This window comes from Amblyomma americanum, chromosome 9 (assembly GCF_052857255.1).
Source record: "Amblyomma americanum isolate KBUSLIRL-KWMA chromosome 9, ASM5285725v1, whole genome shotgun sequence".
In the NCBI taxonomy this organism is placed as follows: Eukaryota; Metazoa; Arthropoda; class Arachnida; order Ixodida; family Ixodidae; genus Amblyomma; species Amblyomma americanum.
Window position 1 is genome coordinate 141,922,004 of NC_135505.1, and position 144,179 is coordinate 142,066,182.

Below are 144,179 nucleotides of genomic sequence, written 5' to 3' on the forward strand. Positions count from 1 at the left end.
ATCGGGAGGCACCCACGGATACTTGTGGCCGTCGCTTCCGCAATACAGCGGTGTCCTCTGTTTACGTAGCGAATCTTTACACGTGTTGCACACCTTCTCATTGGTTGCGTCTATAGCGGGGAAAGTAAGCAGCAATGCCGGATGCATGGCTTCGCTTACCGTGCCCATATCTTTCAAAGATGCCACAATCGATCACACACGTGGCACGGATAGCCGAACAGATTTTGCGCAAACTCTCGCTGAAACTTGGCGGTAGCAGACGCGGCAATGGCCAAATACATTTCAGAGTTTACCTGGCGTTCGTTCGGTTCCACGGTGAGACGTTGGTGTATACTGTTCATGCAGTAACTCTTGTGTTGCCCGCTTTCGATTTCACTGCTCCTCAAGGTGAACAGCTCGCTGTTCCGGTGTTGCGACCTGACAATTCCGTCGCTTATTCGCAAGTTCTTCATTGCGTTTAGCCACGTCCTCGGGATCTGTAGACTGACGGTGACGCTGTCTTCCTTCGCACTATTCATCAATGCGACGTAGTCGGCGCAACATATCTCCCGATATGTTAGACGAACCGAGCTCGCATTCCATCATGGCGTGCTTTGCTATGCTTGAGCTTGTTTGTTCGCGCTGCAGATGAAAGATGATGAAGACGGCGTTGTGCAATGCGCAGAGCGAGAGAGGTCAAGATTCAGTAGCTTAGTACCCGCTTACCCTCTTCTCCAGGCCCTCCTCACTGAACCCTGGCCAAACTCCCGTCGTGGGTATGCGCCATGTCACTAAGACAACAGCAACAACAACGCAGACTAGACGAGGCGGTTGGACCTCGTGAAGCAGCGCTTTCGCGCCAAAAGGAACGGAAGGAGCCATAAGACAAACACGCAGGAAGGCGTTGACTTCTTAAAGCTAGTAATTGTTATGCTAGTGTCGGGTTCCTGCACTGGATGGGTCGGGTGGCCTCACGTGGTCTGCATAGTGACGACAGCGATGGGACTGCCGCTTAACCGTAGAGGTAGCCAGAACATGACAGTTGTCGCTTATTAATGGCTTCGCTTCAGTGTCCTTGCCTACGCTCTAAGCAGAAAGGAGTAGAAGTAGAAGGAGTAGGTTGTCCTCTACCTCACACCCTTTAATAAAAGGCCCTTTAATAAAAGGGTGTGCGCTAGAAGACAGCATACTCCCTTTTTACTACTTTCATATAGGCGTATTTGTGTTTAGAGTGTAAAGCGGAGGAGCCTACCTAACTAAGCAACTGCCTTAAGTGCGTGACGGCAGTTCACAAGGACAACGTACAGCATAGTTCATTCACAACTTTACAAATCGACAAAGGCAGTAGCTATCGTGCAAATCATTCAGGAACGATAGGCCACAGCTCGCTCCTTAAGAAGCCCTTTCAGTCTGATGCACTTAACCAGCGCGAAGCTTAACGGTTACTCGTTTTTAGAAACCGGCGCCAGCACCAGGCTTGGCCCTGAGTGCTCTCTCCGTCACTGCGTCGAAAGCAGAGTCGAGTCTCCTCTTTTTGGCACCAAAAAGCAACCTCACCAATAGCATACGAGTGCCAACGAGGTTGTTTGCTCGCGAGCACCGCATGCATTCCACGAGGGCCGTTAAAGCGCAGTTAGAGCAGAAAATACACACTCAAAAGAACAGTCACAACCGAACAGGAGCAAACATGCAGCTGGGTCTGAGACGTCTAGTCCTTGTAACGCGGCGTGCTGCTTAACTGTCACATTTCACACCCCTCTCCAAACCCGAGGAGTACATGTGTCGGCTGTGCCTTGCGGTAAGCAAACGACCTTCAAGGACCTTGATTTTTCGCAGTCGGCTAACCGCCGTTCCTACAGTTTACAACGTTTGTTTTCGAACAAAACCATTTGAGCAGTGCCGGATGAGAACTGGAGGGGGTGGAGAGTGGGGGTTGCACTACTAGCCCTAATAAAATAGTTAAAGATAGCACTGAGCTAGCGGCGTGTGGGTGTTGGCTGGTTTATGACCCTCTGTACAACGACCTGCAAGCCTGACTGCTGCAGCACCCCCCCCCCCCCCCCTCCATCGGTGTACCGAAGGGTACAACGAAGCGAATGCCTCATAACGCCCAACTGCGCTACTTAATCTTAAATTTCTCCCTTGTATTAGCTAAACTTCCGTCGATCAACATTTAGTTGTGGCGATTATTGAATTTTTTCGCTTAAAACCTAATTTCGAAAACGAAATTCGGAGTACGTTTATCAACCTCCTCCCCCCCTCTCTTTCGCTCCTCTCTTTCCGCCTTGCTGTCGTCTTTCTATCTCTTTTTATTTTCGCTAGTCGCTGCTCAGGCTCTTCAGGAATAGATTGCAGATGAATATCGTTTTACTTCCGTTTTTTTAGTTAATAAAACGACCACTTACTACTCCTACTATTACTACGCCTGTCTGTTCTTTTTTCCGATTTAAACGTGAAAGCCCAACCTCTTAACATAGAGGGAACCTTTCGCACGAATGCCAAAATAGACCTCTCCTCCGTTGGAGAACTTGGTGCCACGCAACCAGCCTTAGTGGTGCACTATACTGTGTCCAGCCCTTCGCATCGCATGCATGCCACCTGTATCCTGAATACCGCGAAAGCGTTCTCGCGTAACGGCTGATGCGAAGAGCCAGTCCAAGCTGGTAATCCTTTTCCTCCTGGATCTTCCTTCAGGACCACACACTCCACCCGTCTTCAGACGAGTGCAGCCTTGGACCTCGGGCAAGGGTAAGCAAGCCGACGACATGCGATCGAGTCAACAAAGTAACCGCTGTGGGGGCGATGCCAACTCGTCCGTCCAGCCGGACAACCGGGGAGCCATTTTCTAACCAGTTCTCCCATGGCCTCCACAGGAGACGGCTTCGCACCCAGCATACTAAGAGGAGTGTTTTTCTCGAGCACGAAACAATGGACCTGCCCGAAAACTTTCGGACGGAAAAAAAGCGTTCCTGGTTTGCAGCTCGAAAGAAGCAGGTGCCTTTTTCCGTGGCACGCCAACCGCGGAGAGGGAGGTCTTACGCATGTGCCAGGTCACCTCCTCGACGGTAGCTAGAAGCTTCTTCTCTCCTGGAAGAACGAGAGAGTGTGAGCTGTGTGCCTCTGGCAGGACTCGACGGGTCGCATCGTAATGTTCTTTTTAACTTGTCCGTTGTACAGTGGCGCCACCGCAGAGGAATATCTCTTCAGCTAATTCCCTAATGAAGCGAATTTACGTCCTCACGGTGGGATTCGAGGAGGCGACCGTTTAAAACGAGCTACAGAAGCAGACGATTCCTGCCGGTCGTCTGCTACGAAGCATGGGCGGCGCCATGATTGTGCGCGCTTGGCGCTTCCTCTATTGTGTTAGGCTTGCGTCGTCTGCTCCCCCGCTACACCCAACATCCCGCTGTTTCCTTACACGAACGCTTGAATGCACGTCAGTTTTTTTTTTTTTATATAGCCTGTCTCCAGATTCGGGGAGGCGTTTCGCGTGTAATGGGGCTTTCACTCTCTTACGTGTTCTTGTCTTTCATTCTTTTCAAATTGTAAGCGAGAGGCAGGTGCCGTCTGCGACAGCGATTAGGCCCCGTTTAGCACACAAAGCATTCGATGCGAGGCGAAGCATTCTTTAAACGAGAGACACCAGGTGACGTGGCGGTTGGACAAATGGACTTGGGCACCCCTGTCGCAAGCGCCGGTGGGGTGACATTCGAAGGCCCGTTTCACGTCTGGCGTGTTTAGAAGAGTAATGTGAGAGCAACGCAAAATGAGAAATGGCTTCTGGGACCTCCGGCGTGCGTAATGAGCGACGTGGTTCTCACTGCAACTCTGTGTCACGCTGACTGCTCGAAATGATGCAAGCGTAGACAGGGTCCTCCTTTATGCTAAATGAGATAGACACGGGTACCTTGACCATGGCAGTTCGATGGAAGACTCGTGTATTTTCTCACGACAAGATCCCTAAACTTCTTACACCACCCACGTGTCGCAAGTGTTGAAACCAGCTCAGGGCTTTAGCTTTACCCTAATGAAGAAAACTTCCGAGAATTGTTCTCGTTCTACTACTCGGTCTTCTTAATTTCGCTTAAACTACCAATTATTTTTTCTCTCATTTATTTACAGTTGCTGCAATCGTTTTTCCAAGGTATCAGCCGAGTGGATACATCTGATTGAAGTAAAACTTTTTGGTGGGCTAGTTGGTCCATTCTCAGTACATAAGTAAAGCAGCGCGAAAGAAGCAGCCCGAACGCGAAGCGAAGAATGGACAGGAAAGAGCTCTGAGCTGACAACTGAATTTTATCGAGCAAAACGCCCACAATATATAGGAAGGCAGTGGCAGCGGTAATCAGATGCTGTTAATATCACATGATGTAAAGGGCCATAAAAGCGATAAAGGACACAACAGGGTGATAAATCTAAAGGACGATGGAATCTCAAAAGAGATGGGAACAGAATGAAAATGTACACTGGATGTGTATATAACAGGTAACGCCACATGGTGTAAAGAGCCATAAAATCAATAAAAATTTTGTCAGGTGTCAATCAGTCGTGAGTTCAGCGCTCTTTCCTGTTCCTTCTCCGTTTCGCCTTCAGGCTTCTTCTTTCAAGCTGTTTCACTTGCATATGTTTGAAACTCAAGCGTAGTGCAGAGGCATGTGAACATTTATGAAGTCACTCGGTACAAGCAAAGTCAGGCAGGACTCCGGCAAAGACAAAAACAACCACAGCACCCCAAGTAAGATTACTGTATACTATTATACTGGTCAGAAAAAAACAGCAAAGGAACGGAAGTCTTATAGAAGATAGTTCTAAACACTCGAAGTGAGACAAATATGCGTGCTATTCCTCAAAGTTCACTTACCTAATTTACCGAAAATGTCATCAAGACGGTTATTCTCTTTTGAGAGGCGCTTTGTTGTCATATTCGACAGATGCAAATACCCCTCCGGTCACAGAGGTTGAAACTTGTAGTATTAGTTTTGCAGTGCTTTCTGTAAGTTTCTTAGGTCTACCATGCAAAGCTAGACAAGCTCATGTCGTCACCACACGTCATGTAACTGAGTTCGAAGGACGAGTAACTATTTATTGGACCGCCACGTATCGACTGGTTAATAATCGGGTTATTATTGACACGCACCATTTTCCAGACAATTTCAGATATCAATCCTTGGTCCCAACTCCCGAATAATGCCTCTGTTTGGGGAAAAGGAAATGTTTATGCTGGTAGAGCCATTGCCATTTCTTATACAGATTTACGACATGGGTCTTCTGTTTAGTGTTCTGTCTGAAGTATGTTTTAAATACCAGTGAATAAACATGTGTTTTCTATCTCCTGCAGTTGTGCACAGGACAGGCAATGTTAAGTACACAGTGACGTAACACATTACTTCACAACCACAAACGCAATAATGCACGCGTGACTGTGAACTGCATACTATTCCCGTCAATGAGTCGTGGTATACGAGAGAGATGTGACGAATTCAGACGCTTCGTAGGTACGCTTCAATGAGTACGAATGCAGGAGCCTAACGGAAGAACTTCCCAACAATAGCAACCCTTCCGACCGCCAAAGCGGTAGTATATACACAATGTGGCTACCGGTGTCGAAGGCCACTCCCACGCAACAACGGTCGCAGCGCAAACAGCAGTTCGCCACGGTTTATTGCGTTTGTTTTTATCGCTCACAGGAAACAAAAGGTACGCCCTGTGCAACACGCGACTAAGTCGAAAAAGAAAATAAAAAAAGACCTCGCACCGGAAACCCATTGAAAGCGAACTTCCACGAAAGGTCCTTCACTGGCTGGGCGCAGAGACACAAGGTATATTCGCAGTTCGCCGTATAACTCCTTCTCGGAGACACTGGACCAAACCTCCGTGTACACCTTTGCTTACCTGACGTTTCCTTCTCGATTTCGTCTTTGAAAGCAAGCTTGGTACAAAGAACAACAGCATGACAGTGCACGGAAATCAGCGAGCTTCTGAAAAGCCAAAAATACAAATCGAATTCATTCAAGGCATCGGCTGCTCGAAAAGACAAGAACACAAAGGGGGGACCGACGACAGACAAGCGAAATGTTAATGAGCCCGCAGGCCGCGAGGTGGCGTGGCGGCGGCCTTCTGTTCCTGTCTCTAACGAGCTGGGCCCGCGTGCCCCGTTATCTCCGTCGACTCCATTGTCATTGGTACCGAGTCAGTCCCGCAGAAAGCGCGTGCCAGTCCCGCACCTGCGTGGCGTCGTGATTTATGGATGGTCTGCGGCGCGCGCCTGTTCTCCCCAATGAAAAAAGCAAGGGAGAGATGATGAGGGGGCGGCCTTAGGCTAAACAACAGAACTGTGTGGCTGCCGAGCAGTTCCATTTTTCATTCTTAATATAACGGCAGCACCGGGCTGGTTCGGCTGCCAGGACGTGTACCACACGGTTGTGTTTCGTCTGCTGCATTGAAAAATATAGCCTGCGTTAAAGGCGTCCGCATGACAGATTTTGGATCGTCTGCTCGAGGAAAGCAGACGAAAACCGCATCTTTTGTCGTTTGGAAAGCTCTCGCCTGCCCGAAACAACCTGTAACATGCCGAACAGTGGGTGTTTTCTTTCTTTTTTCATGTGAGGGGAGATTATAGAGACAGCCTACTGGCCTTTGTAACGCCGACAAGGAAAAAGGCGACTTGATCTTGTTCCCAGATACATTTTGTGCGTTCCGAAGGTAGTAGTTTCGCTGCGCTGTGGTAAGAAGATGGGGATATTTTCGGTCCAGAAGAGCCGCCTTCTGTAACGGACAGGATGGTAATCTCACAAGCGTCAGCTCGTTAACGGCTCTCGCAAATTGTCGTCCGCGACGACTGCACGGCGAGATAAACGTCGCCTCGGAAAGGAACCTGGGGTTGTTTCGTTGTTGCGACGAGAAGATGGTTTTACGCCTCATCAACGTACTGAACAGCTTTGTAGGTTGGTTGAAAAAAAGGAAAAAAGAAAAATGCGGGTCGCCGGGTCAAAATGCCACGGGATGGGTAACGCATGTGGTTCGTTAAACCTAGGAAGTGTGACCTGACGCCGATAATAAAAAAAGATAAGTCGGGTGCCTCGAAAAGTGCCGCCTTGCGGCTGAGTGATGCCCATAGTGACGAACGATGCCAGGAAGAGTTTGCGTGGAGCTCTGAATTCCAGATGCCTCGGACGATTACTGAAACGCACTTAGGCTTAGGAACTAAATATGAACTTCGTACTTAACTTGCCTTCAGTTTCTTACAAATTAGCCTTACATTGAGCATGTGGGCATTTGCTCCGCCTTGCGACAGCAGCACGTGTTCTTATTGATACTTCTTCCAAGTGTAGGAATCGCTGTTCTTGCTAGCAAGCTTCATTAGTAGTAAGGGCGCCCCCCCCCCCCCCCCCCCCGTCCTGGTGCCCTTGGAAGTGCCACTGCCTTTGGCAGCAAGAGCTTTTGTTGGGACTCGTCCTGCACCACCTCACGCACCCCTCAATACAAGAAATTGATTTGCCCTCTTCCCCGAACAAAATTCGTGATTACGCTCCAGTTCGCAATTAACCCGGAGCCTTGCACTGATGTATGTCTCAGCCCACAGTGTGGTCTCAGAACTAAAAAAAATAAATAGTCTCTCCTCGATCATAAGGTTCTCCTGACTAAAAACTCGCTTTCGAGTACTCCTGCGTCCCGGTATGAATGACAGTTGCTACCACTTCGTGACAACACGCATCCTCGGAGCGACTCCGTTTTCCAACGGCACACACGGATACCTCTCGTGCTCTTACGCAATTTCACGCTTGGGCAAGAGAGCTCTTCGAAGCTCGGCTTCAGTCGCGTCAGCGGCAGCCAACGTTCCGACAAAACGCTGAACCAACATCACACCTCTTTGACGACCACGGCAGCGGAACTCGGGAGCGGAGGAATGCATGTTTGTCCGCGCACAACACATCCTGCTCAGTGCAAACACCAATTTCGATCGGTCAACAATTTTGCCGCCGGCGAGAGTTGTCCAAGCGGACGACACCAGTGCACGCGGACCTCCACGCCTGTTGCCTCTCTCGATCTACCGTCGCCCATGCGCAAAGTAAAAGCGTACAAACGCGACATAAGAAACAAATATAACCGCGAACTCGGTCACCGTGACGGCGAGTGTAGTATTCATAGTAGGAGTTGTAGTAGCATGTCACTTAATTTGTGGCTTCCGCTACACGCGGGCAAACAAAAAATATGGGACGAACTAAAAACAAAGATATGGCAAGGGCAGAGTCGCCATCGTCGACCAGGTGCAGCGAAACCGGAAGTTCGCGGCGCCACCTGTCGGTGGTCCGCCATGCGTAACTTTCCGGTTTTAGGAGAATTCTGTCGCGAAGTACGCAGAAACGTAGAGAACAACGGTCTGGTTTGTGACGGTCGTTTTGCTCTGCGCATGCGCGGCGCTGCGGTATACATGATTTAAGCATCGAGATCGCATTGCGAGACGAACGGACTTTGCCCAGCATGTTTTAGCGCGAAATGAGCATTTATATGGCTTATAGGAAAAGAAATCCGGTGTTGTTGATCGTAGAAACGGTCACGGAAAATCCCAGATGACGTCATCGTGGTGTCAAAATAAGAATAAATGAAAGACTCATTTTCGGGGCGAAAACGCAAGCAATACACCCAAAACTGAGTTGCTTAATTCTTGGTGAAGAGAGATGAACCTATAGTAGGAGAGGGGGGGGGGGATATATTGAAAGCTGCCTGAGCAATGCCTAGAGGCCGGCGGGGCGCCGACGGGTCTTTTTCAAGTGCCCTAGCCTTCTGTCTTCATAAAGTTAGCAAATTCTCTAGAAAACGGTACATTTATGAGGCCCATCAGTATTAGTATTTAAACGAATAAATGGCAGGAGTGATTAGCAGCTCTAAAGAAGAAAAAAGTAACTTGGCCGTTATAAGACACCATACTAGCCACCTAATCTGCAGTTTTATTTATTTTGATAAACTAGGTACTCAGATTTCGACAAATTCCATAAGAACGACACTTGTACTTTCAGTTCAAAATAAGACTATGTGGAGTTCGCATAGCTCTGAATCTGAAGCGTGCAGCTCCGGGCCCTCAAGCCTTTGTACGTTCTTCAAATGACCTGTTGAAACGCGCTGTTCAGTCACATGAGAACAAGCGGCCTTCCTCCAAGGCCTGCTTGCGCGAGCACAAACCAGAGCAGCACCGCACGATTTCCGAAAAGAAAACAATACTCCTGTTTCTCAGAACAGCCATGTGTTCGGCGACTATTTCAGGCACGCGAGCCGTCACACTTCATAACGCAGAGTAAATGCAAATGACTGAGCAGTGCTGGATTTACCACGCATGTGCGCGATCGTGTAGGCTGCGGGTGCATTACAGGCTGTATAAAAAAGAAAAAGAATCACAATACCACCGCTCTGCGTCACTGCGTTTCACTGATACATCTACGATACATCCTGTCGCAGACGATCCGCTTCTGCATAGCAGACGACGCGTTTCTGTGCAGGCAGACGATGAGCTTCCGTGCAGCAGACGATGCGCTTCGGTGTAGCAGCAGACGACGCCGTGGCAACGGTGTGACATTCCCGTAGAGCCAATGGGGACGATTTTGAAATGCGACGGTGGCGGTGCCTGGGAGTTGGCGGTAAAAACATAAATTGCTCAAAACTTTGCTCGCTATGCTTGCGCCGGTCGCTGTCGTCTGCTGCCACTGCGCTGCAGCGTTGCCCGCGGCGGCACTGGCGGCGCAGACGCGTTGTGTCATTGACTCCAGCCGCGTTTGCTGCCAGATACCAGGATCGCTGCAATCGTTCCGACCGTGGCGACACTTACGGCGCGGACGCGCAACTTGCAACATGCCACAGCACTGGCCGTGGCATGCGCGCCGACCATTGTTGTGTAGGGGGGCGCCCCCTGCCAGGCGAAGCGATCTCCATCTCCCCGCCCCCTTGCGTGACAGCAGAAGCTTAGCTGTCACTTTTGGGCTGCGCGATGAAGACGCATTGTGGGAAACCGTCTCCGCGGAGACCTGCATGACGTGAACTCAGTCACGAAAGAGAGCAGCTCAGACGAATCCATCGTTTTCGGACGCGACGTGGCGCAGACGGCGATAGCGCATCGCCTCTGCTGTGTGTACACGGCGATAGCGGCCATCTTGGATACGGGTTGACTGTGAAACGCTCCAGCCGGCTCAGTGGTTATGGCGCTCGGCTGCTGACCTGTGAGACGCGGGTTCAATCCAGGACGCAGTGGTTGCATTTCGATGGAGGCGAAATGCTAGAGGTCCGTATACTGTGCCGCGTCAGTGCTCGTTAGAGAACCCGAAGAAAATTGGTTTTTGGGCCAGAGGAAATGGCACAGTGTCTGTCTCGCATATCGGCGGACACCTGAACCGCGCCGTAAGAGAAGGGATAATGGAGGGAGTGAAAGAAGAAAGTAAGAGGTGCCTGTAGTGGAGGGCTCCGGAATAATTTCGACCACTTGGGGATCTTTAACGTTCACTGACATCGCACAGCACACGGGCGTTTCGCCTCCATCAAAACGCAGACGCCGCTGTCGTGTTCGAACCCAGGAACCCGGAAAGAACCCCAGGTGATCGAAATTTCCGAAGCCCTTCACTACGGCGTCCCTCATAGCGCGAGTCGCTTTGAGACGTTAATCATATCAAACCAAACCAATGAAACGCTCGCATGCTCTTGCGAACAACCACAAGCGGAGCGCCCTGTGATTTGATTGCTCCTAAGAATGCGGGAACACTGTCGCTACACAAGTGACTGACCTGTTGCAGTTCAAGGCGCAGGTATACACCCGTTGTTTCTTTTTTTTCTGAGGCTACCGCGTTCTAATGACAGCCATTAATCCCCAGAAAACGGAGCAAATTTTATACGTTATTAGTTATATAAGTTTTATTACAGCCTAGTCGACGAAATACCGGTATCGCCACCATTAGCGGATTTCGCAAGCAAGCTGCGATGACGTCAAGACAGTCTACTGGGCGCGGGTCTTTGAGGTTAGGCTACTCCGCCATTCACTTCCAAACAGTGATACCGGAGTCCCGCCGGTCTTCACGTCAAAAGTTTTAATAGGGTCTCGAGAAGAAACATTCAATTTTTAAATTCATTTTTTTTTCAGCAAGAAATGAGCGGTAGGTTACCGAACAAGCACCAGCGTAGCCAGAAAGAGGTGTACAAATCGACGTTTACCGTGAAAAATAAAATTAGACGAAGTTTCCCTCTGTGTTTCTCCAAGCACGGCGCACAGAACAAAGATGATGAAACAACAGTTTCAAACACCTCGTGTCCAATCTTCTCTTTCCTGTTTGCCATCCTTTAGCCCTTGAATCTTCACACAGCTCCAAGCTAGATGCTGTAAGATGTGACAAATTTTTATATACCAATCAAGCGCTGGACTCGTCAAATAGGAGCGAATGACATCCTTCATCTTTTTAAAGAAGCATTTAGATTTTGATCCAGGAAGCTGACGATTTATAGACGCCTGAAAATCACTGACGTTAGATAAAGGAGTACGAATGGCCCTTCTGCCTAAAGGAGCATCCTGAAATGTCTTGTGTCGACGTATTGCTGTGCGCGTTACAAAATGTCACCACTGACAAGTGAGTTCACGAACTCTTTGGTTTTGAGGAAACAGTGTACACATACAATGAGTGGCTATAAGACCTGCTTAGAATAACATGGGCGCTGTCTACCAGCTGTGGTAGTCAGTGTCGGTTGCTGTAGTTCGTAGCTGTTCACCCCTGACTTATGAAGAGATGGTAGTCAGCACCTTTTCCATTGTTTTTCTTTGCATTTTCATAGTTTCCTCGCAAACAAAGGACCAGGATTGCGATTGGGTGTTAGCAGCCTGTGCGAAATTTTCACCCACAGAGCTGGTCGAATGCACTCAGCTTGTTGATATGTCAAGCGTTTGGTGAGGTCCTATGGCACGCATAACATGATACGCGCTGACGCAAGCAAAAACACAGACAATCTTTGACTCGTGAAAGCGACTTTTATTAAATAATATAAATTGTTTGATTATCCCTTCATTACCATGGTTCTTGCACAACGGTGCCACACACAGTCACCAGTGAGAAGGAACAGAGATTATCACAGAAGACGATGCGACAGAGGGAATGCAGCTGTAACCTCAATCCCGACATGCGTCACTGATTTCTTGGCACGAAATAAAAAAAAATATTCAACCGACACACCGAGCAAGACAGTTGAACACCTCGCCCCTGCTTTACTGACACCCATTTATGTGCATGAGAAATAATCGTGCCGCTTAAAAGGATGTACCTCAACGACGACTTAACATCAACAGTGTTAGTTGTTTCCAGAGCCCAACTGAAAGTGTGGTGTGTAGTAAAATGTGACAACTAAAAAAACTGCAAGCAGCACGGCAAATGTGCAAGTTATACTGGTTTCATGTGCCACAAGGGTTTCACCATACTTGTGCAAAGTTATTTGAGGCAATCCGGAAGTCATAAAGAAGTATTGCCTGCAGGCGTCAGTATTATGTGGAAGAATCAAGTCACCACGTCCTGCGCACTGCACGGCAAACCGGCAGCCAAAGCCCTTATCCACACCGAAAGTCAAATAAATAATAAATAATCTCACTCAGTAAACAAACACACCACACAAAAATACGCAGCGTCTACAGTAACAGGAACTTACATTAAACAGGCTGTTCCCGACCCTTGCAAAAAAAAAAAGAGCTGAAGTTGTTGGGAAAAAAATACTGATAGCGATTCCGGCATAATAGGTGGTAAGGGCCGATCTGGCTTTCCCCACAGAACATTTCTCACATGGGGAGGAGAGTGAGACTATTACGGCCCACAGCAGCAGGTGTACGGATTTAAGGGGATGTTTTCAGCACCGGTCATTATACATGTGGCATGAGTTAGACAATCAAACAATAGGTGCCCGAAGATATTTCTGCTCAGGCCACTTGGTTAAGCTCTGTATACGAGTACTGTGCTACGCATAGCCTGTAATCTCTATCAGTGCGAGTGATTGCATTCGAAGGCGACGGACAATTAGCTTCTACGACAGCTATACACTGTCGCTGGTCGGATAAGTTGACCATGGCTACACTGCAACATCAATAAACCTGTCTCAAGTGGTAGCCAACACACAGGGCTTGAAAACTTCACCATTTCACCCCCGCAAGAATTGACAGGCTGCCTGCTTCAAAGGCCACATTACACCTAACTCGTTTACCTAGAAGGGCTGGGCTTGAGTCCTTCATTAAAGCACGTTTGGCGCAAGTAAATAGAAATTAGCCTTTCCAGCCGAAAGACTTGAGGAGACTGCGTTAGGAAAATGGGTCTAATCAGTCTTGTTGTTAAGCACAGTGCGATAACGAAAAATAAAGAGTCAATTGTTGTGTTTCACTTTATTCAGGTCGTGCGCTCTTTGGTCATTGACTGTCCTCGTGCAGAAAGAGGTCACGCATTTTGCAATTCAAAAAATAAAAAATCGCGCGAGAATGTGCGAGACAAATAAGAAAGAAATTGATTGTAAAAAAAAGAATGATCCCAAGGTGTGAGGCCTCAATAGCATCCACATTTGTTTTTGTTTTTTTCAAACGGGTGGCACACGTCACTGTAGTGTCATGTGAAAAGTTTCTGCGATGTGGCACGTTTCTTGCACAGCAAGTACCGATTTATTGGTTAATATTCAACACCAATAACGGAATTGCGGAATGTCAGCGTCCTGAAATGCTATAGGTTGCTGGGAGCGCAACAGTAAGTTAGTTGAGACGAAACCCCATTAAAGGGGTGACACAATTGCATAGAAAAAATCTTTAAAGCGGCTTCAGAAGTCATTCAGTTTTTGCCGATTTTTATTAGACAGGCAAGAGTGCTAAGCGATTGCCATATGCCACCCACAAAACACATGCACTATTGGTTAACCACCCAAGAAAAACAGAAAACAGCACGGACTTTACGGCAAGACTCGTCCAGAACCCGTCACTCAAGAGATCAGTGAAATGGTACAAGGTCAACCACCGCCCACATGAACATGGGCAGTCCCGTTGTGGACTCGGTGGACTGTCCTGGACAAACCGCACTGCCATTAGACGTACAGCACCGCGTGCCCAGACACGTTATCTCTTTCCGGTCGATATGCGAGAGATCAATAAGTGCAGTCACTGCTATCCGAAGCAGGCATATCGCCCGTCCAGTGCACCAATCCACCTCTGCACTTTGGCTGGATGTGAGAAGAAGCCACAAACGTGTTGTCCAGCTTATACGATTCCCTCTCTACGTTTTGAAGTGCTTCTTGGCCGTGAGGTGGCGACACTGAAGGGTGAGGACGGAAGAGGGACGAATCTCAAGAAGTGGAAGGTGGCACTGGATCATATGTTCAGGCACTTCAACTTCCTCGAAGGCACCTGGGAGGCGAAGTCACTGCTTGCGGCCACCGCCACTCCTCCGGCGACGTCACCGGCTTCTCCGCCTTCGTCATCCGAGGACGACAACCTCAACTGCTCCCTCGATGACACAGGGGCCTCGTAGGCGCTCATCTCTTGTAGAAGGTTCCAGGAGTCCTTGAGCCTGGTCTTCACCACGGACTCGAGCGTGAAGAGGTGCTCGTCCCAGGCGTCCGGCACCTCTTCCCTCATGAAGCGGGCCAGCTTGAGGACGTACTCGGCGTTGGCCCCGCAGAACCCTCGGGCGGCCAGCACTTCGTCGGCCAGCTGGACGTGGCCGGCGGGGCCCAGGTAGAGAGGGTTGCTCGGGGTGGCGATGTACACCAGTGCGGGAAAGGGATCCTCGCGTGGGTCCCTGGGCCGGAACTGGACGAAGCGGACCGAGTACCCGCCCAGCTGGGCCTCGCGCTCGTCCAGGTAGCTCAGCGAGGCTCGCGAGCTGGCGTCGTCGTCTCGAAGGAGGAAGGCTCGCCCCCACACCTGGCCCTAGGCGAGAGAACGAGACAAAGAAAGGTACAAAATGAGCATTTCGCTCGTGGGAGTGAAAGTTACGGGGCGTAAAAGAATACACTCACGCGACGCTCAGCGAATGGTGAGAACAGGATGTGTTTGAATATTACAGGGATCTATAAGGAAGTTCGGCTTCTGGCCGCCGCGGTGGCTTACTGGTTACGGCGCTGGGCTGCTGGCCCGAAAGACGCGGGTTCGATCCCGGCCGCGGCGCTCGAATTTCGATGGAGGCGAAATTCTAGAGTCCCGTGTACTGTGCGATGTCAGGGCACGTTAAGGAACCCCAGGTGGTCGAAATTTCCGGAGCCCTTCACTACGGCGTTTCTCATAGCCTGAGTCGCTTTGGGACGTTAAACCCCCATAGAACATAAACCAAACCAGTTCGGCTTCTTTAGGCCTACCTCGTCACTGTGACGGTAGAGCAAGATATACGCAGCCAAGATGAACAACCCTTATGCAAAGCAGGCCATTGACGTTGCCTTTAATATGATTGCCGTGTGCAGCTACTGTTCTGAGTAGGTGGAAAGGAGAGGAGGAAGATTAAAGGGAATAACGAAATTATACTCATAACTCCCGTCGTCAATAAAAGCTGTTCGTCTCATGGGGGCAGATAATGTCACAACAGCTTCCTGTTGCTGTCGTGACCCAGCAAATCACCCAAAATCGCGAGTTCGGACTAGTGCAGAAGCCAAAGAGTCTAGTGCGGCCAGCGCCAGATTCTTCAGCCCTGACATGCTGCAGCTCCAAGGGGCATGAAGAAAACTCATGCTTGTTTTTTTTTAGTTTGCGAATATATGGCTCTTAATTAACTCCCAGGGAACTTCGCAAACATCGCAAGCTCCCCTTTCCTTAACTATTTCTCTAGAAAACCGCTCAATAAGATATTCACGTGGGAGCAGTCGCCATTAGGTCACTTTCTACCTTTCCTCTTAAACTATAAAGCTATGCAGGCAGTGACTTAACAGCTCTAACAGGTGAGACAGAAGGGAGGAACACAGACACGTGCACGGCGCATGTGTTTTCGCACTCCTTTTCGGTCCCGTCTATTACCGCTGTTCGGTCGTTTCCATCAACATTTCAGTTTATTTTCTGAAAGCCCAATTAGAGGGGTATTACATAAGTGGTGGAAACTATTAAGGAAACCTTCTTACAATGGTACATATTTTAACATGCACCAACCAGCCCGACTAAGCCCTCTTCATGACGTCACTGTCGACGTTTAGCACAGTGAAGCCAAACCTCGTCCGGTTACATTTGAATAATCTATTGAAAAAGTTGCGTTATATGAGTAACTTGCCAAGCGCTAGAACGCCATTTGAAGGTGTTTTTAATAAAGCTAATCTTTCTTTTTTAATCAAAACAACAGGAACTCAAAACCTCGAAGACAAAATGTTCAAGCAGAAGTGAAAGCAGGCAAACTGCTACAGCCTAGCACGCCGCAGAGAAGTGATAAGGTATTACTGATGTTGCCAGCATATAGAACGGCAGTAAAAAAACGAATCAGTCAATAGATTCGCAGCCAGGCATTTCTGTAACAGTTTGACAACCGCTTCGCTAAAACAACCAAACACTCCTCAATAATTAAACGCTTTGAGGCCCTAGCGCGTAATTGGTAGCTCGAATATAGTGAATCTCGTCGCAACAATACTAACTTGGACCAACCCGGCAGAGTTGTTTCTGTCTGAATCTCCTCTTTTAATTGCTCGCCACAGAACCACGTGTCGCACCGAAAAAGCTTTGCAGCCCCGTGACACACAGGAGCAGAAAGCATTTACGCTGCTCGAATAAAACAAAGGAAAGACCTGCCAGAACAAAAACAAGAAAACGAATGGTCGCAACGACCGTGACCGCGGACGAAACAGCTGCGTTTTCAAAATGTATACAAAACGCGCAGTCACGCTCAAAAAGACCTCGCTCTCGAAACGGCGCACTCGTCAAGCCGTCTGCGCGAAACTGACAACGGGTTGTGTGACCGATCGCCGAACTAACAATGGCACGGAAGATCCGAATTTTGGGTTGTTTGTACGTCGGAAAATTTTAGTCGGTGCACAGGGCCCGCTTTCAAGTGTATACATCGGAAAGAATAGCGAGAAATGGATCGGTACATCCTGCGAGTGCAGATGTATACTCACGCCCACCTAGCGACTGGCGCAACCCACGGCTGTCAAGCTTAATACCAGGAAAACGACATAAACGCAGGTAGACGCACTCCCAGAACGATGTGCGTCGATGCACCTGCGAGTCGAGCGTTCTTCCCACGGGCATGCCTGTAGTCCCTCCTAATTTCTATTTGATTAAAACGCATGAACTGCTTGCAAACGCAGCACCAGCCGCTAGGCTCACGTAAATTGTGATGGTGATCTTCAGGAGCATCTCTCACTAAATATTGCGCATATAGCGTCCAGTCTCCCCAAAGCACTGTTCGTAACGTGCTTTCAAGTAATGTAGAAAATCAGAAAATAAAAATGTCTTTTCACTAAACAGTGTCTGGAAGTGAGAAAGGCAGTTATGTTACGCTTGCAAATCAAGGCCAGGTGGGATCAAGCTGGCGTGGCATGGTCACGTGAGGTTAAAACTTCCCACAGGAAAGGCTTATTGGTTAGAGATAAACGTGATACTACAACGGCCTAGGGTATTCTGCTGCTGAGAGCACTGTATGTAGCTACTGGAGGTCAACTATTTGCTAGGGGGAGCTCAAAAGGCTTTTTTTGTGGTTGCTGCTGCTGTTTCGTGTTTTTGCTGTAATTAACTATCGATTGAAACAGCACATAATTCTTTAAACCCCCAACGCCGAAGCAGAGCCGCCTCTGAGGCTTGGCACATGGCGGCAAACTTGTGTACAGTGTTCGACCACTGCGCAGCAATGACTGGAGAGCGATATTAGAAGTTGATGCTTTTGGTCACCTGATGTGCATCAGTGGTTCCAATGCAGTGTTTCGGTGCCCCGGCATGATAATATCTCACACACACTTTCAAATTTCTTTTCTGTGGGCCTCTTTTCTTGTAATTCATGCCGTGAGCTAAATTGCACAAATCTCCTTCGCTCGATTTAGGGAAAGCAAGCATTTTTGTAGTGAGAAAAAAAAAAGTTCTTGTGAGCCGAATTTGTTTTCCTTGTGAACTCACTGGCAGGCCGAGAGGAGCAAATACGATAACGATTAAAGGAGGCAAATTATAAATACCAAGAACGAAAGCGGAAAGGCAATCTCTACCACCGAGAAGGTAAATTCAAAGGCCGAAATAAAAGCGGTGAATATTGCGTGAATTCTTTCTACAAAATTATTTTAGGAATTTTTTACAAAGGCTGCAAGCAGACTTGAAAAAGAAATACGTCGTCACGGACGAAATACGCCAAACCGAGGAAGTAGCAAGCGAATGACTCAAAGACGCATAAAGCTGCCTCAACTCAAAAGCTACAGAGAGCGATGATTACGACAGAGGATTACTGTTAGAAACGTGTACAATAACGTAGATACTTGCTGCAAGCATACACACAGTGTTGCTTTCTGCTCAATAGAAGTCAGCAAACCTTTTCACAAAGTGACCTTGCTTCCTTGAAGCCGAAACCGTCAGCTGAGCCTTATCCAAAAAAGCTAAGACGCGTTGCACGTTCCTAGTTCTTCTCAAAGCGCCAACTTCTTTGACGCGTCACCTGAATCGGCTTAGAGTGTTCAAGAAAGTGAACGCGCGCAACGAAGCGCAGTATATAGGAGTGTAAGGTTAAGTGTGAAGAAATCCCGCATAAAGTGCCCGCGGTAGTTAAGACGTCACAAGCGGCGTCTTAGATTTACACCCCCCCCCCCCCTTTCCAGCTGCATGACGCACAAAAAGGGTACTGAAGTCGCAGCCTGGAAACGCGCCGGTTCACGGGGATGCGTGAGCCAGGCGCCTTCATAAATTCGGATTTCTATCCGAACCCCGCATCCTCGCTTATGTTCGCTCTTTCGTTTCTTACATTTTTTGAATTTATTTTTTGTTAAGACTTAGATGCGGCAGTGAAAAATCCGCTGCAGAAGGGTGATGCTAAAGAGCCCCACAAAAAGCTGTCACGGAGAATCATCGTATTAAATAAAAGTAACGGAGTCCGGCACGTTACCAAATAGGCCATAGCGCACACAGCTGTGCTCACGGGAAAAGAAAAGTAGTAAATATCGAAATGAAATTTATTCTGTTCCTTGTGGCCCCAAAGAAGAATGCATATTGTGTCTCGAATTTGCGGTCATCCCTACGTGACTAGTTTTTAAGGATGCACACTCAGTCACGTGGCTGGTTTGCGCTGTACGTTCACTTGAGCGCATCGTCTCAAAAAAGAATACATAAGTAAGGTGAATATTTATGCGAGCTGAAGGCATGCGTACTGGAAATAAACATATATGACGATGGGAAATGTGTAGAAAACGCTTTGCAAGTCAAGTCACGCATCGATTTCGTATGGACGATTGGATTGAAGCTCTATGTGGAAACAGTCAGGAGCATCGCGTGAGAACGCCACGTCTTAGCGTGACAAATTGAGATTCGGGAAGAGGTTTTCTTCGGTACGATTCTAATATACGTATTTATACAACAAAAAACTTTGGGCTGCCTCAACTATTCTTAAAGCAGAAAATGCAATGGCATTGGGAAGTTCGCCCACCCCCCAATATTCCAAAAGACTTCCCTAATTTGGAAGTAAGCTTACCCCCAAAATTGGGCTAAGGTGGATTAGTGGGTGGATCAGTGGGTGGATTAATGTGTATTCGTGGTGATTAGTGGTTGCATTAAAGTGGAATCGGGTTATGATAATGCAATAGAAGTCGCTCGAACATGCTAGTACTCAGATTTTCCAATTCCGAGGCGCTGATGACGTCATGACCGTATCGACCAATCAGGGAATTTCCTTACGGAGAAACCGGGTGTCTGCAAGACAACCTAACTGTTATCTAATTAAAACGATTTCAAAACTAGTTTTTCACGGGACAGTGCTTCACGCCTTAAAAGTCAAGCAAGCACCAACAGTTAAAACAGCAACGAATTGGGCCAGTTAACTTTTGGTCGTCTTTTCGCTAGGGTACAATGTTCGCACACCTAACACACAAAAAGAGGAACACCACTTCACGCAGCTCCTGTTTATTCCCCAGATGTTAGGAGACGACGGTTTGAAAACAAAAACTGAAACCGTACTGAACAAAACCAGGACTGGTACATCAGCATAGCGATGTGGTGAAATAATAGAGTGTTCAGAAAAACATGAAAGGCAGTTACAATTGTGTGCTGGGGATGAGTAGACAGTGATCAAAACGTATAGATAAGAAAAAATGCCTAGGAGGGCAAGGGACATGGCCTGAAGGAGAAGAGATCGCGAGTCAGCCATTATATATCCTGCCACCACAAATGCAGGTGTCGACACCAGATCAAAGCATCGCTAGCGACGAACATAGGGTGCGATCTCGCGGATTGTTTGCAGTGCACCTGACGACTGAATGAACAGTGACACGAGGACAAACAGGTCCACCTCTTAAAAGCTCAATATCTACCAGTGAGGCATCAGAGAGAATCTGTCATCACAACTTTTCAAGCAAAGACTTAGCACGTAATATTTGTCGAGAAGGGGCGTTGAGCCGGAAGATGTCGAAGTTGTAAGTTTTTAAGCTGGTCGATCATGTGACACAAGTAATTTTTTCTGAAAAAGATTGAAAAAAAAGTGTGTAAGATTGATTTAGGTCGCATAAAAGTGCAGCCCCTTTCCTGTGGTGGGCGGTACTTCGATCTAGAATTAATGGGCACACCTCGGAGACGATTGACGAGGGCGAGAGCAAACACAACAGGTGGCTTGGGTCGCCGGTCGGCGGGTCACGACCCCTCACCTCTGCACCCAATACAACGCCTTCAACTCATCCTCACCCACCCACCCTCGCTTCAAAAGAATGAGATCCCGAATCCCTCCGCTTTCGTGCCCCACGCGGGTAGTCGCAGGGGACGACCCGCTTTGGATGCTGTGTCACCCTTGGGCAAAACTCCCTCGCATGTACCGCATTAACACGCATACAAGCACTACTACTTCCGTCCATAAAGTTTTCATGAACTTTTCTGTATCCCAGCTCCAAATTTCTACTCTGCTTATAGCGGCGAGTCCTGAGGACTAACGATCAGCAGTTTTCCACCCGTATAAAAATGGTCTATAGACAGTCTATAGGCGTCTTATAGACTCTATTGCCTTCCTATAGATATTTCTTTGTTTATTCATAGTCTGCAGATTGTCTATAGACAAAAGTCTTCTAAATCTGTATGGCAATAAATTTGTAGACTTCTATAGACTTTCTATAGAATTTGTATTCGCTATAGACTGTTCTCTGGAGTTTGCCTGTAGAGAGTCTATAGACTTTATAGACAGAAATCAATCGACACTATATAGACTGTCTAAAAATTTTTGTAAGGGCAGGGTACCAAGATGCACAGTTAAAAAGCTATAAAAACGTTTTCCTTTCAATTAATGCTAATGACGTAATATGCGGCGCTGCTATGGTAGCTACAAACCTGGAAAAATTATTTACTTAGCTGAAGCTAGCATTCATAAAGCTCACATGAAATAAAATATTTAGGCCGTAAGTCGGCTCCTTACACATTCGAGTGTTAGACTTTTTCTCGCTGGCACGGTTAACGTGGGCCTTGCGAATTCCAGACGAGAGGAGGCACAAAGGGTTGCTACGATTCTATAGGTGCCTGATAAATGCGCGTCGATACGGTATCCCTTATAAGCAGGGGAGACCCGCTGTACAGCCCAGGTTTAAACGCCCGATCGCCGTTCCCTATACATAGTACGGGGGTAGCAGAAGCCTTCGAGAGCTTGGCACACAGGGTCGAAGGAGGAGCCGTGGGTGCGTCCCTTTTGTATTGTGGGGGCCATTCTCCTCCCAGACGATGGGGGGGGGGGGGGGGGGGTCCAGCGTAGAACAGCAATAAGAAAATGAGAAAGCAAAGGCGGTGCACTGCGTCTCGAAATCGGGACAAGGATAGAAAGGAGAGGCTGGGTTAAGAAAGAAGCACTGAAAAAGAAAAAAAATGAGCAGGGATATAACAAAAAGTGGAGATATAAAAGGAGGTATCTTGAGACACTGAGGGCTAAAGAAACAGCCGTGCAACCGCACCCCGGCTGATAGTTCCGAGGCGAGCCCCGGATCGTCTCGAATGTGTGCCCTTGCAAGGACAGCGCGGCCTCGTACTGGGTTTATACGCACGGCGTGCATCTCCCTGCTGTTCGTCAGCAACGAATTAAAAAAAAGAACACAATAAAGGCATTTATTCATTTTGAAATAACCACTAGCAAACCATACCAGAAAGAATAAGACACATGCGAACAAGCCAGGACCGAAGGACAACAATAGAGAACAATGCCCGTTGCCGAAAAACAGCAAAAATAAAATTCAGTTCATATTTGAAAGGAAAAACAAGCTAAGGATACCACTCGCCTGGAAGGACAGAACCAGCCGAGGAATGATATTGTCAGCCACGTAATCGTGCCTTGCAAGTCACTACCACTCACCAGGCATCTGGGTCATGCACCGAATGATGACTTCCAGTTCTCCTATATCTTGAAAGAACCTCAACGCAGTACGAAGTGAAATTTCCTTCATTAACGAGCAACCAAAGATGCAGCGCTCCTAGGATACGAAGGTATCGTGACCGACAGAGGCAAAAATGACGCTACTGATCGTGCAGACGCTCTGGGCCTTTCCCGTAACGAACCACGCGCAGGAGGCGTTCTAAGTGCCGGAATAAAGCAGCGTTCGCAGCATCCTCGGTGAAGAAGCCCGAAGCATCTTCCTCCCCTCTAAATGCACGCAAGTACTCTGCTCAGAACAGCAGAAGTTGCAGAAACAAGAAGGCCGGGATGAAGTAAGCAGCCCCAACAGCAAGCAGTAAACACTGCCCGCTGCCTCTCCCCCTCCGCCCTCCGCAGCAGCAGCCAGCACATCTGGTCCGCTCTTCGATTCCTTCTCCTCCTCCCCACTTCCTGAGGAGCGGCCTACAAACCTTTGGCCACCGCGGCTCCCAGCAACGCAGCTGATGCCAGGTTCCCCATAGGGTGCCAGACAACGAGGAGCCGGGGGAGACGGACCCACGAACAAGAAGAAAAGGGGGAGGGGCCTGGGGGAGGGAGGAAGAGGGGAACAGGAAGAGGGGGGGGGGGAAATGCGGGATTGCGGGTCAGGTAACTATGGCTAGGTGTGGCGGAATGAATGGACAAGCAAAAGAAAAGCAGGAAAGGACCGTACCCTCCGTGCCGCGCGGTGTAGTTTGGGGTCGCGGCGAGGTGCACTGCCGTGTTTTTGTGAAGTCGAGCGAGAGCAGGTGGCAGGTAGGCACTGGAGGAGGGAGAGGGGGAAGAGGCAAGAAGGAGGGGAAGAGAGCCTCTCAGGGAGGACCTTCCCCACGTGCGAACCAGGTTTCTCCTCTGCCGTGGCAACTAGGCACTAGCAGTGCTGCTGGAACATTGGGAACAAATTGCAAGCTGACTTTTGAGCCAGCAAAGAAACAAGGGACACGAGTTATATATATAATTGGTTTTTTGGCGAAAGGAAAATAGCGCAGTATCTGTCTCATATATCGTTGGACACCTGAACAGCGCCGTAAGGGAAGGGATAAAGGAGGGAGTGAAAGAAGAAAGGAAGAGAGAAGTGCCGTAGTGGAGGGCTCCGGAATAATCTCGACCACCTGGGGATCTGTAACGTGCACTGACATCGCACAGCACACGGGCGCCTTAGCGTTTTTCCTCCATAAAAACGCAGCCGCCGCGGTCGGGTTCGAACCCGGGAACTCCGGATCAGTAGCCGAGCGCCCTAACCACTGAGCCACCGCGGCGGGTCCGGACACGAGTTCTGGAGGACACCAAAATGTGCTGGTACACCGAGCGCAGGAGATGCCCGCCAGTGCTGAGGTTTTTGAATGAATCCTTTAATTCGCTTTTTGTAGTGTAGTGTACACTGCCAATTCGCCGTTTTTAATGCCATAGAACTGAGGTTGTCGTCTTGCAAAAACCACTGTGTCTCCCCGTAACGAAATTCCCTGCTTCGTACAGAAGATTGTGACGTCATCAGCAGCGTCAATGAAAATCTGAGGACTGCAGTGTTCGAGTACCTTCCATTGGATTATCGTAAGGGATTATACTAACCTTATCCATTCGTACACCTTAATCCGCATACTAATCGACCTCAATTCATCCACTAATCCCCATTAATGTACCTTAATCCATACACTAATCAGCATTTATTCATTTTTTAGGTGGGCTATGGTATACTACCAATATTTGGCAGTGGGCAAAAGTGTTATCGCTTGTCTTCTACATGAATTTACGTGGTTAAGAAAGCCGCAAAGTTTTATTTTTTTTATCGGTGTGCTCTAGCTAGCACTGATTTCGTTGATTAAGGCAAATTTAGCATCCCACACGTTGTAAATAGGCCCTCTTTTATGCTAACTACCAATCGCAGAAAGAACTAGTTTACGGAACAGTGAGCTCGGTAGCCCGTCCTGTGCCGTTCTCTTGCCGACATATTTTGCCACAAGCATTAATACCCTTTTTTTCTGGATTTCTTGCTTACGAGCAACTATGAAACACCTTATGATCCCAGTATTCCTATAGTGTTGTATACATAAAACAAGGTGCATTAATATTACAGTTACAGACTTCTGGCAGCTTCTAAGAAATTTCTTGTTTGTAAAAATTAATCATTAGTATTTTCCGTCCGAAAACAATCCAGTTGACTTTCTTGGGGCCTAGATATGCTTTTTAGGCAGCAAAATGTGTTTTCAATAAAAAAGATAAATGACGCCTGAAACGTTTAAGAGTCCCGTGCTCGAAAGCAAAAATATTTTGCAATAAAATTTTCTCTCGATCACACGGTCGCGAAAAGAATAAAACGGCATTCCGGATCAAAACAACTGACCGACCAATGTCACTGACCGCAGAATCAACTCTTTACCTCCGGCCTGTAGAAGCGACAGCGATAACTGTACTGCCCCTGACACCCTCCCCAACAATACCTTCCAAAGGACACAACCCGAAAAATTCCTTGTCTGCAATATAAGCAGAGCACGATGGTGCCCTTCCAGTTCTCCGGCATGGTCTAGTGGTTAGGATACCTGGCTCTCACCCAGGAGGCCCGGGTTCGATTCCCGGTGTCGGAACTATTTTTTTCGTAATTTTGAAGTTATAAAACTACTTTTAAAATTTTTATGACTTCTAATTTTTTTACGCTGCCGTAAACGCGAACTCAGGCCAGTCCCTCGACCCCGCCCGCCCGCCATCTTTGCATTTTTTTTATTTCACTCCGCTTCACACAACAGACGCCGTCTATGATATCCCCCATTCAAAGCCTGCCGCCCTGCCCTCTTCCCCAGTTGCGCATGGTCAGGTGAGCTTTAATAGTTAGAGCCCGTCTCCTCCTCTCCTGCCAGGGTGTACCGGCGGGTTTCAACGCGCCGACGACAGCCGGTGGCTCATTCGCCTCAGTTGGCACACCTCGGTGGATTTGGAGAGGGAAAGAGTGAGGACGAGGAGGAGGGTGCGCAGCGACGCTTGTGTGGATGGAGAGGGGGGGAAGCCCGGCAGGGGGAACAGCGATACCCATATATGCTCCCTGGTACACACGGAACACCCTCCGATGGGTGAGCGACGAAGCAGCGACTAAAAGAAGAACATCTGGACCTGGCGGTCGTGCAGCCGACTGACCCACACGTTACTCGCACGATGCCCCATCGACAGGCGTCAGCAGCTGCACAGAGCACTTGCAGGAGGTGACCTCTGCCCCCGCGACCTTATGCAACGACCTCCACAGAAGGCCGCCTGTATGTTGCTATTAGCCGAGAGTAACAAACCATTCCTACTGAAAACGAAAAAAAAAAAGAGCTGTGTACTGACATCCGTGAACGATGGTTTTTGTTCTCTCGGGTAATAGCTTCCGTCTATTGCGGAGCTAGATGTTGTAATTCTTGTTAGCTTTGTTCCCCGCTGCAGGGTGACTTGCTGTTTTTGATCTGTCCGCCGCTCGTTCTTACCGCATTTGTTGGGATTGTACGTTTAAATCTTGTATTTCCAATTCTGCAGTGGGTTTTCTGTGAGCTGACAGCCCTAGTCATTGGCGCACTAAGCGCATCCAACAATTCCGGACAAAATCATTTTTGACCGGGAAAGAGTTTATCAGCGCAAATTGTTCACATACTGTAAGATTTCACTGCAACAGTCAATATTACCACAGATCTTCTGTCGACAGGCTTGAATTTTTTTTGCTATTAGCGTTCTTGCAACCGACAAAAAACCTCCGCATTGGTTTTCTATATGGCAGTCTTATCCGTTCGATTCGAGCGATTGAAACACTTGAAAATAAAGATTCTGCTACATATCGGAAGAATGGACCATTACCGTCAATATTTCTATAACGGTACCGTACAGTTTTGCAATATTAATTTTTTTTTTGCCCAAGAATGTTGGACATTGTATAACACCAAGGAATAGGCAGCGCTAAGGTATAGGTGTATTCCTTCTTGAAAGTTGTTGTTAGCTATGTGAAGACAACGAGCTCGGGACGACGGCTTCACAAAGTGGGCTGTTCTCATACGAACGTTAGCCAATCACACACCACTGAAAGCTGTCACGTGACGATTGTGTAGCATTCACTTTACTGCCAATAAGTTATGGCATAGAGCACACAAGCAGCGCGTCATAACTACACATGCCCCATTGAACGACGCTGCCGATGCGATGCAACTGCATTGTCATTGTCGGTGCACTGTGAGTGCACTATAGGCCGAATGAAGTGTCATTATAGCACTCTCCTCAGTAATGACACGCGAGCAAATATTTAAGAGTGACGCCAAACACTGTCGTCGTCTAAGACAGCATTATGCATTGTCGGTAATTTCGTATTATTTATAGCGCACAGTGCACTGAAGTAGTGTAGGTAGTTTTCATGATGCGGGCGCTGCTATAGCAAAGCAACCCATAGGCAATCCATCATATTTCAGGGACAAAACCAAAACAAAACAGGGTAAATGAGTCTTTCTTGTCGTCTGGCACAAATGCATGCCCGCGGACAAATAGTAGGCGAAAATTCTGAGGGCTTTAAGTCTATTTACGTGGAGGAATGTGAAAGCATGTGTTTTCATGAAAGGAAACGTTTTTGACGAAAGGAATGGGCGCAGTAGCTCTTAGATCTAGATATATCGGTGGACACCCCAACCTCGCCTTTACATTTTGCTTCCACATTTTGCGGACACCTTTTCGCCGACTTAGCCTAGTGATGCTTTCATATTAATAAAACATAATTTCGTGGTTACATATTAAATTTGTGAACAAAAAAACAAAACATAGAATAGCTCACCTCTCCACGTTCGACGAGCGTTGCCACCCGGCCGATCTGAAATGCAATGAAGGGCGAGCGGTTATTTATAGAAACAAGGTGACATATTGTGTTCAATGCACTCAGCAAGGTAAAAACCTTCGGCAGCAAATTTGGATGTTGAAAAGACTTTACAAGGTCCACAGCATTTTGCAAGCGGCGAGAAACTACGTTTTTAACCGAAGTTTCCAAAGTGGCGAAGTGAAGAAGCTTTCTTTCCCCAAGTCCGAAGTGATTCACGACACGTAAGAGTGCCTAAATGGCCCGACTTTGGTGCCTGCCGACAGGGATATATATACCGGATCGACATAGTTTAGGTTCGAGTTGTGGTGCTCGGGGCATCACGCTGGCGCCTGTTATTCTATTTCATCACGTAACCACCTCGGTTACCATGGCAACCACTTGGAGGCCGCCACCTTGATTCTATCCGTCGAGTCAGCATAACTCGGAGGCTCGAAAGGCGACCAGTAGAACTAACGCTCCAAAAATGCGCTTGTCTAAAATTTCCGAGTACGATTCAATTGATATTCCTTCACCACAAACAAAACGAACGCTTTCGCCGCCGGTGCGTTCACCTCAGAGGTCGCTCAACCTTACTTGTTGACGACCACGAAACAACACCCGATTCTATCTCCCATTCTTTTCCCCGTTTTTTTTCCTGTCCCCCTCAGCGACAAATCACAGAAACGAAGGAAACAGCCTGAATGGCATCGAAGCGTGCATACGAGAAGATAGATGCCAACACGGCGCTTGATTCCACGGCTCAGCCTTAAGACAAACGACCACGCGACCCCTCGGCCAAAGACAGTGAACTTCGCTGTTTCCCGCCCCATAGCGTATGCCGCTTATGGTACAGTATACAGGGGGCAAAGAAGGCACAGAGGATGGGGGGGGGGGGGGCACGATTCGTGAGGCCGGAATGGTCGTAAACAAGGATTCCCGGCTGGCTACCCCGCGGCAAGCTATACACCCCCCTCCCCTCCTCTCACGGCATCGCAAGTGATTAGGTCAGGAAGCAGGCATCGCGCATTCGACATCATAATCATCACATTCTTCTCCTTCGGCTCTGGAGTCATTTGTCTTGAATCGCGGAGGAAGGTGCTTTACGAGAAATCCGCCACCATGTTTGCCCCCCATGGGATATGGCTCTATTGTCTTCCACGGAGGAAAAACTGGCGAATGCAAAAAGCAACAAAGCATCATACTGCAAAGGAGCTGCATTCCGGAACGGGTCACGACAAACTAGAGAAAAAGCAAATGCGTGCTCTATGGCTTTGCTTTGACTTAGGAGGGCCGGGTGCATAACTGCGTGCTCTATCCTGGGCAAAAGGATGTCACTTGGTCCTATATCACGGCATCTCTTCCTTAGTACACCAATGTGCGAGTGTTAAATAATAACAATACGAGCGCCTGGGAGAGATGGTTAAATTTAGTTAGAGGCTGCTTATTATAAGCTGTAAGAGATGACAATCTCCCTCCATTTCTTGTTTCTTCTTTAACCTATTAAAATTAGAGATATATTTCTCTCGCATTCGGGACGGAACTTCAAAATAATAAACGTGAAACGCTCGACCTAGTTTCAAAAACTATTGTTGGAACAACTGTCGCACCGTGGCTGGTCGCTAACAACACGACGTTATTAGTTAATTCAGGGAAGCGCACTATCTATTCTGGAGATAAGAGGTCCATTGTTGCTGTAACTAATTTGACACTGGTCGTGGAAACAGGGCCTGTAATGTTCACAACGCCCCCAAGGAAAGAAGAAAAGGAATTAACTTAAATGAGCGCCCTCAATCCAAACAGATGATCTGCTTGCGAGTGGCAAGCGAAAATAATTACCCCGAGGTACCGCGTGAAAAAAAAAGTTATTATAACATTAGCAATATTAAAACCGCAGGTTGAAAGCTCACGAAGACACAACCAAGTGCAAGCGCGTCTAACTTTGCATGTTGTCTGAGCGGAATATAATTGCTTCAAGAGTAGAAAAGAATTATTTACTGCATCACGCTTGAACTATGCAGGTGCAGGTGGTTTTTGACGATGCTTATCGAGCTGGGTGGTCCGTTTTCCAGATTTTACTGAACTCCCAAGTAAGTGTGAATTCAGAAGCTATTGTCCATTGAAAACACGTAAAAAATATTACAGAAAAAAAGTGCAATGTTTCAAAGAAACGCGCGGAGCTGCATTTGCCCCATATTCCTCGTCATCTTAAGGTACAATTACGTTGCAGGACATCTCGTTCGAGTCGCATTTTATTGGGAGCAAGAATGATCGCTATACCTGAACACGAGGCAAAATCAATTCATTCATTTCATGCCTGTATCGTCCTTCAAAAGGAGGTACGAGGTTAATAAATCAAAAGAAAATTAGGCACTTAAATCCCGGTAAAACATATGTGTAGAGGAGGCTTGAGCAATGTCAGAACTCAGAAGAAAGAAATTCCCAGCCACAGTCCCTCATTGGTAAATACCTGAGTGAACCAGACGCCAAATCACCGAACTAATAAAAACTTATCATCATCATCATCATCATCATCAGCCTGACCACAACCACTGCAGGGCAAAGGCCTCCCATATCTCTCAAATTAACCCGTCCTTTGCCAGCTGCGGCCACCATATCCCCGCAAACTCCCTAATATCATCCGCCCACCTAACCTTATGCCGCCCCCTGCTACACTTGCCTTCTCTTGGAATCCACTCCGTTACCCTTAAGAACCAGCGGTCATCTTGCCTTCGCAGTACATGCCCTGCCCAAGACCATTTCTTCCTCTTGATGTCGACTAGGATGTCATTAACTCGCGTTTGTTCCCTCACCCACTCTGCCCACTTCCGGTCTCTTAAAGTTACACCTATCATTTTTCTTCCCATGCCTCGCTGTGTGGTTTGACTGGTGGTTCGATAATTTTATACCGTAAATGTACAAACCGCCGTGTGAAATCACTACCATAGAAACGCGGAAAGGCGAGCAAGATGTGTGCAGCAGGCTGCCAGCAACTCCTACAAACGATTATAAGACACGAAGAATTTTGGAAATCATGCAAGTTTGTCGATACATTGCGTCCGTTTCATCTCGTACTTTTTTTGTTTCCTAGATACGCCACCAGGAGACGCCGTCAAAGACCTTTCTTTGCCATTCTTATTCCCAAGCGATCAATACGCCGGTATCCCTTTCGAGGATATGCCGCGTATCAATGGAAAAGCCGTCTCCGCAGTACGTCGATCTATAGCACAGGCCTGCATCATCGCGAAATCTAGCCTTTGTGCTATACGCCGAAGCTGGCATACCCTTATATTTGACGGTGCCTAGCAACGTAGTGGATTTTCGAAGAAACGTTGCAAGCGACTTAAAAGAGAAAACTTGGGGGGGGGGGGGGGGGGGGCGCAACAGAAGCAAATCTGCCCACAATTTGCTGCGGTGGCTCAATGGCTACGGCGCTGTCCATGCACAAGGGCCCAGAAGGATGTCCTCGTCTCCTGTCTTCACAGCCAGGGTTTGTGTCGTGCGATCAGAAGCTTTACTCATTCATATCGTATGTAGACAGAAATTCTTGAAGCGAGAGCACTTTCTTCTGTTGCTGAGCGGTCTTGTGTTGTCGCGAAAGAAGTGCCTATGTCGCGAGACCGGAGCTTTGGGACAATGCAAAGTCCCGTGCAAAAGAGCGCCAGTTACGAAGTTGGAGACAACTGATGTCTCTGAAGACGTATGATAAAGTCGAGATAGGAAGTGTGCTGAAATCGGGGTGTATAAGACCTGCTCTGAGAAGAGTTACACTGATTCCTACAATAATATGCATAGCCTTTGTCGTAGCAAGAGACTCAGTTATAAACTGACGTCGTGACAGAGATTGTTTTTTAGGACAGGAGACTAATGAAAATAATGCAAGAATTTTTGTGCTTACGAAAAAATTGAGTTCAAAACACCACCAAAATGTTTGTCTTAGGACAGAGGGAAAAAAAACTATAATCAGCCCGTCTTTGTTGGCCGGAGCTTCACGAAAAATTGTGAGTCTGCGAGATGGTGGGTGCTAGACTACGGTCATAGATTCTCATTGGACCAAAGCACCTCCTATACGAGAAGTTCTCGTTCAGTGCGTCAAAGGTGCCGCTATGGACACCGTTGGGCCAAGCATTGCGAAACTTCGGGAGCGCGATGAACTCTGTGAAAACAATAAATGGACGCTAACTCCTCTCTCTCTTCAAATACACAGTGAAAAATTTAAAGCCAAAATGAAGGAATCGAACACAAAGCACGTGACCTAAATTTTTAATCACATGGCTGTTCGCTGTTGCGTTTGAAAGCATGAACCGAGACATAATGGGAAAAGAATATAAGGTACATGGTGGTAACTGCCACCGAAAGGGGGCACAGTGTGCGTATGCACTCCAAAAGCGAATTAATCTATATGGAAGTACAAACGGAGTAACCTACCCTGTTGCGCCGTCCTTTTTAGGGGCAGGTTATGCTGCTCAAGTCCCGGGGTAAATTTGGATCACTAAATATGCGGAATGCTTACTGTTGGCAACGGGGGAATATTTCCACTGCAAAGCTTAGTAATGTCACGCAATTAGCAATGGGAGGGGGCTCTTAAACGCGGAACCGAAGGTCTTGATGTTAGCAAACAGAGAATATTGAAACTTTGCTTAAAATCTTCGTAACTGGTAGAACTTTGCATTTCTTTAAGAGGGAGTTTGTTTCCGCTGCCAACCATAAGTATTCCGCATTTTTAGTGACGGAAATCTACCCCATGCCTTGGGCAGCACGCTTTGCCACTAAAAAGGAGGGCACTGGAGGATAGCTTAGTCCCATTTTTACTCCTATATGAGTTAATTCTTGTTTAGAGTGTACCTTCCCTGAAAGTGAACGAAGAGAAAGGGCACGTATAGAAAGAGAAGGATCTTGCGCCCATCCGAACCCGACCGCGGCGGCTGCGTTTTTATGGAGGAAAAACGCTAAGGCGCCCGTGTGCTGTGCGATGTCAGTGCACGTTAAAGATCCCCAGGGGGTCGAAATTATTCCGGAGCCCTCCACTACGGCACCTCTCTCTTCCTTTCTTCTTTCACTGCCTCCCTTATCCCTTCCCTAACGGCGCGGTTCAGGTGTCCAACGATATATGAGACAGATAGTGCGCCATTTCCTTTCCCGCCCAAAAGCCAATTATATATATATATATATATATATATATATATATATATATATATATATATATATATATATATATATATATATATATATATATATATATATATATATATATATATATCCACGCCCCCCTCCCCTTTCTATGTGATATAACTTTTTTTCCCGCCTAAACAACCTGGCCTGGCACCTCCCACATGAATGCTAAAACCACTCTGCTGGTTTCAGTGAATAAACAGAACAGTAAGAAAAATTAACGAGACACTTGGGTGCCGAATGCGCGTCCAATGTAGGGAGAAAATAAATGCGCTTCGCGCCAAAGGGCTCACGTTGGTGCACGTCGTCTCCGACGCGCCTCGTCATCAATTACAGCGCGCTTACGCAACGATTTACGAATGCTAAGACACCCATCACTGAGCGAATAGCAGATCCCGCGCTCGAGTTGAGAAAAACGCTCGTACGCACCCCCCCCCCCCCCTTTCCCGTTCGAAAATAAAAATAAAAAGAAAGGCCATTCGTGGCCGTGGAGAGCGTCGTCCCAGGCAAAAGCATTCAATTAGGAGAGTCGGGGCGACTGCTCCCAGTTTTCATTGCTCTGTCAGCCTGTATTTGTGTGCAGCACTGTTCAAGGTAACCAAATGATGGTGCCCAAGTGAGTATGGAGACCCCGGTTGCATGTATTCCATCCTCAATGGGGACATTCAGCTTCACTATAAACAGAGTCCTAAGTGTCTACAATACCCACGGGAACACCGCAGCTGCTCCGGAAACAATTACCGCCCTATCACCGTGAACGCGATGTGGCAATGAGGCAGCTTCCTGTTGCATGCCGTTAATGTAAAGTCTGATATCCTGAGACCTTGGCCTCACATGTGGTTAAAGGCGAATTATTTCATAGCGCGACGCATGCGACAGCACGAACAGCTAGCTGGACGGAGAATAAGCACTTGTGAATTAGCGCAAGTCCCGGCTACCTTTTTGTGCTGCCTCATATGTTGCTCTGTGATGTGATCTATCTTTACCATAAGTCAACCAGCCCCAAAGAAGGCGCTGCGAGAATCATAGGCCACCTGTTGTGCAGAAATTGAAACTTGAAAGTCTAAGGTCCATATAATGGTCACTTTGCATGCATCTCTTTTGTGCGGAGGTCATGCTCATTCTGTGCTCTTTCTCCCAGTCTCCCTTTTATTTGCTTTTTTCTTTTTCTTTTTGAGAACATGAGGTGGCCCTGAGCACTTCTCAGCCATTATACCTAAACAGGTTAGGACAACAATTGTACATGCCACTGGGAAATAAGAAGTTACAACGCACGCAAGGCGGTAGTATATCAGGGAATCGGTACTGAATTTTATTTATTTATTTATTTATTTATTTATTTATACAAAATACCTCTAAAGGCCCTCAATTTGAGGGTATTACATGGGGGGGGGGGGGGGGGGAGGTACAGGCAAGATTCAAAAGTAAGAAATAAATAAGCAAAAAAATTCAAGAAACTACAAACAAAAAACAGATAAAAGCATATGGATCGTTGGAATAAAAATACAAAACCGACATAATTAAACATTGAAGCATAAATGGCAAGAAACAGAAACATTAACGGAGTAAAATTAATACAAGTTATACAATGTCTATCCACAACGGCGTGAAAAATAAAACAACGAGAATTATCAATAACAGAACTAAGAGACAAAAATCTAATGCACTGGTAAGTTCACAACCTACTAAATGATTTTACGCAGAAGTTACGCAGATGAGTTGGATTTGAAAGCCATTTAAAAATTAGTTGTCGCTTCGCTCCACTAGAGCTGACCCATTATTATGAAGCATTTCTGGAAAATAACTTTTACTGTATTGAAGCAGATGGTGTTTTTCACTAATTTCACTGTTTCGTAATTTCCGCAGCTCGCATACCGGTCTGAGAAGTGAAATTGGCTTGACATTTTGATACTTTTCTCAGTACCTCTAATCTGGACTGCTCCTATATACGATGAAAAAAAAAACACCTCGTGACCGCTTGGCGCTTCTATAAGGCAGTCCTGGTTTATGTCACTTCGTTGAGCACTATACCTCGTTCAGACCCTCCCCAACGCTTTTACCATCGCATTCCTTCTTTTCTAGACGTCATATCTCTCAAGTCACGCTAGTAAAGGGAGCAGAGAAAGTGAATGGCAGGAAATGCAATCTGGGAGTCCACAGTGGATATCGCAGTTTTCGGTGCATTCCGACCTTTTTTCATCTCTTCTCATTCAGGCCGACGCTTATCCCGGTAGCGTTAAACTGCCACGAACGAATGTCACTCAACATCATGCGCCGGAGAAATTCGGTGCAGTGACTTGAAAAGCCACTCAACCTCGCCAGAGCAGCTGTATCACTCGGGCAGTGAAAACTACCTACAGTGCTCACTAGTAATCATAATGCAGACAAGTTTCGCAGCAAGAATAAAACGCACACAGAAGACGAGGAACAAACAAGACACGACTCTGCTGCAACAGGCTGTGCTCTTGTTTGTTCCTTGTCTTCTGTGTGCGTTTTATTCATGCTGCGAAACTTGCCTGCATTATGAATAGCAACCAACTAGCCCAAACCACCGTGTTACTTCACAGTAATCACTAGTGTTCAGTAGGTCACTAGTCTTCACTAGTAATCACTAGTGTTCACTAGGTCACTAGTGTTCACTAGGTCACTAATGTTCACTAGTGGTCACTAGTAATCACTAGTGATCACTAGTGTTCATTACGTCACTAGTAATCACTAGCGTTCACTAGGTCCCTAGTGGTCGCTAGTGACACTAGTGTCCAATTGCACTAGTGTCCACTATCATTCCAACAGTGTCCTTTGGAGCTACGTTCGAAGTAGGTACTGTTTTTGCACAGCCAGCGAGCGCTTGCGTTCGGCTGGTCAATTCGGTGCAACGTAATGACGCTTCGTTCGTGGAATAGGAGCTTCTTGTTTCGAAACTGCCTGACGAATATTCGCCTTCGGTCAACCGCCAAGTAAAACACGCATTCTCCTGAATACTTCTCTATAGAGTTCGGATGGAAGCCTTCCAGTCCAGTCCAGTTATTGGCGCTCTATTTTGTTTTACTCTCTAGAATTTAAAATATTTGAACCCTGTGGCAGACCATGTTGAGGATCTTCATATCCGAAAATGCGCTAACTAACAACTAAGTCCCACTTGAAATTCACTTTATATTTTTAATCCAAACACCTTGTTTGTTTCGTGAAAGGGTAATCCTATGTGCGCCGATATTAGGTCATCATGCCTGACCGAAGACGTGCACAGTGATTTAATCCTCGGTCATTTTGAACGGGCCGCTGTAGAACTTTCTCACAGGCCTCGGCAAAGAAATCAGCAAAGAAAGCCAATCGTGGATTATTACGAATCTGATGCTTCGTGGGACCACGGCTTAATGCACGAGGGTTGCCTTGAGCGAGATATATTCCTTGAGTGATGTTTCTGCAAATATGGTTTATGGAGCTTTATTATCCCCAAGCGACTGAGGCTATGAGGGACGCCGTAGTGAAGGGCTCCGGTTAATTTCGCCCGCCTGGAGTTCTTTTAACGTGCACTGACATCGCACAGTGCACGGGCCTCTAGAATTTCGCCTCCATCGAAACTCGACCGCCGCGGCCGGGATCGAACCCGCGTCTTTCGGGCCGGCAGCCGAGCGCCATAACCACTGAGCCACCGCGGTGGCCGCCTTTATATGTAAATAAATAACAAATAAAAAATAATGATTGAGGGCCAAGGACATCACCGTTTCAATGTGGTTCCACTGTGCCATCGCTTTCTGGCAGGCAGTGTAGTTGTACCGCACCCACTCTCTATACGCATGTGCAGGGCTGCACATATCTGTGCAGGGACGGGAGCACGCACTAATCAGGCGGGAAGCAAAAAAAAAAGAAAGCAAGTGCCCACGGCGGGCCTGTTAATTAACATTCCTGGATGCTCCGGCCAAGACAGGACGGACGGCCTTTCCGAGCCGCCATCTTTCTTTCAAACAGCCTGGCCACGTGCGGCGAATTACTAGAGCGCCACCCACCTACTCTGCGTACTGCGGCTGACTACCAGAGCGAAGCTATAGGCGCAACGGGGGGATTTGTTGCGTTTTTTCTTAGCTCCCGAAGATGTCCGGGGAAGGGTGCAGGTGACAGATGGGGTGTATGGAGAGGGTGTATGATGGACGTACGAGAAAAGAGAAAACGGTGTCGTCCGAGACCTCAAGTAGTGCCGAAGTAAAAATCAGACAGGCGCTCTTCTTTTAATTGCGAGGCAGCGTTTGGCTTCGCGTGGCGTTGACATGGCGGCCGGCCCCCTCGGTGGGGCTACAGAGTTGGAAAGTGAGGTGCGGTCGAGTTAGAATGGCGTGGAAATGTGTTAGGAGTCCAGCTACGGATATCCACTGGTCAGTTCGTTTTGACGAAGAACGCTAGGGGACTCTGGCGTGGCGTTAAGTGAAGGTGAAAAGATATCAATCGAGCAGTGCCTTCGTTACTTGTGTTGTCCTTTTCTCTTGGATCCCGTGATTAAATGAAATAAACATGAATGGGTTTTCGCTTGAACGCGCACTTGAACGCTTACGTTAGCCAGGCCCACGGTGACCGTATAACCACGTAGAACCGGCTCGTGAAAGGCGCCTCTTCCTGAGTAACACTCCTTTTAACCAACACGTGAACATGAGAGTTCTCTGTCACGACGCATTACGCCGGGAACGTTTACTCCCATCAAAGTGCCCTGAACGCCGATCACCGTATACATGCCCAACATTCGTAGACAAGAATTTTGAAAATTAAACCGCAAGATACTGGTATAGACATATTGAACGTAACGGTCCATTCTTCCTGTATGAAGCAAAATCTTTTTTATGCAGTGTTTCCATCGCTCCCACCCAGCAGTTAAGACCGCCACAGGAAATCAATGGGGAATGCTTTTGACGGTAGCAAAAACGTTTATAGCAAAAACAAAAAATCCAAGCCTGCCGGCGGGCGACGTGCGGATATATTAACAGTTATAGTGAAAGCTTGCAATATATAAATAAATTACGCTAATAAGTTTAATGCTTCTGTGCAGAATTGTTGGGCATGAGAACGCGGCGAGCGATTAACGGGAGGCAACAATCCAACCGCGATTCCTATTCCACCCTCGTGGCGCCATCTCTCGCCTTTCTCACGCCTTTCATCCTCCCTTTCCAAGGTAACCCCGAAACCAGCCTCAAAGCTCGCCACCACCTTTCGAAATAAAGCCGACGACTCGCGCACACACGGACCACTGTATATAAACACGTGGGAAAAGCGCGCGAGCTCAGAAAGAGACCCGCTCCGACTCGCCCCGGGGCCGGGGATGCACGATGGCTAAATGACGGGTTGCATAGCACGCACACGGGGCGAGCGCAAAAAGGCAGCCCCTGAAACCGCTTCCCTGCGGCGCCAGTCCAGCCGCCGTCATCGTCTCTGGCGTATTAACGGCAACGCGGCACGCAAGCGTCTTCATCCGTACTCAGCTTCGCGCGAAGCTCTCTTTCGCACGGTCACTGGGCGAGCCAAGACCTGCAAAAACGTCCCGTGCACAGCGAATCGCCATGGGCGCCCCTGCCGGAGGTTTGACAAACAAATTTGGTCTTGAAGAGAGTATAGTGGAGTTTAAAGACGGGTAGGCCTAGCTCGTTTATAGATATGTAATTAGGCTGAAGCTGATGTGAAGATAGCGTAGCACCAATTACTCTCAAACGGTGATGTGAACTTTCCGGTTAGAATTAAGACGGCTCTTTACCAGAGACCGGATTGACTATTTGGGTCTTTCGAAATTCTAGCTGGAATGCAGCACATGCGTTGGGGTTGCTGCCTTTGTGAACGGTCTTGACAGCACTAGTGTTCTCCTTTATCAGTTGTGGTTTCTAATTTTCCCGACTGTAAACTTTGTTTTCCTCCGTGCTTGTCTTAAATGAATGTAGCCTTATACTGATAATGAGAGAGTAATTACTCATTGGCATCCACCCAGCAGCAGCCATATGGCCACAAAGGAAAGCCATACAGTTTCTCAGACACTTCGTAGTTAAAAGAACATTCGTCGTGGCCCGGGGTTCGAACCCGGGACCACCGCTTCACCGAATCAGCCGCTCTACGAGCTGAGCTAACCGGGACTGCAAGCTTATTGTTGGGCGAGAGCGAATTGATCAATAACTCGAAGTGGGAACTGTGTTGGTCGAATGTTTTAGGCGAAGCCCCAAGGTGGAGTAAATGAGTAATAAGGGAGTAATTACTCACTGGCATCCACCCAACCGCAGCCATGCGGCTACAAAGGATAGCTATACAGTTTTCACAGAAATTTCACAGTTCAGAAAAATGCGTCCTGGTGCGAGGTTCGAGCCCGGGAACACCACCTGTTCGCAGCAGTCGCTCTACCAATTGAGCCATCCCGGATCAATCAAATGGTGGAGCAGCTGCCCAGGAGAGGCGGTGGTCCCGGGTTCGAATCCCGTACCAGGACGCATTTCTCTTCAACTACGAAGTTTGTGTGAAAACTTTACAGCTTTCCTTTGTAGCCGCATGAATGCGCTTGGGTAGATGCCAATGAGTAAATACGCTCTTATTACAAGTCTTCTCCACATTGGGCGATTCCCGTAAACGTTGGACAAGCCTCGCAATAACTTTGTTCCCGAGACCGCGCTGTCATAACATCTGCGCTTTTCGTTAAATTTCAATCATTTTGAGCCGGCACCTCCTGGCTCGCTGCCCCTTCCTGCTTGGTGACCTCCAGACGAACCACTAGTTCTCATCAAATACAACCACTTGCCCAACCCTCTTCCTCCATCCTGGAACGCCTGGTTGGCGCCGCCCCAACCGGAAGACTAACTAGCTGTGGTGGGGCAAGCTTATGAGCGTCCCGGACGCTCAGTTTGCGACATTTTGTAATGTGGGTTTTTCTTCTCTCATTTCCACTGTCGTGAGTCCAAGTAGGTCCTCTGGAAGGCAAACTCAGTCATCACGAACCCCAATAACTTCCGCTTAGGCACGAAACGTATAGAGCACAATGCCACAGGTGGCACATCCTCAAGAGCACCCACTGCCCATTCTTGATCGTGCCAAAGCACAGAACGGAGCAAGGGACGTGGAAAAGGACATCCCATATTGCCACTTTTACGCTGTGTAAGGTGCGTGAATGGATAGCTGAAAGCTAGGCCAAACGACTACCGCAGCCCGCTTCATGGCCCGAATTGTCCTGGCTCGGGCCCACGGTGACAATCACGATAAGCTATGATGCCACTTCCATCGCAGTACATTCCAAAGAACGCCCGCAAAGGAACAGGTGCACATGCCAAAAGGGCGTATGCGATTCGGCACAACACAGCAACAGTAGAATATGTGCCCACACATACAACTCGTTCCTCTATAGTAACCCGCACGGCCAAGGTACTCAACTGTCGCATTAAGATGCTAATAAGTGAGCCGCTCTGTGGTCATACGTGGCCTATACGCTTCCTACTTTTTACCACACCCTTCCCCTGCCTCACACCTATCCGGGATCCTCATGGCAAGGGTAAGCGGCAATGTATTCCGTGCCAGTGATGACCGCATTTGCCCAGACGTAGACGAGTCTTCCTGTTCGAACGGTGGTCAGTGGGTGTGATCTGTCCTCCCGCCCGTTGTTCACTTTGCGCTGTCAAATGTGCTGCAAGTACCCCACTCGTTGGCTATGTGGGGCGGAGAACGGAGAGTTCAGATGGTCATGTGGTACAAATATGCCTCGAAGCGGGAATTGTTCAGAGGGAAGAAGGTGTCTTCCTTCGGGCCAAAGAAGGATGAAAGGCCTGGGAGCTTTCAATACGAAGATGGACACTTTTCGGACTTCCCGACTTAGTACTGAGGCGCCACAACACCAAGGTTCCTTTTTGTTTTCATATCTTGCCCGCCCTTTACAGTATGCACGTTATCGGAAGGCAGAGCTACCATGTGACCTCCAGGTGGTGACACCAGCGGTTCACGACTATTGTGGGTGATTGCATGCATGGCGACGTAGATCTGCCAAGTAGCCCATTTGTGCCTCATACTCCAGATCTTAATTAAGATCTACTTCTTGCTACGGTTGAGCAGCTACCGGCAGAGTAACTGTAAGTAACCTCAACTCAGTCAACTACCAATTACACTTCGTTCTAGAAGGCAGGGGAGATTTTTCACCTATCCGGACGCCCGGTAGACGACCAATACACGTTACAGAAGCTAAGCCGAGGTGCTCAACTGCCGTATTGCCATGTCTGTTCCTTCCCTCAGTGATACGAGCCACGGTGATCCCATTCGATGCAAACGAGGCAATGCGCATTCCATATGCACTGAGTGCGCTTCGTATGAGGCCACCTCGGCGACTCCGCCGCGCGAGCTAGTCCCACACCGCCTCTCCGTCAGTCTTCGTCGGCGTGGGACCAAAACCCCTTCCTGTTAGGCAGCACGCACTCGCAAGCAGCCGTTGATCAGGGCCGACTCATCGGGCCCCAAGGAGGCATCCTCCTGACCAGTCCTTCCGTATCGCACGCACACGCAGGCTATTCCGGTTAACCTCCCCGCTCTTTCTCTTAGGACACTAACAGACATATACCATGTGCATATAGTAGCGACAGACAACGGAGCTCACGACCCTGAGGAATATAAAGGTGGCAAGGAGGAGGCTGGGAAAGGGGGTCCGCTGTGCATGGCCGCGCTAATTGGTCCCGTCCCCCCCTGCGGGATCGACCCGCTTTGCATGCCCGGTGGCCATCACCAGGCCTAGCAGTGCAGCCGAGGCGGGAGGGAGCTTCGTTTCACCACCCGCTTATGGCTTCGCTGGCCGTAAGCGCTGGCCTGTGCTCGTTGGCAGCGCGTGTCTGCGAGTGCGTGCGTGTGTGTTTGAGTGCAGCAGTGTATATTATTCTGGAGTGCGTGTGTACGGGCCGTTGAAGGCCCCGAAGGTCGGCCGACCGTCGGGCCGTCCTGCTTAGACCTGGATGAATTGCGCGCAGTGCACTATAAAGTCACAGCTGCGACTGTTGCGCTTGTCCCATTAGGAGAGAAGTAGATGCAAAGCGCCACATTTACGAAGCCTTCTTTGGCGAAACGTCGTCACACTCAAGAATAAATGAACTCAAATGCAAATTAGAAATCTTTGAGCATCACCACAGAGAAAGATGACTCCAGACAACGGTATTCTACGAGTATGAAGCAGTTCTGTCAGCTGAAATACTCAAAACCAGTGCGCGTGTTAACACTCCAATAAGGACCGAAGAGAGATCGAATACTTCAACAAGAACATAATCCTTCCCGGCGTCTTAAATACAGGCAAAACACGTAATGAGGTAAAATAATAAACAATGTCGTTCTCAGTTGACCCTGACACACAGAGAAAATCTTCAAGGTGCAAGGTCACAGCGAGAGCTGTGCGCATCCGCACACGCCCTAGACTGTTCCTGGTATGCTTCTGCAATTCTTTTCTCAATGTTTTCTTTGCACCGCGTTCGTCCCCATCACACATGGCGCTGTCGAGGTGTCCACAAAGGATGAGACAGCTACAGCGCCTTTCCTTTCTACACGCCCTCGGCTAACCCCTCCTAATCTAACGTATAAGCGCAGGAGTTCTACCGCTCGCAGGGTTTCCCAGCCCTCGTGCGGCACTGCGCGCAATTAGCCTCCGGACCCGAGAAACACTGAACGCCTCATTGAGCGGCCATGGAGGCAATCGAATACTCGTTTTCATTCCTTTTGCTTTCCTTGCTTCTTCGCCAATGACGTCGACGCCCTTCTGTGGCGGTTCTTGGGTCATTTATGAGCGCCCGCATTGTTTCGGCTGTAACGGCGGCCTGGGTGACCTTGTCGCCTCCCAGCGGCAATCCTGATTCCGTTCACGAAAGAGTGCTCCTTCATTTGCTTTCTTTGTTTCCCTGCCCACACTTCACATCTTCCTTACTTTAGCCCTTAGCGCGCGTGAAGGTCTAGAATGAACAGTCCTTAGCCCTTTCTCAACCCATACCGTTTCGGGGCGTTAACAGGAATATATAACGATCACAGGGAACTTCGCTTTTGCTGCGTCCCAATGGTGGTAGGGTCTGGTGTGACCGGGAACGCGTTCAATGAAGTGTAAGCAACAATGCCACTCATGCTCATAGACTTTGCATGACTGCGCCTGTGTGGAAAACGCGGACATGATTCAAGCGAAAGAGACGAGACGGAAACTTATGGCTGAATTTTTCTTGCTACATTTTAGACACCCATTAAATTTAGGAAATAAAAAAAATTCAGAAAGAAAATGGATACCTCAAACATGTCACCGGATAAGGGCGTCGAATAGCCGTTCAAAGTAAGCAGTAAGTTTCCGCGCATGCGCATTTGCTCAAAACTCTTATGCTGTTTGTACTGGTTTCAAAAAACAGTGCTTTTTATTCCTTGTGTTCTGTACAATAGTGAAACCATGCAAGAATTTATGACAAACAAATATTGAAACGGTATTAGAGCTCCTGATACGCTGTAACAAATACGCCTATATGGGAGTACTAAAAATGGAGTCAGTTGTCCTCTAGCGCGCACACTTTTATGAAAGGAAGTCCGCTAGAGGGCAGCTTACTCCATTTCTATTCCTTCCTGTTTAGAGTGTAGTTACTAGAAGCAAACTCAGAACTGTTCAGGGAAGTGTGAAGATATCACAGGCGTCACGCATATGTGAGTAAACGTCAGCACATGTTATATGAGGAAGCGAAATGAGCAGTAACTGCCTCACTTCTCGGTGGGCACCTCAACCACGCCGTGAGGAAAGGGATGAAGCAGGGAGTGAGTAGGAAAGAGGCGCATTAGTGGAGGGCTCCGTATTATTTTCGATCGACTGTGCTCTTCGCTGACGTGCACTGACACTGCACAGAACACAAAGGAATTTTCACATTTCTCGTCCACCGAAATGACGCTGTCGTGACCGGGATTCGGTCCCATGTCCTTATGCTCGGTAAGCGAACGCCACGACCATTGGGTTACTACACTGTGAAGGACCTTCACAGCGCGACGGCGTAATAATAGCAATTCTAAAATCACTGTGAAGGGGATTTTCTGGCCTCAAAGGAAAATAAATTCCGGAAAAGTAAGTAGCAGAACGAATTGAGTAGCAATAGTCGAATAAAACAAGGTGTAGTTTAAAGCCCTCGATTTGTTCTAGAATTAAATAAAAGATGACATACATAACGCTCCGCGAGCAAAAGAGAAAGATGTCTCCTATGTGCTTTCATCGCATCGAACAGAATGCGCCTCCTATACACGTCTTGTTACATATGCTTTGCTTTTATATACTTGTTATATAAGCGTTCTATATAAGTGCTTGCCCTGCTGTTTTTGCAGCCCTCGTAAAGGTCAGGAGGTTGAATGGACATTAAATAAGCATGCAAGGACAGGACACTTTGAATTCCAGAACCTCGCGATGATGTTTAGCATCTAGAGGTGCCAAGTTATAAATTTAATTAGGTTGGCAGTTGTTAACCAGGAAATCCTTTCCACAAATCATTACACTACTTACAAACCTGTAAATCAACTTTAAATAGAATGTCGGAACGATGCAATTAGGGATACATCTCAATAAGAGTGTTGTACAACACAGATCACATCGAAAGAAAGATTCAGCAATGAGAAGGGGAAAGTAGCACAGGGTGCTTGTAGAAAGGGTTCGATTTCTTTCACCCATGGGGAGATTTATGCGTTTGCTGAGGTTTGCATTTGCTCAATGCATTTCTGTGACTCTCTTCACTCGTTAAAAATGGCTCTGCTCAAAAATAGAACATGTTCCTCCTCCGATATTCTTCCGTCCGTGTCGGGTTTCTCATCCGGCGTAACCTGAGCTGTTGCCTTCAGCTTAATGGTTCGGAACAGGCCCCGCGTACAAGCCTGATCGAAGTCTTGCATTCGAGACCTGCAGTCACCCGAACCGCCCTGGGATATCCCGCGGAAAATTCTGCTTACTCTCACGCTCGTTCCATGCAGATCAAGGAAATGCTTGCTGGCTCCACGCCCAGTGGAGTTTCCGTTAGCATGCAGAGGCGACTGCAAAATATCCGCTTCACGCTAGACCCGATGTTGCAAGACGAACGGCCATATCTCCTAAACTCTGAAGCCGTCCCGCGTCATTTGAATTTAGACTACAGGGGAAAATTCGCTCTTTCATCCAAGCCGCACAGTATGTCAGGCGAAAGGCGGCGATATTTAGTTCTCCTGGAATGACATTTGTATTTGCTAGCGCGGGGGCTAGCAATTGTAATGTGTAATTAAAAGCCAAGCCAGCTAGTACGCTTGCAGTAACCACGGACGTTCGGAACAGCCGTAAGCTTTCCTATGGAATACCGGCGCTCAACAGAAAACTGTTTTGCAGCAAAACAGTGGCAAAATGCACCGAGCAACTCCAACTTGGCCTTGGGGATAGACAATGCGCTTATTCAGTCTGTCAAACCGGCTGTGATCGGTGTGATAAGAACAATGCAAGAATAAATGGTGAGTCATGAGCACGTGCGAAAAGAAGCAGTTGGAAACCCCCACGTGAAGTCCTCGAAACAAGAGAACAGGGTTAAAAAAAATCGCTGTAGATAGCCCAACGTTTCCAAACATACATGTGTGTCGTAGCACACGCATATTCGTGTTGTACGGTGACAACACAGTCTTGCAGAAGTTCCGGGATGATGGAGAATCGTAAACAATTGCTGGAGCAGCTGAACTTGCTCGTGAAACGTATACCTGCTTTCATCACTGAAAGCTGTGGGCGCCTAGTCATGTACACACGAAACAAGCAAACAACGTAAGTGAAGTAACAATAGAGCAGAAGCAACAGCTGTACTGAACGAATCAACATCAATCTTGTTTCTACTTCCACAGTTAGCGATCTAATGGCGTGTTTATCGGGAACATAGTTAGCCTTTTGGAAAGGAATCATTCCAAGCCGAACTACAAAAACAAGCCACTCCGAAATCTGACAAGGCGAGGATTAACTATTCTGTTTCTTTGCTTTCTAGCAAGTAGGCAGTCTCATTTGCAGCTAAAAATAACCTGACGTGGAGGACACACCTGCCTTCGCTGCAAATCTCTCCTCTAATGCCACGCAAACCGTCTGCAACAGATGTTTCGCTGCAGTGACAGCCAGGGGCGCTCCCCGCGTACGCGCTATAACGGAGAGACAGGGAGAGAAAAAAAGAAGAATGATGTGTGCCACCAACCTTGTCCGGTGTTCCACGATGCTTGTCGTTGCCCTGCCAAAACCTCCGGTCGTAGCCACGGATGTAGCCTATCTGGCTTCGCACGAAGTCGAACCCAGGGTTCCACACCAGCGATCCGTAGCCGAACACCCAGATGCCAGACGACGAGCCCATCTCGAACTGACACGCGTACGGAAAAGCACGGCCTCTTCTTCTAACCTTCTGGAACGCCCGTCGCAGGCACCGCGGGAACTGGGAGCCGCTAATTTAGCCGAGGGCGTATGCTAATCGATTATCCTTCATCGATACGACGCAAAAACTGTCGATATGGCCAATCTGAAGGCGTCGTTGAACGTGGAAACCAGAGCAGACGCCGGGCGGCCAGCCATCGAGAGCAGACGACGCGCTGGCGAGGAGCGGACAAACCGGTGCGGGGGCGCTGCGGAGCAACGTCTAGAGCCAATGGAAGCGCGCGAAACGGGTCACGTGATTCTTTTTTTTTCGTTGGCTGACGCAAGGCGCTGGGCAAGTTGCACGCGAGCCCGCGCTGAGCTCGGCTTTCGGCTTCTGCTCGGTTTGAATGTCGCCGTGACTTCTTTTTCTTTTACTCGGAAACCGTCGCTCGCGGCGCTGCGCTGGGTCGTCGGCGCACTCCAGACATTACTACTACCCACACGAAAGAGCCGAGTCCAAACGCTTCCGCTTTCATTTTATCTGCTAGGCAAGGAGGCGGTTTCCGTTGTTTTTTTATGCTTTTTTTCTACCTTTAGTCTATCCTCGTGCTTCCTTTGTGCGCGTCTTCTGTGTCGGCTGAGGTTAAGGTCCGCGGCATCTCGTTGACGTCACCGCGGTTTCGTGACGTGGGGCGCGATTCTTTAAGGCAATCGAAGCCAAGTCTATGCAAATAAAGGGAAATGTTTTCCTTTGATGTTCTAGCTAAGAGGGTTAACGTTCTGAATCAAAACAAGTTGCTCTTAAAGACTTTCCGAACGTGTGACAAAAGCACGCTTGTGTGATGTGTGTTTCTCTTTGAGCGCATTTTTATGACTGCTTTGCCGTGTCGTTATCTCAAGAGGAGGAATCTAAGGTTGCTCGCACGCACGAGTTGTTGCCTCAAAGTTGCAACTTTGTTCCTTACGTTGTTCAATGTTGGCGAAAGTTACGAAACCTGGCGGCAGGGCAGTCGGATGTGAATTAAAAATTGCCAATAATCGGCAATCATGCCTCATGTTCGGAGGCAACAAGATGTCAGCCTTTAGCTCACTATTTTAATTTCTTTTTCCGCCCAGTTAGCAGTCGTCACCCATTGCCTTGAAACATATTTTATTTTCTCAAGTTCGCGCACTCAAATATTCACTGCAACTAGAAGCGGCCCTGAGTGCCATACGGACGACAATATTGATTTTTCCTTTTTGATTTACAACATGGTCGGAATGGGCAAGCTTATTCACTAAACAAAAGTGGGCTGGTGATAGCAGCACTCAATACAGGTGCAAAATACATTTATCATACAATGTATAACGAACATGAAAGTTACTCGAAATTCTAAAGCCCCATGTACTGTGCAATGCCAGTGCACGTTAAAGAACGGAGGTGGTCGAAATTTCCGGAGCCCTCCACTACAGCATCCCTCATAGCCTGAGTCGCTTTGGGACATGAAACTTACATAAATCTAAATCGAAAGTAGCTATAGGACAACCAGGAATGAACATATAAAGTATATATGCATAAAAATTACGTGCACGGCCATATTGAATCGTTTTCTTTTCCATCAAGCACATCATAATAGAACCTTTAAGGCTAGCTGTTTTCTGTTTCGTAGGTACATCGAGACACATGCCATGTTCGATATATGCTTTGGGTAGCTTAGTAAAAAGATATGGCACATGAATCGCCCGACAGAACTTCTGCCACCTGCGCGATCGGCGTGTAGGTTAGTTGCAATGCATTTCAACAGCCAGAGAAATCGGATTGGTTGCTATAAATTACACCGCATAACTACGTTTTCCTCTACTAGAACTCTCAAACCTACGCTTGAATCTGGAAGCAACAGCTTCTAGCTAAAGTGTAAAAATGAACGAGAGTTAAAATTGATAGGCAATAACTGTGCGTACTAAATTGCAGTTTTGGGGGAGTTGGCTCCAGTGCATCTACTTAGGCCAGTGGTGGTGCACTGACACATGTGGCTTACTTTATTATGGGTGACATGAGCGCGAAAAATTTCCCATGCGAGCAGGTCAAAGTATTCTCTTTAAAACTGCTAATAGGTCAAAGTGTGGAACACAACTACCCGTGCAGTAGTTGCAATGCATGTGATTGCGGCAATTATTTTCCTTGAAATCTTCACATAAAATGTTCCATTTCAGAGCATGTTTCTGAAGTCATTTACAGGCATTTAATGTCGCTAAAGTTTCAATTCCGAAGGAAAGGTTCTTCAAGTTGTATGATGGTTCTTGTTTTATGCAATTTTGAACGATTGTACACCGTACTAAAAAAATCGAACATGTCGCTGTTTTTACATCATCATCATCATCATCCATGCTCACTTACACTGCATAAAAAGCCCCCCTGATTAATAATTCCAATTGGAGATGGCTGCCAGGGTGGCCAACTGCTGTTCCCGTGAGCGTATCCATTTCTTTAATCGACCTTCAATGATGCTGCCTAGTGGGTTGTGCCTTGACTACAGCATAGGTTCACTGGTCCTCTGCACTGTTCACAGGTATCCAGCGACACCATGCCTGATCCTGGCCATGTCGTCCAGTATAGGTCTTTGTTGTTGCTTGTCAACCGGTGAAGAATTATGACAGGACGGAATTGCGACTGTGGCACTCGCCGTCCGCAAGACGTCAGAGCTACTCTTCCACTAAGAAAATAAAACCGATACATTGCGTGATGATGTGCCGTGACACCGACACGCCATCACGAAGTACGAAAAACAACAAGGTTCTAATCGACGCTGTGCAATAATAGCAGCCTTGAAAATCGAACTGATAGCACTGCTTAATGAAACGCATCAAAGCTAATATTGATTCGGGCACAATCTTGCCTTTCACGCCCATAGCAAATGTCAACAAGGCAAACTTTTTCCGGGGAAACAAATTCGCTTGGTATTTGTTCGTTTTTTTTTCCTCGTATTTGGGGGCCCGAAGTAGACGCATTACAAGGGTCCCTTATGGGCTCGTGTCCGCTAATTACCGAGTTTCTCTAAATAGTCCTTATACTTCGAAGTTCGAGGAACTAGCGTGCCGTTAATGAGGTTGTGAGAGGGATGTACTCGGCTTGAGGCCCGAATAAATAAATAATCAAGCAGCTGCCTAACTTTGCTCACTTATTGGACAACGAAATAACTGCTAACCTATCTAACCCACTAACGCAGTAAAGTACTGGTTAAATTATGCTACAAGTGTTTATTGTTACCCAAGTGAATGAAACAATGCCGATTACTGGCGTGAGGTGACCTTAAGCAACCCTACACGGGCCCCAGAAGATGACAAGCGTGATCACTTCCAGTACTATTCGTGTTATTCTCTATCCTCGTGACGGAACACATGTGCGGCAGCGAATAATGAACTGGCGCGGTCAGCGTAAAGGACGAAATACAAGTGTTTAATTGCACACACTTTATTGTTGCGGTGAAGGAAATGGTGTACCGGACCTAAAATGCTACTTTGCATCACACCAGCACGACTGTGTTTGGAATGGTAAAGCTCATTCTTTGGAGCTCCTATATACTTGGACGCGTGGGTTTGAAGGTACATCAAGCTTAATTCAAGGAATTTTCCACGAATACCTTTGAGTTCAAGAGCAGACAACTTCCTCATATGAGTTCACTAGCTTTGTCGCATACGTTTTTAAGAATTTGACTGAAATTCGAAAAGTGAGCTGCTGCTCCAAAACAATTGTAAGATTAGGTCTTTCTCCGCTACGAGTGCAGTTTCCGTCGATAAGCTTTCCCTAAAGCCATGTGTATTGGGCATCAGTATTTTACCTCGCTCACAAAGGCCCATGCAAGATTCGCTTGTATAAAACACATTCAGAAAGAAGCCAGCAGTCTTTGGGGCGGCGGAAGCAATAGAGGAATGCGACTTTTTATGCTGTTTTTATTAGGGCTTTTGTTGATAACAGGAAATTAAGGAATTCCTTTAGACACGTGATAGTTTGGAAGAACACAGAAGAAAACTCAAGCAAATGCCACCGGCGGCATATGGTTGTATTTCCTTATTATTTCTTCTAAATTATGTCGCATCTGAAAAAATTATCGTATTTAGTTTCTTTCCTGTAGAAAGACAGTAAAAATAGTATACAAAGTGTCATTCCCCCATGCCTACCATGGCCTCAAAAACAGCTCACCTCTTTCTAAATAAATTCTAAGCAGCCCATTTAAATACATTATTCCTGTCTGTTCTTTGCACGCAAAACGTCTTTCGTATTGTATTTTTAAATGTTTGTAATTTGCATGCAATCAATAAAAGCACGGTCCAATTTCATTAGAGCCTCGAAATATATGGAAATAAACTGACCCAAACATAGCCTGTATGAGAGGCATGCTGTTTTGCAATTCGTCTTTCCCTGTTCCTTTCTTTATCTCTCAAAGGTGTTACCCCCTACGGCGGCTCTGTGATTTAGTGTTATAGCCTGCGTGCGAATCGTCGAAGAAGAGAACAAACGGTGGGCCAGGGTCGGCGATATAAAGGGGTGGAGGAAAACCAAGGCATTCCGAGTGACCTGGAACGTTTTTCGAAGCCTTGGCCCAGTCGCCGTATGCAGCGCAAATCTGGGTCAACAAGAAAAAAGGTACTGCCTCCCCCCCCTCCCCCCCCCCCCCCACCCCCAGGGCGAGTTCAAAGCCCGTGTCACCAAACCCGCTTCTAGTTCTTTGGCAGCGAACCAATCGTCCAGCGTGAGCAACTCCTTCGGCGCGAAGGTTGGAGGTGAAATCGGGGTTGGCGGAAACGATCCCTTAGAAAAATGGTCTATAGACAGTCTGCAGACTTCTTATAGACTCTATTGCCTTCCTATAGATACTTATTTTTGTCTATTGGTGCGGGGTTCGATCCCCAGTGGCGCCGGGTAGCCACCGGTGATACGTTTTGTACAACCTTCCCCTGGCCTGGTGCTCGGCTTAATCAGGGTGAAATGCTTGAAAAATGGGTCTCTGACCCGACCTTGATCAAACGAAAAATACCTTGTGTCATCGCGCTCTTTGGCCGCCAGTGCCCTTGCGCCATAAAAATCCACTATCATCACCATCATCATTATTATAAATTTTGTCTATTCATAATCTATAGACTGTCTATAGACAAAAGTCTACTAAAATTGTATGGTCATAAATCTAGAGATTGTCTATAGACTGTGTACAGGATTTGTATTGCCTATAGACTTCTCTAGGGTTTGTCTATAGAGAGTCTTTAGGCTTTATAGACAGAAGTCTACGCCAGTCTATAGACTGTCTAAATAAACTTTTGTCAGGGAAAGGTTATAATTGTTTAATTCCCAACGAAAAAGCATCACAATGATGCACCGAACCAACCCTTTCCATTCAGAGGCGATGAAACCAAAGTTCACCTAGGCCGCTGGTAGAGCCAAACATCGACACGAATTCTAAAAGAAAGGTTCAGGTTTAAATATGAAATGAATTACAAATAACGCATTATTTGGTTCGACGAAGACAAGCACATAAATAATGATATAAATAAGAAGGCCCCAAAGTCGCATGATTTTAACGCGGTATTCAGCAGATAAATACTAATTTATTTTACAAAATACAAGGTGCAATAAAAAAAGGAATTAGGTGCAATATTTAGGAACAATAAAAACCAAGTAAAACTATAACACCTATAATAGAACATACCTGAAGAAGCCAGAAACATGAACAAAGATTAAATGTAACTATCACACTCTTCGCTACAGCCGCAATCAAAGACCTGTAAAAAAGCACCTCGTATGAGAATCAAAGTACAAAAGTCGATGTGCCAAAGTGAGTAATCAGCAAAAATCCCACATATTGGTATTTTGCGTGTCAAACAATAACGCCAGCAAAAAATAAAAAGTGTTCGTGATACCCAAACATAAAATTAAAAACAAAGAAAAGTAGTTAAATTAGATAGCGCTCAAGAATTAACTTATTGTTAGCAAAACAAGGACAAATGGAACGCTATTTCGTAGTGAAATGCACGCTAAAGAACACTTTTTCTCAGTTTACTGAAAGCGCATGAGAGCAAAACATTTGTAGGAGAAGGAAATCTAATAGGGTGAATATCCTGTCAGAGGCTTCTGTCAATTAGAATTTATAGCGAAGCTGTATTGAAATAAATTTTAATAGATAATATATCGAACATGCACTAACGAAGCAGTGGCACAGCTTTGTAAACGGAAAGACTATCACTAGTAATACGTACAGTTTTTTTCTGAATGGTTTGGAAGGCACAATATGACATATTTCGCCATAAGTAGCAATAAAGAACACGCTTCAAATTTTGTTCATATCCTGGAATGTCATTTTATTTTTATCGTCCGCAGTACGACCAGTAGAATCAGAGCGGTAGCGATGCCGAAAGGAGATTCAGAGGAACTTAAGAGCATCTTCAATGGACTCGCACTCTTTTATAAGTTTTGTAATGTAGACGGTTGGCCTCAATAACTCTGGTTGCCCTAGTCACTAGACTTAAAAATCTCGCTCTGATTACAATAACCCTTTTGCTAACTCCTGCGGCGATTTCCTACCGAAAGCATTCCAGCGCATATCTTCTGCTATTATATTAAAGCCCAAGTTGAGCTAGCCATAAACTTCCTTCTGAACAAGCTTCCGCTCTAGCATTCCCTTTGGCATAGCCCGAAAGCAATGGTACTGGGATGTATATCGCTTCAGAGAAAACACTTTTACCTCGTTTATAACACCTAAAATATTGCATAAGAAGGAAACAACGCTTTGCAGGACAATGGAAAAATAATGCTCCCAAAATTTTTGCCAGCCCCTCACAAAACCCTTAGTGCTGAAACCCTCAGTGCTGAAACCCTCAGTGCTGAAGCCCTCAGTGCTGAAACCCTCACGAGAGTGTTTACTTACAATGGCAGCTGGGTGACAGGTGGCTAATTTTCGAACACACATACCCCCCCTCCCAAACGCCTACAGCTTACATTCTTGGTTACAACATACTACAGCCACGCTTTTAACAAGAGATAAAGGCACTCACCGCTATCCATCTAAACTAATACCCCTGTCACACGGGCACTTGTAAGGCCTTAGAAATTAAGGTCCTTTGCCCCAAAGGCGCGTGACGCGCATCTACACGGCAAAGCGTCGAGACCTTTGAGATAAAGGTCCGTAGCAATAAAGGCGGCCGTCAGCGGCCTTAAAGTTGCTTAAAGCCTGGACTCCATGTACGCGAAAGCTCACGCGAACGCGAAGGCGACGGCGGCAAGCGACGCCGTCGCGCGAAGCAAAATGCATGTGTCGCTTGCCGTGTCGCTCGGATCTGCACCCACAGAAAATTTCGCTCGTCGCCCGGAAGTCCCCCACGCGACTGGCCAATCGGAGCCCCCCAAAGCCGTTTCCGGTTTGCCCACGGTTTCTCACGGGTACATCTCACGAAAGTCTTGGTCATCGCCACCGTCGAGAAAATATTTGGTTTTGTAGCTGAGAGGCAGACCCGCACGATTTAAATAATTAAAACAATCTACTTGTTGGGTGCGGAGGGCTAACAGCATTTGGAGCGGGCTACGCGAGCGGGCGTACTGCAGGGAGAGATGCGTGTCGAGCCGCGGGTACCGGCGCTCGATCCACCGTGCCGCTGCGCTCCAACTGTGCAGAAACACTCGCGGCGCGCATTCTCAGTGGTATATTATAGTTTGCTCACTTACAGTCAGGTTGCGGTAACAGTTTTTGGGAGTGTTTTTACTAAGCCGGAGTGCACAGGCACCGAACGAAAGCACACCTCCCCCGTGAACCCGTGATGTGACTTCGTCTCCGCAAGCACGCCTTTGGCTATCTCCACTGCCGCTACACCGCTGCCGTAGAGGAAATATTCCTTTGGCCCTGACTATGAGGCACACTCACAAAATTTTAAGACAGAGAACAGGTTACGGGCGTGTTTCTAAGCTTGAGTGCGCAAAGCACGGAATCCGCTGCGCACGTCGCGGGTTCGCGTCGCCTGCCGCCTTCGCTTGCATGGAGGTTGCCCACAAGCGACAGAGCGAATGCCAGCCGTCGCCGCCGCCATCGCCTTCGCGTTCGCGTGAGTTTTCGCGTACATGGAGTCCAGGCTTAAAGGAGCAACCCAGACGGCAGCGCCAGCTAGCGAGCTCAAAGAATAAAAAAAAATGACGCAATTTTTAGTTTTGAAACCGTAAAAAAATATCTAATTTATCTTAATTAATGGTTAATTTTGCGTTACAGTGCAGTTAACCGTTGAGGAGGCTATGACTAAAGACATCCACACTGCTAAGAAAGGACTTGAACGCTTTTCAGCAGCCGCATCGACACACACGTGCTTGCGCATCTCGCTTTGCTGTTTTTTCTTCGTTTGCTCTTTGTTGTGTGCGTGTTTTGAGTTTGCTTGTGTGCACAAAGACACGAGCAACAAAGCACGCTTCTCGAACATGACGAGGAGCCGAACGGAAAAGTGCGCCTACCGTGGTCGGACCGAGAACGATGAAAAAAAAAAAAAGAAACTGTTTCAAAATATTCGTTTCTCACCGTCAGAACGCTCGTTTATTATCGTGATAGCTACTTTTTCCAACATAAACGAAAGCACTCTTAGCTGAAGTGCTACCGTCTGCTTTAATTTCATAATGTTACTGGCGCCGCTGCACACACAGCGGTGACTTTTGGCATTCACGGAGGCCGCGTTCTAGCTCCTTTGGATTTGCCGTGTAGCAGCGTCGCTGCTCCTTTTCGGTTTTCCTCCTTTAGTGCAATAAGACAACTTTACGGCAAAGGCCGAGAAGAAGCCCCGTGTGACAGGGGTATAAGCAGGTTGTGAAGGTATGAAAAACGTACCAAGCACAACAGCTGTAAGAGACTGAAGCACACCAGATCCACCGAGGCTTTATCAAGGTGACTCAGGATGTCATGAATCCCCTGTGCGTCGTGCGGATCCCGGAATCTTTTATAGTGGAGCGGTCGCGACCACTCCTGTTTGTATAGCTGGGAGCAATTTTATGCACACGCGCTGCAGCGAGTTGTATTGCTCGCGACAGCATGACCGCGGCAAAGAGAGCGTAGTCATTCACTTGTACTCTGCATCCCTGATCTGATAAGAGTACAAGTAGTTGCATTTGTATCAATCGTAGCAGTAGCAGGAGTAGCAGCACTATCAGTACTGGTAATGTAGTACAAGTGGTAACGATGGCAGTGCTGCTGCTGCTGGTGGTGGTGGTGGTGGTGGTGGTGGTGGTGGTGGTGGTGGTGGTGGTGGTGGTGGTGGTAATAGTCGCAGTAGCTATAGCGAAATTATCAGTAGTGGTGTTACGCGGCTTTCTGGAAGATGCAGGTAAGAAGCCGAGGCATGTCAACTGGTGTCAAAATGGGAACTGTCACTGTCGCGTCCTGATGAAATAATTCTGTTTAGGCCAGCTTGAACTCTGAGACACGGACAAAGAGAGAAACAGGACACTACAGCAGCTACAATATAAAACTGTTATTTTTTGTTTGCATAACAACGTGAAAAATACGGAGGCTCGAAGGCCAAAATGTAACAACCGAGGTGTCTCAAAGACCATTGCTTTTATTTCATGGGCACGAAAGCGAGGATTGGGCTCCCATTCGTGGCAGCGGAATTTCTATAGCGGAGGACCTTGAAATGCCGCGAGATTTATTCAAAGAGTAGTGAAATATCGGTTCGTACTAATTAATTCCAAGTAATTGAAAGTAATGTCGATGCAGCTTTAGCAAATCATCTAAAACTCTTGGTTTCATCAGGCATCACCTTCGTCAATTAAGCTAACCATGCCATTAAACTTTTAGTATTCACTGCCCTCGTCCGTTCAAAAATATAACCCGCATCTTTAAATTTCGAATAGGCTTCAAATGCACTTAACAAACTAGAGTCGGTGCAGAATAAAGCAGCTAGATTTATAACTAGAATCTGTTCACATCATTATAGTATAACTGTCATCAAAGCATCGCGTAACTTCTCACTATATTATCTGATTTTCACAGACTGTACCACAGCCATTCCTCATTCGCTACATGTTATATCAGCCCAGCACACTGTGTTAGCGCTGATTAACTCGTCAAAATTTAACCCATGTTTGCGCGTACCAACCTTTTCCTTTACCTGACGACTAAAGGTACCAACGTATCTTTCATCACACACCATTATTTTTCGCGATATATCTATGGAACAAGCTACCAGAAGACATCGTTTCCACATTAAACCATAAAGCCTTAGTTCTGAAAGTAAAGAGCTCCTTTAACATAAATTCCCTCTAGAAAGCGCCCATTTGTGCGTGTGATTGATTTTGAATTTTTTCTGGTCCTATTAACCAAATGTCTTTAATTCATCTAATTTATTGTGCTTTTGCATCTGTATTGTATTTCTATGTTTTGGGTGCAATATTTGCTTCCTATGTAATCTTGCACCTCCCGACTTATGTAATGCCGGAAAAAGGCCTTTGGACTATATGCATGAAAAAATCATGGGCCCTTCGCTATACGATTTCCTCATATTTCGGATTGTTTAACGGCCTGCCACGAAAACCAAATAAAGCAATAAAATACAAGCATTCCTCCCTCGGGTCCGTACAATATGAAAACAGCTTTCCCGAAAGCACGCTAATGATCGCATGGAATGTCATCAGTTGCTACGTGCTCACGCCAATGGTCGAAGCTCCACAGGGTCTTCATTGGGCACAGAGGACTCAAGTTAAGAATCACTTCCTTGCCAAGACGCTTGCACGCTCTCCACGTTGCTGTGATTCGCGAACAGCTATACATTACAGGCAAATCACGAGCATTCTTTGCGGAATACACGCTCAAGAATCGCACACGGACCTCACGTGAGCCATGCACACGGGAACACAGAAGCAATCATTCCAGGAAGACATAGGTCACGTTTGGCTACCATGTGCGCATCATCGCTTGTGGATCCGTGCACACAAAGGGTAGGTTCTTCGTGAAATTGCGGTTAAGTGATTCCATACAACCCTCGGAAAGACAGCAAAACATATCCGTCTTCGGTCATTACAGAATAGCACTATCTTGAGGATGTATAGGCTTCAACAGCGGACTGGGTCCATTGACGATGTGATGCGTTCATACGAAAGAGTAAGACATTCCAAAGGGTAATGCATCCGCGTATGGACCAACATTGGTGTCACGTGCCCCGCCTGCGCCAATGGAATGCGTTCTCAGCTCGCCACGTGTAACGGTCGAAACAGCAACGCGGAACTGACTCCCCAGCGCAGCAGCAAAGCGAGAGACACAATGCGCTCAGTAACGCACGAAGCTTCAGCCCAGTAGCCGAAGCCGGGCAACACTAATGGACAAGCGCCGTGTCTTCGATAACGAGTATGGACCGATGCCCAGCCGCGTGGCTGGGCGGTCAATGCCCCAAGAGGCAGGCGGGCGGGCGGCTGGCCGGCAGCACGCCTAAAAGACAATGGGACATGGTGGATAGTTCGCGCTATAAGTCGTGTGCTGCTCATATCGTTCGGAGTATGGAACGGAATAGGCGCCCCTGTAGCCAGGACTGCGAGGCAAGAAAGAAGACGTGGTTCTGCAGAATGGCGCGGGGCGTCGCTGGGAGGTGAAGAGGCCACGGCGATGTGGTGGGTGATTCGGACGATACGCACGAGTCACAGTTTTCATTTCCTCCTTTTCGAACAGGGGGTGGCGGACGCATGGCACGTAGAGACAATAGAACTCAGGAGAGGCCATCTTGGACATGGCGAGTAAGCGGCAAGGCGATGAAGATGCTTATCGTCTGCAACGCGGAAGATGGCAGAAGGCGAGTTGCCTGTCCCTGTAGCAGACGACGCGTGTGCGGGCGGGCGCGCGCATGCGAGGTATGCATCTAATCGGTTATCGCAAATGGCTCCATGTCTTTGACCGGGTTCGAACCTTTCCGCGTGGTCGATGCGATTGTCTTGTTGTTGTGTGTGGCTCTCCTTTTTTTTTTGCTTTTATGAAGGATTGCTTTTCACGATGGTGGTTATGACCATGATAGGTCGTTGCCAGTCTCCGGAAAGAAGGAAAATATAAAAGAAAGGCCAGATATAGAACTCTGTCGATAGGTGGCGTATTGTTCAATTCAAGGCGTATTGTTGGTCTCCCAAAATAGCTCGGCGTCTAGAGGTCTTCAACTAAGGGCAAACTGCTTCCTGAAGGCCTCAACGACATGTTCGGTATCAGTATCCGTCTATTTCACATTTGCAAAATGCAAAATTGGAATCACTTTTTAGGCTTAGAGCCGACGGCTTGTTTCGGCACCAGGAACTAAGAATAAGTAGTGACAATACTAAACTCCAGGTCACTAACTCACAGGATGAGGAGTGCACGACTTACTTTCTCTCAGTGATGTTTCATTCGAGAATTCTCAGTCTAAAATAGGACCTAGAAAGAAAAACAGTCCCTTAACGAGTTTTCAAGCAATTTTAAGGACTAGCAGAGAAATGAGGGGAACTTTCGCGTGTAGTTATATTACAAACTCGGCAAATGAATTACTGCCGTTAATGCACGATATATGTGCCACTGCGGACTTTAGGTTATCTGCTAAATATAAACTGAATAACAACAAAAAAAGAAGGCTCCGTCTCCCATCTTATTTCATGCTATCCTACATGTTTGCGTCATTGGGCTCGTGGCACAGACCTAGCACTCTCGCCGGTGACACGTTTGTAATGCCGCCGTGGCGTCAGCGATACGCTGTGCCTGTCACGTTAAAGGAACACTGAAGAGGTCTCCATCCAATTATTGTTCTCAATAGAAAATGATTTCGTGACTCTTTCTGGCTACACTGGTGTTTCTGAGGCAGCGAAAGACGTATTGATCGGCGTGAAAAAAAATTAATGGTAGGGTTTTAACGTAGTCAAATCGAGCGGACGTGCGAAGGCGTATATTAAGCCTCGTTGGCTCATCCTTTTTGCTTTGCTGGGTTGTCGGCATGTCTGGCGACGATATTAGACTCAGGTTAAGCTCTCAACGATGTTAAGCTGATCTGATCTGTTCGCATCGCAGATGGTAGTTGATGAAGTCGATGACCTGCAATGCAGAGCGCGAGAGTGTGTTGTACTCTTTAACAGCCATCATACAACAGCGAAGTAGTTTTTTTTTTTTTGAAGCGATGTTTATTGCCTCAGGGCATAAAAGCTATTAGGTGAGAGATGATCAAATCAGCCCACCTTTTTTCATTTATTTAAGCATCTTACTCACCTCTCACTTCATAGCTTTTATGCCCTGAGGCAATAAACATCGCTTCAAAAAAAAAAAATCCCTGTTTCCTCACCACATTCTTCTGTGCTGATATTCCTCTCAGCGCAGAAAGGTTCCTGAAAATTTCCTTAGTTCACAGAAGTAAGAATACGTAAGTGTGTAATGTACCTTCCACCGGAGGCGCCAATATTGATTGTGTGTAGCTAACATTTTGCGCGAGTAAAAATGATTTGCATGCTCGTAATAGCTTGTGATTCGAGAGAAGTGCGCCACTTTTTCACCATCGCTTGAATATACACCGCTTCAAAAAGATGACCACGGGCTCCGCCATATTAGGTATCGGGCTGTGCTCGACGTGCAGGAAAGAGTAGAACATCCCCATCCTTCTCCTATCAGCCCAGAGGTGCCGTAGTGGAGGGCTCCGGAATAATTTCGACCACCGTTAAAGATCCCCAGGTGGTCGAAATTATTCTGGAGCCCTCCACTACGGCACCTCTCTCTTCCTTTCTTCTTTCACTCCCTCCTTTATCCCTTCCCTTACGGCGCGGTTCAGGTGTCCAATGATATATGAGACAGATACTGCGCCATTTCCTTTCCCCAAAAAACCAATTAAAAAAAAACGGCTTTCCCGAGGGTCCGGAAAAGATCCATCCATGATACGCAGTCGTTCATCACCGTGACATCACTTTATCATTGTGTAACTAGTGTATCTGACAAATTAAAGACAGAGCACTGTAGTTGGGGGCTAAATCTAATTTTTCTGCGCAATAGCAGCTTACTGCAGTCACAACGACTGGCTACGGGTGTATCTGTGACACTAGACAGAAAAGTATTTCAGCACCCAGAGCGTCGTATTCTTCGACGCCGATCCCATGATAACTCCAGTGGTCGGTAACATTTTGCAGACTAGAGAGTAACCGACCGGGACTCGAAATGCGATACAAAGCATTTTCGGATGGCATAGCGTCTTAAAGCCATATGTATAGCTCCACGTTCCATCAGCACTGTCGGCGTCATTGAGTAGTCTGCAGCAGGTTTCAGCGTGTAGGTATTGCCAGAAAATGCATTCTGCTTTAAAATACATTTAAACATATTCGCACCAGACGGGCTCAATAGCAATGTGTGCCTCGCTCTTTGACCGAATTAAAGAACCTCGCTATAGGAGCCAAATCATTTGTGTTTTGGAAAGCGTTCGTCGACTTTCTTTCACGTGAGTGCATCTGGCTGAACATTCCTCTCGAACTAGACCTTTCTTTTTTTTTTCGAAGGAAAGAAGGAAGTGCGGCGTTTGAAAAACAAGCGGGTAAAAATATCACGTACGGTCACTGCACTGAATTCGTCTGTGTCAACACTTCCGCTTTTAAAGATCAGCTCGCGTATAATCATCGTCTGCGCTCGGTGCTATAGTAGCCTGCTCACGTGATGCTGTAAAACTAAACTATATCGCATTGAATTCTTTTCTAAACGTAAGGATGAAAAGAACAAGAAATGCGTATGTCACTGAAAACTGTCTTCTGAGAACGTGAGTTTGAGTTTTGAATGTGTTTAGACTACAAAGTGAAAGAAGGCTTTAAGTCTGCGCTCAAGTATTAACTTCAAATCTCAGTTTGGAAGGTCAGGAAGGGTCTCTATGATACAGGATTGTAACCGACATTTGTTAGGCGTACTATATATTTGGTTTCCAAATTCGGACTGGCGATTAATTGCCCTTGGCACTGTCTTGTTGGTTTTTTCCTTGTCCCTTGCCTTTTTGTGCGATTTAAAGATGCATTCTAATACTAGTCGCCAACTAGCCCGCCTTTCCATGTTATACTTGGCACAGCCGATCGTTCATGGCATGCTTACCCGCCGCGGTGGCTCAGTGGTTAGGGCGCTCGGCTACTGATCCGGAGTTCCCGGGTTCGAACCCGACCGCGGCGGCTGCGTTTTTATGGAGGCAAAACGCTAAGGCGCCCGTGTGCTGTGTGCGATTTCAGTGCACGTTAAAGATCCCCAGGTGGTCGAAATTATTCCGGAGCCCTCCACTACGGCACCTCTCTCTTCCTTTCTTCTTTCACTCCCTCCTTTATCCCTTACCTTACGGCGCGGTTCAGGTGTCCAACGATAAATGAGACAGATACTGCGCATTTCCTTTCCCCAAAAGCCAATTATTATTATTATTCATGGCATGCTTTTGAAACCTCCCAGTAACTGCGCGCTTTTTGCATCCCACGACAGGTGGCAACACTGAAAAAGAAGAAAACGCAGACAAGTTTGCCGTGCTCCCATAAGCCTTGCTGTTTTGTCTTTAAATGCAGCGTTTTGTATATTGTCGTCCGTGTGCAGCCTTGTCATTATTTTGTTTGAAAACAGGGATAGTTAAGAGTATCGGTGTTGGACGCTACTACATTGGTCTGAAAGATTCGAGGTATTGAGCGAAAAACTTTGCACCCTTTGGTATAATTGGTGAAGATTACCAACCGTTGGTCCAAGTAATGCCTATAAACAGTGACACAGAGAACAAGGGTATTCGGACCACGACGACCTAGGAGCCGCCGCCGAGTGCTTTTACGCTTGCGACAACAGTGAGGCCTTGTGAGAAGTTCGGTGGAATTTTGCTGCAGCCTGCCATTCTGTCGTCCATGTCACCTCTCGTACTTGTCGCCACAGCAACGTGACAATAAATACAGTAATTTTTCCAGCCCTTGTATGCCGTAATATGACGCAGTGAGGAAAAAAAAATGGCCGGAAGGAGGTCTGGGAAGAGTCTGAACTTTAACAGGAAGCCACCTATTTTTGCCCTAATAAGAACAGTGACGGATCTGGTGGGAAGGCTGTGCTATGCGCAAGTATATTAAGAACACACCAAGTTGATGATGAACTCGAGGTAATCCCCGTAGCACGCTTCTGAACGTTGAACAACTGCGCGTTAAACGCGGCATATATAGCTGCACATCGCGCGAGAATGATGTTGAGCCTGCCTTTTCTGTCCCCAATTGTTCTCGAGCGAAAACAATGGGTCCTTCTTCAGCACTCATGCGAGGTCTGCCGTAGCGTCGGGACACTTTAAGTGCGTTATTACGACTCTAAGCAGCGTATTCGGATAAAGGCATCAAAAGCAAAAAGCACCCGCAACCCCTCATACTCAACAATCCTGGACAAAAGCATTTTTGAACGGGAAAGAGCTTACGAACGCACTTTTTTCATATATCGTAAGATTTCACTATAACAATGAATATATCCGCAGGTCTTTCGTCAGCAGGCTTTGCATTTTTTTTTTTGCTATTAACGTTCTTGCAATCGTCAAAAGCTTTCCCGATTGGTTTTGTATGGCAGTTTTAACTGTTCGATGCTACCGATGAGAAACACTTTAAAAGAGATTTTACTACATATCAGAACAATGGACCATTATCTTGAATATTTCCATATCAGTACCTTACCGTTTTCCAATATTCAAAATTTTTGTCCAAGAATGGTGGACATGTCAGAATAGCTGCTATCTTATAAGAAACGAAAGTTTTGAAAGGAGACGGCTGCGTAGGATTATTTTTTTACGAAAATATCTCGAGGCACACACTCTCAAATACAGGTGTCGATTACATTAAATGTATATCAGCAGCAGAAAAGTGTAGAGTGCGTGACATAGCGGAAGCAACAAGCTATTTTTGCGTAGTCCAGTATGAGAATCTCCTGAAATGTGTCAGGATATGAGACTACTGCATACTCCATGCTTAGGTAACAGTATCAGGTGAGTGGGCTGCCAGGCAGGAAAGTGATTAGGCTTATTTGTAACAAGCACTGGAGGTCAGATTCACCTGCGACACTAACGAAAGTCAACAAAATCTACGGCCTTCGAAGTACGCAGACAAATTACATCGCAGCAAATTAACACAAGGGCAGACATAGTAAAGAACAAGAAACAACTCAGTAGCCCTAAATAAGTAACTTTGTCAATGGCACTGATGGTGTTTAGTACCTCAGGTGGGAGTTCATTCCACTGAGTTATTGTGCGAGGAAAACAGTTATTTTAAAGCATTTATTCTAGTACTGTATGGTGTTAGTGATTCCGTGTGACGATTTCTTGTTAGTCGTGTTGTGGTCGGCTTATTAAATGAATCAGGGCTCGTGGAGAGTGTTAATTTTGATGTCCTGTTTATTGTTTGTGGGTAAACTTCTAACTCATAGATTGAACATACCTCATCCCGATATTCTCAAATAGTTATCCTCAAGACTATCACACCGGTCTGGAAGCCATTTGCTTGAACAAATTTCTGCGAGGACAGGCATTCAAGCATACCGCAGCGGTGGCAAAGTGGTTGAGCATCCGCATCGCATGCGGGAGGTGCGGGGTTCGATCCCCAGTGCCGCCGGGTACCCACCGCTGATACAATGGGTACAAGCTTTCCTCTGGTCTGGTGCTCGGCTTATTCAGGGTGAAATGCTTGGCAAATGAGTCTTTGACCCTACCTTGAGTAATCGAAACCATCTTGTGCCATGGCGCTCTTTGGCCACAGTTGCCCTTGCGCCATAAAAATCCACCACCACCATCATCATCATCATCATCATAATTCAAGCATAGTTTTTTTTTTTTTCCCTCGGACATGTGTCCGACTGGAACTCTATTCAGGGGTCCATTTTCCAGACCTCTAGTTTTATGAAAGCTCTAGAAAAGCTTTTGTTAGAGAGAATGAGTATTGCTGATTTTTGTTCGTATTATTCATCTCCACCTCGTTAACTGGCTTTTCTTATGCCATTCTTTGTTTCACATGATTTCTATAGCCTCCCTGCATTGGCCATAAATGTTGGACTGAAGTATTTTAAAATAAATAATACGTTTTTTTTTTTTTTCAGAGAAACGAATTCTCTGAACTTCTTCGAGCGATAGTAGATGACCGTCTATTCGCGGTACTGCCATTCGTTCGTTCATTGACCCTGACCCTCCGTCACACTGGGATAAGACTAGTTTTGTAAGCAAGTCAGGTTAGAGGAATTTCTTTGAAGGCTCAGCCTGTGGCTTGTTTTGCTTGCCACGAGATGCATTTACGTTTGAAATGGCATGTCTGCTCTGTACAGTGAGAGCAGAGAAGTGATAAGGGCAATTCATATCACTTAGAGAACCTCTTCGGCATTAAGGCTAACAGGTGCCCGGAGCAAAATGTCAAGCTTATTTTTCCGCTCTGCAGACTTCCTGCTCGTCTTCCTATATGAGTCAACGGGACGATGCGTCGAAGAAACAGTGAATCACTGAGAGTACATTCGATTTCGCGAAAAAAAGGAAACAAAGACGTTATCGAGAAGTACAAAAAAAAAGAAGAAAACTCCGTCAGCAGAGTATGCTTACTCTAATTTTTATTGAAATTTTTCGCACCTCTTCACTCCACCCATACCCCTGATCGTACAAATATGTTTGAATATGTACCGCCAGGCGACAAAAGTGTTTGAAGCCGCCGTAGTGGCATACCGCTTATGGCACTCGGCTGCTGACCCGAAAGACGCGGGTTCGATCCCGACCGCTGCGGTCGTATTTCGATGGAGGCGAAATTTTAGAGGCCCGTGTACTGTGCGATGTCAGTGCGCGTTAAAGTAATCCAGGTGGTCGAAATTATCCGGAGCCCTCTAATAAGGCGTCCCCCATATCCTTACATGCTTTGGGACGTTAAACTCCAAAAGTCTCTAGGCTGCGTGAGCCGCAAACGAAGCTGTTAGCTCTATTATTATGGAAGCGAAAGACAAATTCACATTCTTCAATTTGTGTTAGTGAAATGACGTGATCGCTGTTAATTGTGGCGACCATGAGACTGAATCGCTTTACGAGCATCCTAGAACATTTGTTCCTGAGAGCGTATGTCTGAAAAAAAGGTAAAAATTTTGGTAACAGAGCACTATCACGTGAGCTTCGCAAAATGAGGAGTTTCTTTTTATCAATATGAGTAAAATTCCGAAACCAAAACTACGCTAAATTTTCTTGCGTCCTGTCGTCTCATGGACCCATGATATGTTCAAAAGGGTTACTACAAGCAATGCATTACCAACAAGCCCCCAATTCAGCCTTGCGTCACGTTATTTATTAATTTAATTTCAGTGCATCAAATTCCCCTGTGCAGGGGTACTGGATTAGGGGTGGGCCTTCGCGATGACAAATGAGTTCTTCAATGGCACGCTTAAAGTGCTCGTGATTGGAATGCATGACAGCAGCAGCAGCAGGAAGGTCATTCCAGTCTTTTTGCATTATTTGGGCATCAGACGTATCGCACGCCATATTGAGCAGCCTTGTAAAGGCGTAGGGTCGGAGTGCTGAGCGCCACTAAGGATGTGCTTACACAAGGAAGCCTAGAACGCTGCAGCACTGTAAAGGCGCAGGGTGGGAGCGCTGAGCTCCACTAAGGATGTGCTGGCACAACGCAGCCTAGAACTCTGCGGCTCACGGCTAAAGATGACGGCAGCAGGCGTTTCAGCCAATAGGAACCCTCCGGTCTGCGTTCGCTGCGAAGGCCGCATTCCGCAGAGCCGCTATACGCTATGCAGCGTGAAAGCATAACTTAACGAGCACCACCGCTAAAAAAGCTTTCGCCTAGTCCCGTGGCTTGTCGGCGGCGACGGCCACCACTCGCTTCCTTGAGATTCATAACCAGCAGGGAAACGGGGCTGGCTTAACCGGGCGCCTGTTAAGGCTCTCGCCACAAAAGCGTTCCCCTCTCCCGGACGTGTCTAAATTTTAAAACAAACACGAGCGGGCAGAAAGAAGAGTGGCGGCGCTCAAGGATGTTCCTGGTTTCACACGCGCCCTGCCCGGCCAACAATGGAGAACCGCCGCGGTGCTTATTATAAAGCGCGGTGCCGTCCAATTCCCGCATAGGGGCGCCTACAAGCCGCTGCTGGCATGTGTAGTTACAGATGGGAGCAAGTTTAAGAAAGAAAGAAGGAAATAAGAAAAAAAAGAAAGAAAGAAATGAATAAAGAAGTAAATAAAGAAAGAAAGAAGGAATGAAAGAAGGAAGAGAATGACGGATTGATGGAAAGCAAGAAAGAGGGAAGGAATGAGGAAAGAACGCAAGAAGAAAGGAATGAGGAAAGAAAGAAGGAGGAAGGAAGGAAGGAAGGAAGGAAGGAAGGAAGGAAGGAAAGAAAGAAAGGAATGAGGAAAGAACGGAAGAAGGAAAGAAGGAGGAAGGAAGGAAGGAAAGAAGGAGGAAGGAAGGAAGGAAGGAAGGAAGGAAGGAAGGAAGGAAGGAAGGAAGGAAGGAAGGAAGGAAGGAAGGAAGGAAGGAAGGAAGGAAAGAAAGAAGGAGGAAGGAAAGAACGAAAGAAGGAAAGAAGAAACGAAGGAAGGAAGGAAGGAAGGAGGAAAGAACGGAAGAAGAAAGGAATGAGGAAAGAACGAAAGTAGCAAAGAAGGAAGGAAAGAACGAAAGAAGGAAAGAAGAAACGAAGGGAGGAAGGAAGAAAGGAAGGAAGGAAGCAGAAAAGAACGAAAGAAGAAATGAATGAGGAAAGAACGGAAGAAGGAAAGAAGGAAGGAAGGAGGAAGGAAGGAAGGAAGGAAGGAAGGAAGGAAGGAAGGAGGAGGGAAGGAATAATAATATTAATAATAATAATAATAATAATAATAATAATAATAATAATAATAATAATAATTGGTTTTGGGGGGAAGGAAATGACGCAGTATCTGTCTCATATATCGTTGGACACCTGAACCGCGCCGTAAGGGAAGGGATAAAGGAGGGAGTGAAAGAATAAAGGAAGAAAGAGGTGCCGTAGTGGAGGGTTCCGGAATAGTTTCGACCACCTGGGGATCTTTGACGTGCAATGACATCGCACAGCACACGGGCGCCTTAGCGTTTCGATTCCATATAAACGCAGCGTCGATAGCTCAGTTGGAAGGAAGGAAAGAATGAGGAAAGCAAGAAGGAAAGAGTGAAGGAAAGAAAGAACGAACGAAATAAAGAAATTAAGGAAGGAAGAAGAAAAGAAAGAAATTCATTCAGTTAAACCAAAGCAAAAAAAAAGGAAATAGCAAGCATAAAATTAACGACGAAAGTAGCGGCAGACATTACATTCAGTTCCTCTCCGCGGGAGACACGTGCACGCATGGACATGCTATATACGTGCAGACTTTTCGGGAAACAATTAAAGTGATAAGAAGGAAAGCCGAGTATAAAAGAGCATGCGCGATGAAGAAATGAAAGACAGAGAGAAAGGAAGGAAAGAAGAGAGGGCGTACTTTTATTTCAACTCCAGCGCCCGGCAACCGTTCTTTTCGCACGACGAAGACCAGCCATCAAGGGTTGTGCCTCGTGTGAGCCAATTAGAGAAGGCAGACTCTTTTCCTTCTTCATCATTATTTTTTCTCGAGCCAGCAGGCAGCAGCAAAGAATCTCGCCACTGCCTCCTCGTGTCCGTGTGCGCTCTGGGGAACAGAGCGGTGGCGCCCACAGCATGGCGCATCGTTCCCATACGCTTCTTCCGTGCCGAGGCAACGTGCAGGTGAAACAATAGTGCTCCGCTGTCGCCCCTGCTGCTGCCATTTAGGCAAAAAAATAAAAAATAAATGTCTACGCCCAGAGACCGACCCTCCGCCATCTTGCTCTTGTCCCTTCGTAGTCATTTATTTTCTTCCTCTCATCTCTCTCTCTATCTATCTTAAAATTCTCACGCTTTTCTTCTCTTTCGCAGCACTTTGCAAACCGAGTTCCGTCACGTCTTTCCGTCTTATTTTCTCCACCCTTACTCTTCCTGCGAACGCATGGCTTCGCGCTGCGGGAACAGGTAATGGCTCCACAGCCGTGCCAAGGACAGAGGTATACAGAGGTACGCATGCAGTGCATACTGCAACTCGTCTTCCGTGCAAAAAGGATCCCAGGCTTTTCGCCAACGCGAGAGCGGAGACTGTGATACCGGAATAGCGGCTACTGAGGGAGCGCCCGCACCGATATGCCCCTGGCTCCCATGATCGCAAATGGCACTTTGTCTATAGCGGGATAAAACTTTAACAAATAAAAATGACTGGTAGGGCTTTCACGTAGTTAAACCGAGTAGATGTGCGAAAGCGTGTGTTCCTTCTTCGGCTATTCTTTCTGGAATCTGCATGCACACGCAACCGCGTCTCTCGCTCTTTATTTCACACCCTCTCTCCACTTGGCTGCAGCTGGCGCGATGCCCTCCTCCCATTGGCTACAGCTGGCGCGATGCCCTCCTCCCATTGGCTACAGCTGGCGCGATGCCCTCTTCCCATTGGCTACAGCTGGCGCGACGTCCTACTCTCATTGACTGCAGCTGGCGCGACGCTCCTCCGAACAAACACGAGCTTACCCGAGTTACTCCGACGCTTCACACAAGATTCCTGGTTGAGTTTGACACCTTATTGGCTTCGTACCAAAAAAAAAAAACTGCACTCGGCAGCAACTGGCCACGGTTCGCAGCGTCCTCTATTACAGCGAGCGCCAACCAGTTCCCGCTGCAAACGAAATCTCTTTTTCATTGCTTTACTATATTAAGCAAGCAGGAGGTATCAGAAACCTTGAGCATATAAATTCGTCTTGGCTTTGTGATTAGGTTACAAGAAGAGCTTTTACAGCGGCCCTTTTTTTCTCACGAAGGAATTTCCTGTGACGGTCATTGCAGCCGACGCCCGCCTACAAGTTGTTATTGGCCAGTCCCGGCATAATAACGGGATTATTATTTGATTCTGTTTCATCCTTCCTTTGGTCACTTTCCGTGATTCCGTGAGAGGCACCACGATACGCATTCTCTTCCATTACTGGCTCAATCCGAGCGACGGCAGGGCCCAGAGGCCTTTGTAGGCTGCACAAGAATGTGAAGTACGTGAATTGCTATTCACGGCGGCTGCTGTGCCGTGAAAAAGCCTTCCTTGATGTCCTCAAGGATATCTCTCCCCACCCCTAGACTCTTTTCAAAGAACTCGTCAAATTATGCTCTAGGCGGCGCTTAAGCTATCTTGCCTTTGCAGTGGAAAGCACTGCACAGACGTTACACGGCCTAAAATCGTCTTCTGCACTGCCACTTCTCTCGCATACAAAAAGTTCTCTCGACGTTCTCAGAATTTTTCTCCGCAGTGTTCACCGAGCGTCACTTCAATGCTTCGCGAGGCTTTCACGCAGTCCAGCCTATCCCGTGTTCTTTCCTCCTATGAAGGAAGGCGTATGTCTTGTGACAGCACGCCACGCTTTGCAGATAATCTGCTCTGCAAAGTAAAATATAATGTTGCCGCTTTAAAGAGATTCGGCGTCATGCAGCAGGCTTCGTTCAGACAAACTATTGTGCTTCCGCAGAAAGCAGGCTTTCAGAAATTCGTTGAATCATTTTTGCAGAGTGCTAGCAATTGTGATGGCTGATCGATGAGGTCCTGCCTCTACCCTCCAATTTATTGCAGCTGTTTTTCCAACAAAATGTTTTGTTTGCGTTTTGATCCTGTCAGCTGCGCCAAATATTGATTATTCAACATAGAGGAAATGCTAATCATTCCACTCCATTGTACTAATCTGTTCTCTCTTGGTTGTCATCGTAATCGGTTCGGGGTATTCCAAGGATTTCTTTAGCAATACATAGACTTGCGGTAGATTATGTTTTGAATTATGATGCTGATTCTTACAAAGACCACTCCCATTCTCTGCTATAAACACAAACCTTCTTGCCACAGGATAGCATTACGGGAACACAGAGAACTAGGCGTTAGGTTTGTTGCTTACAACCACTGCTGATGTGCTGTGCAAAATGTGTTGTTAGTGTACAAGGCTGCTGTAGTCTCTTGCAATATGGGACACTGTCAGACTTCAACTACGACTGCTTAAACGAATTCACTATCATCTCCGTCGTAGTATGTCGTAACAAGGAACTCCTGCGTTTGCCTTCCACCCCAACAGAAAGTGGTTCATTTTAGGTCTCTTTGATCATACCAGTTCCGAGATTCCCCATAGCTGCCTTGTATTAAAATCCTGTGGTCATCACGGGCCAACACTCGGTGGTCAGTAGATTATCGCGAAGCCTACGTGCAGCAAAATAAACTTCGGCAATTTACAAATTCCGGGAGTTGGTAGACGCGGTGGCATCTATCAACAAGATCAGTGAAACAGACACCGCAACAAATATAACTTGTTTATGGATCATTGTTTTTATTAAGAACAAATATTGACTAAAGTCCATAGAGCCGCTTTAAAGTCTTGTGGCTCGAAACACTCTAAAGCGCGATGCTTGCTTTCTGTGAAGCTTATGAACGCTTTTCAGGCAAATAATAATCTCACCTCACGATATCCTGTGGAGCAACACGTATGCAGTCATGGGGTAAAGGTGGCCGCAGTTACTCGGCGCAACCAGCTTCAGCAGTGTTTTATTCGCTACTTCGACTAACACTAAAGCATTCGCCTGCTCACACAAGCCCCATTTCGCCCACTCGATAACTTATTCACAGACCCAGACACCACTTCGAAAGTAAGCCCGTCTAGAAGCACTGACAAGGCCAATCTCTGCTTAACGCTTACGCCAGAGCATTTGTTTAGAGTTACTCGAACTTGTTTGCTGAATAAGAGCTTAAGGATAACCGTTGCCGTATCTGATTACGCCTTCACGTGTTCACGCACTTAAGATAACACAACTCGTAACTTTAGCTATCTGGCTTTAAACAAACCGAGTTGTGAACTTCGAAGGAGGTCATCCGCACTTACGACACTCTAGAATTCAGGTGTCGCGACTCAAAAAGCTTCCGCGTGACGGGCGAGCTTACAAGCTTGCTTGGTTTCGACGGCTATGCGGGCACTCGGAAGAGTCCCACGAAACGAAAAGTAAATCGTGTCCATTCATTTCTTTGTCTTTATACACCCCCCCCCCCCCCTCCCCCGAGACTTCAGAGCGGGAATTCAGATAAGGCTTACAGATAACTCAGCAGCAAGAACAACATTGTCGTCTGCGTCTTCTGCTGCACCGCTAGGGGGCTAAAGGGGGCCTCGGCGACAACGTCGCCTGCATGGCGCCGCGCTGAGTCCTTTTCCCGAGGCTTTTTCTTTCGCGTACGCAGCGGGGGCCGCGACGTAGTTTCAGCACGTTACGTTCCCTGGAGAAAAGTCGCTCTCTTAATTTCCCATCTGCAGTCTTTAATTAGAGCCGGTCAGTGCCGCCCTCTATGAACTTCTTTTATCTCCTCGTCATAATGCGCAGGCCTAAAAATAAAGCGGCCAAAAGGCGCACCGCTTTTGTCGTCTGCGCATACGCGAGCATACGCGCAGACGACCCTTTTGTGTCGTGCTGGTCGCCTGCTTTGCGCTGGCATCCTCTTTATGCTGATTAGATTATCCTTCCTTATCTCTTTCTTTCCGTCTTTCTTTGTGGGTTTTTATTTCCTTCCTTCTTTCTTCCTTTATTTCTCTCCTTGCGTGTTGTGGTCCCAGCGTTCCTTGATGAATGGTTGGCACATGCAGGCGGGAAAATCAAATTATGCAGCCCTTGTTTCTGCAAACTGATGGGAAAAAGATGTCCCCATGCTTTACGCATTTATCAAAACTGGTTTCTATGTATATATGTGCACGCGCGTTAAATGGTTGTCTTCCCAGGGAATGTGGCGAAGAAAGCGATTGAAGTTCAGGGCTGAAACGAAAGGACTATAATTGTCGTGCAATCTCTGGAGAAGGCAGCGCATTAGCCTCAAGACGTCTTCGCGTCGCTACTAATTTTTGGTTTGCCTTAGGCGTGGCTCACTGAATACGGAAGCAGCGGCCTAATGACGCGAATTCCATCTCAGAGAGAGTTCATTTGTTTCTTCGTTGAACGGACAAATTTTTTGAAGCTGTTTTGGAGCTATAGTATCGGTGAGACCGGCTATGTCGTACAGTTGTGCTGGTTAGACCTGCATGTTTTTACAAAGTGCTAGTACCTGACTAAATTTGACTATTCGTTGAAAGCATAAACTGATATAGACCACATGCTCAGCAGATTCAAGCTTTTCTGCCCGCCAAGGGCCTTCTTATTTTTCTAAAACAGCACGAAATGGCAAAATTTTTCAGCATCTTCGTGATTTGCTGAGTGCTGCGTGTGTTAATGCATACATTCGTGCATATATGGTATAATTCTTTTATATTCGACTTCTGTGAGTTAGTACTTGTGGTTGTCTTTGGTACAAGCAGGTACTTGGGATTGCCTTGTGGTTTTCTGGTCATTATTCACTTCGCCTCTTTGGCTTCGGCGCAACATCGCGAAAAGTAGGCTACCGTGTTTAACAAGTGACAAATTTTTCAGCGAAAAATCCATGTTGGCGCCCAATTTCTGAGCGGAGACGGTTCAAGAAATCCCCTGAGCAAAAAACTAGCGGATAACCATCAAAGAAATTATCACAGACCGTCAAAGACACGATATTACACTGAAGCAGTTGAATGGCGTTTCAGAAATTTCATCGTATGACAGCATTTTACAGTGCGTTAACCTGAAATATCTGCAAGAACGCTTTAGCATTCTTCAGCGACACAGTCTGCTTACAATCGGGTCCTGCAGCATTCCAATACACCTATATATGAGAGTAAAAAAAAGGGAATAAGCTTCTCCTTTGGCGCACCACTTTTTATAAAAGGGAGTGCTCCTTTATTCCCTTTTACTCCTTTTTTTAGAGTGTGTGTATTTTGCGTAGCACTGACACTGATGAATGCTTTGCGCTTTCTTCTTTCATATTGTGCTTATTTTCATTTTTTCAGTTTCCTTTCGGCCCCGCCGCGGTGGCTCAGTGGTTAGGGCGCTCGACTACTGATCCGGAGTTCCCGGGTTCGAACCCGACCGCGGCGGCGGCTGCGTTTTTATGGAGGAAAAACGCTAAGGCGCCCGTGTGCTGTGCGATGTCAGTGCACGTTGAAGATCCCCAGGTGGTCGAAATTATTCCGGAGCCCTCCACTACGGCACCTCATTCTTCATTTCCTCTTTCACTCCCTCCTTCATTCCTTCCCTTACGGCGCGGTTCAGGTGTCCAACGATATATTAGACAGATACTGCGCCATTTCCTTTCCCCAAAAAACCAATTATTATTATTATTATTATTATTATTATTATTATTATTATTATTATTATTATTATTATTATTATTCCTTTCGTAGCGTTCCTCTAAACTCTCCAAACTATACTCATGTACCCTGAGCGCAATTTAAACGAATGAATGAATGAATTGATTTATTGATTTATTTGATTTATGGGGGTTTAACGTCCTAAAGCGACTCAGGCTATGAGAGACGCCGTAGTGAAGGGTTCCGGATCATTTCGACCACCTGGTGTTCTTTAACGCGAACTGACATGGCACAGTACACGGGCCTCTAGAATTTCGCCTCGATCGAAATTCGACCTGCGTGGCCGGGATCGAACCCGCGTCAGCAGCCGAGTGCCATAACCACTGAGACTGAATGAATGAATGAATGAATGAATGAATGAATGAATGAATGAATGAATGAATGAATGAATGAATGAATGAATGAATGAATGGGTAATTCTTTAACGGATCCATGTCGAGTGAAAGTGTCTGGCCGATGTGCTGACGTCGTGTGCTGACGAAGGCGCCTCGTGCATGTCGTTACAAATACACCCTCTCTCAAGAGAGGAATGCTTAAGGTCTCAGAAGAAAGAACGAAAGAGAAGAAAATGAAGGAACGAAGAGAAAGCGAGGTGGCAAGAAAGTCCCTCGTCGAATTCAACGCCGGCAGTCTAACAAGAAAAGTGGGCGGCATTGTTGAAGTCCGGTCGGCCAGCCAGCCAGCGAGCCAGACTACCGAAGTGGCCTAGCTGGTATCGCCATACCTTTTGTAGGGGGTTCCCATAGCTCTCAACAATAGAACGTGCACGGGGCGATGAAAAAATAAACTTCGCCGGTAAGGTATCAGAAAAGGACAGTGACATAAAAAAGAGCAAATAAGTTCCTTCAGTGAGGCCCCGTACAACGGCCGGAAACGTGTCGAAACGCCTTCGCCCGCTGGCTGGAAGTTAAAAAAAAACACAAAATAGACGTCAGTGAATAAATACAGTAACAATAGAGTGAAGTGCAGTAAACTAATATAGCTAAAAAGAGGCCTTGTTTGCATGTCGATAAAATCACGAGCTCCCGTATGAGCCATCTCGGGTGTCGGTGTCGTTAACTTCGCCTTTCAGGACTAAGCCGATAAGGGAACCGGGATAGGGTTAGCCTGTTACGCAAAACTGATGGCGTGTTCCGTATAACTACGGCAGTGTTGGTTTGCAGGCGCGGAAGGCGCTGGTTAGTGAACGGAATTTTGGCGCGGTGTGAAAGACAGGCTGTGAATACGTTGTCTTCTTTGCAGCTTTGTATTTTACGGTAGGCTGTTCACGCCCAGCCTAACTAGTTGATTGCATCATTGGGAAATCGCTTAACACAAGCCTTTCGCTCAAGTAAGCAGCCGATAAGGTTTTTAACCGCTTCGTGCATGGCGGTGCAGCACCATGGGGTCTTTCAGTTTCCCATGCATATCCAGCTCCAGGAAAAGAAGCGAACAAAATCGTCAGGCCTACTTTATCGCTCAATGAACGGACGTAATTTGAGATGCGTTTGAAATTTATGGCAAATGAAAGTCGTGAGAGTCCAGATAAATATGAATCTGAGGTCGAGATGCTTAGATACCGCCACATGTTCCAACTACGAGAAAATTTCGTAGTTCATTTCGTTTAATTTATTTGCTTATTGACAGTTCACAGCAGTTACATAAGTGAAAACACATACCGACGATTGGGCTAGTTGGTATGCCATCCTGAATTGTACCTCGCTGAGTTGGACAAATTTGGACGCAGGGCAGAGAAAACAAAATGGAGGCGCTACTGTCCTGCTTGTATTCTCCAAAAAAATTCAGATCTAACAAATGAATGGGAAATGCGCAGTGCTACATGCATAAGATGCGCAGTATATTCCCTAAGAACAATAAATCTGCATCCTCACTCGTGAGAAAGTATTAACGGACAGAAAGTTTCATAGGCAAGTTGCAGGGACAATTGAGAATGTAAAACGTCAACAAATAAGAATCTACAAACTCAAGGCGAATATTTTGCATAGAGTTCGTGAGTCTTTGCCGAAATGCTTTGTGTTTAGAGTATGCTTCCAGGAAAGTCAGTATTGTACCTGACGCGAGTACACTGTCACTGTACTACGCTCCTCGCATCCTTGTTCACCGCTCAAATCCCAAGTAGCGCCACAATGTCTACGTGCTCATATCTCACACCAACAATCAATCCCCGACGCAATTGTTGTCAGACTGCCAAGCCCAGGAAATCTGAACAAACACTTCTAGTTTTCACAGCTGCCACAGCGTGACCCGTGGCGCTGCACTCTGCAAATCATGGCGGGAATTTCGAATGTTCGGTACACCTCACTGATGCCAAACTGCAAACACTGTGGCCAACGTGCTACCTACGATCACATCCTGTGGGACTGCAAAATAGAGCCACCTCCGGGTGATCTAGTTACAGCTCCTTCTCTCGAGCGGTGGGAGACCGTGCTGGCTAGCTCTGACCCCAGAACGCAAGTTTTGGCGGTGGAGTGGGCTGACAAAGTCGTCGAGGGCTATGTACTCTCGACCACTTAACGCGACCTCTTGCCAAGCTCTTCCCGGCGAATAAAATGTTTTACAATCAATGTCAAGCTCTTCCCGGCGAATAAAATGTTTTACAATCAATCAATGTCCTACGGTCGTCATGCGGCCGTCGTTCCTCAAACATGCAAATAATGAAACGTTTTCAGCGTGTTACAGAGCGGGTGTTTAATTTCAAGCGCATTCTTCGTCACCGCTATTTCACAGCGTCTCGTGCTATGACAAGCAAAACGGAGAAAAATGGAAGCAAATAGCATAGCCTTTATGAACAAGTTCTAGGATCGATTAGCCTATAGGGTGCTGCCGATCCTTTCTCTGCCTGAGCCCCCGTGGCTATTTGTGAGATTGTTAACCCTCGATCTAGTGTATTGGTCTCCTTGCCAAAGTCCATGTGTATATTCGCAGGGCCCCAATACTTGCGGTTCTTGTGCGTGTCACCTCCTGCGGTGAAAAGATAAAATCAAGGAATACTTGGAGCCCATCGTAACCAAGGACATGTAGCCCTGCTCATAAATCATCGGGCCACATGGTTTCTCTTTGAGACTTATCATTTAGCTCTTACAGAACCCCTGAAGTCAAGAAAAATTTTACAAGGGAATAGGCGAGTGTTCGCATAGAATAGATAAACATTAACACGCCTGAGAAAGGCCGACTATGTTGCCTGTATACTTTTGACCAACACCTTACCTGACCTTATAGCTCTGTTTTCCGATTTCACTTCCTTTAACCTGACGTACCTGGCGCGGTTCAGGTGTCCACCAAGAGTGAGTCCGTTGTCAGACCTTTACTTCACTCATAATATGAAGGCTAACCCGACTACCCTTACAAAAATGGTTTATAGACAGTCTACAGACTTCTTACAGGCTCTACTGCCTTCCTATAGATATTTTATTTTGTCTATTCATAGTCTACAGACTGTCTACAGGCAAAAGTCTACTTCAAGTGTATGACCATAAATCCATAGATTGTCTATAGACTGTCGATAGGATTTGTATTACCTATAGACTGTTCTCAGGGGTTTGTCTATAGAGAGTCTATAAACTTTGCAGACAAGTCTATGGACAGTCTATAGACTGTCTAAAGAAATTTTTGCAAGGGTATACAGTATAACCAGGAGTGGAGCTTCGTCGCATTCACCTTCCTTTCATTGTACCTATACCGACATTGTTGCAACGAGGGTAACGGCTATTTAAAACAATGAATGACCAGCTCTTCCACAATAAAATTTCGCATGGCGATCATTCGTTGTGCTGATTGGCCATTGCCTACAACATATGACCGTGATGCTGAAATATCAAGAAACGTGCGAGATCTATCCATTCCGACTATTGAGCGCATACAAGCTCTGTTACGCAAAATGTGGCCTATAGTCAACCACACTGCCTAGTCCGCACTGCGAGCAGAAAGCGTCGAATAAAGGCGTCGCTCGAATGCTGCACTATTTCCTCTGGACAAAGCAGCTCTTGAGAGGTCGGTGCGAGGAATTTCAACGCCTCCCGAACAAGCGGTCTTGGCCCGCTCAGATATCCAGGTTACTTTTTCTTTCTCTTTCTTCCCGAACACAGCTCGAAACGCCGTTTTTCCGAGCGGCTCTGCGTTCAGGCTCTCGCGGGAGCAATTCCTCTTGTTGAGAAAGCCGCGCGCTTCTTGGCAAGGCGGGCGGCGTGCCGTGCACCTCAGCGGACTCGGGAAGCGGAGACCACCCGAATATTGTGGCAGAAAAAGAAAAGAGTAAGTATAAAGAGGAACCCGTGAGATTTGTCCGAGCCGGCATCAAGGAGGCGGGCGTTTTTCGGCCCGGCGTGCCACTTTGGGCCAAGCGACCGTTGGCAAGCCTTTGTTCGAGAGCGATGGGGGAGTTTTTCTCGCTCTGCTGGAGGCCTTTATTGGCACGTAACTCTGGTAGCGAGACAGGTTTTTCTGGGCAGAGCGGACGATATCGCACTGCGAATGGCAGACGACGACGGGACGTAGCAGGTGATCTTGTATCGCGCGCAGTTTAAGTACATCCAGGATGAAAATGAGGATGTCGGAGTCTGAAAAGGACTCTTTTGAACACCTTTTACAAAAATTCCCACGGTTTAACGTGTGGTGCGGCGATTAACTTGTAAATTTTAAGGAGTTACCACGGGAGCCACTAAAGGTGTTCGATACTGGCCAAAAAGTTGCGCCACTCCACTGACAGCTGGCACGCCAAGGAGCCAAAAAAGCAATACCTCGATAGTTTTCAAGTGCTGTCCAAAGGAAGTTCTCGGACTTAGAACTGGATTTGTGCGACTAGGATTAAACTTGCCATACATCGACAGTGATAGCTGCAGTGGAGGTTTTCCAGAGGTAAACAGTGCAGGACTGGCAGCTGCCATCTTTCATCTATTTACACTCTAAACACGAATACGCCTCCATTGGAGTAAAAAAGGGAGTAAGCTATCCTCTAGTTCCCTCCCTCTTAGGGGACAGCTTAGTCCTTTACGTTTAGAGCGTATAAGCACCGTACGCTTACTCTCCTATCCAGGACCAGTCTCCGCCATTCTCAGACAGCGACAACGTTTCTAGATTATATACTCTGTAGTTCTCCTAACATATCACTTACAAAAACTCCTTTCGACAGTCTACAGACTGTTCATAGACTTCTGTCCATAAAGTCTATAGGCGGTCTATAGACAAACCTTAGAGAACAGTCTATAGGCAGTACAAATCCTCTAGACAGTCTATAGACAATCTATAGATTTATGGCCATACACATTTAGTACATTTGTGTTTATAGACAGTCTATAGACTTTGAATAGGCAAAAGTAAATATCTGTAGGAAGGCAAAAAGGTTTATAAGAATTCTACAGATTGTCTATAGACCATTTTTATAAGGGATGGACGCTTATAATATCGGGCCCAACGTTATGCGTCAACAGTTCTCGGAAGCCACCGAACAGTGTTGACGATTTTTTAAAGCATTCAACAGTTCTGGTCCTACCTTTTAACTTATGTTTAACGTAGGGTGAGAAAATGGCAAACGCGGAAACTGCGAAGCTACGAATTACATGTATTGAACTGCATCGGTGAATGTACGCGCCTCAACACAGGGTTGACCAATAAATAGACCCCGGCCCACTGGTTCTGAGCAGTGAGCAGTAACGTCGAGCACTTTGTGCACCCATGAAACTAGCAAGGGCCTTCAGGGCCAAGATGGCAGTTGTGCTCACTTTCCAAAGGTTTGGAGCTTCGCTAATGTCACGAATACCTCCTTACGAGGCTCAAAAGCAGACACTGTGGCACGTTTTTCGTTTCGTTTTTCTTTTTCTGTTCTCTCGCCTTCAGTTTGCTATACTATGTAAGTGTTTCGGAATAAAAATTAGGTTGTCACACAGCTTGTCCTGTGCATTATTTCCAACGCGCTAAGTACAGAAGTGTATCGGCGTTTGAGCTTCACTGTACACACTTCGTCGCTTGCTGGTGTCCTCATTAACTGCATGTCCTGAAGTGGCGCAAGGTCTTTAGCGCACTAGTTTGTTCCAACCCCCTAAGCAAAGAAGTGCATCAGCGTTCGAGCTTCAGTGTACACACTTCGTCGCTTGCTGATGCCCTCATTAACTGCATGTCCTGAAGTGGCGCAAGGTTTTTAGCGTACTGGTATGTTAGACCAACTTAACTCTTCACACCAGCTATTAGACTAGAATAACCTCAGTGTTATCGCGATGTCTACGAATAGATAAGATAAATGAAGTATTGCAAGTTGGGCTCGAAAAGCGTTTGCGGGCAAAGAGACGCTTGAGCTCCGCCTTAATATGTGACATGATAGCTTTAATTGGTTAATGCCCGTGCGCATATTCAGAATTGATCATTGTAGACTTCACATTCATAGATCCCTAGGCGTCCTCATACGACTCCTGGCGCAGTGGTGCAGCGGTTAAAGCGATGCGCCAGTATACCCTGCGATGGCAGGTGCTGTCATCGGTTGGACTTGTGCGAAACAGGTTACTCTTCCTAAGCAACCTCTCGCTACTGATAATTAATTTAAGTTTCAGCTTCCATGGTGGTCAGTTTCCTCACAATCCTGTGAGAAGGTTTTGATGACGCCACAAGGTCACGTGACCTAAGTGGTCCGCCTGCCTCCCCCCCCCCCCCACCCCCCCAAGTTAAGCCGACGGCGGCGATTTTCTACACAACGGGAACCTTAACGCTCTCGCGTTAAAACGGTATACGCTACTACCCAAGTTCCCCTCGCCCTTCCCAGCGTTCCTGGCGGCAACGGCGTCGCCCGCTTTGGGAGAAAGTCCGCGCACGCAGGCTGCATCTCCTTTGGATTGACTGATATTCCACGAGGATAAAGCAAACTATTCAGCACCCTCCGAACTCTCGTCTCACTGGCTAAGAAAAGCGGTAGCGAGCGCCGAAAACGCCGTCGCGTGCTGCGCAAAGCAACTACACCGCTTCCCTCTCCCTCTCTGTGCTTGCCGGCGTGAGAACAATAGCGAGCTCGCTTTGGGCGGAAGTGGAGTGACGTACGGAGGCCTCTGGCGCCTTCCACACCACCTCCCCACTTCCTCCTTCCCCTTCCAGTGGCCGGCTTCTGCACTGCTGCCTTTCGTGCTGGCTGCCCGTTCCGCTTCTACTTCCGTAACCCAAGAAGGCGCCCGCTTGTGTCCATGGGTACGCGGTGGTCCGCGCAGCGGAGACATACGCTGCACGCTAAGGAGACCCGTGTGTGTGTGGCGATGTATTGAACCGTTGTCTCCTCCGAGAGCGTGAGGACATGTACTGGCATGTGACGGATGACCATCACGTTGATGATGATATGTATATCCTTGTTAAAATTAACTTATGTAAGTTTACATAGTTCGATTCTTCTTTACAGCCATTGGAAGCTAATGCCATCTAACAACTTGAAGAAAGAAGGAACAATTTTTGACTGGAATTTCTTTCTCTGTTATTTAATTTAAAAAGTCGCCACTTGATCGTTAACCGGATTTATCACTCTTGTTGACTAAACAAATACATCCCCATCATCACGGATCCCTAACCACGTACTTGAGTCGCACTGATGTATTGAAGTTTTATTTTGTTTCGCGCGCAATCAGAGTGAAAATTGGTCGCCATAGTGCATGTGACGTGGCGCAGGGTGATGTTGCTTCTTCCCCGTTGTACTTCTTGATGCTACCCTGCTTGGGTCTTTAATGATCTTCAATATGGAATAACTTAATAAGTCAGAGATACGTTTACTGACGCACTAGGGCCGGCGCCTACAGCCTTCTCCTCTCCCAGTGCGTCATATACGTGGTGGACCACAAATGGGTGCAAGAGGCCCAACAGTAGGCAAAGTAAGAGGAAGCTGTACACTCTAAACACATATACGCCCATATGGGAGTAAAAGAGAGAGAGAGAGAGAGCGAGTAAGGTGCCCTCTAGCGCACTAAAAGGGAGTGCGTTTACCCCTTTTTTATTCCCTTCTGGTCAGGGTGTACGCTGGCTTCACGTTCGGAGGTGTCCTATGTGCAATCTATGGCGGGACAAATGGGTACCTTCACAGTTGGGCATCGGCGTTTTAGTTGCCGCGACAGAAGGGGACATTTCAACGTAGCGGAATGATTTATATGTCTAGCAACATGCAGTGTGAGGAGTGTCCAATGCGTGAGCTCTGTGAATCGAAATAACATTGGCTTTCTTGAGGATGACTAATGGCAATGAAACAGTAGTTTTCTTATGTCTGGTATTTCGGAGCGTCCACTAGGATTTACCTGTGCGTTCCAGTGTGAACAATCGTGGGTTTTGAAGTCCCGCTACAAAAAAAAAAAAGGCAAGTCCTTGGATTATAATTCTCCCTGTGCATGGCATTGCTTTTATCAGTTTATAAGAGTGAAAGTTTTCAGTTACGCCACATTACGCATACGCCTGCTCGAACGCCGTTTATCTTGGAGAATGTGTTATCATCATCATCATCATCATCATCATCATCCCAATTACACCTGCAGCAGGTGAAAGGTGCTTCGCATTGACCTCCAATAAACTCCGTCCTGCCTGGGAAAATTCTAGACACAGTGTAGCGCTGTGTCTAAGGTTAGAAAGAGAAAGAAGAGAGAAAGAGAAAACAGTTAAAGGAGAATAAACTGTCCTTTAGCGCACTTCCTTTTATAAATTTTACTAAAGGGTGTGCGCTAAAGGACGTCTACTCCCTTTTTTACTCCAAAATAGGCCTATTAGTGTTTACAGTGTATCACTGATAACTATTACTCTATACCAGCTTCAGCTACCTGGAAGAAGGGCACGTATTCAAAACGGCTTGCGATGTACGCATCGAAACGCGGCAGGCGTGCGTCTGGGCAAATCGGAGACAGGCCGCGTCACGCTCCGGCGTCGCATCCGGACACAAACCGAAGCGACGACCAACAAAACAACGCAGAGGCGGAGACAAAAGACAAGGCAAGTCGCGGAGACGTCCCGGTTAGCCCGCAAGGTTGTCTCCGTCGGAAGGCGGAAGCCACCGAAGGCACACGCGCTGCCACCGTTGCATGCACATCGCGCTATTTGCATGTGCCTCGTCGCGCACCGAGGGGGGGGACACACTTTACGTCCCGCGTGCGGCCTCCACGAAAAAGTTCACCTCCTTTATTTTTGTGTTATTTTCTTCTTCTTCACCGTCGTTCACCAACTCTGCACCGCTTCTTCGCCCTAGCAGGAGCCAGCTCTCTCTCTCTCTCTCACCCTTCTCTCCACTGTATCTACGGATCTACATTGTCTGGCTCAAAGTTTTCTTCGCCTAATTGCCGGGCCTCGTTTTGTTGCCCCTTTCTGGAAGCCGGTGCGCTACGGCGCTGCATCTATCTGTTCCTGCCCGCTTTTCCTTTCTTTGGAGTCTCTGGCTTGGCGGTGGTTCCTGTGCACTCCACCGTCCCTGCTTCTTTCGGAGTCGGCGCACGCAGATGTGAGGAGAAACGGCTTTGAAACATTGTAAGGCATCGACGTGGCGCCGGATTTAACGGGCTTGCTTGACTAAGCTCTCCGGTTTCAGACATACAGGCCCACTAGCTCTGTTATGTGTGTTCTTAGTGCAGGCGTGCGTACAGCGCGGGGAAGGCGCGTGTGACAGACACGCTGACTGGTTTAGCTTGACTGAGCTAAATGTATAGTGTACCTGAGCACAGTTTTGCTCAACATTTAAGGGAGCCACTGCGAGCGCCTCTTGATGCCTATGGAGGAATCGTCATTAGATGGGAATTGCTCGAATCATAGTGTCCGGGAGCTGTACTGTTCTCTTTATTCTAGTGTGCTCCTTTGTCCCTGACCGTAGCCACTGCAAATAAGTGCAAAATAGCACAGGGACGGGACGGAGTAAGATAATACGCAAAGCAAGCGCTAACTACCACAACCGAATGTTTATTGAGCGTACAAAGCGTACACATGTATACGTATACAGCCAACAGGAGCAACAAAAAAGAGCAAGGTAAAATAAATTAAGCAGAAAATATTTTTCCCTTTTTCTTATGTGTCTGTTTTCCTTAAGTAATATATACGCCGGTCCATAAACATTCAGTTGCTAGTCTGAGCTGCGTTTGCGCCTCTTCTTACACCGCGTGCCGTCAGTGAACTAATAATAATTGGTTGGTTGGTTTTTTGTGGAAAGGAAATGGCGCAGTATCTGTCTCATATATCGTTGGACACCTGAACCGCGCCGTAAGGGAAGGGATAAAGGAGGGAGTGAAAGAAGAGAGGAACAAATAGGTCCGTAGTGGAGGGCTCCGGAATAATTTCGACCACCTGGGGATCTTTAACGTGCACTGACATCGCACAGCACACGGGCGCCTTAGCGTTTTTCCTCCATAAAAACGCAGCCGCCGCGGTCGGGTTCGAACCCGGGAACTCCGGTTCAGTAGTCGAGCGCCCTAACCACTGAGCCACCGCGGCGGGGCAATAATAATAATAATAATTGGTTTTTGGGGAAAGGAAATGGCGCAGTATCTGTCTCATATATCTTTGGACACCTGAACCGCGCCGTAAGGGAAGGGATAAAGGAGAGAGTGAAAGAAAGGAAGAATAGGTGCCGTAGTGGAGGGCTCCGGAATATTTCGAACTACTTCGTACTTGTTTGGTATGCACCAACTGGCCCAAACTGGAACTTCAGCAGTTATTGTACTGTGTATGAGGCCGCTCCTCTGATAGTGGTAGTGGTGGAGATATTCTTTTCAGAACTTCCGTGGCTATCGCGTCGGCTTGTAGGTCCTGCAGTGCGGCTCGCATTGCGTACCCAGTGCACCAGATGCCCAGAAAGCGGGATAAACTTTGCCTTTCCCTTTTTCAGATCTTACAAAGGGTCTTGCGTGCTGCCAAGGCTCCGCGGCAAGAATTACTATGGCCACCATGAATTCTAGGCCAGCAGAAGTTTCTACAAATCTGTCCAGTGGAAACTATCCAGGCCACCAAATGCTTACAGAATGATGTGAACTCTAAATTATTCACGCCGTCAAGCTTTGCCAGGAATCTGTCAAGTATAAAACATTCAGGACGCTAAAAGAGCCTATAGGACACCAAAATGGCCTGCAGACGAACATATAATTTCCGCGGTCTCCAACCATGATGGCCTGGAAGGTTGTGAAAGGACCACCCAATCCCTCAAACATGTCATCTGGACAGCGACGGCGACAGCATCCTGACCCGCCGCGGTGGCTCAGTGGTTAGGGCGCTCGACTACTGATCCGGAGTTCCCGGGTTCGAACCCGACCGCGGCGGCTGCGTTTTTATGGAGGAAAAACGCCAAGGCGCCCGTGTGCTGTGCGATGTCAGTGCACGTTCAAGGTCCCCAGGTGGTCGAAATTATTCCGGAGCCCTCCACTACGGCACCTTCTTCTTCCTTTCCTCTTTCACTCCCTCCTTTACCCTTCCCTTACGGCGCGGTTCAGGTGTCCAACGATATATGAGACAGATACTGCGCCATTTCCTTTCCACCCCAAAAAAACAATTATTATTCGACATATTCGTGCTACCGGCAATGTCGGTCTCTATAGATGAATTCAGAATCCCTTGTTGAGGTTTAACCCTCATTTTTTCCTCGCGAAGCGTTAATGCAAAAAATTAAACCTTCAAACTTTAGAAATATTAAGAGCTTCAGTCTAATACAGGTAATCCTCTACACTGCTCAAAAAGGAAACCGTATGGCCTGAATGTTCTTGACGAAGTCTGTACATGCACACCGTGGTTTCACGTTACGTATGGCGAAAGTCAGGCTATAGATAGCTAGCACCGACGTCGCCACTGCAGTTACGATTTTCGCGGTGCTCTGCACACACGTCTCGCGTTTATCTCGTCTGCCAATCTGTGCGAAGCGACGCGCCGGAAGATGCCATGAAGGAGCCTCCGCTATGGAGCTCTCGGCGACATAAAGTGACTGCTATCTATAGACTTAACGGCGTCGGTGGCGTCGGCTTCTGGGGATCGTAAAGCGCCTCCTTTCTCACTTTATGCGTGCGTACGCATCCTATACCCACGGTGATCTTAGTCAGGAATTATCTTTCCACGAAACTACAAAACTATTTTACTTTTTTCATGGACATTACGGACTCCTGATGCCATTTATACCTCTCTTTGCATGCCCAGCCTGTAGGTAACGTCAGGCGAACATTAATGCACTAAAAAAGCCCACGAATTGCTCCTGTTACGAAAGTAGATGGGCGACGAAGAGAACAGCATACTGGGATCACTGGAGCCTTTCAACAAAGTGATATTTTGAGCTGTAGTCCGATATAACTCCAGAAGAAAGAGGGAAGTGCCCTTCAAAGCAGGATTTCCAGCCAGTGGCGTTGGCCTGATGTCATGACGTCAAGAAAACAACCTTTCACCTGCTAGCGTGGCATCACAGGCGGACCATCAGGTGCGACGCGGGGAATCGGAGGAATATGTCGCTTCATTCTATTGTTGCATGCGACTGTACGCATTTCTATGCGATGAACAATTACTGCATGTATACCGCAATACGGATGTGTAAATACCCATTATGTGTAGACAAAGCAGCGCATGGAGTTTTCAGACTTAACATTGCCTCAACTGCAGCAGCTTCCAACCCGGGTACGGTCGCTTATGAGAAGTGATGGGCGCATTGTGAACACAAATAACTTCGCGACCACATGTCACTTATGATATGAGCTCGCCTGAACAACATCCTCGTCGAGCAGTAGATTTACGCAGAAGGATTCGAATCAAATTCGAGGATTAATGCTCGAACTAGTGGGGCTTAGACGACACCTGGCGGCGCAAAGCGATATAAGTCTGCAAGGCTCATCCCAAAACCCGGCGGGTTGCGTGTTTCTGGCGAAGGCTGTTGCCGTGTGCACGGTCGGAAGGTAAACGGTAGCCGAACCTGTGGCATGCGCCCGGCCACCGACGCGCCGCCAGTAGCCGAACGAGTTAGCGGACGCGAGGAAGACCATTACGCGCCAGCCTATCTCTCTAGCGAGTCACGGCGTGGCCTCCGCGTCCCCTCCAGGGGGAGCCACAGTGCACGGCGACGGTGACTTCACCATCCCCCGATGCCCCGACAGGGGGCGTGCTGCAACCCGGCGACGCCGACGGTCACTCGGGAGTCACGGGCGGACGGCGTCCCTCGTTAATTAACTGGCAGTGCAGGGACGAACGAGTGAACGAGAGAGAGAGAAGAGCTGGAAAGAGGCAGAGAGAGTAAGAAAGAAAAAGAACGGGAGGGAAATGAACGGAGAGAAAAGGAGAGACAGAATAGCGAAGAAAAGGGAACATGGTATGAATGAACGAGGATAGGAAATGCGGGCAGGCAGGAAGGAATGAAGGGAAGGGAACACAAACTTGGAAGGCAATGCAAGAGAGGAAAAACGAAGAACAGACGAATAAAGAAATAAAGAAGGAAAGAAAGAAAGAAGGAAGGAAGGAAGGAAGGAAGGAAGGAAGGAAGGAAGGAAGGAAGGAAGGAAGGAAGGAAGGAAGGAAGAGATTTAAGGAGTACAGAAAGGAGAAGGAAGTAGAGAAGAATTAAGGAATACAGAAAGGAGGACGAAAGAAAGGAAGAAGGAAGTAAAGAAAAAAAGAGAAATAAAGAATGAAAGAGAGTAAAAGAAACAAAGGAGAATAAAGACGAGCAAGCATGAAGCGCAGAAAGCAGCAATGAAGCAAAATACAGAATACAAGCAAGGCAAGCAAGAAGGAAAGAATGATGAAAACAAACAAGCGACGAAAGAAGAAAGGAAAAGCAAGCAGAAGAGACAAAAAGAAAGATGGTAACCAAAAAACAAAGAACGTAAATAAAAAAGAGTGTTAGGAGAGGGCTTCGGCAATGGCCATCGTCGCAGGGCACTGTTCTTCTCTGGCCGGGCCGCAGTAGGCAAAGGAGGCGAGGGGCTAAAAATAAGCGCCCCCTGGCCGCACGCTCCCTGCGGCCTGCCGGCGGCACGCGTTGTTCCTCGGCGGCACAACAACGACTACGGGGAGAGACAAAGAAGGCGGGAATTAAAAGGGGAGGGAAGAAAAAGAACACGGGGGTCGAACAATGGCCCTCCGCCACTCCGGGTACACGCCCGCCTCCATGGAGACCCCTGTGGCGTGGAGGGGCCCTGCTTGTTCTGGACAACCCTATCGGTGTCTACAGCGTGCCGCGGTACGTGAAGGAAGTCGTGGTATGTCAGGCTCGTAAACGATGGTTCAGAATTTTCGGAAGCAAACTTAGGCTAGGAAGGAGGACCGCAAGACAATGCTAATACTACTACTATTAATACTATTACAATGAGGCTAACCACAGGATGCCAAGAAGGGGCAATGTAGTGAAAGAAAAGAGAAGGACCAGGACAAATGAGAACGTCGTGTTCATCAGAAACTAAATATGCTCATAATTCGTGGTGGACAATAAATAAGAGGAAATACTGGCGGACACAGCGAGCGAAAGGTTGGGTGCAAGTGGTACACCAGCTCGTTAATCAGATTGTACTCGCGAGGAATGACCGACTGCGGCGTCTTTTTTGTGGCCTTCATCATCTGCTTAGAGGAAACAGCAGCTGTTGTCCTTCCATGATTTTGATGGACCAGCGCAAGCAAGAGAACGGAGCAGACAAAAGAGGAGGACATGGATGGTTCGTTGTCTTTTTTGTGCTGGTTCGTCAAAATCTGATTATGGGACCTTGCGTATAGTCTGTCGAGACTATATACTCTCTTCTTTTATGACTTGCTATTCTTCCAAATTTAGCTGGACCGCACAGGTAGATTTTATTATCCCACCTACGTGGACACCTACGCAGAGTACTACAACATGTGTGTTCATGATATAAGGTGTTAGCTTATAAAGACACAGGTACACTTTACTGTCATGCTAGTGAGGCTGGACCTGAATCACTGTCCAGTGGACATTAGACACCTTTAGCATACCGTGTACCGTGTTACCGCTACCGGAGTACCGGAATCCTGCCCACCGACAATAAGCATGCGCTGATTGGTCCCGATGCGAAAGACTTGCGCGCAGCTGCCGGGTACCTGGCGCCGTCTGCGCTGGTACTAGCGCTTGTGCTGTCTTCTCTCTATTCGTCCCGGTTATTTAGCGTTACTTCTATGTTCTCTCTACCTAAACACGAACAAGCCAAGCTTTCTGCCTTAAATGTGGACTAGCACGGCCGCAAATTAGGCTGACGTCAAGCAACACCTGTTAGGAAATAGAGGGTAGACATCTCGAGAGTATTTCCAAAGAGAAACTCGTATGCTCTTCAACGACAGACAAGAAGCCTTGAAATTCATAGCACAGACACGGAGAGAAACAATGAAACAGTCATCGAAATGGGGAGACGCAAGAAAGTGCCTGAAGTGTCAGATCTGTAAAGAAAAGCGGTTCTTCGATACGGGTGGTTTAGATAGTTAGCGTGATATTTTAGGTAACTTAGTATCGCGCATGGGACTTCTTTGCGTCACGATGCATTCAACCCGATATCAATTGAACGCATTTCCCTGTCCGTTAATACCAAACAGCCTCCATTTCTTCATTGTGCCTTCCTCTTCCATACCCCCCCTCTCCCCCCCCCCCCGCCCCCCAATCTTTACCCTCAAGGAAAGAAACGAAAAGGTAATCTCACGTGTGTGTCCTCTAACACCTCATGCTCGCGGCGTTGATGACGACGTCCAATCCATCACAAAAGCAGCGACCGCACTCTTAATTCAAGGAAATAATGAAAGATGAAACGTTCCGCGTCCGAACGCAAGCGGCGGCGCTCAACGAAGCTTTCGACACCGCGTCAGTCTGTCCGTGTAGGTGTGCACGCGAGTGTTAACGAAGCCACTGTCGAAACTCTACGAAAAATCTCGATGCGCTGGCGGGAGAAATCTTCGATTCATGAGAAATAAACCCCCTCCACCCTCTACATCCCCCCCTCCCCCAAGCTCCCGGCCCACAAGTCGATCCCCCTACGCCATCGAAGAACCGCATCCATCACTGCGGCGTGGAGTATACAAGTCGGGTGTAATCCCCGTTCAAGGCTCGACACTCGAGGCGCCATGAAAGCGGCCCGTCGTCGCTTGCTGGCAAACAATCTGCCGCACGAAGACAGCAGCCTTAATCTCCTCTTATATAAAGAAAAGTCTTGCGCGCCGCCCACCTTGGCGCCTATATGACTCCCCCAGCAGCCCAACTTTATTCGCGCCTACCGTTTGCCGAGGCCCACCGCGTAAGCGTGATGTTCGCACGGCGTTTGTCCCGTGCAACCGCCCCCTCTTTCACACGCGAGTGATGGAAGGAATGAATAAAAGATGCCCGGACACGGATGTTCAGCACATGCGAGGCTCTGAGGAGCCATCAGGCGAAATGACGAGGCGGTGGATTATTAGGAACACCTACGCCGGTGTGCCTGCGCACGTAAGACAGAAGAGGAGTGATAGAAAGCAGTCTTTCTCTGATCACGTCTGATCGCTTTGATGAAGCAGTGAAACCCTGTACTGAAGCCCAGTCGACGTAGTCTTAGATGAGCAGCCCAGTGAAGGGGCTTCTGATCTTCAGTGTTGAGAATGCCGCTTCAATGACTTGTTGTCGTGATCGAGCACGCCCTGGAAGCTTCTGCGCCGCAGGTTGATATATAACCGGCAAGTGAAAAGAAATACGAGGCTCACGAGGGTGTCTGCGCAGACGCGTCTGATTGATCACGTCTGAGGAGAGATATAGATACTGTATTTAAACGCCTCATGTCCTATCCTATAGTCTTAGCATGAAGCGACGTACTGTCTTCTGGCCACTGGTGTGCTTTCTGAGGCCTCTGGTAGTTCGCCTTGCAGTATACGTGCAATCTGCTGCACAAACTGTGGCCGTAGTGGATAAATGATTTGGTTTATGGGTGTTTAACGTCCCAAAGCGACTCAGGCTACGAGGGACGCCGTAGTGAAGGGCTACGGAAATCTCGACCGCATGGGGTTCTTTAACGTGCACTGTCATCGCGCAGTACACGGGCCTATAGAATTTCGACTCCACCGAAACTCGACCGCCGCGGCCATGATCGAACCCGCGTCTTTCGGGTCAGCAGCCGAGCCCCGTAACCTCTTAGCCACCGCGGCAGCTTAAGCAGTGGATAAAGGTTTCGATGGCATGCACGTAAGCAATGAAAGTAGGCATGCATACGACGGCTTGCATAAGAAGGCATACAACGGCATTCTGCATCTGAAGAACCGAGTCGACCACCACTGCCCCTGGTGACGACACAGTTTTTATGCATTCAGCTAACTACACAATGACCCAATCGGCAGCTTCGTAAGCGATCTCAAGGCACGAGAACGTTTCTAGTCGTAGATCCGGTTTACGGGGGCCACAGTGGCTAAGTGGTTAGCGGGCTGGGCTGCTGGCATTACCGCGGGTTCAATTCCGGCTGCGAGAATCGCGGTTCGATGGAGGCGAAACACGAAGGCACCCGTGGGCTGTGCGATGTCATTTCATGCTATAGATCCCCAGGTGGTTGAAATTACTCCGGCAGACGGGCCAATCAGGATGAGGAGGTAATAGCGAAATTGCGCGACTTAAGCACCGTAGACAGGGGTTCATCATTCATAATCGTATGAGCATCGTCATTATCATCCTCATTACAATCGCTATCATCATCATCACCGAAATGTATTCCCAGCCACAACACCATGGCTCCGAGCACATTGAAGTGTCTTCAGAGTGCAAGAGTGTTATTTAAGAGTTACGACCGCACGATACCAAGCACACTTTGGCTGTAACGCCTGCTATCGTACGTCGAGTTGAACATTTTGGTTTAAACCGGGAAACACCACTAACAGCATGCGGAATTAAAGTTTTGGTGTATTCTGTTTTAACCATGGTTTTAACTGAAGAAGGCCAGTATGTTTGACACGCATGCTACAGCTTGGTGGCCATTCAATAGTAGCTGCACTAAGTCAAAGGAGGCAAAAAAAAAAGGCAAAGAAGACAGGGGCGCGCATGCATGTGGCCAGCGGTGTTGTATACCATTAGATTAAACAGCACATCTGTGGGTTTTCAGACATTGCTCCGCTATCTTATTCGCTTCAGCAAACCGGGAATCTCCACTCCTCGGCAGACGCTGTCTGCGATACCGTTGTGTTGTTCAGTGTCATCACTCATGACAAATAATTGGTTACGTAGCTTTCTAAACTGTGAGTATTCGCGTCATGCATAAGCGTCACGAAAACTTGTAGTATGCCTTCTGCGACGGTTCAGCGCTAGCGCTGCCAACACGCAGACCACGTGACGTCTCCAGTCAACCTTGTCCTGTGCCAGCTGTGGCCACCTTGTCCCAGCAAACTTCTTAATCTCATCCGCCCACCTTTCTGCTGCTGCCCCCTGCTGTGTTTGTCTTCCCTTCGAATTCAGTCCAGCCGCCGCGGTGGCTCAGTGGTTATGGCGCTCGGCTGCTGACCCGAAAGACGCGGGTTTGATCCCGGCTGTGACGCTCAAATTGCGATTGAGGCGGAATGCTAGAGGCCCGTGTACTGTGCGATGTCAGTGCACGTTTAAGAACCCCAGTTGGTCGAAATTATCCGGCACCATCCACTACGGCGTCCCTCACAGCCTGAGTCGCTTTGGGACGTTAAACCCCCATAAACCATTGGAATTCAGTCCGTTACCCATAACTACAATCGGTTATCTTGCCTCCGCATTACATTTCCTGTCCTTGCTCAGTTCTTCGTCTTGAATTCGGCTAGGATGTCATCAACCCGCGCTTGTTCCTTCACCCATTCTGCTCTCTTTCTGACCCTTAAGGTAACAGCTATCTTTTCTTTCCATAGCTGGCTACTCTGTACTCAAATTAAATTGAAGCCTTTTCGTTACATACCATGTTTCGGCCCCATACGTGGATGTTGGCAAGATAAAACTATAACATACTACTTCCTTATTAATGGATACTGGTAACAGCCAGTAGCCAGAGTTTATTATGGCGGCGCCCTTCTTCTGAGTCAAAGACGAGAAGCTCTTTGGACTGAAGAGTTGCCCCCTTGGTAGGACCGGACCGCGATAAGGCTGTATGGACAACAAATATGGCGCGGGCGGTGCGCCCTCGCAGACGACATCGCCCGCGACATCTCCGCGGTTTATGGTGGTGACATCGTGGCATCCTTTTGTCCGATACCTCAGGCGTAAAAAGGACGAGACCAAAACAAAAATGCGAAAGACCAGCACAAAAGCTAAATTTCTTTCTTCTCCAAGACGAGGAATGTGTGTCACATGACGACGACAAGGACCGACGACGATGGCGCCGCGGCTCGACGAAGCGCGGAGGAACGGAATCCTTCTGCTTCGTCGGGCGCGTCGTCTGCTTCGAATGCCGGGGCCGTAAATTTTTGATCGACTCGCAGGACGACACCGCTCCGGCGACGGCACAGGCGGATAGGGGGGTAGCGTCGTACTGCTACAAACTATGCCACACACTGGGGCTTGGCGGTTGCGTGAAAGATGGCGACCACGTGTGTGGTAGGGTTTGAAAGCGAGTCAGCCAGTCAGTCAGTGGCGGCAGTCGAGGACTGGTCTCTCCTTCATTCGTGGGCCCTACAGATGGTGGGAAAGTCGGAGGAGTCGTGTTCGTATCGGCGGCACGCTGCTAGGACTAAGGGCGAGCCGACGTATAGAGAGGCGTCGAGCTTTTATAGGGCCGTGATCAATGTGCGTGTTGTCGAGCATGAGAGTTCAATGTGCCTTTTTTTTTTCTACAGTGCTGCGGTCTTGGGGCATTGATTCGAGGTCAATGACCCTCTCATTAGTCACCGGTGTGAAAGAAAAGGCAGACACTGTCAATGTGTCTATTTTGCTCGAAGTCAATGAGCAACCACAGAGGAAATTTTGTGTAGGTGGTCTCTAAATTCAGTAAGCATTTCCACCACCCTGCAATTGTCTAAATACGCTGGTCTTAAGGTTTCCGTCCCTAAATCTGCTTTCATGGCATGTTTTGCCCGCGTCGTAATATAACACCTGCATCAAGGAGCGCATTCTTGGAATTAACGCCCTTTTTTGTGTGCATATCTTTCTTCCTCTATCAGAAAATATCAGGGTTGTCTAAATTTTTTTGTGTGAATCCGCTACTGGCAGACTCGTTGTTATAGTTTAGGAAAGAATATGGAGTTATCAAATATACATATTCGGAGAAGACAATCTGAACATCAGGGTGCTTACAGCAGCGCCTGCTGTGACACACACACACACACAACACACACACAGAACACACACACAACACACACACAACACAACACACACACACACACAAAAAACACACACACAACACACACACACACAACACACACACAACACACACACAACACACACACAACACACACACAACACACACAACACAACACACACACAACACAACACACACACAACACAACACACACACAACACAACACACAACACACACACACACGCAAATACACACACGCAAATACATACATACGTGAATACGTGCATGAGTAAATATTTTATTTCCCACTAAGAAGGGCAGGGAAAAGCCATGCATATGGATTACGGCTTGAGAGTTCATCGGCCCCGTTTTGGCATGAACAGCAGCCATACGCGCAAAACTAAACATCACTTACAGGTGCATCGTCACAAAAACATTTTGAGCACGATCACAAAATACGCTTCGTTCTTGAAAAGAGAGCAACTATAAAACTATAATTTAGAACATAACGCAAACGGTTAATTGCCTGCTGTTATTTGACAATAAAACAACAAAATATAACATGTTTTAAAGCTTGTATCAGAAATCAAGAGTAAGAAAATGTTTTCGCGCATTCACTGTAGGATGATTAATGTAACAGAATGTTTATGCAGCCATGAGAGCGGCGATGTAAAACCTTCCACGCTAAAAATTTCCACGTTGTTCAGCACTCGTGGCAGGTTTGTTGCTCCTTGTTCTCACGTGAGGTGCCATATTTGATATGCTGTTCCTTGATGCATATTCCCACCAGTTTTCGATAAACTACTGCCGCATACGTTTAGTCCTTAGTGTGTCCAGGGGTTCCCGGGTTGTCGCCGCGATGACGGGGCTTTGTCAGTTTCTGTTTGTTACGTGCAAGACGCGACCAGGTCAGATCGCGGGTTACGCCTTCTGCCCTGTTCAGTATTTCGTTTCAGGCCATTTCTCTCGAAAGTTCCCTATCCCCAGTAAATTCAGTGTGACCAAGAAAAACGCGCTTTCTTAACTCGACCGACTGTCGCGTACAATCGCTGCTGTGTATAGCCTCTACTTCTTTTTCTGTCATTCCATACTAGTAAGCGTCTAAAAAAATCGTTCTACTTCATCGTCAGCCTGACTGTCATCTACAATCGTGTACGTAGAGTCGCCGGCCACTTTGATTTATTCTAACTACACCACCTAAACCAGAAACAGGTTTCCGGAAACGATTCAAAGCTTCGCACTGGAAAAAGCAGTACGATTCAGCAAACCTCAACCAGGTTTTCTCATACAAATGACCTACAGTTTGTGCGATGTTTTGCCTTTTTTAGGGCAAATGGATAATTTTGTAAGAATGAATGAGATGTATTATAAATTGTATGACATTTGTATGACAAACAGTACGAGGTTATTGCGTCATGCAGCCTTTTTCACTAGGGTTCAAATCAGTCACTCGCACCTTGCAAACCCCAACATGCCTAACAAAGCCTAACTCTTTACGCAAAGGCGGTTAAACAGCACCATGTGTCGTTGAGACCAAACCGGCGCAGATCGAGCATCGAGAGGCGAGTGCCGCTGTTCACTGTGTAAGGAATGTGCGGCGGGGATATCGCGACCACGCACTTTCTCTCGGACCGGGCGTCGAGATCGACGAGGGAAAGGGAAACCGAAGCTTCGCGCATACAATTAAAAAGAGAGGCGTGAGGAGGGGGAGGTGCCCCCGAAGACGTGGCGCAGCGCGCACGGTAGCTGGCCACTGCATCAGTCTCGTCCCTCGCATTGGCTGTCTGCCGCCGACCGCGGTCGCCTCTTCCGTCCATGATACGGGCTCCATCAGGCGATGGAATGCGAGGCGCTTTCTTTTATGGAGTGCGCTTTTTTTTTTTTCTTGGGTCTCCATCTCGCCTTCTCCCTCGGCTGGGAATGCCTGCTGCGCGGAGAAGACGGGCTGCCGAACGGAGTTGCGCTGCGGCAGTGGGAAGGAGCCGTCGTGTCGGCGGCGTCGTTTCTGCGGGCCTTTGAAAGCAGGGAAGAGTCGCAGTGACAGGTTGTAAGTTAGTTGCATACACTGGGCGCCCGGGTAATGTCGGTGAGTTAGTGGAGGAGGGGGGGGATTCGGTTAGACTGCGTGCTTGGTCGGAGGCGCCTTTCTGAAAGTGAGGGGGGACTGAACGAGTGAACCGGTGAGAGAAAGTGCTGTTGAGCGAGTGAGGAGCAAGTGAGGAGCAAGTGAGGTGAGGAGTGAGTGAGCAGCGAGTTAGTGAGTAGTCAGTGAGGAGTCAGTCAGTAAATAAGTGAGGAGCGAGTGAGGAGCGAGCGATGAGTGAATGAGCAACGAGTGAGGGGTGAGTGAGGAGCAATCAAGGAGTGAGTGAGGGGCGAGTGAGTCAGTGAGGAGTCAGTGAGGAGTCAGTGAGTGAGTGAGGAGTGAGTGAGTGAGTGAGGAGCGAGTGAGTAACGAGCGAGTGAGTGAGGAGCCACTGAGTGATAATGAGCCGGAGTGAACTAACGAGTGACTAAGTGAGCCTGAGTGAATGAGTATGAGTGAATGAGGGATCGAACCGTTAGGCGACAAGTGCAGTGAATGCACATTGGTAGGCCTGAGCTTGAGTGTCAAAATAAACAAGAAAGTAGCCAAATAAAGTCGTCAGCTAAATTCAGCTTTTTTCCCTTAACAGTCATTAAATATGCGATTATGTTTCTGCTCATTTGGGCATGTAGCAAGGACCTCCTGACCTGATTACAAAGTGTAAACTACGCCTTTCGCAGCTTCGTGCAAGTTATTTTGCCTCTGCTCAAAGTGTTCCTGCTTGAACGTGCTGGCAGACTGATCAAACGCCTTCTGGCAGGAACTAGATACCTTCCTCGATACCCTCCAATGGCGTTGGCATATTGTCATAACGCAGTGGTCAATCGCCCTGCACCTGCCAGCGTGGCATCGTAGGTGAGATCCGACTATAACAGTCAAGATTAGGCTGCCTAAATTCCACTGTTTTTTTTTTGTATTCAAATGCGTAACCTTTCCGGGCAAAATATTTAGTTCCATCTAGAACAAGTAATAAGCACAGAATATGAAGCAGAAAGAAAACCCCAGTGCTTGTGTTAGTCAAGGGAGGTCACGCGTTCCTTCATTCAAAGAGCGGCCGCGCAGTTAATATACGTGGATTTTCATTGTACATTTAATGATTAAATGAGCTGAGATGAGCCTTCAGCCGCTGCGGCAGCAGCTGACATTTTGTTGTTCCCAATTTATATCGGGCCCGTACAAGGATAACCCAAAAATAGCGGTCCTCGAAGATGGTTGCATATTAAATCAGATATCTATAACAGATATGGCGAGCAATTTAGGTGAAAGTAAGCCTCCATGCTTCGAGTGAAGACACGTAGCTGCAAGAAGGTTTCGACGTATTGACAAGGATTCAGCCTCCGGGGTCAAACAACGACAAGAACTGAATCCGGGAGCGGCAAGAATAGGAAATAAAAAATAATCAAAGGTGGGAGAAAAAGAATAGGTCATATACACGACGTGATCAGCGGTTGTCACCACGGTGCTGACAGCGCCATGCAAAGTGGTCGCATGAGGAGACGTTTCCCTTGACTCTACGTCATCTGAGGTTCGTAAGGGGGCTTCGTAACAGCTCGGACGTTTCCGACCGAAACTCGTTCCGCCTGACTTGGAATTTCGAGTCGACAGAAGTGCATTTTCCGCCATCCGAGTCCAGGGTCAGAGCGTAGCTTCGCGTTTGCTGCGTACTTGATGACCACAATTGTCACCCTGTGGTGAACAAACACGGGTGACATCTACGGCGACATCCTGGGTGCCAGCGAAAGAGAGCTCGCGTACAGGCACGTAATTGCACCAGCGGCTGCACCGGAAGACATGTAGCTAGGAAAACACTACAATTTCTTTCTCATATCAGCAGCCTTGCTTAAGCGAAGCCTGCCACGCCTATGCATGACAATGACGACAATTATTGCGCTGCGAACAATCGGAGGGAGGTGTCAAGGTGGTTTTGCTTCAATGGGTTTCTGGAATGCAGATGGAAGTTGCCTTTGCAATCAAAAGTATGGTATATACGCGTGCAAAATTTGGATGTTCCTGCCGTGGCGAATAAGAGCCGGTAGGAGTTCATCTATGCTTGTATAGCTGGCGAAGATAATGTAGTGATGGAAAACCCAGTAGTTATGGACGTCCAAAAAAGGTCCTCGCGTAATAATCTTAGAAGCCGGATCTCTATCACATGTTTCCCTTTTTTTTTATTTTTGCTCAAGAAGTTCCAATTTTCTCGGAATAATGTCTGACCGTATATATACCTCTCTGCGCTTGGACACAAAAATTAAAGAAAAAGACAAAATGGCACTGCGGACTAATCAACTTGTACCTAAATAGAAACAGGAAGCGCCTAGATCTCAGAGTATTGCGATGAGATTGCACCTTCTTCGAAACATGTCACGATGATATTACTACCGTAATTGGCTGAGTGAAGCTTGTCCGGTGTAAGCAGCATCATTTTCGGCGGCGTAGCATGTCGTAGAAGAAACCTCTCATGTTCACCTGGAGAGAGGTGAGTGTGAAAATGTCGCCTACCTGAGTCAGCCATCAGCAGAATGTTAACCGGGATATTGCGGGCTCTCTCAAGATCGTGCCCTCTGTGATGAGTATATATAGTGTTTGTTCGTTTAAGGGTCAGCTGGGCAGGTTGTTCATCTTGGTTAAACAGTCAGGTGTGTAGGCTACCCCTTTCGGTTTGACAGTCAGGTAGCCAGGTGATCCATTTAGGTATGCGATCAGGTGAGCAGTTTTTGCATTTTGATTTGGGACTCAGGTGGGCAGATTACCCATTTCAGTTAGTCATTCAGGTGTTTAGGTTACCCCTTTTGATTTAAGAGTCAGGTGGAAAGGTTATTCATGTTGGTTCGAGGAATAGGCGGGCAGCGGACATTGGGAAATTTGCGAGGATAGGGTGGGTGCAGCTGCAGCAAGTGAGGCCTAATAGAGATTCTCAGGAAAGATTCACCGGGACGACAGCGCCACTAAGTCCTTGCAGCCTGCATGCCTGGTGAAGCTGCTGCTTTGAAATAGACATGGTGTAGTGTCTCACAGAGTCGGATACAACGCAGATTTCGGCGCATTGGACGACTGACAAAGGGGGAGAAACACGCTTTTCCGGAAACCTCCGCTCTTTCAACCTTCCAGCGGGGTCTACAAAACGGGTAAGGTACAGCACCGAGTTTCTGAAAAAAAAAAAGAAAACAAAACTGCGACAATAAAATCATGACTGATCGGCAGCAAAAAACAAAGGAGTCACGCCAGCGAACAGCGCTGCCAGCGATCGAAATAGGGTATATATATACTCCGTTCGATTCGCAGGTTCCACCTCAGCGAAAGCTATCAATCAGCCGAGTTATCGAAGCGTGCCGATTCCCCTCCAGCGAGACAGACTCCCGTGTGTACGAGGCGAGAGTGTCTTACAAAGGGAAAGGGTAAGGCGGAAAGAGCTCGCGGCTTCGTTGCAGCCGGGCTTGAAGCGACACAATGCATTTCGACACGCAGCCAGACGCCTGCCGTATACCTGCCTCAGGGCTGCCCGGTAACGGTCATCCACGCCTGTCTCAGGGAGGGAGGGCACGGAGTGTGGAGAGAAAGGTGCTTTGGACGACATTGTGGCTCGGACGGGACGGGACGTGATGAAGACAGGGTGTAAGGACTTTTTGCTCGGCCTGTCCGCAAGATCCGGAGACAAAATGTGGGTTTTCAGTGCGGGTAGAACTAGCTCGCAGTTTTTTTTTTTTTTTTTTGGGGGGGGGGGGGTGTGGCTAGTTGCAGAGAGGTTTCCTTTCGGGCTGCGCTTAGGGTAGACTGGTCTGCGTGGTCGCGGCTACTGCGTGATGCGGGTTATTCGCTAGAGGGGGCGTGAGAACGGCAGGATGGAAATTAGGAGGGACGTGAAAATGAAAACCAGGATAGTAACTTCCGCAAGGTCGTCGCGAGAACACCGCCGCAAAGCGGCGGGGGGTTATGCACGACGATGTTGAGAGCGTGTGTTCCCGCGGTAGCTAGGGCACACTAACAATGTTCGGCCCCGGCAGTAGCCGGGTGGTGGTTATGCGTACGAGAGGTTGTTTTACGTGGCTGGACACTCGGGCGAAGGTCTTTCGCGAGCTCCGACAAGAATGCAAGGGCAAGACGTTTGTGCAGTGCGTCGTTGATGCAAGGTTTCCGCTGGCACGGCCCAGTGTAAAGTATCTGAATGCCGAGGCACCAAAGCTTAAAAGAAAAGGAACTCTTAACGACGTTTTAAACAATAACGGCGTTTCTTAGGTAACATGCGCGGCTTAATGGTATCAGACAGGTGAAATCAGGATGATAAACTGGATATGGGCGGAACATTTATTGCGGACAACCGATAAGTGCTGATGTCGTTGCACAGTGGAGTGCTTTTCTATTGAAACAAAGCGTGTAGTGTGGGGCAGCAGACTGAGGTGGATAGGTAAGATTTACAAATTTGTGGAGGTAATTATAACGCAACAGTTCCACGACAAAGCTTACTGAAAATCAGCCGAAGAGGTAATAGTTTATCATTAAATGCAACCAAACTGATGATTATGGTGGTGATGATGATTATTATTATTATTATTATTATTATTATTATTATTATTATTATTATTATTATTATTATTATTATTATTATTATTATTATTATTATTATTATTATTATTATTATTATTATTATTATTATTATTATTATTATTATTATTATTATTATTATTATTATTATTATTTCGGTAGCTTGGTGGTGGCGCTGGTGATATGGATGATGAAACAACGGCAGAAAACGTGAGGATGACTTTAGGAGAGAATCTATGGGCCGATAAAGTAAGTACCCACGAGTAATGCTTGTCCTGTGCTGTTTCCTTCTTTCCTTTATTGTATTGCAGCGTCAAAAAAGGTACAAAGGAAATGTTTGGAAACCATAGCCACAAGGCTAGCGTTGGGTCCAGCACATACTATGGCACAACAGCGGGCAGGCACAAAACAGCAACGGTTCACACAGGCCTTCCAGTCGCCAGGCAAAAGCTTATTAAGAGGCTGCAAAGTTATTTTTCATTTTTAACGCACCAGGAATACCATTCAAGATTAGTACACCATTAAATTCCGTTAGCCTCGCCCACGAGCGTTATAATGTGGTAGGAGATACAAAGTCTTACGGTAGGCAGCCTTCGCGTATCTGCTGAGCAGATTTAAAGAAATCATGCATTAGGATCTACAGTACTATGTCCTATTACTGCATCTTTTAATACGTCAACAGAATTCAAAGGTTGCACTCCAAGCGCTTTCAATAAAGACTGCGTTGAATCTGTGCTTTTTGAAAATACGACATATTTATTGCTCGTTTTTGCATGCGTATAATTGGATCTAAATGCATTTTGTAAGTCATCACATTATTCTGTACAGGAGCTAAGCTGACTGTATACGAAATCAAGGAATAAAACTGATATGGACACCAAAGCATTCACGAGCCTTTAGCAACAAGTAATAACCATGCCAAAGTTTTTAGCGGTTACATGATGTTTGCTTTTCAGTGCGTGTCTGTTTCAAAGACATCACCCAGGTAATTAGAACGCTAAACATGTCCCATTCGAGCATTACCTAAACGTACGTCGAGCTGGCCGTGATTTCTTTTTTTCTTCTAGAATGAAACGCATGTATACTTGGGTTTTTTAGTACTTAGAGTACCCTAACCCAAGGCAAACCGTACTGATAATTACGAACGTAATTCCTTTTTTTTTCCAGCGGCAATGTAGCGTAAACCTTGGGCCAGTTGGTAATACACATTGTGGAACACCTCGCACAAAAAGACAGAACGTTATGTAAAGGGCAGTACTAACAAGAGTGCTTCGTCAGCGCTCTTGTTCGTACTAGTGTTGTTCACTAGTGTTCCGTCTTTTTGTATATGGTGTTTCACAATGTACTAACATATGGCCAACTATAGGATCACTGCATCCTCAAATATATAGTCTGGTGTCCATTTTAGTTAGACCATGGTTAATTAACGAACCAGTTGTGCCGGTAATTCGGATAAGCTAGGTTATGCTATTGTGGATTTTGAACGACTGCAAAAGCAAAGCGGATGTAGTTATGACTGATATTTGTTAAATTAGTAATAAAATCGCCATCAGCAACAATATGACCAAAATTTATTGGAGATGGAGTAGTCAGGATGGATTCGAAATGCTAAAAGAATGTCATTGTGGAGTTTGGAGGGCGGTAGAGAACACAAATAGCAAGTTCACGACTAAGTTTAATAAAAGGCGCTTCATGTCACTGTCGCTTACAGAGGCAGCGGATAGAACCCAGAAAATAAAGCTAACTTTTAGGTGCAGCCCTTGAACACGTACGCGTGTGCATGAGTTTCTTGGAAGCAAAGATAGCGTTTAAGCAAGTATGGAAAGTGATTTATTGTGTTTAAGCATGAGTGTGCGGAAGTTCTTTTTTTCAAAATCGAATCCGAATCAAATCCGAATGGTGTAGCTTTGCTACCGAATCGAATACGTATGAAGTAGTTACACAATCGAACAGAATACTAAGCGAATATTCTAACCAACATTCGCTACTTGTTGAGATATTAGCACAAAACGAATAATCAAGCGATACTATGAAGAGCCAGTGGTGGCGCTGAAACAGTGCTTTAATTATGGATTTATATACGTAGCTATCCAAAAAGGCAGACAGTAATTTAACTTAAGAATTTATATAGGTAGTAGTCAAAAGGGGCAGACAGTTCGTTAGCTTGTGCATTTTTATCTGTAGTTGTGATAAGAGGCACCACTGAACTTCATTGGAGGGTCGTCACACAAATCAAGTATTTTAAATCCATGACTCATAAGCCATGGCCTCCGAGATCAGGATTCAAGGCACTGTTTGCTGAACCTGCCGGGGCCTTGACGCGTCGTTTGATCTTTGAGGCCGTGCTAAGTAGCAGGAGCATTATGAGCACCCATCTCAGTGACGTTTGGGGCGCTATGCGTGCATACCACGTTTGAGGAAAGGGAATTAGTCACAGTCTCTGCCGAGCAGGATCGAGGAAGCCGGGGGGGGGTGGGGGGGGGGGGGGTAGTGGAGGATTCCGAGAATACGAGAAGCATCAACCTCGGTTCAGGTCCCTTTGGGGAGCGTACACGTCGTTACGCCTCCCATTGGACACGTCCTTGTGGCGAAAGCGGGCGCCGGCGGATCGTCATAATCCGCTTCGCGTCCCTTTGTTCCGTGTCTGCGACGTCGCTGCTCAAAGCGTATACGGGGCGGCGCTCTTTGACTGCTTAAAGCACGCAGGACAAGACAGTGTCCCCACTAGCTGCAGACATGAAAAATGACAGCTCGTTAGCACGACTCAACCTCGACTGACATGCACAGGGAATGGACACTCGATGCATGTGATTTGCAGGATAGTTAAAGTAATGACAATCTTTGAAGAATGCCGCCCATGCAGTCACCCTTCAGCCTTTTATTCTACCCCACGCTGGGTGCGGCTGTCCTGCGCCTGCCCAGGCATGCGGTGGACGCCATTTTTGATGCATGAACTCACATGTTTGAGCATCAAAACGAGAGGAGAAAGCGTGGGAGGGAGGGAGAGATGTCGCTATACTTTACGAAGTTTGTCTACTGTTCATGTAGACACGTGATTGACGACACCTTACTAGATGGACCTTCCAAACGACCTGTCCTCGAAACTGTGTTTATCAGACTAACTCTTTGAGGCTGAAACAAGCTGCACCCGTGGGAAAGCAAGAGTGGTCGCCCAGCTCGCGGAAGGAAAGGTCAATGCCCTGAGATCTCCGCAAGTGGAGAGTGTACCTGCTTCTACAGTGGTGGTCGAGATGACCTATCTTCTTTCCCCAATGTTTTATCGGCAGTGTTTTCTTTTCCCTAATCTTTGAACGGTTATGTTTTTTTCAGAGACTAAGGATATCACTGGACAATATAGGAAGCTTCCGTTACATCTTTCTGTTTCGCCGAATGAGAAAGCACATGAAAATGCAAAATCAACACCCAGAGGTAACACTGGGACGATTACACTATTGTACGCCAGCCCCCCTAATTACAAACTAATTACAACTCATCAACCAAACTTTTCCCATTTCAAGATCTACTCCTCCCAAACTTTTGCACATTTATCTCCGCAGTACGACATAATCGAGCGGACACTTTTTGCTGACGAGCCGCCGCGGTGGCTGAGTGGTTACGGCGCTCGGCTGCCGGCCCAAAAGACGCGGGTTCGATCCCGGCCGCGGCGGTCGTATTTCGATGGAGGCCAAATTCTAGACGCCCGTGTACTGTGCGATGTCAGTGCACGTGAAAGAACCCCAGGTGGTCGAAATTTCCGGAGCCCTTCACTACAACGTCCCTCATAGCCTGAGTGGCTTTGGGACGTTAAACCCCCATAAACCAAACCAAACAAAACTTTTTACTGACGCGACATAACCATATAATGCTTTCGCATTATCAAATAAATAAATAAATATAGTTGTCTTATATAGGCTTATTTGTGTAAGCCACTGGGGCACATCACAAAAGGCAATGGCCTGGTTTCTCCACAGTACGATTCCCAGAGCACAGTGCAGTCCGTACACACGGGGTGTACAGTCTACAGGAAGGGACACTAGAAGTGCACCACTACACCGGCCGCTTATCTCTGATAAACATTCGCCCTAATCGTCCTTAACGCAAACAGGGTGACCTCTCTAATCACCCTTCTTCACCGTCCAGCAGTACAGCGAACATTCCGTGCTCGGTCGCTCGAGACGGGGGTGGCGGAATGGTTCAGCGCGCACGAGTCCGATTGTCTCGATAAATTTTCTCGGACCGTAGCGAGGGCAAGGTGTAGTGAGCACGGCGCATCCCCGTCCTTACGTGGGTGTCCCGGAAGCGTTATGCGCAGACCTCCATGAACGCACACGCCACGCTGCGCCGCGATGCGCGCGCACTCGATAATGCGCACCGAGGCGATGGCTATATACGTGCGGCGAGAAACGCTTCCTCAATGTGTAGAGGAGCGCCTCGCTTTGATGAGTTGGCGCAGTTTTTGAAGTGCACAGAGTGATAAAGACGCCGAGAATGTTTCAAGCCTCACCCTGATTATTTCGTGCGAGGGAATAGGACTGCTCTTGAGGGGGCAGTTTGGTCGAATTAGTGATTCTTCAACTAAGGCTCTTATGGAGGCAACACGATAAGGCGCCCGTGTGCTGTGCAATGTCAGTGTAAAGATCCCCAGGTGGTCGAAATTATTCCGGAGCCCTGCACTACGGGCACCTCTTTCTTCATTTGTTCTTTCACTCCCTCCTTTATCCCTTCCCTTACGGCGCGGTTGAGGTGTCCAACGATATGTGAGACAGTTACTGCGTCATTTCCTTTCCCCAAAAACATTTAAAAAAAAACTAAGGCTCTTGAGAAAGTATATTTAAGCCGTTTCGTCAAATTTAAACCAAATCACCGTCTGTCTGTTAAATGACTGCCAATATTGCCTTTGTAAAGCCCTCAGCGCCATGGAGCATAATACCGCAGCGGTAGCCTAGCGGTTTGAACATCAACCTTGGACGTGCGGAGTTCGATCCCAAGTAGCGTATAGATGCCCAACGGTGACACAACGGGTACAAGCTTATAGTTGACTACCCTGAATTGACAGTCGGCTTATCTGGGGTGAAATTCTCGAGAAATATGTATTTGACCCCCCCCCCCCCCCCCCCCCCCCCCCCCCACCACACACACACACAGTCTTTTGTAGACAAAAATACCGCGTGCCATGGCGCTATTTGGACCCCTAGCGTCAATCCATCATCATTGTCATCAACGAAGAGAAAAGCTGATTCGGAATGAGGCGAATCAGTCTAAGTATATTGCTTGTTTGACCGAGGCTTTCAAATGGGTCATTAACTGCACTCATCCAGAAATTGCAGCGTTCCGTTCAAAAACTGCTGCTTGGATATGGTTCAAGAATATAGCTGCCATACGGGTGGATTGAATGGATGTACTTCAGATCGAGCCAGTGTGCCACCATTGGCGCACTGCAAGGTTCCATTCTGGCACCTCTTGTTTTATCTGTAAGGTGATGCTAAAGCAGGCACCGCCACCTCTGCAAAATTCATCGCCCATGAACATTACACCAATATGTTCTTAACTAGGAATTCTGCTGATGAGCTGAGTCTGCAAATTTCGCACTTAATGCAATTCGGGAATGCACGCACAAATGGCGAAACAGTCACAATTGATAAAGCAAAAATTGTTTTTGTTTAGAGCGAAACCGAGAAATATAACGCCTTCCAGAAACGTTACTGTATTTTACTCCTACTCACATGTTTCATAACATTTAAAATGTTTGGAGTACAGTATTTTCAAAACCACCTTGAATTACAATGCGCATATGATTTCTTTGCGACTGAGTGTAGTGAAGTAGGATATCCGGATGTATCAGGAACTGGGCTTAATTTATTGGCATCGCTAGACATGGTATACGTATAAAAAGTTGATTATTAACTCTAATTTTTCTCATGAATTAATTACACCAGCTATATACTGGCATTGACAGCCTAAATGAAAAATAGTGAGTTGTTTTCTAGCTCACTGACTTTTATAAAGGGAGTGCTGTAGAGGACAGATTACTGCCCCTTTTACTTCCATTTAAGCGTATCCGTGTTTAGAGTCTACAACACAGAACATTTTACAAAACCTATTTTACAAAACCTTCATATGCTGCAAGAACACTCTATTGCCTCTATCGAAAGCATGCATACCAATTCTCACAAACGCGCATTGTTGAGCAAGTACCAGCTCGATTAAAACTACTTTTGGTGTTTCCTGAGAAGCTGTTTTTCCTGTAAGGCATCTGCAAGGGTGCAGGAGACGAGAATAACTCTATCGCCGCGCCCTATCTTAACTTACATTTTCTCCGACACGAAGCACGCAAACCGTGTCAAATTTAGCGAGAGCCCCTTGTAAATCATGTCCTTTTTGATACACACACATGCACTTCGCACCAAGTGAACTGCTAATGGACATCGAGGAAATTAATACAGGATCAAAAAGAAGGATATTCGCTTTAGAAACCGACCACAGACACACTTTCCATCAGACAAATGGCCTGCGATCCAAACAGCGTGGTGTTCCAGTCGCCCGCTTTGCCACGCTCTTTCTGACCCTGTGCCGACCAATTTCGGAAATGAACAGACCCCACCTGAGCGCCACGGTGGCCAAATGACGCGAGACGAGTGGAAAGGTGGACTGCGCTGCCTTTCGCCTCAGTGAACATTGCCGGGCTGTACAAAGCAGCGTGCGTGGTTGGAAAAGGAATTATTATCGCTAGTAACAGTAACGATATTACAGTGCGCAGAGGACGCGGGAAGTGTTATATAACGGACATTCCTCTGCGAATTTGTTTCTCCGCGGTCTTTGCTTTTCCTTTCCGGACATCCTACTTCACTGCGCTCAGTTGCATTAAAGTGATTGCAGTCGCCTATGACTGCACTGTCAGGGTTGCACGCTGCACTGCCGGCCGCACCATTTTCGAAGCAAAAAAGGAAGGAGTGGACGCATGGAAGTTTTGTTTCGAACCGAAAGTTGGGCGCGTCTACAATCTTGGTTTGTCGTTCACATGCAAGCTTACGTGGTTTAATAAAGTCTGCTGGACTGGTTGGTATAGCATCATAAATTTTGAAAACACTCGGAAAGGCAAGGACTAGAGAAATGGACGGAGACAAAGCGCATGTCCCGCCCAGTTCTCTTGTCCTTGTCTTTCCGAAGTAGAACTTTCTGACGTGCTAGCTGGTACATCTCTATTAACCAGCGTGCGCTAACAGGACGTACACAGGAAACTCTGTCTCCAAGTTTCCTGTGTACGTCCTGTTAGCGCACGCTGTTTAATAGAGATGTCTTTCCGAGCGCGTTGATAATTTAGGATGCAAGCTTACAACTGACCGTTAACATCGAAAGCTGTGTTCGTGATTTTCACCAGTCAAAATACTGTTGTTTTTGGTGTCTTCACCGAGAACTGCGTCCTTAACTGCGAATGTTATCTAGTGTGGCTGCGAATAATGGTCTTTACCTTCCTCGTGTAACCAATTTCTGCGATAGTTTTGCAATTCAAATTATTTACTCACCTTGGAAGCGGATCTGCAGATATTAACATTTTCTGCACTTTCATCTCGAAGCAAGGCATGCGTAAACTGGCATAAACCAGTCCCTCACTTCGGGCCGGAAGGGGGGGAGGGGGTGTAGTGTACCTCTAGAAACTTATCCGCAATCTAAGTGGCACCGACCTACTTGCGTAAGAACGGAACCACGGCCATATACAGTATGTAACACGAGAAACGGTTAAACAGACTCTTCACGCGCAAAAAAGTAGGCTTCACCGCAAAGCAGGTGTGTGGCTTCAGGCTTTTTCACGCTTCAGGCTGTGCTTGCGCCTTTTTTTTTTTTTTGGCGGTGAAACCCACTTTTCACCGCATTAGGACCCGGACTAACTGTTTCTCGTGTTCACTCTAATTGTGACACATACTGTACTATCAGCAACAAATGAAACGCGAACAAGACAGTTGTATCACGAACGACAAAATTAGAAGACCTTAGCTGGAAGAAGCTTAATGCTATATAAGCAGGGTAATTCCAATTCGAAGGCTCGAATATTGAGAAGTGTTAATAAACCTCGTTTGTATTTCAGCTCCTGTGTTGGCACAGCTGGTACAGGATAGGTTTAATTGGAGAGACATGGGAGAGACATTTGCCTTGCAGTGGGTGTAGTCATGTTGATAATGGTGATGCTGTGACCCGCCTGCTTCAAAACACTAACGCATCATGGGATCATGTCACACACAGGAAACATCGGCCCGTTACATCGACCGGGACGTTCAGTGATTGATTCCCCGGGGGTCGGCGCCACTGAACATGCAACCTCACGCGCTTGGCGTCACATTTCTACAAGTAGTGCGGCGACGCCTGCTATATACAGCTGCAGCACAGGCGCGCTCCGCGAATAACAACGAAGACGGGTGGTCCCGCCGGTAATGCGGCCGCCCAATCCACTTACGGGGCCCTACAGAGGGCGCTACGCTGAGCACTGCGTTAGGCCTAACAACGCCGTGTGTTCTCGGGGGGTAACAAAAATCGATATCGGGTACAATCTGAAGTGACCGATGGCAAAGTAGCGATGCTTATGGCGGAAGCGACGGCCTCGAAAAAGGGATCAGTGCTCATTTCCCCGTTAGTATAAAAGAGGAAGCCCAAAACAGCCCCGAAGTAGATGGCTCGTTCGGGATCGAGAACAGTTATAAGATGCAGTTCAGCCCCATGTGGTACAAAGAACGCTATCCCCAGAGGGGCAAGTTCAGATAGGTTAAGAGGCAGTTACAGTGTAAAGCCTAACTCGAAGCGCAGTAATATCTTGTTGCGATCAGTTTACGAGTAATATACTGCGAGCAGTATTCCGCCATTTGCATAGCATTGCTCATTACTCGTAATGCTGATAGTGATAAGAACCAAACTAGATGCTTCCATCACAGAAACCTCGGATGATAAATAACTCAAAGGGGATATTTTACAGTCAGAGTGAATCACACATGTGCAGAAGCTAGCCTGCCAGCACCTTAGGAGGCCATTATGAGGGCCGCATAGACATCTGGCGACTGGTGTTGGGACACCAACGAAGGCAGTCCAGCTTAGACAGTCCCCCCGCAAAGTCTCCAGCTTTCGTAAACAACTGCATTTTAGTTGAGCTGAGTCATGATAAACGGAGAACAGACGCATCTGTGCTTTCTAGGCCATACTAAACGCTTACTTAAACGCTGCCCTCGAGTGAATCGAGGAGTTCGGACCACTCAACAAGTACACAATTTTTTTTTTCCTGATTTTTCTGGCCCTTCAGTCTCTTTCAAGTGAAATGGGTGGTACCTTTTAGCACGGCACTGCAGGTTCAAATGTATAAGTAAAATTAGATTTTTAATTCGCTATAAAAGCCTTCGAGTGAATACTATAAGCTCAGAGCTATTCCCTTTAATATACCTTAGTCAACATTATCATCATCAGCCTGACTGCGCCCACTGCAGGCAAAGTCCTCTCCCATGTCTGACTTTTATTTTTTGTTGTTCGCTAAATATCTTGAATCTTTCGGCTCTTTCTCTGGCCATCGTATACTGATGCGGAGTAGTTGGTCATTAGAGCCAATCCTACAGCGCAAAGCGCACCACGACACGATGACATACACAGCACAAGTGCTTCACCTTTCGGCTCGACATTTCACTACGAACTTATGAGTCCGGCCACATTCGCTGCATACGCAGTAATGGATGCATCTGCAGTCCGGCTACATACCGGTTCTGCCAAGCACCCGAGGCCTCACGACGACACACCTTGGCCTACAATGCGATTAAGTTTGCTCCAGAAAGCCTCGGAGAAATAGTGTGGGAAGCTGAACCAGGAACAACGTAGTGGTCTCAGAACCAGCACAGCAACACGGCTGTGAGAACATGGGCCATCTCTTTTTCATCACGTTATCCCGGAAACATATTGCGAAGTACAACTATAGACGTCACTTCTTTGATCCCATGTAAAACGCATGACCTGTACGTGCTTAGTTTTCCCTCTGCCATTGGTATTCAACCACAAAACACGATTTGATTTGACTTGATTCGATGTTACAACAGATCCCTTCTTATCTCGTTTGGGAGTGCTTATCCAAAGGTGGGCGGATGAGATTGGGATGTTTGCAGACATATATAGGGTGGGCGCAGCTGGCAAAGGACAGGGTTAATCGGAGAGATATGGGAGAGGCCTTTGCCCTGCACTGGGCATAGTCAGGCTGATGATGATGACCCACAGTGCACTTCGGGCAAAGTGGATCGCACCCACCGCACGGGCCTGCGGTCAGGCCGCCTCCCAATCCTGAAAAGGAGTGACATCTACACACCTTCCCTCCTTGGCAGCCCGAAAAACTCGACGCGGAAAAAGTGGCTCCACGCGTGGACGGCAGAGGATCCATTCACAGTGGCGAAGGAAAGCGCAAAGACTAAAGGAACGAAGACGACGAGAAAGAAAAAGAAAGAGCAACAGAAGACAGGGAGGAGGAGAAGACGGGGAAAGAATGGGTCCAGCGTCCTGTCACGGTCCAGCTGGCGCCAGTAATGGCTAAAGTGGCTAATCGTGCCTCGGCGGAGGCGGCTACACGGACGCCGGCCGAAGAGTCGGCCCAGGCTCCCTGGAGGTGGAGAGGGGGGAATGCGGCCCCCTGCGAGGAGGAGGAGGAGGAGGGGACAGTGCAGGTTCCTTTGTCTTCTGCACGGTAGCTGCAGCAGCCGCGCTGGGAGGTGGGAACAGAGGAGCGCCTTTTGTTTCGCCTTGTTTGCTGCTCGCGTGTGCTGTGCCTGGGCAGTGTCGCGCGTGGGTCCGTTGAGACGAGAATGCCGCGTGCCGTGTCCCCTTCCTCTGCCCGCTCCCGGGGCGACTCGTCAGAGTGGACGGTGGCCGCGCCGGGTGACCGCTCGTACGCGCCTGCCTGGACTGCGGCGCCGGCTTTGTACAGGGCAGCGATGTGGGCACGCCATCGTGAACCTCCTTTGTTCAAACAGCGCGTACTACCGAGCGCGAGCATGCTGTGTACAGCTTGGCGGGAACACCAGTGATACCAGAACACTACTGAATTCCAGGAGTAGAATCTGTGTAGAGGCCTGGAGTATATTCTGAATATTGAATAAAAAAATGATGCCCCTACCGTATGGAAGACGTTGAAGTAACGAGCGTTGGCTGTTTGATAAGTGACGTCACCAATCAATCACCACTTGGGTTGCTATTGATTTCCTATGGTGGCCGCCATCTTGGATTTATCGGTGACATCTTCAGTGGGCAGCCATCTTGAATATATCAGTGACGTCACCAATCAATCACCAGTTGGGTTACCCTCGATTTCCTATGGCGGCTGCCATCTTGGATTTATCGGTGACATCATCAGTGGGCGGCCATCTTGGATATATCAGTTACCTCACCAATCAATCACGAGTTGGGTTGCTATATCGATTTACTATGAGGCCACCATCTTGAAATACTCGGACAAAATTTCACGCCGAAGAGAGGTGGTAGCAGGCCCCAGAAATCGAGAAACGTGGTAAGAGCTAACGCTCTTAAAAGTCTCATACACGCCAATGGGGTTCAGTGACAAATGGCGCTCGACTTCTGAGCCGGTGGTCGCTGGTTCGATCCAGGTTGCGACGGCCGAATTACGACGGAAGCAATATGCGGAAACGCTCAAGTACCGAAGCTGTTGACCAAGGTGGGGAATCAAGGGTTGTCGAAATTAGCTGATAGCACTTCATTATTGCGTTTCTTACAAAAATTTCTTTAGACAGTCTATAGACTGACCATAGACCTTTGTCTTAATATCTACAGACTCTTTATGGAGAAACCCTAGAGAACAGTCTATAGGCATTACAAATCCTATAGACTGTGTACAGACGATCTATATATTTATGGCCACAGAATTTCAGTAGACTTTTGTCTATAGAGCTATGAATAGAGGAAAAGAAATATCTATAGGAAAGCAAAAAAGCCTATTATAAGTCTACACACTAGCTATGGGCAATTTTTGTGAGGGAATTCTCGCAACCGTCATTGTTCTTTTCGCATATAAACCCTAATCAACCAAGTAAACAGTCTAGAGAGTTCTTTGATATTTCGATAGCATTTCAGTTGGAGCATCACGAATGTGTAAGGATGTATTGGTTTGGTTTATGGGTGTTTAACGTCCCAAAGCGACTCGGGCTATGAGGGGCGCCGTAGTGAACGGCTCCGGAAATTTCGACCACCTGGGGTTCTTTTACGTGCACTGACATCGCACAGTACACGTGCCTCTTGAATTTCGCCTCCATCGAAATTCAAGCGCCGCGGCCGGGATCGAACCCGCGTCTTTCGGGCCAGCAGCCGAGCGCCGTAACCACTCAGCCACCGTGGCTGCTCCGAATGATGTATTGGCTCTGCCAGTTCGCTATAATATGAGGTCAGTAACAAATGAGGAGGATACTGCAAGTCAGTAAATGCAAATAGTGTGGGAGTATTAATTCAGACACGAATTCAGTGCGCAAATATTGTCGCTTCGATCATTGTCCCACCTACGGCAGCACAAATAGATCGCCGAACGCATACGTATGTCTGTCACCTTGAGGTCTAAGAACACGCCCTAAGCTAACGAACCTGTCAGTTGTTGACCCTGCATATACGCCAGTATTCCTGCCGCAAGGACACAATTAATTGCGGTTAACCACGGAAGGCGCCAGTTCTCCGCGCCGTTCGCCAAACGCAGTTTGCAGTCTGTAGTCTCGGAAAAATGAGCGGCTCAGACTCTTGATCCCTGCTCCCACTAGTTTATAACAATAGAGTTGTTATTGAACAAAGCATAATTACAACAATTTATTTGGGTAGGTCCAGATCAGAACTTGGGAGTTGTGTACCGGGCAGTTTGGGATAGTATAAGTTACTCGCGCAGATGAAAATAAAAGCTTGAGTCCGAAGTAGGCGTTATCAAAAATTGCATTTTCAAACGAAAGACCCGTCGTCAGCCTTACATGATGACATTCACAAAATGGAAAATACTTCCAGCCAGTTACTCTCGCAACAGAGTGGAAGAGAACTGGAACAGGATGGTTTGGTTTGTGGTTTATGGTGGTTTAACGTCCCAGAGCGACTCAGGCTATGAGGGACGCCGTAGTGAAGGGCTCCGGAAATTTCGACCACCTGGGGTTCTTTTACGTGCACTGACATCGCACAGTACACGGGCCTCTAGAATTTCGCCTCCATCGAAATTCGACCGCCGCTGCCGGCAGCCGAGCGCCATAACCACTCAGCCACCGCGGCGGCCCAGACTTGGAGCAGGAACAAAAATTTACCGTAGCCTTAGCCGCATATTATATAAACAGCAGTGATGTCAAGCGCGTTCTTCAGAAGACAAGTAACAACGGATAAACAGTATAAGAATATTGCCCTCGGCAAACAGCGGTCGCTGAATATAACAGTACGCTGCGGTAACCGTCCTGGGAGGTTTTTGTTCGAATAGAACTCACACACACATTTCAGTAGAGACTATTCCCAAGAAAATGCCTAATCTAAAGGTGTCACAATGAACACAGTTGGCATCAGACCTGAAGTTTCGCAAAGATATTTTAATCTCCTAAGTCATTTGCGGTATCTCCTGAAACGTCAATGCATATGAACTCACATCAACTAATAACATTTCGTTCGAAATTTCAGCAGAGGTTAATAAGCACGGGGTAGAAAAGCACGGGATTAAAGAAGAAAACGTTGATAACTGTACGAACGCAGTAATACAGATAAAACCATCATGAAGTTACAAAAACGCGATAAAATGAGAGAATGCAGAAACAGGAGATAAACAAGCCATGTAAGTATACCAGAGTTAGTGAATAGAAAGCAGAAGTACTCTAAAGAAAATTAGGTACCTTGTGCAGCCAGAGAAATCAATTAATAAATTAATTGAGGAGCCAGAGAGCGAAATATGAAGGCCACTTAAGCCTGCTTGTATATACTTTGAATGTGGAAGCATGTTTTTATTTCTATTTATTTTGAAATTCTTTTAACTTCATTTCTAAGGACAAACCTGCTGATTAGCATACAGTCGTAAGGCAACGCATATACTACCCTCACCTTTGCAGGCCCAAATCCAAGGCGATTTTGTGGTCTATGTGCTGCGTTCTAGCCTGGCAAGCAGAGCCTTTGGTTCAATTTACCGCACCTTCAGAAGAAATCGCATTTTTTTTTATACCAAGGTGACATCACGTGGTATTTTTAGGAACACTACTGTTGTTCAAAGCCGACGCTAAGTTTCGTTGGCGTTGAGTCGTATAATGCCTTCGCATTAATAGTTAATTCAGAAACAACCGGAAGACCGAAGAATGAAGAAGTGACCGCCCTCTGCAGACCCCAAAGTCCGCCATCTGCCGTGTGACAGACTGCGGGACGACAAGATCGACCTTCCAGCGCAAGTCTCGGTGAAGTGTCACGCGAGGCGGTAATACGCCCATGCATCCCGTCTCTAGCCCAGCACCTTATCGCTACCCACCACAGAGGTCGGCTAAGTGTTGCCTGTAATCGCCACTAAACATTCGCTGGCCTTTCGTGCATCCTTCGGCTAACCGCAGCCCTGCCAGGATAGGCCCACCGACTACGTTCGCGAAAGCCGTTAGAGTTACTTTGTGCCGAGAAAGAAAAACAATTTAGACAAAACCCTGCTTCCCGCGGACGAGGCTTAACGAGATGCGGACGGCTCTAACAACGCTTTACACTGCGGTTAAAAAAAAAATGCGACTCGCTTTAAAACAACTAACTGTTCCGGGTCCCATCACGAAGAGAGAAAGGCCGTGGCAAACGGCTGAAGGGCTCAAGAACGGTCACCCTGAGAAGGATACAGTGACGCACGCGCGGACACTCAGAACGTGAGAAAAAAACAAACAAGCGCAGAAACTTGGCAGTAAAGAGAAAGAAAAAAAGAATCGCAGAAATAATGCCCCATTCCTGCTTTCGAAGCGCGCCAGCCACTTCTAGCGGGACAATGGACCACGGCTTCTTCTGCGCAGTCTGTGTGCACTCCAGGGAGTGAGCGTGCAGTGTTGAGAGCGCATACAGTCAAGGGCTGTGAACTTCCACGCAATCTACTTGGCTTCCGACTCCAACACTCCCCCTTCCTTACTCGCTAAGCCCCGCCTCTCTCGAGTCACAAACTTCGACTTCTTGGTCTTTGTCTCATGCTTCGCTCCTGTAAGTCGTCGCTCTCGTCGCTGTCTTTACGTACAGTTCCTCCCGCCCCTCCGTCGCTTAAACCGTTGTCGGGGACGGCGTACGGAAGGACGGGAACCCAGACACACGCACACACGGTGTTGTCCAGTGTCTCGCGCGCCGTGCCTGTCGGCGGTGGCGGGTCACGTCCCTATTACGTCACGTGGCGGTCGTTAGCCGATAGTCGCAGATCCCTGCACACGCTCAAAAGACGATGTCTCGACGGCCGGCCCGCTCGTGTGTACGGGCGTGCGATGACAAAAGGCGTTCCACGACGTACGAAGGAGTGCGACGACAGCGTTTGTTCCGCTTGTTTTTTTTTACGCCGATAGGGGTGCCACTGCGTGGGATGCGGGCGACACCGGCAACGCGGGCCGGCAGGCGTCGATGTTGCTTTATTAGTTCCTGTCGATGACGCGCAGCGGCGCTGCTGATGTTTACGGCCAGGCAACGAGGGCATATTCTTGAACAGGATTTTTGCCAGGCAAGATGTTATGCACAAATATTCTAGGCGAGAATATAGGCGAGGTGGCACTTGTCACCACTCTTCTACAAAGGGCAAGCTTCTTTATATCCATCTCTCCATCCATCCCGCTAGCCGGCCAGTGGAAGTTCATTGAACTCGCCTCACGGCAACAAATTTATATAACGGGTCTCCGCTTCACGAAGGAAGCGAGACACAGCATGCATGCTTGACTCGGTTTGAGGGCAAATTCTTCTTCACTGACGAATTGGGCCTCTGGTTAAGTTCGATGTTGTGTCGTTCGTTTAGACCACGAGGTCGGGCACTGAGAGCAAGTTAAAGTTGGCCTAGATCGACAGATTTCGATTTTCTAAGAATAAAGAGGAAACTTTTCCAGGAAACGGAGCTCTAATAAGAGGGAGACGCTCGAACAATTGAATTTCGACGTCACCACTAACAACCATTTCCACATCATGCGAGATTATTCATTAATGTAAGAGAGAAAGGATACACCACTGAGTATTTTTATGAATCGATCATGAGGTTTGCACCGCTACCTCCAGTGCGTTTTTGTTGATCGAGGAAGACAAATACAACTAGCAAGTTTCCCACGACACTCGACGTCATTATCCATACCAATTAACACTAACCTGTATACTGGACGGCTATTAGGCGTCTTGCTAATTTAGACAAGCCGTTTTATAGACATCTCAACTGGCCCCCGAGGTGGTTATAAACGTTTGCAAGATGTTTTTACAAGGTACGCAAGATATCTTGCAATCTGCTTGCAAGAAATTTCTTGTAGCTATCTTCTAGCTCAGCTAGTTTTAAGCCAGAGGACATTTTGGAAGACAGCATATAGAAATCTCAGACGAATTCATACGCTTACAAAGGGCTTTGAAACCTTCTGCAGACGTTCAAAATTATTGGTTGATTCAGAGCTGTTTTGATCAAAATTGCGTCCAAAATAACTCGGACGCTTGTAGACGTTTTCAACAACACTGTCAGACATGCAAATAAATATCAAGCATCTCACCAAAACGTTTCTCAGCCGCATGGTCCTCCCTCTCACTGATCATCGCTACGTCTGTTAGACATCTAGAATAGGTCTTCATGAGACATGCAAAAGATCTTTATGAAAGCTGACTGCACGTTAAGGGAGACTATACGAAATACTCACAAACAGTTATGCAAAGCGTCCACTGCATATCGTGTCAATCCCACATAAGACAGCAGTTAGATGTTTTGCACACATGTCATAGCTGGACTAACCCTTACAAAAATGATCCATAGCCAGTCTATAGATTTCTTGTAGACTGTATTGCCTTCCTATATATATTTCTTTTTGTCTATTCATAGTGTCTACTAAAAGTGTATGGCCATAAATCTATAGATTGTCTATAGACAGTCTCTGGGATTTGTACTGCCTATATAGACTGTTCTATGGGATTTGTCTATAGAGAGTCTACAGATTTTAAAGACAGAAGTCTATGGACAGTCTATAGACTGTCTAAAGAAATTTTTGTAAGGTAATACACCGTCTATACTTGCAAGAGGACATGTAACAAAATGGACGTGTTACACGTTGACGTTATAGTCATCGTTCGGCCGTTAAAACAGAATCCAAACAGCCCTAGAAAGATGGTTTGGTTTGGTTTATGGGGGTTTAAGGTACCAAGGCGACGCAGGCTATGAGGGACGCCGTAATATTCGACCACCTGGGCTTCTTTAACGTGCACAGACATCGCAGTGTGCACTGGCCTGTAGAATTTCGCCTCCATCGAAATTCGACCGCCGCGGCCGGGATCGAACCCGCGTCTTTCGGGTTAGCAGCCGAGCGCCATAACCACTGAGCCACCGCGGCGGCTCAGCACTAGAAAGAAATTCGATTCTAAATTATTTAGCGGCCATGTGAAATACCACGCGGTAATCAATGCATAATAATTCCTTACCCGTCATTACAATGAAAAAAAAAACACGCACTCAAGAATTACGTGTCTATACTCTTTTAAGTTTGTCTCAGCTCACTGTTCCTGGCACCTTTTAAAAAAAAGAATGGCCTCACCAAGAGTCTGTGGCGGTTAATTAGGTTTTGTCTTAGTAAGAAGCCAGCGGTGACACAGTACCACGGTTCTACGCCTTCCTAACGAGGCAGGCGTCTCCGGGCTTCCACGAAGTGCTTTCGGCACAGCGCGCAACGCAGCCGGACTTCCTCCGATAACGAAGTTGTTCGCAGGGAACAGCATCTTAACAGCGGACGTAGACAACTCGTCGAGACCGGAAGTCTATATATGCGCCGCCGTCGGTGATCGCTGAAATGCATCCCCTGTGGTTCGAAGCGGACTTAGAAAACGTATCCGCGAAAGCATCGCCCGGTTCCTGGTTCGTTAAGTACAAATTACTTCCGGTCCGATCTTCCACTTTCACTCGCCGGTCGGTTCCCCGAGTTTCTCACCGAAGAAGCAGCGGAAGTGCGTATTCTGCATGCAAAACAAAACGTGCTTAGAGAACAACGGAGTGAATGTATAGTTGGGCTGGTTGGCACAGATTCGAGAACGCGATGCGAAGACAGCGCGCTGACGCGGCGCCCACCCTTACAAAAATTTATTTAGACAGTCTATAGACTGTCCATAGACTTCTGTCAATAAAGTCTATTGACTATCTATAGACAAATCCTAAAGAACAGTCTATAGGCAATGCAAATCCTATAGACAGGTCTATAGACAATCTATAGATTTATGGCCACATACTTTTAGTAGACATTTGTCAATAGAGAGTCTTTAGACTATGAATAGACAAAAAGATGTATTTATAGCAATAGAGTCAATCAGAAGTCTATAGAGTGTCTATAGACCATTTTTATAAGGGTGCACGGATAGACGAAGAACCTAAGACTTGCAGCCAAGTGTGTTACTTTCGTTTCAGTGACCGATCTGCATGGGAAAGTCTGCGAGGCTTCGTTGTCAAAGGAAGAACGGACAGACGGGCTTACACGGTTGGAAATAAGGCGTAACTTCAGCTGAATTTCAAGCCCTCGAAATCTGGACAAGCAATATAGGAGGCCATGGACAAACGCTTCTAGTTCGCACAGCTGCCACCGCGTTCCGCGTGGCGCTGAACCCTCAAAATCACCCTATCCCTAGGGTTTAGGGATAACAATGGCCATGTAAATAATTATGCGGTGGAAGTTAGAAAAAAGCGATTGGAAGATTGATGGCTCAAAAGCAGAGAGGTGACATGAGGTTAAAAGTGTAGGAAAGCGTATTTAAAGAAAATGGCGAATCTAATTTACAACATAGTTAAACACAAATAAAGAAGAAAGCCGAGCACGGTGGCAACTTCCATCATCCCGTTTCAAAGGGGACGCTCCTACCTTCCATCCATCCATCCATCCATCCATCCATCCATCCCCCCCGGGAATGTTTGAAAAATTCTGCCACCGTGAACTATTGTATAACTTATTCATGGCAGCAAATTGTACTGACAAGTTTCAATTTTATCATATTTTTTTTCAGCTCATCTACCAAACTTGTGTACTTATACTTATGTATTTCTGACGGGAGGCCTCCTTCGGGACCTCCTACTGTACTAACTTCTTTAATGCATTTTTGATTGATTGTATTTCGTCTCAATAAACCTTCAAACCTTCATCTCATTGAGTTCTTATGGCCATGGCATTTTCTATGGTGTAAGCGCTCTCTCTACTCTACTCTACCCGACTCTGCTGTAATCTACCCCACTCTACTCTATCCCACTCTACTCTACTCTACCCCACTCCACTCTACTCTACCCCACTCTACTGTACTCTACCCCACTCTACTGTACTCTACCCCACTCTACTGTACTCTACCCCACTCTACCCCATTCTACCCTACCCTACTCTACTCTACACTACACTGCTATGCTTCGTTATACTGTGCAGTACACCAAGTTTTAAATCATACTTCAATATTTTTTCTCTTTCGAGGGAACCCAGTGGTGCTGGCATTTGCTTTTTCCACGTCCGAGTCCCACTTCTCTCTCTCGTCTCTCCTCCTCCTCCCATCCTTTCAAGCGGCCGCTTTATCGACACGCGCAGCGGTCGCGGCTAAGTGAATTGTCATTCCGTTCCCACCGACGCCCGCCCGAAACGAAAGAGGCGAGGGGACCTCCCTCCACGACAGACACGCTCCCCACTCAGTAACACAACTGGTTTGTCTCGGCCTAAGGAGAACCGATAAGCCGGCGCAAGGCGTGCAGTCCGAGGGTCCCCCGCCTTCTCGTCCAATTAGAATTCAATTAAAACTCATTGTCCCGCGGACGACACGCATGGCCGGAGGGAGGCAGAGCCGATGCGTGCCACCACGGAGTGTGGTACGTATGTATTTGGCGAGCAGTGCAACGATCCACGCAGCAGCAGCAGCGACAGCCGCGGGAGTTTCTCCTGCGGTGGGTTTCCTACTTCGCGCTCTTTGCTTTTTTTTTTTTTTTTCGGCGGCTCGGCTCGGCGGAGGGGCCGAAATGAGAAAGAATATGGCGGAAGCACTTGTTTTTTCACTTTGCGCTCAAGGATGGGGGAATGAGGCAGAACAAACGCGCGCTCGGTTCAATGAAAACGACACCGCGGCGGAGCGCGCGCTCACCGGGAGCGTTTTTAGTCCCACGGTGAATGGAGCGGCCGTCGTCCTTATTGCAAATGAGCACCCTACACTTTACGGACGGCGGTGCGCTGGAATCCTCCGGTGGTGCTATGTTTATATCTCCCGTCGTTTTCGATCGTTTTGTTCAGGTCGGATGGCAGGAGAGTTTTAAACCTCCTTTTGGAGGGACAATATACCGTGACCAACTATCAAAGATTACCAGCTTTCCCAGAACGTCTTAGCTAACGTTGTATGAGTAGACACATCTATAACTTTTTTGTGAACAATGCCCCATTCACTTTTTACTTTGTTATTTATCGTTTTATGCCTGTAACCACTCCCCTCTCTAATGTCAATTGGCCGTGAGGGTATTTGAAATAAATAAATACATGATAAGACAATAGCAAAACTTTCCTTGCGAGCCGTAGTGATTCGCGTGCTCGCCTGTCATTGCACAGCCGTTGTCTTAATGATTACTACGATTGGTGAGTTTGAGCGAACTAAACCTGATCGCTAGATAAGGAAGGAAGGGTTGATGAGGAAGACAAGACTTGGAAGGCGGCTTGCAGGACGAGCATGCCGTGCTTGTTAAAAAAAAAAGAAAAGACATGTCCTTGTGGCCGGTTCGAGACATGCAATAACGAACTTAAAGGCACATTTCGTAAATCTGGCCCTTAGATACATAAAATGTAACTTTCTATACTGCCAGTCTCAGGGAGAACTCGGCCATAATTGAAGATAAACCGCCGTAGTGTGTAAATAAAGCCAGATCAGGATGCCTTAGGACACGCAGCTCCCAAAAGAAATATTACTCAAGAGGGTGGATGATGTACAGGGCGTGGTAAATATGAAGTAACAGTTGAAACCATTTTGCTATAATGCTTGAGGATCTATCCAGATGTCGAAGTAGGCGTCATCAGCATTTCCGGTGCACGCTAGTAATCAAGGATAACAAAGTTATTGTTAGTGTATCTGCGGAATACGTTAGTAAGAATAGGTTGGAGGTTTGCTTTAAGAGCAGGGCAGCAACCTAAGAATAGAAGTTCAGAATCCAAATCCGGTATAGCGTTAAAGGGAAATGGATTTGTATTTGAAAACATGAATTGGCGGAGCGCCAAGCGCTCACGGAACTTCTAACGAGTCCTATATTACTCTATTTGTCGGCAATATTATCACCCAGATGCCATGTCTCGACGCCTGTCCTTGCTACAAGCAAACCTACCACCACACCCTCCCTCCCACCCATTTTTAATGACGTGTTCACGCCCCCCCTTTTTTTTTTCAGTGGAGGCTTGAAAGGAGCACCACCTGAAAGGCAGCAGGCCGTAACACGGTGCACTTTATTTTCATCAACAGAGTCCACTTCACTTTATGACTTCATAATGCGCGCTGATGACGCAGTGATCGGTTATTTCGGCACGAAACTTTGCATATGCGGGGCACTTCTCAGAAGCAGTTGGAACTCCATTTTTTATGACAGCGCTGTAGTTGCATTAGCCTAGCTTCACCATCGTCGTCCCGTCCGCGTGCCCCATTGCCACTAGCGTAAGAATGCAGCAGCGTAGGGAATCTCAGAGCAAAAAGATAGCTGCCAGCTGGTGGGCATGACCCCTCTGCACTTGACTACATCCTCCGGCCAAGGCCAGCTTGGGCAATCGAATTCGAACCGGAGGACCCCACACAGACCGTGAAGTACAGTACATTTCCCGCCAGCCATGAATCCAACCTATCATTATTAGGGCGCTGCGGGCTATTTATGTTTGAACAGTGGCAGTTCAGTGTCAATGCCAGCCACGTGGGCAGGCATCACTGTGTGAATTATTTCGGGAACCAACTAGCCCTAATGTCCTAATACGTCCTTATACCCTGAGGGTAAATGTCCGTGTTTGTTCATTTACTGATTTATTTACTGATTTATTGTACCCGCATGGTTAGGTATCGAACAGGAGAGCGCCTAAGAACAATAAGAACAAACTGGACTTAGCAACAAAGATGCGCTAAGGTGAAGTACATCGTTCGGTCAGTTTTTCATTTAATTGCTCAAAGTGCGCCTAAGGGCCCTAAGGGGGGAGGAGGTGGGTATTATAACCTACGTTCTTCTCCAGGTTCAAACGCGCAAATCTCCATCGGGGACTCAGTACGTTTCCCTGCCCTGTCACCAGATGGCGCAAGCGTCGCCGCAGGATCAGCCAACTTCGACTACTTCGACGGTGTGGGAGAGCTTTCCGGTTCGTCTAAAAGCGCCCTGCGTAGCCGTTCACTCACGGCCTTCGAAGAGGCTAACACGTTGAGGGAAACACGCGAGAACGACAGGCTACTCCCAGTCCTGCGTGCCTGTAATCCAGGAATGTCGAGTGCGGGCCGTCCAACTGCCACTCCACGCACTCGCTGCCACGGGTCCGCAGACAACGCGAGACGTCACGCCGAGTTGACGAGGAAGGGATGCGTGCGGTGGGATATCGCCTCGCTGATATCGATATTAATTAGCGCCACATGACACCGTCTCGGTGAATGACTCTAGCTGCGGGCTAGCTTTGTCTATATCGATTTCGTGTTCCATCTTCTTCCAGATGTCCTTAGGCTGTGGCACCATCCCCCTTCCTCTTTCGTGGGTCCCGCGATGTTTATCGGGGGGGGGAAGGTCACCGCCGGAGACCGCAGTGGTGCTTGCCTCCTTCCCCCCGCCGTCTTGGAGGGGACCACCGTGACGTCGAGTAGCAGCGAGAAGTCAGGCAAGCGTAGCAAAGCGGCCCCGCTGGCCCCGGCGTCGGTCACGGAAGGTGCGACGCCACTGTCCAGGTAGCCTCAGTGAGCGGGTGGAAAAAAAAACTTGACTATGATGATGATAGTGCATTTTTATGGCGCAAGGGCATCTATAGTCAAAGGGCGCCATGGCACAAGGTATTTTCGTTTGCTCAAGGTGGGGTCAAAAACCCATTTCCCAGGCATTTCACCACTGGCAAGCCGAGCACCAGGCCAGGGGAAGCTTGTACCCATTGTACCACCGGTGGGTACCCGGCGACACTGTGGATCGAGCCCCGCTCCTCCTGCATGCGAGACGGATGCTCAACCACTACGCCATCGCTGCGGTGCCAAAGAGGTGGTGGTGTACGGTCGGTCGTGTTCTTTGCAGAAACTGGTGCAAAGCGATGCACTGGTGCAAAGCAACAGTGCACTGTCCATTGGTTCTCAATGGCGGCAAAGATTCGATGGGTGGTCGAAATTAAGTCGAGTGTTGGTTTGCTTTGGTTTTATGGGGTTTAACGTCCCCAAGCGACTCAAGCTATGAGGGACGCCGTAGTGGAGGGCTCTGGAAAATTTCGACCACCTGAGATTCTTTAAGGACGAAATCTTGTCTGGTCGAGGCAATCATATTAAAACTTAAAAATGGGCGCCGACCAGATGGGAAGCCAACAAACAAAAAACGATGTGAACAAGTCTCCTCTACAGGAGCAGAAACGTCGTTTGCTGTCTTTAGTTTTTCAGTTCGGTGGCGTCTATTTTGGATGTTTTAAGGTGGTCGAAATTATTCCTGAGCTGTACACTCCTCACGTCCCTCACTGCGCGGTTCAGGTGTCCACCGAGGAGTGAGACAGTTACTGTGGCTTTCAGTGGCTGAAAAGCAATTTTTCATTTTCCATGCCAGCGTCACCGTTCAGTGAGGTGATAACTTTTGTTCGATCACATAATGCCATTTTGTTTCGTATAGGGCCTCCGTACACTTTTAAATTTATGCCTGGAATAAGGATTGGAGCCAGAAATGCCGCCGTTCAAATGGAAATCGCAGTGCCGCACACTTATGCCGGCGAAACAAAATGGCGTAGTTGTGGTTCCCGCACTGTTTTATACCCCTACTGGGCGAACTTGTTAATAGAGGGATTGTTACATGCACCTGCAGCAAGTACATACGTACAGAGCGGAACCGAGACCATTGTGCCTATGTTGACAACAGCACAAAAATTTAATTTTTGCTGCCATATGTAAATGACGCGGTTGCAAACAAATGAAACGCATGTAAACAAATATAAAGAGAGGTGACACTAAGTCGCCGGTGTGCCTCGCTCAATCGGCAACAGACAATACACACACCGCATGCTATATGCACATCGATTTCTTAGAAATATCCCGTAACATGCAATTACAAGCGAATTGGGATTTTTTAAATGGTATATGCTCATACAGAGGACATCTCTGCAGGCAAGCGGCTTTGCCATCGTATGTCGTACTTCGAAACTCAATCGTTCACCTGCGGGGTATCTTTATGCAGCGGATCCTGTGTAGTTAATGCTTTCCGGGAGGGTATCGTCCAGGCAGTTCTTCGCGGCGGCTCAGTTGTAAAAGTGGTTGAAGAAGCCCAGGTGGTCAAAACTTATCCCGAGTCCTCCATTACGGCGGCCCTCATAGCCCGTGTGTCGGTTCGGGACGTTAAACTCCACGATTCACAATTTTAATTTTGTTCTTCAGAGTGGCCGATGTCATGAATCGAGAAAATGGGTGAGGAGGGGCGGACTAGAGCTATGACTGCCGCTCCTTCCGACTGAATAGTGAAAAGTCTGGGATGTGTATCTTTATTGCCAAACATTTAGCCCATTCCAGGCTTGAATGCTCGCTGTAAACTGGCGATAAATAGTGAGGACTATGACAAATGTTAGCACGGTTCCAAGCCCAGAAAATAAACGCGAAAGACTGAAGATAATCACGAAACCGCACAGAATCGCAAAGCATGCAAAAATTATTAGCACGGCTTATAACTAAAGTTGCGAGTTCTTTTAGCACAGAATGGGCATTGAAATTGAGCGAATATCGCCTCTCACTGGTTTTGCTATGAACTCCTCACAAGATACAGAAACAGGTAAATTGCGATAAAATATTTTCGTTCAGAGTAGAATTTTGTTCACGTCGAGCTGCTGGACTTTAACGACAGTGTACAATAGCAAGCATCTTCTGGTCTCAAAATAGGAACGTGCATCCGTTTAAGTAGTCCCTTGTTATCTATTTATTTTTCCATGTTTTTTTTTAATACGTACGCAAAATTTCAGCCCCAGCAAGTAGCTATCGCGGGGAACCTATGAGATGGACGCCACTAAAGGAAATAGTATCGAACTGCAATAACTAAAGAAAAAAATTGTGCCGCCACTATCTGGAAGACGTTCAAATAACGAACGTTAGTTGTTCGGTTTACTAAAATTGATATGAATGAATCACCAATCAATCACCAATTCGATATACTAATGGCGTCCCCAATAAATCACCAGTTGGGTTGCTATATCGATTTTCATGGCGGCAGCCATCTTGAATTCCTAGGTCTTAGAAAATATCACACCGAAGGGAGGTGGTAGCAGACAAGAAGAACTCGAGAAACGTGATGAGTAAGAGCTAACGCTCTTTTCTAAAAAATGCGAATCTTGCTGCCAAAAACGCTCCCTGTTGTGTTGCTGATGTTGCATAAATGTCTTGGCCATTACATTATACAGTAAATCTCATTCACCTCAAGTAAGCCATTCACCAAACTCAAGACTGGGCTACAGCCCCGATTTCAGTCTGGGACAGGGTTCAACGAATCCCGAGCTGCAGGGCTTTGAACCTAACAAAACGGCGGGCGTCGACGTTCTCCAAGAAAAACATGCCCTCCACACGAGCCCTAAGCTTAACCTAACCAAACTCAACCGCAAGCGAAGTTGAGGAAGAGAATAAGCTAAAAGGAAAAATACCCAGCAACCAACCTGGTTCTCCCGCATACACGCAAAGCCAGCCATTTGGGCATGGAAAGCAGGAAAAGGAAACAGTGAACCCAGCAACCCAAAAGAACGTGGAAGACCAGTCAGCAGCAAAACAAGACAGGGCAGAAAGGGAGAGACACAAACAATGCAGCTCTTAGCTACGAGGAGAGTGAGGAGGCTGAACATTACAAGGGATCGTGGAAAGAGGAGCCACAAGCAACGGTCCAAAGCCTCACAAGGGCTGCGATGCTGTTGGTCTGCGCGCCGCGCCACGCGACCCGGAGAACGGCATCGTCTCCCGTACGGCCAACACACCATCTGGGTATCTTGCGGGCTCTGTCCTCCTCACCAGGCCAGAGATGCTTACACAATCTTCGCCCACCAGCCAGACACGCGCGTTTCCCTTTCCCTCCAACAGGGGGGGACGCCAGGCTCGAGCGGAGCACGTGGCTCGTAGCCGGCCCCGAAGACTGCCATCTGGTGTCGTTGGTGGCAGTCCCTCCTTGGCGGCCGCTTCATTTGCGTGCCGACGGACAACGCCATGTCCCCCCCCCCCCCCCCAACTCTCCGGGCTTCCTCGTGTCTGTCGGGTCAGTCTCGTTGAGACGAACAGCCTCACGTCGAAACGACCTCCCGGCGTAAGACCAGCGCTGCGTCCTCCAGGCGCGGAGTAGAGACATCGGCGTCCTCCAGGAGAAGGGAGGAGAACGGACAGTGTTTGGTAAACTCGCGTGGCACAGACTCAAGAGGCACGCGAATGGCTCGCGCTGGGGACGCTGCTGATGATGCGGCGCGCGTGGTTTCGGCAGGCAGCTCGGTGTTTGCGCTCGCCGTTGAAAGATGGCGCTCCAAACAGCCAGAGACGTCTCCGGCCTCCAGAGTAGTGGGAGGGGAGGTCGTTTGTCGGAGCATTGTTTGGAGCCGATGCTGCCGGTCGCGTGTTGTCCCCAGCCATGAGGAAGTGATGTGCTGAGGATTAGTGTATACGCGTTGATTCATGCATGGGCCATCGCTGAACGAACCGTGGGAACCGGGGGTCTATGCGCCTTGCGCGAGTGCAAGCACGGCTGCTGTTTTGGTGTAGGGGAAGTCCTAACAGATGATTGGCGAAGAGGAGTTGTATAAGAGGGTTGACGATAAAAAGTTCTCGAACTTGCAGCTCGGGGCTAGAACGCTGCGGCAGCCGCATCGCTGCATGCACGGGCATATTGATCTGAATGCCTCTGGGAAGGACGTAAGGGTGTGTGCCTCAGCGACATACCTCACTTTAATCTAGCATTGGACCAACACGGCTGCCACTTCGAGGTTTGATCAATTCGCTCCCACCTCACTAAAGCCAGCCGTCCCAATTAGCTCAGCCGATAGAGCGAGTGCCTCAGTGATGTGGTGGTCCCTGGTTCGAACCCAGGTCTAGGACCAATTATACTTCAACTTTAAAGTTTCTGTCTATATCGCTTTCCGGTAAAACACTTGGCGGGGAAAGTTGGTGCATATATGTTCCAGAAATCAAGCGCAACAGAGACAGCACACAGAAAGGAGCGCATGTCCCGTCGTTCTTCTTTCTGTGTGCTGTCTTTGCTGCGCCTCAATTCTGGAAGAAAAGAATGTATTGCTTTCCTTTGTAACCATACGGCGGCACTTAGGTGGATACTAATAAGTAATTACTATCTTATTATTCCTCCCTTTAGTGCAGTGTGAGGCCTGGAGCTGGGCTGGCAATCACTCGACTAGGTAAAAAAGAAGTTTGATGCATTGGAAAGGCGGGTAAGGTACAAAATTCGATCATCACAGCCGCCGCAGGCAAAGGCTTCTTCACAAGAATGCGCGCGCCTGGAGCGACGGTCGCAGGCAAGCAGATAATAGCTGCGTAAGCTGGGCGCAGGAAACACTGTTTAGAACGTTTTACTCGCTGTGATAATATGCCGTAAAATAAAATTCTGGCGTTGACCGAAAAAGTGGTTTTTCGCCCGCAAGTTTATAACGACAAGCGCTTCACAAAGACAGACACGTAAATGCTCACTCTCAGTGCAAAAAATTGCATCTAGCCTCTGAAACCTAGTGGCACGGGCCAGGGGCCTCAATTTTATTTCTTTTAATCGCCCCAGCAGAGTATTTCTCAATCACGATGGAGCAGCACATGTTGCGGGCCCCCTCGCAATCGTCTTGTGAGGAAGTGGTCGTCCGAGCGGAAACTCGGCGACGTCGCTACTCAAAAGTATGAAGGGGAATTGCCGTAAGGTGCAGCGCAATGCTTCTAGTTGTTGATGAACAGTCCTCCACCATCTGCTATAGCCTCCCTCTTGGTTTTTCAAGCAGTGAAGAGGCATCCGAATCCTTAATTGTGCCGCATGTGTGCACTACGTGCCATTTTGCTAGTGTACACGGATAGCAGCATTTGGCCGCTTTGTAAATAGCAGGCCTAACAGACTTCTAATATTTGTGGGCATACCTTAACCCAATAAATATGACCAGAAAATAAGAAGATCCTGATCACCTTAAATGCTAGAGCAACTTCGCTATAGAGCGGCGGTGGTCCCGTGTTCAAGAGCCGAATTAGGTGAGATGTTTCTTGGACTTCTAATTGCGGCTTTTCACTCCAAACGAATGACAGCGTCCAAAGGGGGGGGGTGTTAAGGATTTAACTTGGTTGTTGCGTTCTTATCCTGTTGGCTATCCTGGCCGGAAACCTGGTCGTCCCAGACTTGCACTCGCGTTTAGTTTATCCCTCTAAAGGTACTTCCTTTGTTTTGTGCATTTTTGGTCATTCCCATAGCGCCGCCATGCAGCCATCAGAAGGAAACCGAACCAGCGGGAAACATCTATATACGGTCGCCGCATGGAATTCAATGACACAGTCTTCACACCACTGTCCGGTCCCAGCAAACCGCGAGGGGGCGCCCTCCACATCTTCCACATCCTGGCTATGCCCTACACCTCTGGCCAGCGTTTTTACCGCGGTGTTTCTTTTATTCGTCGTTACTTTGTGTCCGCTCCGCCTGCGAGACTGTAATCGGCAATGGTTTCTAGGAAGCCGTGTCAGCGGGGATGCGTCTAAATACGGCCAGCCGTCCAACGGCGGCGGCCCGATAAGAGACATCGCACACACACGACCCGTGCACGCAAGCGTCTTCCTATGCCGTCCCAAGGATGACCCACCGAGCGCGCTAACAAGACTTCCGGAACGGGGTCTCTGCCGAACGATCTCGACGAGAGGACGCGCCCCCCGCCGTCAGGGGGAACAAGGCCTAGCCTATGGCAACGCTCACGCGACCGGGGACCCGCGGACGGTCCCAGCAGCGGGACGTCCCTGGCGCAGACACAGGATGTCCTCCAGACGCCCAGCCAGCACAGGCACGCACGTGAAGTCGCGCGGCGGCCGCCTTGGAGCGCGTGTCTTGTCTGGGCAGCAGACCCTCCCTCCGTGAGCGGTCGTGGCGAGAGACGCACGCGGAAGTCGGCGACGGACTGGTCACACCGTGTCCAGTTTGGGTGTGTTTTTTTATTCACATATAGTATTGCGGGCCGGTATCTTGGCGTAAGCGCAGCGGTAAGATCAGATACACTCGGATCAACTTTGACAGCCAGAAATGAGGGGTACTGAAATACAACTATAATCAATGAAATAAAAACATATCACAGGACTCAATAAACAACGAGGTAATATAAATAAAATCAAACACTTTAATTGGTATACCAAATTATCAGCTTCAAAAATATTCCTGTGTAGCAAGTTGCACTCCGCCACTGTGCAGAGGGGAGAACTTATCTTGTTAGTTCTCTCCATCGATCTGTCCCATCCCTGGAACGCCCCTCACTCTCGACAAAACGGTATCTCTTAGTCCCCTAGTACCTCCATATGATTTTTGAGATGCGCATTTCCTCAGACCGCTTTTAGGCTGCCTCAGTTCTTTAGCACATGCTCGATTCTCTGCATGCTCTGTATGCGTTCACATGCCGGCCTTCCTCTTATTAACTTTGAAACCTTTGCCAGCTCTCTTCAGCTCTTGCCAGAGCTCTTCAGAGCTTCCCAGCTCTGTTCAGTCATTATCATCTATTCTGTCTTCTGTATCTTTTTCAGCGTGATATCTTAGATGGAGGCTGCTTTTCAGCTGAGAAGAAGGGTACTACTGCAAAAGGAATAGAACTTGGTCTAATGGCGATTGTGCGGCTCGGCCTACCGCTTCGCCACAGGTGAGGGGCATTTAGCTCTCAGTCGTGACCGACGTAAATCTTCGCGCGAGTGCAATCTGCCTTAAACGACTTGATAAGCGCTGTGCGGGTAGCCGTTATAACCGCATACCTGCCGGCACCTGCTCACGCGTGGACTCCCTTCAGGGATGGTTCCAGCTGCCACGTACTGAGAACAAGAAAAGAAGAAATGAACCAAGAAGAAACTAGCAGAAAACGGACCCAACGGCCACCATCCCGTCGCCGGGCCATCGATCCCTACGACATCGACCCCATCGCGTTCGAGGGGCGACCTGCGAGCCCTCCTTCATCAACGCAACCCCCTCTGCACTCTCCACGAATACCACCTCGCAGAGCTAGCTGCCCGCACATTTAGCCAGGATTGTTCGGAGTGCTGCCGGTGCGTGCTACCGTCGTGATCTTCTTTGTCGATCACATTCCATGCTGCCGTCCCCACTTCTTCCCCCCCCCCCCCCCCTACCTCCTCCGCCCTCATCATATCTCTCCAGGAGCGCCCTCATCACATCTCTCCAGTATGCAGGGTGGATGCGCGAAGCAGGGGTCGTCTGCCGGGTCGAGTTCCAACGCCGCGGCGTTATATGACGCGACGATGATGACACTTCAGCCTCTGTATTACACCATATATAGTCTATATAGCCCCCCCCCTCCCTCTATGCCCCCCTCATTCTTCGCATGCACGGGCACACTCCATGTAGAGTGAGTGCGCGTATTTTAAAGGTCCTCCGCAGCGTGTATACAGCATGCAGGGGTGGTGCGTTGTTCGGGGCCTGTGTAATTATCGCGGCACGCGTTTGGTTCGTGCGTGCGTGCTCGGAGGCCAAGCACGCGTGGCATGTGCCCGGTGGCATCCGGAGATTGACTCGCGCTCCAGCCTCGCGCGCCGGGGCGCCCGTGAAAGCGGTGAGGACGGAGGGGAGGGGGTGGCGCACAGAGTGGTTTCCGTCGAGGAGGACGTGTGCTATACGGTCCCCCATCGCATATAGGCAGCTCGGTGCAGAGAGCACGAGCTACTAAATTGAGCTTGGGAGATGCCCGTAGTACGAATCATCACTACCGTTATATATGAGCAAAATTTTGGTTCGGTATGGTATGGTTCAATGTTTAGAGGAATCCCCCAAGGTAGAGTAGATTTGTAATAAGGGAGTAATTACTCATAAGCATCACCCACGTGAAATGATACGGTTACAAAGGTAAGCTAATAGTTTTCTGAGAAACTTCGTAATTGAAGAAAAATTCGTCCTTATCCGGGGTAATGTGGTACGGTACGGTACGGTTTGGTATCGGTGGATGTGTAAGATATGGGGCCCTCACCAATTTTTCATCAATCATAGTTCAATAAAGTAAGCATTCATGTACGTGTGCTGTACGCTGCCTGAGATTCGCCAGACATACGCAGACTCCACAGATAATTCACTTAGTTAGCGAGTCCATCACGAATGCTCGCATGTGTTCACAGCAACAAGTCCTCATCGCCCAGAACTTCGCTTCCCGAAACTTTCGAAATGCCGGCCCATTTTAGAAACAGCGTGACAACGCAACTCAGAAGGCCATAAAACCCGCAGAAAGCCGCAGGCATTCTCCGTGGAACTGCCCGCATCGGCGATCCCCGCGCCACTGGTAGACTATTCCCTTTAAAAATACCCGAAAGGGAATTCTGGCGAGGGTGTCCGAACCCAACTCAGAGGTGCGCAACGAAGGCACAAGATGGCGCCGACGGCAGATGCGGTGGGTGGAGTCACAGGAGTGGCTGTGGACATGACAAGGGGTGTGTGCGATTGCCAGTGCTCGCGAATTATTTTCTACATCTCCTTACTTTACTTGTCGGGTTAACGGAGTAAAACTTCAAGCATTATTCACCAGTGATCAAATCAGACTGCCAGGAGTGAATCTCGCATAAGACCTCCTGGATCGATTTCAGGCCCTTATACGTCTCACAGACGAAAACCAGCGAAACAACACATGAAACAAAATCTCAAACATAATTCGAACCTTGGACCTCGCGTGACTTGAACGACACTGCGCGCACGTTGTACCTTAGTCCTTGTACACAACAACGTGAAACACAAAACTGTGGAGAGAGGCAAACGAACTCTGCAGAGCCAGCGCAAAACGCGAAGCGCTCATCACTGAGCACGGCATAATTACACCCGCGCAGTCTGGCAGCAGTAACGCTACCAAACAACAGACTCGTGCCGCGTGCCGCACGTGTTGCTAGCGAGAATGTCCGCCGCTTAATAACACGCTGGCTGCATAGCAGCGTCGCATACCCCGATGTCATTAACGCGTGCGCGAAACACAGCCAAGGTGCGCACTGTCGACGAGGAGAATGAGAAGGATTACGAGGAGGAGGAGGAAGCGATATTCCATAAGGCACAGCACGCGCCTTTTAATTAGTCGAGATTGCCGCCTCCAATTAGCAAGCAAGCGGCACCGTATACAAGCCGGAATTACGCGCGCTCGCCATCACACACAGCGCGACAGCCGCACCTTTTTCTTGTCGAAGAATGCCCGTAGCAGCCCTAGATGGCGCTAGTGATGTTTCTGTACCCTCGGCTCCAGTAGTTTCTCCTCTCCGGCGTTCTACGTTTTGCATACAAGCCGGGCAGGGGGGTCTTCCGACTTAGGCGACAAATGAATGCACATTCCACGGCTTTCAGTAAAGACGGGGTGATTAACTGCCTCCTACCCCGACCCGCTTCTTCGTTAGCTCGTGTCAGGTTACTCGAAACCGTCGACCTGCCGGGCTCCAACAAAATATGAACAGGTAAGCAAGCTTAGTTAGTAGCGACAGCAGCGACTCGAGCCTTTAAGCGCGCCTTTGGAGCGACAGCACAAAGGCAAGCAGGGGTGATTGGACGATTAGCAACTAGCTAGCGGGCTGCCGCGTTAAGGGCGTTAAATACCTCAATTACTTCATTACTATCTAGCCTATCTCTGTTACAACCTGTCATTAAACTGGGCAGTTCTCCTTAGGGAAGCTTAGAATAATGTCACGTTTGTTCTTTAGCACATGCGCAAGTACAATTTCCTCTTCTTTGGGAGATAATTTTTACAGCATTTAATGTATTGTAAGACAAGCAGACTGTGAAGGTGCTTTTCACACCTTCTTGGAAGATACATTGTTGCCACAAACATGGCTTAGTGGAAGACGGTACGGCGGCAAACCATAGATGTGTCGATTCAAAGGCGAATTTGTTAAAAACACAAAGGTCTTCCTAGACTAAGAAGAATATTAACGACAAATCGTGTAACATTCTTGGCGACTTCCTTCCTGTAATCACTACATTCCAACCTCTGTTGTTCCAATTTATCTCTACATTCGGCTAACATCGGTATGAATACACGGAGGAAATATATCTATTCATTTCTCATCGTCCTTGGTTTACCACGAAGCTCACAGCCACATAACTCTCTCACGAAAGCAGTTGTGATTAAAGTTGTTGCCGCTCTCTTTGAAGCTTGACTACGGCCACATAGCCATTAGTGCGGTCAGTGCACTTCTTGAGCTTGCCTCGGCTCATCACCAATTTTTTAGCCTATTCCGAACGGTTAAAAAAAAAAAAGAAGTGCGGAATGCTCTAACGACAGTGAGGTAGCTTGGGTGGTTTACCGCCTCCGGGTTTCAAAGCCACCGGTGGGCTTCCGCCAACTCCGGCGGCAAAGCAAAGTGATTCCTTCTTTCCTGTCAATGGCTGCACGCGAACTCCTTGCCCAGAGCTTGAGGCAGTGCTGCTATAGCAACACATTCTCGTATACCTTAAGGGCGGACTCCATTATAACCTAATGATTAGACGCTTACAGCGCGTTTGATGGACAGATCGTTTGGCCCGCCCGCTTCGTGGGAGACTCTCTGGGGGCAGAACAAAAAGATGGCGGCAATACACTGCTCCATCTGTGTTCCAGGCGCTCGAAGGCAACCTCAGCGCCGCGGGTCTCTATTAGCGAGCCCGGCGGGAGAGAATAGCCTCAGAGACCCATAAGCCGACTTCGGGGAACCCACTGTCCCCAAACAAAGAAATGGCGGCGCGACAACAGACGGCCATCCGTACAAAGCAGACGGCAATACAAAGCAGACGACAGACGACGACGACGATGATGAGGAAGCTCTGCAGCCGATGGCAGTGGAGCAGACGGCGATGAACGACCAGTCACAAACCGGGCTACGCGGGCACCCAAAATCTGGGGGGGGGGTACCGAAAGTACCTAATGAAGCCTCCGCCACAGAGCTGCCTACACTGTAGAGCTGCCTTTTGGGGCTTCGGTGGTGACGCAGCCAAAGTCGATGCCGTTAAGATTACCGGCGATGAGGTTTCGGAAAGCGGCACCCACGCAAATAGTCCCGCGGCGCTTGGAAGGGAGCAGCCAATTACGGGTCGTAAAACTTTCGCGCACTAAAGCTTCCCGCCGCTTGGAGGCGCCGGCTGTCCCCTGGTTAGTGGGGAAAGGCGCGCACAGAGATTGGGACAATAATAGAAGCGACGGAAAAAAGGAGGGGTACACTGAAAAAGAAAAAAAAAAGAAAGATGATCCCCTGGGGACAACAGCCCCGTTTGAAGGGAGGGGGGTTCGTGGAAGAATAAGAAAAAGGGGGCCTGAGTCGGCCACTCGGGAGGTGCCGGCCACGCCGGAAGGCGGCGGGCCGAGGCCAAGCCGAGACGAAACCAAGTTGCAGATGAAAGAGACGGTACGACCCCTAGAAGCATCGGCGGCTTCGTCTGTGAGTTCGTTGTCAACACGGAAATTTGCCGACGCAGTACTTGTATATTTTGCGCGTTTCAACGCCCTCTGTTGGAAAACAGCGGCAGGTCTTTCGCCCTTCCTTAACGATGTTGTTAGCCGAGAGGCGTTGAATAGAAGCCTCTACTCCTGGGGGGAAAAAAATGCATGTGTTCGACGAGCGGAGACACATGGCAACCAGGGAGGGGCCGAGGTCTTTCATCTTTGGTTTCCACAAAAAGTGCCATCGGGCCGCTTTAAGTGCACAAGTGATCCGTCTCTACACTCGTTTGCAGGTTTTGCTAGCAGGTAGCAGCTTGACTCGTCAGCGTGGGAATGTGTTGAAACCAGTCGGGATGAGTCAAAAGCGCGCTGTCCTGTCCGCCTGGCCGACGAGTCGTCAAGGATGAAGGAAAAGGGCACGCCACATTTTAGAAATGAACGAGGCCATAACGTTTACCTGACATGGAATCGAACCTCGGTGGTCCGAAAGGAGCTTGATCGCTGCTTTAACGGGGCGGCCTTTTAGCTACAAAGTAACCTTTGGGTCGCTAGTACAGTGTGCGAGCAAGTTAAACTGGACACCCAAGCAGTCTTCCTATGATGAAGTGGACATTCAGCACTACTCCCGGCTCCGCGGAGATGAAAGGAATGTGTCCTCCTCTCCCTAGTTGGTGGTGCGTGCAAAGCTTCAGTGCTGTCGCTGCTGCAGCTCCATTGAGCAGTACTCTCGGTTATTTTTACAGCCACTTTTGAAACGGTCAGACGTGTTGAAACCTGCACTTCCATGTCGCAACGCGTTCAATGCGAAGACGAATTCTTTATTGTCAATGAGCTGTTGTAATGACACATTCCTTGCACCGATACAGAGGAAATCAGCCTTTCTTGAGTGAATGTGAACATACACCGACGGTGTTGCTCACCATCTTCCCTGGCCGAGTTGATTGCACTGCAGGTTGAAGGCCTCTGCGAAAGACCTCTACTTATTCCAGTTTTTCCTAAGCTCGTCTTTGCCTTTGACGGTCGTCTGCACTCGAATACGTTTAATTTTCTTCATTTGGTATCCATTCTGACGTTTTAATATACCCCTGTTTGTTGTTCTGTCCATTGCTTGTCCTACTCATCTTGTAGTTCTGGAATTTCCATACAGTTTATTAAATGTTTGGCTTATCGATTTTACTTAGTGAAATAACTACCGTGATGCGAAAACAATTTTCTCTGAGGTGAAAAATTTTGTAAGCCATGCGCTATGCGAAGTCTGAAGCGTATGACATACACTGCTGCCATTAGACACAATAAGCGCTGACCCCTTTGTGGAGTCAGCGTCACAAGGATAATTAACTGCACGCATATGCGTACTGTGCGCACCTGGAACTGACATTTATCGACGTGCATGTTTTACTATTAGGCTGTAATCAGCTGCCGACAGCGCAGTTTCACTGACAGCCGCTGAAGGACTCCAGGCTGATTTTGTGTGCACCGTATTCGCTTCGCTTTGCGCCCTTCAATCCTGCACCATTTACTACAGATATCGCTGGACTGAGAATTCTTTTTCAGTTTTTGTTCGGAAACATGTGTCACTCTGGACATCATTCACGGAAATTGATTTGGTCTTCTTACCGTTAACAGTAATCTGTTGTTACTTGAACATATATATTTTTTTGATACTGTAAGTCCCATCAGGGACTGTAACAGGAAGGGCTGTGAATGATACAACAAATCAGGTGTGTTGCACACATTGATAAGTAAAACAACTTAAATAATAACATATGGCAAAAATAGATACAAAATCGGTTAGAGAATTCATGTTGAGGTACAAATAACAGGCTGCAAACTTGGCGACAAGGATACCAAAAAGGAAGTTGGCTGCATTTAGTGCTGTTATTTCAGTCTAGGCACAAACAAAACAGTAAAAATAACAGGGCAGAAAAGAGAAGTGCGGAAGATGAGAATAACTACTGGGAAATAAGCAGGTGATATATAACCAGGGCACTAAACGCATCTAATGCTGAGCTGTTAGTAATATCTGCTAAGATTGCTCCATTCGCGTGTAGTCAGTGAAAAAAAATATGAGTATTTGAATATGTCAGTACGGAATGGAAACTCGTTTAATTTGTGTGTGAGCTTGCGGCGGGTCGATCTAGTCTTTGTGGTCGTTATATATCTTGTAGCGGGCACTTTTAGCTGCTTAAGTATCGAAAATTTTGCTCTGTTCTCCAGGGTTAGGAGTTCTGCACATTTAAGTAATTCTGTTGGTGAATCTGTAAGGGAGTGTTTATTATATACACATCTTAGTGCCTTTCTCTGCACCCCTTCATGTTTTTTAATGAGCTTGTTAAATAAAGGGAAACCAAACGTTGTTGGCGTACTCTAGAGTTGGTCTGACAATAGTTTTATATGCTAGTAATTTTGTTTCGGAGGGTGCTAGTTTAAGGCGTCTGCTAATGAAGAACAGTTGTTTTAGTGCAGTAGATGTGATGATGTTAACGTGCGAATCCCATCTGAAGTCAGAAGTTAGCGTCACACCAAGGTACTTATGCTCAAGGACGGACAGAAGCAAGATGAATAATATTAAGCGTGCACTGAAAAGCTGGTGTCTGTTTTTTTCCTTGATGTAGATAAAAGATCAGATTTATTTAAATTGATATCCACCTGCCAGTCCTTACACTACTGGGACACTGCTGTTAAGGCGTTATTTAAAACTCTGTGGTCATCAAGAGAGTTAATTATGTTTACTAGGTAAAGTAGACGAAAACTAACGCTTTCAGCCTCCCTCTAAACGTACAAGTTGCCGAATTAAACGCTAGAATACCGGCATCTGCGCGAGAATTGAGGGGCGACATCTGGGGGTAGGGGAGAGTGTGCTTTAGCCACCCTCAATGTCGCCCCTCCCCCTCCCACCCCCCTCGCTTCATTCACAATTCGGCTTGCGATCTATACACTGTCACTGTGCCCATCCAAACACACGGGGGATCACCCATATGACTTCCCCGGAACCCATGGCTTCAACAGGGACAAGACGCCTGTCATCGGGTCACCCCCCGCTCCCCGCGTCGTCATCAATGATCCGGCAGTTGATTACGTCATGTGTGTGCGTCTACGGGCTCACAGAAGGCTCCAAGTGGAGCGGGGGAACCATAAAGAAGGGACCTCTTTAGGCACAGTGGAGGAGTCACGTGAGGCGGATGTTTTGCCACTCACGCGGCGCTTCCCCCCCCCCCCCCCCGAACAAAGAATTAAAGGGACCCACAGGGTAGCATGCTCAAGGCACAATGCTCCCGGTCCCCCCCCCCCCCCCCCCCCCCCCGTTCCTTCTTGCTGAACACGGAGACAAAAAAAAAATGGCCGCGTCAGCTCCCGTCGTTCCTCTCTCTCTGTGTGTCTAGGCAGCGACGACGACAGCACAAAGGACACAGCTATCATCATCATCATCATCATCCACAGTGGCACGCATAGTGCGTCACTGCTGAAGGAGCCGAGGTTCCACGACTCGCCCAGAAACAAGAGGCTGCCCAAGAGGCAAGGCACGCGTGCCGGCTTCCGAAGGACCTGAATCGGCGCCCAGTGTTTACCCACAGGGCCAGGGAAACCCGATACTGCGCAGTCCTCTGAGGAGGATATATAGCGTTCCGAGGCCCCACGCCGCCCCCCCCCCCCCCTACCCGACTGCCTCAATCCACTTCGTCGCTGCCGTAAGCGAAGGGGGGAGGAGGTTTCGTCTTGGCGTCGCATCCCAAAAATAGGCTTTCTAATGCGGCCCCCGCCCCCTGCCTGGGCTCCCAACCTATGGCCAGGGCGAGACGATGGGTGGCGAGAAGGGGGGGGTACTCAACCATGCGGAGAACTCAGTTGTGCGTCCCAAACCGCTTTCGTCATCTATATACATCCTCGTAAGCGCTGACGTTGCGTACAGTGAAGAAGGAGATGCGGCAGTCCGCGAAGACCGTGACCGTACCCAGTTTGGAGTTCTGCATATTTCCCAGGTTACGTCAAGAATGCTCCATACTCGGGAACCGATGGTGCGCTCCACGGTGTTCTGACAATCAACCTGATCGTCAAACGTGCTAAACAGTGGAGAAATCGAATAGCAAGTTTATTGTACTGCAGGATATGTTTATGTGCGCGCAACCACTTTTGTGTAAATGAATGTACAGTTGGACACCTTTGACAAAAATTTTCCCAAGCTTTTCTTTTTCGGACATTCATTGGGTCCCCTGTGGCATCTCTCTAGCTTACACAGTCTTGAAAGGTGGGAAAAGCTTTCAAGACAATTTTTTATGCGTTATCATTACTACCATCAATTTGGCAGAACTCTGTCCGCCTGTTGTCTGCTGCCTCCGTCCGTTATCCACCCATCATTGCTCTACACATAATTCGAGCCTCCACATTCCTCCATCCGCGACCAGATAACCCACCTTCATCATCTAAGAGCATCATCGAGCACCGACATATCCATCCGCCTTCACCGTCCAGAAGGCGACACCAGCCACAAACCACCCACTCTACCAGCTAACCATCCTCTCATCACAGAATCTCGTCCACTTGCACCCTCCTTGCCTGTTATCATTATCTCTTAATATTTTTCCCTAAATAGTAACAGTAACAGATGTGAGTCATCCCGCAATCAGCGTTGAGCTGTGCGAGCGCAGCTCAGGCTTAATCGCCGTACAAAAGCTCATTGTTCGTACAAAGTGGCGACGTATTGTTAGTCCTTATTAGACGCCAACTGTCGCCGACCAGGAGGTGATCGCGTGGTGCAACAATATGGCAGAATCAAATCAAGTTTGCTATATAGAGGTGATCAGCCAGAGGTACTGCATTCTTCGTTTAAAACAAGCCGTCGGGAAAAAAGTAACGAATGCAATTAATGGAAATGCAAAATAAAGTAGCTTTATTCACCGCGAATATAACGAGACAATGTTTATTCAGCAATTACATCTCGATGCCGATCCATCATTGCTTTAAACAGCCTTAATTTCACTGGGGAGCTCTAGGCACCAAAGACCACTGCTCTTCCATACTTCTCCACCAGCGATCCCCGGACCCTGCTCATGGCGGTGTCCAGGCCGCGTTCCCCGAAAGGCCAGAAAAAGACGCCCCGCAACCACCGCCACAACCCCGGGAGCTGTTCGAACCCTTCGGAACTCTCGGAAAGAAAGCATTCCAAGCCTGCTTCCTTCCAATAAGCACACTCGGACCGGGAGCGTTCATTCCAGAAACCGTAGCACTGTAGCAGCGTCCGTGATTGCGGCCCCAGGGGGGGTTCCTCGTTACGATTGAATAACAAACACATCGCTGCCGTTGCTTGGAAAAGCACGGCTCGGCATTAGATGAAGAGCGGCCGCGGCTCCCGACCGTCCGTTATTCCTTTTACCGTGAGCACACGGTTATAGTGCGGCCATCGAAAAACAAATCGACCACGCAGCCATCTGGGCCGTAGCCTTCTGTGCGCTCGTTTGGAACCGGCCTTGCCCGGAGAAACATCCCCTCTCCACATCCGTGACAATGACGTCAGAGAACGTGGGATACGTAGGGAGTGGATGCAAGTTGTTTAGGCGTCACTGAGCTCATCGGAATGCTGCGGTGTATTACAAGGTGCTTGCGTCACAGCCCCAATGCTGGGCGAACGCAGGCTTCGTCGAGTGGCTGTGGACGTAACCTGTGTTCAGTGAAGAACAAAATCGTATACTCTACAGTCAAACCGATGGTTCGGGCTAGTTGGAAGCTCTTGATTCGGAATTTCTGGGGCGCGATTACTGAGGCGATGCCACTTAATTTATGACACTAACTAACCTAGATTTGAGGATTCTTGCATAATCTTGTAATTTTTTCTTCTAATTTTATTACCGTGGAAAATTGCAGCAATTCTTTACATAATCCGGATATCTAGCTTCTCACAGCGCATTATGCCTCTTCCCCATCATCATATACGAAAGTTAAGACTCGAATAAAGATTACTTAATCATCGTGACTAACCTTATTGACTATACAACGAAAGTGTTATCATAAGGAAGGGAACTCTTGGCAGTTGTGAATGTCGCGATTGGTCGTGTCCTTTTAACGCTTGCGTTGGGCAGAAAATCCGACGTAGTCACTGTCGGCGTTGTGAGCGAGAACTCCCCGGAAAAGCAACCTGGGTCACGTCACCCTGTTTTTGACTCTTTGTGTAATAATGTATATAGTATATTTATTTTGCATTTATAGTGTTCACTTTTAATGTTTTCACGCAGTGTATATCTATTTTATGTAGTGTACTATTTACCTTCCCCCATGTCTTTCTTCTGTCCCCTCACCTCTTTTATTTCATTTCTCCCACCTGCCTGCTATCCTTTCTTTCCGCTGCCGCAGCTCAGGTGCCGCCGCACGTGATGGCAGATGCCGGGGCTAGCAAAAATCTTTTACCTTCCTTTTATATTATTTTAAATAAACCACTACTACTACTACTACTACTACTACTACTACTACTACTACTACTACTACTACTACTACTACTACTACTACTACTACTACTACCTGTGGCGTCATCACAGCCTGTGCACTGGGTTGTGAGCAAACTAACCACTGTGGCAGGTGGCATTTAAATTAATGATTCGCCGCGAGAAGTTGCCCAGGAGGAGCAGCCTGGGTCGCACAAGCCACACCAGCTGGCAGCACCTGCCATCCACCTGCTACTCCTGGCGCGATTGAGTGGTATGAGTACTCCATGGGATATATATGAATGTAAAGTCGGAGAAACACCAATTCCGCATATATGAGCGTTAGTTAACTAAAGCCATCGCATCATACCCTTAAAGGTGAAGCTTAAGTGTCCCCTCCTAGTGTTTTTATCTCTCGCGATGATGATTGGCTCGTCCTTACACTCCAGCCAACGGCAAAGCGCTTATTTCACGCTAGAGGTTTGTGAATGCAGCACCCATAGTATAGAAGTATGAGAGCAGTAAATCGGCGACTACGGTTCTTCTCGCTCGCGTCTCGGTGACCTTGGAGCATCAACTCCCATCGCTTGACCTTTCAACCGACACTTAAACTGCATACGTACGGGCGCAACAGTAACCGCAGTGCATCACTCTACAGTTTTGCCCACGCTGGCTATTGCCGGAAATTGCAATCAGCGTTAAAAGCTCTTGTCACGGGCTTTTGGTTACAGAAGGGAAGATTGGTCGCAGAGCGTCACCTGCCCCGTCCGCTCCCGGCTCGTCCGTCATTCCAGATTCCATTTTTTTTTTGTCTTCTTTAACGCCAGACAATGAGTCCCTTCGTTCACGCAACCGACTAGTCCAAATGCCCGCCTTAACCAGTGGGTCGGGGCCACTTTGATGGCGTGTAACGTTTGGAACTTAAAACTACGTCGCCTCACGACATCCCGAAAATTGTCCCTCGGCTCGGCTTGGCTCGGCTAAGCCTGGCTTCCGTCTGGCATTTCGAGCGTCCTTGCCGCACTCTCATTTCGCGACTCACCGACTCCTCTGTGTATGCGCCACGCCAAAGTGTCGCATGTAGGAAGTACCGAGACACTCACGAACCGGCCTTGTAATCGCCAAAAGGAATGAAAGAAACAAGGCACACGAAGATGTGCCGGGTGGCGCGGCTTCAAAGAACTGCGGCCCTTAAAAGATTCCGCGACACATACGCAAGGCGCTGCTCTTATCGCTCCATTAGTAATTGCGAGCAGCGCCGCTCCAGACTGATTATCCACCCCAAGCGCGCGCAATCGCCAGAGACGACGAACACAATGGCTGCGCTCCGAAAAGGTGTCGTCGTCAGCCTTCCTAAGCGCTCCTAGCCTTGTCTCGCATAGTTGCAGAAGAAGGCGACCGGCAAGAATGGCGTTGCTCTTGCGACGCTCTGACCCCACGTGCTGACCCCTGCCGGCGCGAAAACAAAACAAAAAGCCGCGCTCTGATAACAGAAGCGGACCGACGCGCCCGGACTGCGGAGGTGCCCCCTCGGACAACGTTTGCGAAGTCTGAAAAAAAAAAGAAAATGAAGGAAATGAACGATGAAAAGAGTAGAAGAAGGGCACGAATTAAGGAATGAAGAACGTTCGTCCACCGGTGCGCGAGAAGAGGGAGGGAGCGGCGCGACGCGCGGATGATCACGGAGGCGACCGGATACGAGCCACCGCCAGAGGTCGCTTTCTCGCAAAATGGCCGGCCATGTTGGGCGCGCGTCGCTGTTAACGACTTCCGCCATTGCTGCGCTGCTGGGAGAGGCTTAGCGCGCGTAGGCGCGCGCGTTCGTGAACTAATGCAGCTCGCCGCCGGATTACACGTCTGCGGCAAGGCGAAACAACTAAACAACAAAAGTAGAGTTGAGGAAAAAAGGTAAGGGTATAGAACCGCGCTGCGACAGCGTGCGGACAGCGACAGGTGTTGCGTTTGAACTAGTCTAGAGCGTTTGACTTTTCGTCTGCGTAGTCCTAGAGACAGCAGCAGACGAAGCACACACTTGTGGCCCGCGGGGTGTCATCACGAGGCTTAGCGCCATAGCAGACGACGTAGGAGAGGGTGCCGTCTGCGTCGCATTCGCGGATCCCTCCGCACTCCGCACGCGACAGCTCGAGAGGCATCCCGCGGGGCTCTTACGGGGTGCCCGAATTGCGGACAATTATAACCGGCGGCCGCAGCCGACACAAAAGATGTCGGCGAGCGCAGTATATAACGCCGTGAACCGCGGTTGGGTGCGTGCCGCTGATAATTTAGCCCCTAGAGGTCGCGGGTTACGTTGGTGTCCACGTGGTTAGTCGGTAGTGAAGTGAGGTTGTAATAGTGCTGGCTTAGTAGTAAACCGCTCATGAAAGCATATATCTGGAGGGCGATGCGTAAATATATTTTTCGTAGACGGGCTCTTATAATAAAGCGACTAATAGGCATAGCCTCCGTGACCAGGGGCGAGTATCATTAAAGAAATGTTGCCAGCTGTAGACTGCTGCGCCATCAATCTGCATGAAGCTGGGCTAGTCTCAAAGCACGTAGCAACTACGCCTGTAAATTACAATCAGGCTTTACTCGCATTTTGAACATAAGAGACCGGCGCAAAAAAGACGCGGACAAAGGAAATGTGAAGACGAGACGGGTGTTTGTCCGTCTGCCCGTCCGTCTTCAGCGCCCGTCCCGTCTTCAGTGTTCCTTCGCTCGCGTCTTTTTTTGCGATCGTCTGTCATGTTTCAAGTGTGAACCAACTAGCCCGAACTGAAATTTTCTGATTTATTTGTATATCAAAACTGGCAATGTGAAGGACTGCTGCTTGGTTAGAAAGTTGTAAGAAGAATGCCTGGCTGCAGAATAAACATTTTTTTCCTTCCGAATTTGGGCGGATCTCATAGCAATCTACGCCGTTTTCTTTGCTTTTTTTCGTTTGCTTTCTTTCAGTTCGGGAACTTGGGTTCGGACAGTTCGCCGTATCCTGAATGATGCTAAAAATCTGCCTTGAAAGAACTTTTTCTTCGGGGGAGTATTGCAGCTATCTACATTGTAAAAAGAAAGACCTTGGTCCGGCA

General features: G+C 47.7%; 1 protein-coding gene and 1 non-coding gene across 2 annotated transcripts; one reads left to right on the forward strand and one right to left on the reverse strand.

The window, feature by feature from the left end:
• Positions 1 to 11,960: 11,960 nt before the first annotated feature.
• LOC144104666 (glutathione-specific gamma-glutamylcyclotransferase 1-like) lies at positions 11,961 to 46,010 on the reverse strand. Its single transcript, XM_077637806.1, has 3 exons — positions 45,621 to 46,010; positions 27,268 to 27,303; positions 11,961 to 14,890 (listed from the first exon to the last, which is right to left on the reverse strand). Exons 1-3 carry the CDS (start codon positions 45,771 to 45,773, stop codon positions 14,330 to 14,332), a joined length of 750 nt encoding a protein of 249 aa, XP_077493932.1. The 5' UTR covers positions 45,774 to 46,010; the 3' UTR covers positions 11,961 to 14,329.
• Positions 25,004 to 25,075, forward strand: TRNAE-CUC (transfer RNA glutamic acid (anticodon CUC)). Its single transcript has one exon. It is a non-coding gene; the product is annotated as a tRNA-Glu (tRNA).
• Positions 46,011 to 144,179: the final 98,169 nt, after the last annotated feature.

Bases quoted from the DNA above. Each gene is read 5' to 3' on its own strand.
- LOC144104666 (XM_077637806.1), bottom strand. From the start codon at position 45,773: ATGGGCTCGTCGTCTGGCATCTGGGTGTTCGGCTACGGATCGCTGGTG. The intron at 27,304-45,620 runs GTTGGTGGCACA...ATTGCATTTCAG, and splicing joins ATCGTGGAACACCGGACAAG to ATCGGCCGGGTGGCAACGCT. The intron at 14,891-27,267 runs GTGAGCTATTCT...TCTCTCGCCTAG, and splicing joins CGCTCGTCGAACGTGGAGAG to GGCCAGGTGTGGGGGCGAGC.